Raw genomic sequence first — 109,763 nt, forward strand, 5'->3', positions numbered from 1 at the left:
AACTGAGAAATGGTGAAAAACTATGGTCCTTAAAGAGTTACTAAACCCAGAACCCTGCATTCACTATACCTGATCTTCCACAGTACTCAGAACATGGAAATGCTATTAATTTAGAAAATATAAACTGGTAAATACCTTTTCTCATCAGCGGTTAGAGCAGTCTTGTGACTTCTATCAGTGTTCAGCAGAGCACTGGTTAAAGCTTGTAGGAGTTTTCATTCTGCTCTGGGAGGATGCAGAACCCCTGACCTCTGTCTGGACAGTGCTAATTGGCCCTGTGCTGATCACATGCACTCTCCCAAGAAAACAGAAAACCTTTCTAGCAATACACACCAAACTGAGCATGTGCAGAGTGTCTCCACACGATATGTCTTATCGGGAGATAAGGGGGGACACTGGAAGAAGGGGAGGGTCAGAGAGGACAGGATCAAACAGCATTTTTACACAATGCAGAGGAATACCTCTTAGGCTCCACAGTGAATATAACAAGCATGCTTTACTGCATATACAGACTGATTTTACTGTTGTGAGTTTAGTAGCACTTTAAGCATTTGTGTGTATGCATGGGGAGGGGTAGGAGTGCTATTACTTTTTTTTTTTTTTTTTACTATTTTTATTTATTTTATTGAAATTTATTTTTTTTTACACTTTTTATTTTTTTTTCATTTAACTGTATTGCTAAATAGCTATTTTTTTTTGCTAACGAGCCCCCTATGTGTTAGCTTTAGGCAGTGACAGATACTCTTTACTGAGACAGCAGGGCTCTATTAGTCTCCCCTACCTCCATAGCAGCTGATCAAGCTGACAGCTCTAAAACCAAAAGTTACAAACTGCCCTTCCTGTAAGTGATCGGGTGGCTGTACAACCACCTGAATCACTTTTATATGACAGCCAATCACCAGCTGTAAAAAACAGTGCCAAGTACGTGGCTGAAGTAGGTTTGTCAGGGCACTATCCTGATAAAAGGTGAGCATGCTCTGCAAAAAGATGTGGTACTGTTGCCAGTACCCTGCATGGCCATGTTCATTTGCGCAGGAATTAGTGCAGGTGTGGCAGGAATGCACCGGCACGTGTGTGCAGACACAGGGATGCACATGCCTGCCCACACTGTTAATTAAGGATAGGCTCCCAAACGCCCAGTTTAAGGACAACAGCAGCATTTGGAGATTGCTGATTGATCATCAGCTCTCCAGTGCTCCTTGCTCCTGTGTTTCCTGTGTAACAACCTGGCTTACTTCTGTACCTGTTCTGTACCTGTCTTCTGCCTGATTCCTGGTTCCGACCTCAGCTTTCTCTTATGGATTCCAGCTCTTCTGAATGCCCATGTATAACTCTGACTTGTGCATGACCTCGGTTTAGTCTTGACTACGCTCTTGCCTCGTCCTCTGCTTGATTCTCTATGCATGACTGACTCTGATCCTGACTATGCCACTTCAGTTCTTTTTTGAACTCCTGCCTGCCACGGGTATCACCTATCCTCTGTTGCATCTGGGGAGCAGCGGGGTTATTACCCCATTGTTTTTTTGGCCATCTCCCCTCTGGGGGTTCCAGTGCTTCAAGTGACACTCTGTGCAGCTACCTTCCAACCAGACATCTCCACAAGCACACTCCAGCAGACAACCTGCGCTTCTTTGATCCCTGCATTCCCTGTCACCACCTCCAGGAGTGCTAGGTGCTTAGGTGCAAGGGAAGCCCTCTCATCACTTCGGCTTCCAACCAGGTATATGACAAGCTTCTAGTCTGTTGTGTACTGTAACTGAACCTCTAAACTACCAAGTGGCCGTTGGATGCCTAACCTGACTCTAGCCTATGCTGATTACTGAGTCCTGAGCTAAAACTAGCTATAGAATTACAGACCAGAAGGGACAGGGTTAACTAAAATAACAAGAGCTGCAAATAACAAAACGATTGCAATAAACAGGTTCACTTACTAACATGCAGCAAGGTGACCACTACACCCCCCCCCCCCCCCCCATATTACAGACTTTGTCATCTGATATAATGCCTATAAGTTATCAACAAGGGAACAGATACGTATACTTCTGTCACCAGTCTGTAGATTTGCTGTATACAGTATGTATATATATATATATATATATATATATATATATATATATATACACACACAGTTAGGTCCATATATATTTGGACAGAGGCACAATTTTAGTTTTTTTTTTCAGGTATTTACCAAAACATATTCAAGCTATAGTAATATAATAGATATGGGCTGAAAGTGCACACTCTCAGGTTTAATTTGAGGGTATGTACATCCAAATTGGAGGAAGGGTTTAGGAATTACAGCTCTTAAGAGTAGCCATCCCCCTTTTTCAAGGGACCACAAGTAATTGGACAATTGAATCAACAGCTGTTTCATGGCCAGGTGTGGGCTATTTCGTATTTTTTCATCAATTAAGCAGGTAAAAGGTCTGGATTTGATTCTAAGTGTGGTATTTGCATTTGGAATCTATTGCTGTGAACCTACATCATGTGTTCAAAGGAGCTGTCCATGCAAGTGAAACAGGCCATTGTAAGGCTTCAAAAACGAAACAAATCCGTCAGAGAGATAGCAGCAACATTAGGAGTGGCCAAATCAACAGTTACATTCTGAGAAAAGAAGAACGCACGGGTGAGCTCAGAAACATAAAAAGGCATGGATGTCCACAACAGTGGTGGATGTTCGCAGGATCCTCTCTATGGTAAAGAAAACCCATTCACAACATCCAGACAAGTGAAGGACACTCTCCAGGAGGTGGGCATATTATTGTCAAAGTCTACAATCAAGAGAAGACTTCATGAGAGCAAATACAGAGGGTTCACCACAAGGTGCAAACTATTCATAAGCCTGAAGAATAGAAAAGCCAGATTAGAATTTGCCAAAAAACATCTAAAAAAGCCAGATCAGTTCTGGAAAAGCATTCTTTGGATGGATGAAACTAAGATTAATCTGTACCAGAATGAAGGGAAGAACAAAGTTTGGAGGAGGCTTGGAACAGCTTATGATCCAAAGCACACAACATCATCTGTAAAACATGGTGGAGGCAGTGTGTTGGCATGGGCATGCATGGCTTCCAGTGGCACTGGGTCATTGGTGTTTACTGATGATGTGACAGAAGCAGGTGGATGAATTCTGCAATGTTTAGAGATATACTGTCAGCACAGATTCAGCCAAATGCAGCAAAGTTGATTGATCCAGTACAGATGGACAATGATCCACACTGCAAAAGCAACCCAGGAGCTTTTGAAGGAAAAGAAGTGAAATATTCTGCAATGTCCAAATCAATCACCTGATCTCAACCCAATGGAGCATGCATTTCACTTGCTGAAGGCAAAACTAAAGGCAGAAAGACCCACAAACAAAGAACAACTGAAGACAGCTGCAGTTAGAGCCCGGCAAAGCATCAGAAAGGAGGAAGCCCAGTCTTTGCTAATGTCCAGGGGTTCCAGACTTTAGGCAGTCATTGTCAGTAAAGGATTCTCAACAAAATATTAAAAATGAACATTTTATTTGTGATTATTTTCATTTGTCCAATTACTTTTGAGCTGTGAGAGCTGTAATTCCTAAACCTTTCCTCCAATTTGGATGTACATACCCTCGAATTAAACCTGAGAGTGTGCACTTTCAGCCCATATCCATTATATAACTATAGCTTGAATGTTTTGGTCAATACCTGAAAAAAACTAAAAGCTGTGGATGACAATAGTAAACCATTAACATAGGAACAGTTGTCTAATAGTCTCTGCTTTTGGATAAAACACAGCAGCTCCTACATAGATGGTCAGGTAGTCCAATTCTGTGTCTAGTTCCTCTAGACACCCCATATAATATCACAGACCTCCAATCAGGATTTTTCACCTAGTTAGCAGGGAGAGGAAGTAACGGTCTATAACCAACTAACTCTGTGGTAATTACTAACAACAGCTATTTACAAATACAGGCAGCAGAGGGCAGCAGACCCATACATAACCAAATGGGCATTTATTGGGAAATGGTTTCCCATTTTCCCAAGAACTGACTTTGTTATTGGGGATCACATTATGTTTGTACTTTTTTAAGTAATAATGTCTTTCCATGCATTATTGTCCCTGCCTTTCTCTGCAACCATGAAAAAGTACCATCCTTCATCTTCATGTACTGTAAAAGGAACTTTAGATGATAACAAAATGCTGTTTAACCAGTTCCTGCCTGGCCTATAGACAAACAATGGCCAGGTAGGGTTGCCACCTCATTCCTTTAAAACCAGACACATATTAACCACTTGAGCTCCAGAGGATTTACCCCCCTTAATGACCAGGCCTCTTTTTGCTACTCGGCGCTGCACTAATTCAACTGATAATTGCGCGGTCATGCAATGCTGCACCCAAACAAAATTTACGTCCTTTTTTTCACACAAATAGAGCTTTCTTTTGGTGGTATTTGATCACCTGTGCGCTTTTTATTTTTCACGCTATAAACAAAAAAAGGCCAAAAATTTTGAAGAAAAACAATATTTTTTACTTTCAGCTATAAAAAATATACAGTAAACTCAAAGTTAGTTATAAATTTAGGCCAAAATGTATTCTGCTCCATGTTTTTGGTAAAAAAATCCCAATAAGTGTATATTGATTGCTTTGTGTGAAGTTATAACGTCTACAAACTATGGTATAGATACTGCAATTTACGCCATTTTTCTGCTATACAGCGCTGCGCTAGTTTAACGGACAATTGCACAGTCATGCAATACGGTACATAAATGAAATTTACATCCTTTTTTTCCCCACAAATTCAGCTTTCTTTCGGTGGTATTTGATCGCCTGTGCGGTTTTTATTTTTTGCGCTATAAAAAAAAAGGCTGACAATTTTGAGGAAAAAAAAACAATATTTTGGACTTTTTGCTATAAAACATGTCCAGTAAAAAAAAAATGCAAAAATCAAATTTAGTCATAAATTTCTGCCAAAATGCATTCTGCGACATGTCTTTGCTAAAAAAAACCCAATACGTGTAAATTAATTGGTTTACGTGAAAGTTATAGCGTTTACAAATGGCGGGAAAGATACTGGGATTTTTAATTTTTATTTATACTAATAATGGCGCCGATCAGCGACATATGGCGGCAATCAGCGACATATGACGGCGACCAGCGACTTATGGCGGGACTGCGGGACTGAGGCGGACATTTTGACACTGGGGGGGAGCTGACTTGGGGTCACTGACATCCCCAGTGACACCAATACAGTGATCAGTGAAAAAAAAACACTGAAACTGTATTAATGTCACTGGGGAGGAAGGGGTTAACATTTTTAGTGTTCACTGTGTGAGGGGAGTGTTTTACTAAGGGGGCGGGGGTGTGTGCTGGACGGGGGAGGGAGGGGGGAGCTGATCGAGGGAGAGAAACTGTATTCTCCCTCTGCAGCTTGGCGGCGAACTGTCACAGAGCAGGCTGTGTGTAAACAATGCAGCCCTGCTCTGTTTCAGTGTTTACCGCTCATCGCGGGAAAACGGCCGGTAAAAACCGGCCGTGATCCGGCGGCGGGGACCCGCTGCTGACACCCGTGGGACAGGTAGGGCGGGCGCGTGCCTCGCGCGCGCCCCCTGCCTGTTTTGTAGGCACACGTTTTAAAACGTGCTTTTGCCTACGAGCGCCGCCCTGCCACCGTTTATATGCGGTGGCTGGGCGGCATGTGGTTAATCACACAGGTTCTGTGACTGGTAAGGTGGTAATTAAACTCACTTAATGCCTTATCTGCATTAGGATAGCCTCAGAACCTGTGTAATTAATATGTGTTTGGTTTTAAAAGGATGAAGCGGCAATCCTACGGCCGAGCAGGAAACTTGCCGGGTGGACATCATATGACATGCTCCCTGGAACTCACCTCGCACGCACCCCATGGGCCACGGTGCAGCGCGATCTGTCCCCTGCTGCGTCCACTGGATACAGCGGATGACCAATCAATGTTCTGGCTGCTGCTACCATATGACTGCCATGACCAATCACAGCAGATCACATGACATTTGTACACAATGGATAGCTTTAATTCATGCAATCCATTGTGTACTATTGTATTGATCTATGTGATTGGTCACAGTGATCACATGGAACATTGTATTGCTCTGGCGACATTTTGTCATAGAACGTCATGAAAAAAAAGAAAAAAATGTAATAAAAAAAAGAAAAAAAAAATATTAAAAATGTTTTCTTGTTTTTTTACATGCTGTCACCAGTTAGTGTCCCTGATCACCGCCACACCAGTTATATGATGGGGGTTTACTGCACTGGTGATGACATGTTGAAAAAAAACTGTGAAAAATCAATTTATTTAATTTCTTCATTTTCCAAAAATGGTGACAATAATTTACAACTTTAACCACTAGCCTAAAGGGCACTTATACCCCCTCCCTGCCTAGGCCAATTTCCAGCTTTCAGCGCTGTCACACTTTGAATGACAATTGCGCGGTCATGCAACACTGTACCCATATGAAATTTTTATCATTTTTTTGTGACAGATAGAGCTTTATTTTGGTGGCATTTAATCACCTCTGGGTTTTTTATTTTTTCTTGAACAAACCAAAAACCACTGAAAATTTGGAAAAAAAAAAGTTTTTTCTTAGTTTTTGTTAAATTTTGTAAATAAGTGATTTTTCTCCTTCACTGATGTGCACTTATGAGGCTGCAGTGATGGACACTGATAGGTGGCACTGACTGGCACTGTTAGGTGGCACTTACTGGCACTGTTAGGCGGCACTGATAGGCAGCACTGACGGGCACTGATAGGCGGCACTGATGCACAATGATAGGCAGCACTGACTGGCACTGATAGGTGGCACTGATTGGCAGCACTGATTGGCATTGATAGGTGGCACTGACTGGCACTGATGGGTGACACTGAAAGGCAGCTCAGATGGGCACTGATATGTGGCATTGATGTGCACTGATAGGCACTGATATGTGGCATTGATGTGGCACTGATGGGCACTGGCACGTGGCATGGATGAGCACTGACAGCTGGCACTGATGGACACTGACAGGTGGCACTGCTGGGGCTACACAAATAATCAGGGCACACTGATCATCAGTGCCCTGATGATCAGTGCACATGTCCCCTCCGAGGAATGCCGATTACCGGCTCTGCTCTCCTCTCGAGCTGTCACCGTGATAGCTCGTGAGGAGAGAAATACCGATAACCGGCATTTCCCTGTTTACATGTGATTAGCTGTGATTGGACACAGCTGATCACATGACTGAGCCGACATCTTCGGCTCTTTCTGTTGATCAATGATCCACTGTGTCCGAGGGACACAGCGCACCACCGATCGCCGCGTTGCGCACTACCGGAGCCGTGCATGCGTGGTTAGAATGGGAGGACATCATGTGACGTCCTCCCAGAACGAGAGAACCGCCTTGCACCTGTCATTGTACTATATGGCAGGCGGGAGGCGGTTAAAAAACTTGCCATGCCTCTTACTAAATACTTAAGAGTGTCTACTTTCCAAACGGGTCATTTGGTGGATATGTGTACTGCCCTGAAATTTTAGGGCCACAAGAAGTTAGAGGCTGTCAGTACATCAGGACTAATGAATTTTCATATACAGTATGTGTATATATATATATATATGTATACAGGTGAAACTCGAAAAATTAGAATATCGTGCAAAAGTTCATTTATTTCTGTAATGCAACTTAAAAGGTGAAACTAATATATGAGATAGACTCATTACATGCAAAGCAAGATAGTTCAAGACGTGATTTGTTATAATTGTGATGATTATGGCTTACAGCTCATGAAAACCCCAAATCCACAATCTCAGAAAATTAGAATATTGTGAAAAGGTGCAATATTCTTGGCTCAAAGTGTCCCACTCTAATCAGCTAATTAAGCCATAACACCTGCAAAGGGTTCCTGAGCCTTTAAATGGTCTCTCAGTCTGGTTCAGTAGGAATCACAATCATGGGAAAGACTGCTGACCTGACAGTTGTGCAGAAAACCATCATTGACACCCTCCATAAGGAGGGAAAGCCTCAAAAGGTGATTGCAAAAGAAGTTGGATGTTCCCAAAGAGCTGTATCAAAGCACATTAATAGAAAGTTATGTGGAAGGGAAAAGTGTGGAAGAAAAAGGTGCACAAGCAGCAGGGATGGCCGCAGCCTGGAGAGGATTGTCAGGAAAAGGCCATTCAAAAGTGTTGGGGACTTTCACAAGGTGTGGACTGAGGCTGGAGTCAAGAGCCACCACACACAGACGGATCCTGGACATGAGCTTCAAATGTTGTATTCCTCTTGTCAAGTCGTTCCTGAACAACAAACAACGTCAGAAGCGTCTTACCTGGGCTAAAGAAAAACAGACCTGGTCTGCTGCTCAGTGGTCTAAAGTCCTCTTTTCTGATGAGAGCAACTTTTGCATCTCATTTGGAAACCAAGGACCCAGAGTATGGAAGACAAATGGAGAGGCACACACTGCAAGATGCTTGAAGTCCAGTGTGAAGTTTCCACAGTCTGTGTTGATTTGGGGAGCCATGTCATCTGCTGGTGTTGGTCCACTGTGCTTCATTAAGTCCAGGGTCAAGGCAGCCGTCTACCAGGAGATATTGGAGCACTTCATGCTTCCTTCCGCAGACGAGCTTTATGGGGATGCTAACTTCATTTTTCAGCAGGACTTGACACCTGCCCACACTGCCAAAAGCACCAAAACCTGGTTCAATGACTGTGGGATTACTGTGCTTGATTGGCCAGCAAACTCGCTTGACCTGAACCCCATAGAGAATCTATGGGGCATTGCCAAGAGAAAGATGAGAGACATGAGACCGAACAATGCAGAAGTGTTGAAGGCCACTATTGAAACATCCTGGTCTTCCATAACACCTCAGCAGTGCCACAGGCTGATAGCTTCCATGCCACGCCGCATTGAGGCAGTAATTGCTGCAAAAGGGGCCCAAACCAAGTACTGAGTACATATGCCTGACAGGGGTTTTAATCCCCCACCACTCTGTCCAAAATTTGAGAAATAGCTTTACCTTAAATTATATTTTAAAGCAACAAGCTTCACCCAAGAGAAATGATTGGTGCATCCTTGTAAGTGATACAGAATGCAGACATCCAACCGCCGCAGGGATGACCTGATCAGTTGAGCTGTACTTGGGAAACTGACATCAGATTTAGCCCTGGTTCACACTGATGTGGTGTGGAATTCACAGCGTTTTCTGTGCGAATTCCGCACCACATCACAATTGCACCCCGTTCATGCGAACCGTTGCGGGTGTGTATGTTAAGTTAACAATACTCCGAAAGTGGTTCGCAAAACGCAGTACGAAGTGCAAAATTGGATCGCATAGGTGTGAATACCCATAGCCATGCGATCCAATTCTAGTGTGGACCAAAAAAAGGGTCCTGCACATTCTTGGTGTGGGTGCGGTATGATTAGAGCCATACAAAATGTATGGCTCTGATCGCATCGCACACAAATCACATGTGATTTGCACAGGAATGCGGTGCGGTTCTTGTGCAAATCACATGCGATATACCGCACTGCACATATGTATATATACGTGATTTTGTGCACCAGTGCCACCCTGTAACAGTACTTCTGCTATGGACAGGACAGGAAGCAGTTAATATCACTTTAATCTTCCCAACAGAGACACAGACAACAATAAAAAAGTCAGTTGTTCTGGTCATTCCCCACTCTAACAAAAAAAAGACATCCCCTGCTGGGGAACTACAAAATGGGTTGTCAGGCCTAAGAAAGTTGAGTTGAAGAATTCTCCCGTTTAACATCAGAACCAACTTGGGAGATCCATGCCCTTTCGCTCTGAAACTTGATCTGCTAACCCAGGACTTTGGCAAGTACTTTAACCCTCTAACTTCTCTCTGTTATCTCTTTTCTGTGCTGTTGCTCTCTGTATATTTATATGTATTGGTTACATCTTTTTTCTGTAAATGTTTTTATTGCACCCTTTTGACCTTTTAGTAATAAATCTTTCCTTCTGAAAGTGTTGAATTGTTTCTATAGCTCTTTATTGCAATTTACGAATTCCTGCCTCTAAAAGAGCGCTACTGTGTTTGTTTAACCATCTGTACAACCAGCTTGCGGTGACTGTGTTATACAGAAGATTATCTCAACCATTACAGTGTTATAGCTGATATCGCCGAGTTTCCTCTTTCTTCGTACAAAAAGGAGGTGGTGGCAGTATGAAGGGTTAATTGTGTAATTAACCTGACCCAGTAACAATCGCTCCCAGGCTGCCGGTGCATAGCTTGTGGTCCAATTAACTGGAAAATCGTTGTGCAGGGTGCAGCTGGGCGTGGCATTGTTACGCACGTGACATCGTGGTTTTAGATTGGCTAGTCCTTCGGTCACGAGTTTGGTGAGAAGGTCAGGGGTCTGAAGCTGCGATCGTCACATATTGGTGGCAGCGATCGTGGGATCGTCACACCAACATTTAATATTCCTGATATGTGCCTGCTGTACCATGTACTTGTATGAAAAAGTGTCCTGTTCCCTTTGTATTGCTTCCTTTGTGTGAAATTCCTGGTTTTCCTGCCAGTCGATCTGCTTTCCTATTAAAACTGACCACACTAGGCAGACAAGCACAGTGTGGTCAGTTTTCTGGCTGTGCTGGGAACTCAGTGTACTCTCCTCCAATGATTAGACATGTGCTGACATGCTTTCCTGCACAGCCAATCACTGGGTAGACCAGTGTCCTGCCATTTCTCCTCCCTTTGTTCTCTGAGATCCTTATGCAGCTGAGAACAGAGGGTATGTGATCACTTATTAAAAAGGGAAAAAAGGTAGTTATTGTGTGTTATATATACTGTAAAAATATATACCCAAATGTTTTGCCTTTCATTTCTATTTTAAACTGAATGGGTTCTTTTACAAGACAAGGGTTCATATATACTTTAATCAGAATCAAAGTCTGTGAAATAGTGAGAATAATTAGTACTTCGTGTCTTTACTCATCAGATTTTAGTCACTGATATGAAAAAAACATTATCGTTCATTATTGGTGCATGTGTTTATGCTGTGTTGCAATGCTAGACAGTTTTTCTTCAGCGTCATTCTGTGACCCGCTTTTTGTATTGATATTTTTAAAGCTGCATTTTTATTACTCTGAGCTAATATTTAGACAGAGATGAGGCCTTGGATGCATGAACCTATGAAAAAACCTTTTTCCTTTTATCACTTAGAGTGGTTGTAAACCCAACATTTCACATTCCTGATATGTGCCTGCTGTGCCATGTATTTGTATGAAAAAGTCTAATGTTCTCTTTGTATTGCTTCTGCTTGTATTGATTATGTGTGTTACTATCTGCATTACAGCATGGACTGCTAATGCCTGCATTTCAGCATGGCCTGATAATGCTGGAGTAAGTTTTGGCAAAGAAAAGGTTAACTCAGAGCATGGGAAGAGGTGTGCTAGAAAAGTCTGCCCAACAGGAACAGTGATTGCTTGTGAGTGAACGTATCTGAAGGAGTGGGTGGAGTCAGTGCATGGGGTCGGTCAATCTGGAAAGTGGGGTGAAGCTACGGTACCCTTGCTGGGTGTAGTCGAAGGAGAGCCATGAGGAGTGAATGGCATGATGGCATATGAAGGTGTGAGTCTGAATACGAGAGTTGCTATGAAGGGTGGCAGAAGTCCAGATTGGCCGACAGAGCTGCAAAGCAGGACACTGACCACCTGGCACTGTGCAGCAAAGGAGACATAGAATACATGTCAGATGCCAGTGTCTCACTGTAAAGCTGCATGCCTGGAGTCGGTGTCGATACTGTGAGGAGATGTCACTGAAGTTAATCTCCAGTGACCCCCAGTTGAGTGCCTGCTTGTCAACTGGAAGACAGGATATTGTAGGGAGATGCTGAACATAACCACCACTACTACTACAGCTCTTGAGAGTAGCAGCAGCATGATGGAGTTAATGCTGGGTTGGGACCAGTGACCAGACCAGAGACCACACCACATTCTGCCAGACCAGAGAAACACGCATCTCCACTATTCATGTCATTCAGTCAGTCATAGATGAACAGCAGCATAGTACCAGAGCAGCAATCAAGTCAAACAACCAGATGGCTGTCATGTGAATTTCAAAGACCCACAGGACCCAGAGGCCGGAGTCTGCAAGTTCCTCAGGTGAGCAGGGGCCAGGGGTCATTGATGTGGGGTCACCAAAGTTTGAGCAATTTTATGGGCCCATAGAGCAGGGGATAGGAGACGGAGTCAGTGGCAGAGAGTGACTAGGACTGTGGAGCTGAGGAAGGAGATTATTCCCACGATAGTAGAGATAAGGCGCATGCTGCTCAATTGAGACAGTGTGCTAGAAATCTCAAGTTCTGCAAGGCCTATGGAGAAAAGAGGCCTAATCTATCCCCACTTCGCAACATAGCCCAAGCTTGGGTGCAAAATAGGCATATAGCCACCTCATTAAAAGAGCAAAAATCCCCTTCATTCCACCAGGGAGAGGAGACTGGGATGAGCTGCCGAGATTCTCCCACTTCCAACAAATGGCGGGAAGCTCTGGAATATGGGTATGACTTCCCCTATGTCCCATGAGAAGTCATGGAAGAAATTAAAGTGAAAAGGGTCTCCTGGTATGAGAATGAAGTCTGGAGTTTTATGTTTGTACTTTAGCATTTACGGAACCAAGCAAATCCCCATCTGTAGCTGCAGTTCCAAGCTGGGAAGAGAAACTGGAGTTTTGGGAGGTCCATCTACATGGACAAGGTTCAGGTTGTGAATGCTGGTCGCAGGGACTGGGAATGATCCATCAACAGCTGGGGTCCTGACAGAAATATGGTCCAGATCCCTAAGCCTGTTTTTTTCTTCCTGCGCCACCTAAGTTTGCTTTCAGGAGAGGAAAGAGACTCCTGCTCTATTGCACATTGTTGAAAGTTGTCTTTCAGCAACAAGCAATGTGGTCATAGCAATGTGGTCATATCCCATATTGAGTCCATCCCCAAGCGCAGGAGTATTTGGGTTTGCTGTTTGTGTAGCTAAGTGTCCCTGGCTAGGGAGTTGACATAATAGCAAATTATATCCAAGTACAGATGTCCAGGTAGATCAGATTATATAGGATGTCTGTTTGTGTTTGTTTTCCAGGACTCTGGATGACTCCTCGTGGCAAGGTAAAGCCAAGTGTATATATGTTTTCTGAAAAAATAAAATAAATATAGATCTGTGCCTTGGATGAACTTGTACCTTAAAACAAGAAATATAAACCAAAATGACATGACTGCTGCAGTTAATAATATGTGCATTATCAGACACAGTGTACCAACAAAGACTATATGTAAACCGTGTGTGTCACATACATATAGCTCATATTCCATAAACTGTGATGAGAAAAAATGTGAAAAAGTCCTATTTATAGTCCCAAAATGTGCAAAATTCCTGTGCTTTTTTGGACATGTCATCGTGCTCCACTTGACAGTGCTGTTTGGGCCCCATATGGACCATTACTCACCATATGTAGGTGACCACCTATCTCTAGTATGGTCAAGAGCGCTTGTGGGGGATTCCCCTATATGTAAGAGTCACAGAAAGAAGATTTCATAGTGTAAAACCATTCCAGTAAATGTATTAATAAAAAATACATAAATATACACTCACATATTTCAGTGCCTTTAGGGCTGGTACCCCATGTAAACAGCTTGTGTATTGGGTGAAAAATGGCCACCACCTGCTTCAGTATCAGAAGTGGGGTGCATTCCAATGCCAAGAAGTGATGTCGGCAGAAGTTGCGTCACCAAGCCTCAACACATTTCAACCTGATTGGTGGTCTTCAGGAAGCTGGTTATCTACCATGTTTGTTACTGGATTTATACCCTCTGCGTATTAACACTTACCTCTCCAATTAGAATTATACTGGGACCTAAATAGCTGCATACTGTACTGCCACATAAATTACATTGCCAGTGTATAATTTCTGTTACTTTTATACAACCTATACCTCAAGTGATATAACTTTTTGATATCATTACATTTTAAACAATGTTTTCAATTAATTAGTCTGCTCATAGAGTCTAATGTGAGCTGAGTAATTTCAAAAACATAGTTTACATTTTAATTATAGATAGAGCTGCAAAGGGAGCCAGGAGGCTGAATACTGTTTTGTTCATTTGATGGTGGAAACATCTGCATGGGCAACTGATGTCTTGAGTTGAACTTTTCTTTGCCATTTTAAATAAAAAGTGGGCAGAAAAAGCCCTGGAAAAAACACATCTGGCATGGAGTCAATTCACTGTTTTTGGTGTACGAGGTTCCATAACTCTGTCTTTTGCTCATTACACTCCTCAACTAATTTGGGGTTTGTAGCTCATTGGTAGTGCAAAACAGTGAGTTGACTCCACACCAGAGGTGTATTTTCCAGGGCTGTCTTTGCAGCTCTATTGCTCAAGCTTAGTACCTTGGTCCTCCTGACCAACAAACACATCCCAGTGCTCGTGCACCAACCGCAGTACCTCTCACAATTGCTCTCTTATCCTGCAGCTGCCTGCTGCTACATCCTTCTCTTTCACAGGATCCGGCATCTGTCTGTTCTATCCTGGACAGCACGGTGCAGATACACACCTCCCTCTGCTCCTGTGCAGCACATCATGTCCCCCGGGAGGGTGGAGCCCCAAACTCTAATCTTGGCTCTAATATGAACCCAGCACACTATTATACCATTAGTATGCCTGTTGTCTCCAAAACCCAGCCCAGACTGCAATTTTACACAGTGGCATGGCCTCACCCTGCCACACTTTCCATTCTTTTCACCTTGTCTTGGGTACTCAGTAACTTCCATTCATCCTTTGAGAATAACACAACAACATCCTCAAACATAAAAGGGTCCAATTTCCCCAACTTCCCTAATATGGGCATAAGGGTGGCAGCTGTATTAGACATTAGTTGTATGTCTATATCATTCCAACATGCATTATTTTGTCTTGCTACTTCTAAAATGGGCTGTCCCAGATCCACATCTGGTGTTCCTGATAACGGCTTAGCCATCTCTTCTTTTATTGGTGGTTTTTTTTCCCCCTGAACTGTAGAACTGTCTATCATTCACCATGATCAACCTAATTTTCCTATTTACTCTAGTACTTAATTTATGCATAATATTTATAACTATTTACTCTCCTACGCGTTGATTTTCCTTACACTATATAACTGTTAAACAATAAGATTGTACCATTTCACATAGGCACTGAACCACTTTAATTACCTCCAGTTTGGCCAAAATGAGATTTGGAGCTCCACGTTATCTTATCAGTACCCCCATCCAACTAATTTCTCCGGATTAAATCAGCTGGCGCTAGGCTCAAACACTGTACTGGGGTCAATGGCTGGCAGATAACCCTGTGAATCCCTCACCTGCAGGTACAGACAGGGAAACTGGGCTCACCAATCTACGCCATAGGAACCACACCAGTGAGACATCTGTTACCCCACACAGCTGCAACTTAGGTAGCCCTTGTTTTCTGGTCTGGAAATTCCCAACCCTCACCACAAAGGACACTCTGTGGTCTCCTCCAACTGGTTGGTCCTGGAAATTCCTGACAGGGGTGCCAATTCGCTATATACTTTTAGTGTTGCCTCCCACTCAGTCAAAACACAGAGGAATGGCACAATCTAAGGGTAATGTTACATTTGATCTCCCAGAAGATATTATTAGATCAACAACCCTTCTCCCGTCACACAGGAGGCACCCTTCTTATACAATAATAGCGCTCTACCAGTCATATACAGTGACTCTCTATTGTCTTCTTATTCTTTCAAATTGTCAAAACTTAAATCACTAAAAAATGACAACAGAGAAATATACTTTCACCTAATATTCCATATTGTTTCAGTTACAAATGGATGACAGAGGTCAGCTCTATCTATGGTCCTTTACTGAGGCACATAAGCAAGAGGTATGCATTCCTTAGCCATCTGCAGACTTTGTTTCAATTTTTCTGAATAATGACTTAATGGCTCTAATTATTATTATTATTATTGCCAGCAGTGCCTCAGCAAAAAACAGTGAATGTAACTTTATACAAATTTCAACTGCAAAGAGAGCAAAGACTTTATCAGCTGCTATTTCTTTTCCACGTTCCCCTTATCTTACCAGCCCATATGAACTTAGAAGATGTAGTGTAGTTTTTTAGACAAGGATAGCGTGATAGTAACTCAGTACAGCCTACGGAGACTCATGTGGAAAAAGAAAAGAAAGACTAGTAAGTAAATTTGTCTCTCTACTCTCTCTCTATCAGTAGAACTACATGTACCAGCTTGGCACTCTGCTAAGCTGCTGAGTTCCCATGTCATTTAGCAACCAGCCAGTTTCTAGCAACTTATAATAATGTACTGGCTACACCACCGGGACTTCTAAAACCCAAGTTTCACGTATGGTAATGTGCTAGTAGGAAATGACAAACTTCCCTCTCGTAAGCATGTCCACTGACCACAGACTTGCAATCACTTACCACATCCAATTTACATATTCAGCCGTTATGGCAATATACCTTGATCTTTTTGAGGCTGAAGACTTGTAAAATGGCAACCTTAATGGCAGCCACTTCTATGAATCCATACATTCAAAAGGGTAGTTTGACATTAATATAGACATAACAATCGAAGTGCAATATGTGCGCTCAGATGAATCTATGCATATATTAGCTGCTGACACTATGCCTAGATACTTGGCACAACAGATATAGGTCTATAACAAGTGCAGTGCTCACAAACCCAAAACTAGAATAAATAGTAATGAAAAACAGTCTTATGTATCACCAATATCTTTCCCCCAATGTCTCCCATCCAAGTATTAACTAGGATCAACCCTGCTCAGCATCTGAGATGTAGGTCTTACCCTCAATGTCTATTGTTAACAGCAATATCTGTAATCAAAAACATAAAACATGATATGGTATAATATAAAAAACATAAATCAACAAAGTGCTTAAAACCAGGAATTCATATAGAGGCATTCCTCTACATGAATTCATGGATTTAAGCACTTTGTTGATTTATGTTTTTGTATATTATCACGATACTAAATCAACAAAGTGCTTAAACAATCAGATAACAACTACAGAGACAAACAATAGAAAGGGTTAAATCACTGAAATAGGTTATTAGGATATTATGTGGTTGACAGTCGGGGTCCCCACAACTGTATATGTAGATCGGCATCAAACAGACTGGAGAGCAGTGAGTCCATCATAGTTAACGCATGTGTATGCAAAGTGAAAAGGTCTATCGCAGTAAAGCGGTATGCAGACAGCAAGGGGAAGATTACTATGACTACATGACAACAGGGACCAGTGGTGTATTTAGGTTTTGTGCTGCCCTAGGCAATACAAAAAAATCTGTCGCGGACCCCCTGAACGCCCACCAGCTCCCCCACTTGCACCCCCTCCAGGTGAGAAGGAGACTCACCATCACAGCTCTCTGGAATCCTGACTGCCTTCCTGGAGTCTCATGGCCACTCCCCCGACATCCCTCACTCCGTCTGCTGCCCAGCCCCAGTTCCCATTGAAGCCTCCTCAGCGTGATGCAGGACAACCAGCATCCCTTCTTCCAGGGGGCGGCGCTGCCCCCCTGAAAAATGCTCCCCCCAAGACACATGCCTTGTTTGCCTCGTGGCAAACATGCCAGATTATATATCCTGGTAGACTTCACAGCACTCCCATCCCACCGATGAAGCCATGTGACAGTGACATAGCGCGTAAGGGGCAGAACTGGTGACACCAGCGCGCCATCCAAGAAGTTACATGGAAAACTACACAGAGCTGTGAAAATACATAGTAAACATTCCAATACACTTAAGGGGACACTGTGACATCCACAATATTTGAAGCGTCCCACATCTATACCAAATTAAAAAAGAAAAAAGCGCCACTTACAAAAAACACCAAAATGTCAGCAGTATATCCCACCCAAAATAAATTTTAGCAACAATAATACGAATTAAAAGGTATGCACTAATAACAAACTTATACAAAAGTGTATATCATCATCCAAAAAACATTAGTGTTTTAAATAAATTATAGTGTCCAAACATAAATTAGTGTCCAAATATATATATATATCTTCAGTGACTTGAACCAATTGTGAGAAATCCACCACCAAAGGAGATTAAATGAACTCACCAGAGCTAATGGCTGGTCAGATAATAAACCAGCAACAGCGCTTGTGCTCTGGGAGCAATGAACCCGATGTCCAATTAGATATGGTGATGTTTCAGATACTTCCAGATAAAAATAATCACAGACAAACAACTTTGCAGCCCAAGCTCTTATGATGAACTTCTCCACTCTTTCTCATACCTCCATGAGAGCATGCAGTACACTCAGGGACAAAAAAGAGAACATAATGGTGCAATACGTTTTTTTCATTTATCTCTTTAATAAAAAAGGTATAAGGAAACTCACAAACAAGGTGTCCAACAGACACCAGCTTCAATCGCAAAAAAGGGTTGAGATACAGTTAACGCTCACCGCAGATCTCTCCCATACAGCACAGAACAGCAAGGCTCTCTAACGTCCACATCGAGTAGGCTACGCCCAACCGGTTTCGTCACACCGGCGTCATCAAGGGGCGGTACCCCTTGATTGACGTACAAAGCTATTTACAACGCTGCGCCAAACTACCTCACTGACCTGATACCCAAATACCACCCAACCCGTACTCTTCGCTCCTCACAAGACCTCCTACTTTCTAGCTCCCTGGTCTCCTCCTCCCACACCTGGCTGTAGGACTTCTCCAGGACTTCCCCCATCCTCGAACTCACTACCCCAATCCATCAGACTGTCACCTACCCTCCTCACCTTTAGGCGCACCCTGAAAACCCATCTCTTCAGGGAAGCCTACCCCGCCCTCACCTAACAGCTGATCTCCTCCACTCCTCCTACCACTCCATCCCCCACAGCCACTTCCTCCTGTACCACTCTCCCCTCCCTCCTAGATTGTAAGCTTGAAAGAGCAGGGCCCTCGAACCTCTCGTATATTGTTTTGTTACTGTATTGTCTCATGTACTGTCCCCCACTATATTGTACAGCGCTGAGCAAACTTTTTGGCGCTATATAAACACTGTATAATCATAATAATAATTTTCAGGGGGGGCGCTGAGTAGTTTTTTTTTCCTGAAAAGGGGGTGGGAGGCCAAATACATTTGGGAACCTCTTTAAATGTGTAAATATAGCCATGGTGTGTTTATTAGTATAAAGACTGCTCATGCTCACAAGTTTGTCATAGTATAGTGAGGCACATGTGTGTGAGGGTTTGTACTGTAATCTGTTGCTGCTTGGGTAACACATACAGCACCGTGTAAATATTTTAGGCAGGCATGAAGAAATGCTGTAATATAAGAATGATTTTGAAAATACATTTTAATTGTTTATTTTAAACAATTTACAAAATGCAAATTGAGTGAACAGAAATCAATATTTGGTGTGACTACCCCTTGGCTTCAAACCAGCATCAGTTCTTAGACTTGCACACTTTGTAGACTTGCACAGTCAGGGAATTGTTAGGACTGTCTGGGACCTGTCACATGTCCCAGAAGACTATGGGGAGGGAGGGGGGAGGACAACTTCCGCTTCCAATCACCTAGACGATTGCAGCAGAAGTGGAAGCGGGTACCTGTCAAATTTGGATACTCGCTCCCCCTCCCCTGCTCCCCAAAGGTGCCAATCCTTAATCGGGAGCAGGGGACAAAAGCTTAATGCGGAACTTCCCCTTTTGGGTGGAGTCCGCTTTAAGCAGTCTTTTGTAAGGCAAGGGTCTATGTGTCCAGAATCAGCAACAGATTCGGCACTTATATTGATGGCAAGCTTGCAAAATATTTGTTTTTTATGATTAATCATAATTAATATTAAAATGTTTGAATGTTCGCCTTAAGCCGATGATATTATTTAATTCTTCAGTAAAATAAACTGAGACAGTAAAATAAGACAGGAGTTAAGCTGAGACTAGCTGAACCAGCTGAGGCTGAGTATTCTATAATAAGGCATAGCTGGTTAGATGACTCTGGTAGTAAATGTCAAGGGTATTAGAAGTGACCAGGGGCGGACTGACAACTCATGCGGCCCCGGGCAATAGGGGATCATGGGGCCCTTGTGTCCTTGCCCAAACTCAAAAAAGCCTACAAAAAAGGTACCAGGGGCATCTCATGGGGCCCCATACTCATACTGACCCCGGGCCCTCAGGCAGTGCCCGAGTTTCCTAATGGTCAGTCCGCCCCTGGAAGTGACTCATTATTACTTAATGTATTTTAATAGTATCTGTGTGTATTCAGTATGATTTATAAGTTGCTAATATTGATACATATATAGATTAGTGATTATACATTGATATGTTGTAAAGATACTTTCCTAAGTTATATTATCATTTAAATATGATAGTTGAGGTTACATCATCAACATATGTACTGGTCCATCAAAAATATCGTGTGTGGCGTCCCCTCCCTTCTATGAAATTGCTCTGGTAAGCAGTACTGATTTCCATACAAGGTCTTAAGAATCCCAAGCTATGACGCGTACTTGCCTCATAAAAGACCATGAGACATGAGACAACGGACACAAACACATTCATACACTCTAACACACACACAAATGGCTGTTCATAAGGACTTTCTGAGAAACTGGAACAGGTGCTACAAGACAAGAAATAGACATTAACGTCACTTCCGTCTTCTTACTCGGACTCAGCTGAGTTGAAACGAGACAAGATCACATGAAGGACAGAACAGCATATGGCTGGACAACCATGACAATAATGGTGACTTTTCTTTAAAGTCTGCTTGATATTTCTAGTTTTACCTACATGGAACTGTTCATGATATGCTTTACATTGTTATTTTAAGCCATTGTGTGATAAAATAAAATCATACTTTATTTTTTATTTCAACGGCTCTTTCATTCATAATCGCCTCAAGACACTAAAAGAAGTATTATATGTGTCTAAAATCCAACAGATGGCCAGATTTTTGAGTGGCTAGACTTAGAAACTTAGACTAGACTAGGTATTGTAAAGTTAATTTATTAATAAAAAATCCAAAAGACATCCAGACACAAGCAAACAGGAAACAAGCAAATGTGAAGATACAAGTGAACTACAACCATATAACCACAATGCCTAACCAAGTAACAGGAAGTCTACCAACTACTGTATATATAAGATGAAGAACACAGGTCACAGGGAATACCATGTGGGAACCAGGACTGAGATCAGGAAAAAGGGGAGCAGATATAAGGCAGCAAAGTGCAGGGCAAGAGCTAGATCAGGAGCAGGAAAAATGGCAGCAGCATCTGACTTAGCACAGCAAAACAAAACACTGATGCAAAGTGTAATAGTGGAGGAGAGACTAAATACCTTCCCAGAAAATAATTAACACAACCAACATAGTGATACCTCATTACGCACCTGCTTACAAACACCTTTATAAAAAAAAGTTCATCATGAAATCGATATTAGTTATATGGTTGGTATAATTTTACAATGGCAAATTACAGGCTTAGAGAATCACTGTGATAGTATTTTCAGTACAACGTGTCTCTTCTTCTATGCTATTTAGCTGCACAGTTTCATCTAGAATTAATTGCATTATTCAGCTTTCCCTGTTTGCGCAATAATACTTCCTTGAGCACACCCATACAGGCTGTACATTCGTTTCTATTGTTTAACTAATGATCGTAAATTTTTTTCTCAGTATTCAAATAGTGATAGCAGGGCAATATAATTGATTATTATTAGCAAATGATCATGACTTTGCAAAAATGTTTAGATGATATGAGCAGCTTGCTGGTGAATGGGAAAACAAGAATACCGTTACATGTTTAAAGGTGAACCACTGTGATGAATAAGTAACATATAAAAACTCTGTTTTTATAGTTAAAGGTAAAGCAGTGTGATGTAAAACATAGTTTGTTTCTATGGATAATATGAATGTCATATAAAGCCTACATTTTTATTTACTGTGTTGTAATGATATATGCTTTAATCAGTATGTAATGTTTAAGACATCAGTCACATGAGCAATCTGTTGTTGGAAATATGAGGTCGCATTACTCTTGTTAAAACTCTATATTCATCTGATATGGCGGTACTATTAGAGGCACAACATAAACTGATAGTTTAAAAAATGTAAAGTTTATGATACATCCAAAAAGACTTTTTTTTAAAAAAGAATTTTCCGACTCCATCATATAAAATGTTATTCACATAAGAACAAGGTCGCTTATCACTTATACCAAAATTACAATGAATGCACTTTTAAACAACATTATATATACATATATTAGCACATATATATGTTTCTTTTCACGAGCATGACGGGTTTCTTGGAGTATATCCACTTCATCAAGAGCTATAATTGAGATAAGTGAACATTTCTAGATATAAAAATATATATTATATTACATCATATTAGTTACATTCGCAATGCATTACAGCATCATTACATGCATATCACATGATATTCACAATTACCTGAAAGTGCAACAAACCAGGGTGGGGGAGGGAAAGATTACCAGGAACTCGGAGAGGAAAAAATCACCCAAATAGCCCTGATCAAAAGTTTGCATACCCTGGAATGTTTGGCCTTGGCACAAAGGTGACACACAAAGGTTAAAATGACAATCAAAGGTTAATTTCCCACATCTGCAGCTTTTCAGTTTGCAATTAGTGTCTGTGTATAAATAGTCAGTGAGTTTGTTAGCTCTCACATGGATGCACTGAGCAGGCTAGATACTGAACCATGGGGAGCAGAAAGGAACTGTCAAAAGACCTGCAGTACAAGGTAATGAACTTTATAAAGATGGAAAGGGATATAAAAATATATACAAAGACCTGTATATGCCAGTCAGTACTGTTCAAGCACTTATTAAGAGTGGAAAGTTCTGGGATCTCTTGATACCAAGCAAAGGTCAGATAGACCAAGAAAGATTACAGCCACAGCAACCAGAAAAATTGTTTGGGATACAAAGAAAAACCCACAGGTAACCTCAGGAGAAATACAGACTGCTCTGCAAAAAGACAGTGTGGTTGTTTTAAGGAGCACAATACGATGATACTTGAACAAAAAATATCTGCACGGTCGAGTTGCCAGAAAGAAGCCTTTACTGTGCCAGTGGGCTTTAGTTTGTATCTCGAACAATTCTTCAGGCAGTTGTGGTCGCAAAAGGAGCCAAACAACTATGTGATAATAAATGGCTTCATATGATTACTATCCTTAAATAAATGACAATTTTTGGGCATGATTTGTCATATTTTTAATATCAATGCCAACATTTTACAATTTCTGCCAGGTTATGCAAACTTTTAAACACAACTGTATATAGAGGTAAAGTGCCAACCACTGTGGGTCCCACCGAACTTAAAACAAGGTTTCATCACCAGCCAAAATGACTTTTAGCTGTGTGTAGGACACCCCCATTACTCTCCTGAATCACTGCTAACTGCCTCCACCTGTGGATGTTCCATGACGTCGGTGATAGGAGCCGCCACTCAGTCTGAACTGGGCAGACCCGCTCCAAGATGTACACTCATCCTTAGCAGCTTGGGGGCCATAAACAATTGCAATACTTTTACCTATTGAATGTATGTAAACAGAGTGGGACTGATTTACTAAAGAAATAGAGCATGCTCCCTTTTAAAAATGTATGTGCACTTATCTTAGCAAATGAGGTGAAGATGTGTTCATTTCAATCTTCCAATTATATGCTAGCAAAAACCCTGTTTTCTTAAAACGTCTGCAACACAATTAGCTATATAGAAATACAGTTAAATGAAAAAAAAAAGTGTAAATAATTAAGTTTCAATAAAATAAATAAAAATAATAAAAAAAAAATAAATAAATAAATAATTGCACACCTACCCCTCCCCATGCATACACACAAATGCTTAAAGTGTTACTGAACCCACCACAGTAAAATCAGTCTGTATATGCAGTAAAGCATGCTTGTTATATTCACTGTGGAAGTTAAAGGGGTTAATCCTCTGCATTGTGTAAAAAGGCTGTTTGATCTTGACTTCTCTGCCCCTCCTCTTGTTCAAATGTCCACGCTGGTAAGACAGACTGAACCTGGAGCCCTTCTGTACATACTCAGTTTTGTGTATATTGCTAGATAGGTTTTTTTTTCTTGGGAGAGTGCATGTGATCAGCACAGGGCAAATCAATACTGTCCAGACAGAGGTCAGGGGTTTTGCATTCTCCTAGAGCAGAAAGAAAACTCCTCCTACAAGTTTTAACCAGTGCTCTGCTGAAGTCACAAGACTGCTCTAACTGTTGATAAGAAAAGGTATTTAGCAGTTTACATTTACTAAAATCATTGCACTCTCATGTTTTGTGTACTCTGGGAGACCAGATGTAGTGAATGCAGGGTCCTGTGTTTAGTAACATTTAATTTCCCTTGCAAATGATAGGTATTCAAAGGGAACATGGTTGAGATGTTTTTGAACTAAAGGCAAAGCAGGACATACAAACCTTTTCTTTCCAAATTCTTCATTTTCCATTTGAATGCATGTGTCTGAGCAGCACCATAAACCCTAGAGGTGCCAAATATATGCTTGAATCCTGGGATGATCTGATCAGCAAAGCTACAATATTTCCTGGTAAATGCCTACTTTCTCCTGCCTTCTATACATTTCTATTGGCTCATCACAAAGCTGGGTTGCTTTACTAGTTCATATGAAGCAAGATGAGGCAGCCAAGCTTTGACTCTATCAGGATGATCAGAAGCGTGACCAATCAGATTGGTCCGGAGAGCCTGTCTTACATTATGGCGGTACCTTTTTGGTATTCAGTCAGGTTGGCAAGACTGCTGCCTCCTCCTACAACCTTCTGGTATATTCACTGTCAGAGACTTAATCTGCCCATTCACCAGTAAAATTTAATTCCAATGTTGGTATGGAAATTCTGAAAATTCATTCCTCAAAACCTTTTTATCTTGCCATCATTGAATTTTGAATTTTGTTCTCAAAACCCCTTAAAATTTCATCTAGACCTGTTACTTGAATAAAATCCCAAGCATATTAAATATGTTTCTTTTTTGCCTTCACGTGTGCATTACACACATTCATTACTAGAATTTCTGTTCATTTAGCGAAAAATTTCTATCCTGCTCGAAGATTCTCATCACTGTGGTCGAAAATGATCATCAATGTGACCCCAATAGTCATTAGAAAATTGAACAAATGTTCCAAAAATGAAACTATTGAATAATAATTTAAGAGGTAAGAGGTACAGTGCCTCTTACTATGGACAATAGGCAAAGCTCTTGTAAAGCAGCTATTTGTGTGAGCAGCTTTTAGCCCTAGTCCTTCAGCCGGCTAGCATTGGGGTATAGTTTTTTACAGTGGTGCTCATGTGTACAGTCCCAGTAAAGTCTGCTTGCAGTAAATAATGCTGCTAGTTAAATGGTTAGTCCTTATATGCTCAGTCTCTGCTAGCAGCAGAAGGTTAATGGCAGCAGTGTCATTTCACCAGTTTCAGAGATACAGCAACGGGGTCCTGCTGGCAAGTCACTTCTGGATCTGTCTAGAGTGACTCCAGTGCTAAGAACACAGCCATAGGAAGCAATGTCCACACCTCAGTCTCCTCGCAGCAAAGTGGAAATCCATCAGTATTCAGCTTGTGAAAATACAGCTCCCTCTCTTTATACCCGACGCGCATTGGGAATTGTAGTCCAATAGTCCATTAACTGCCATAGTAAAGTTTATTTCCCAAACTTAATTTCCCATGATTCAATGCTGCCAACATCAAGTCTCTTGAGCTCAGTCTGCTTGTCAGCTCTCCTTGGTAAATGGAGATGAGGTAGTGTTAACCCATTCAACTGGAGTCAATTGGGAGCACAGAGAGCACTGCAGCACAGTGTCCTAAATCGCTCTCTGTCTCTAACTAACCACCTGGCTACACTTGTTTAACAGTTTTTATTTGATAGTTAAAAAAGCTATAAGCCATGTATAACCATTTTGATGAGGATAAATTATAAAAAATAAACATTCTCAATAGAATTGTGATATCAGATCTGAAATTGATTGACGTACCAAAGGCCACATTATTAGTTGAAGAAACCTGCCTCTTCAAACACCTCCTTCTAATGGGAGGTTACAAAATACCAGATGTTTTCTTTCTTTGAATGACATGAAATGTAAGAAATGCTTACACAAATGATATAATTTTATAACAAAATGACCTCTTCTGGCTGTTTTAGAATGTGCATGAGATAACTCAGGCAATACATATTATGGCTGATTTACTAAATGGCACCGTTCACTTTGTAAAGTGTATGTGTAGTTTGTAAAGTGATTGTTCACTTATCTTAGTAAATTAGATAAAAATGTTTTCTCTTTACTCATTCAATAATTTGCAAGCAAAATCTTGCTTTATTTCCAGTTTACATGATTGGGTAATCAATGTAAACACAGCCTCACTTTATTAACTAAGTTAAGTGAATATACTGTATACTTTGTTAAGTGTACAGCCTCTACTTTCTTCAGGACATCAACCGCACTGAATTGTGTGAAGAGGTTATTAAATATATTTCTGTATATAATGTAGGAAGCAGGGGTGGACTGACTATTTGGGAACTTGGGCACTGCCCCAGGGCCCGGGGTCAGTAGGGGGCCCCATGCGATGCCCCTGGTACCTTTCATAGGCTTTTTTGGGTGTGGTTTGAGTGTGGGTGAGGATACAGGGGACCCATGATCCCCTATTGCCCGGGGGCCCCATGAGTTGTTAGACCGCCCCTGGTAGGAAGATTAAGGTAGATTAGGGCAGATTCATTATGGACCAACATTATGAAGACACAAGAAGGGGCATGTATCAATTGCATCACAAAAATAGACAATGCTAAATGGATGCAAAATCTGGAATGTTTTCTCCCTAAGACTTGTAGTACAGATGCAGACTCAGGCATTATTGGTCCCATAGACTCGTAGTACAGAAACAGAATCAGTTATTTTTGGTCCCACAGACTTGTAGTATAGAAGCATTGACATGCATTGTCAAAGGACAGCTTAGCATTTGGAACAACATTTAGTAACAGTTTCCTATATATTGGCAAGCCATATCAACTTTCTAAATTTGAATATGCTGCCCTTGATTACAATAATTGCTTTTCTATCCCTTTTTCTCTATGTTTCCCATTCCTTTACTTTTTTCAACTTTCCAAATACTTTCAGGGCCTGATTTCCCACATCATGGTCATGGTCCAATAAGTACAATTTATTTATTTTCTTCCAAAAACAATTAATTTCTAATTAGCATAACATGGTCTTTATTTATTGTCTGGGTTTATAAATTGCAAATCTACAAATCTGAATGGTGAACTTTGTGAGTGTTTATGTCCTGAGCTATATGCTTTTATCATGTTATTGCAGTTTCCTGAGCAGCATGTCCTAATAATGAAATATATTGACTAAAAACTTCATCTGTCTAAAGATTACCGACACTCAGTGGTGCAGTTTGCAGCTGCTCTCTTCCTCTTATAGTAGACTTTTCATAACAAGTACACCCAAATGAAATCTTGACAGCTACAAAAAAACACAATTTCTTGCCTAAATCTTCAGGTAAAGCACTTAAAGGGCACAAATATGCCCATGTAATAACTACAAGGCCTCTCAAAGGTTACAGTTAGATGTGCAGGTGTAACCTTTCTTAAAGCAGAACTAAAGACATCATACTTACCTCCTCACTAATGGTCCGAAGTCTGAGAAGGGTCCCTTGCCAGTGCCAACATCATCCTCCCCAGTTCTTCTGGGTGGTGGTCTAAAGACATCTTCATTGGCCGGCCCAGGATTCCGTCATCCCCAAACATGGGGACTATGCCTGCAGTGCACCTGAGCTGCACATGTGCAGCTCCGTTTACATGCCACTGAAGACTGCAATCACGTTTCTTCTGCAATAAATACCCCGCTTCCTTATAAGATATTTGTCTTTAGTTCCACCTCAGTATTGTTTCAATATAGAGAAGACATGAGCAAGAGATGATAATTTTTTCTGTCTGTTGTCTCTGTGAACATATTTCTGATTGTGATCACTGACCTATGGGAGAGGAGGGTGTAAAATCAGTCTTTGGTATTTTACAGTATAAATATAATTTTTTAGCAACTGTAGGAACATATTTTCCAGTCTTGGGAACAAAAACTACTAGAGCAGCCTTTGTAAAGCTTTTACCTATGAGTAACCCTTGAATGCTCCTTGTACCCTTTACCATGGTCATTTAATGGGCATTTAAAATGATTACAGGTGTCATGCAGTTGGCTTTGTCAAGTGGCATTAGCCCCAGAGCTATGCAAGTACCATAAAATGGGAGGTCTGTCAGCCACAGCTCAAGTAGGCCCTAGCAACCTCTGGAGTAACCCTAGGGTTCCATGGAGCCCTGGTTTAGAATGACTGTACTAGAGAATATGTTAACAATATTACTTTTTTTAGTTGCTTCAAACACTTTTAACTTTTTTTTTTATCATCTGTGTGGTAGACAACAGATATCTTGTACAAGACCACACCTTGTACAACAGGGTATTCCCATTGGCCGATTCTATCATTTAGTAATGTGACCTACAATGTTTTCAATAACTGTTTTTTTTTTTCTAAAACCATTTGTAGCTCTGCTCAATATCTTACAAGAGCTCAAAAATGTGCCAGAAACCCTGGTACACGCCTTGTAATCAGATATACTGACAAGATCCTTCAGCTGATTATCTTATTATAATTCATCTTCTTATTTTTCAGATCAGAAGGTCAAGACTTTTATTTTTTTTTAAATATAACTGTTTCTGGCCACCTCAAGCATTTTTGAAATGGAAACACAAGAACAGGATGCAAAGCAAATGGAAAATAAATATTTGGTGTCCAGACGTATTTATTCTGAGGATTCCTTCAGTGCTCATCATGAAATACTACAAAGAGATCACACCACAATTGTGGATCACCTGAAACGGTCATGTGGGTAAGCAGAAGACACACTTACAAGTACACAAGTATATGATCCAAACGCACACGTTCCTGCGTTAAAAAATGGCTGTGTGTATGAGTGGGTGCTGCAGTGACCGTCGGCTGGAACCGAACAAAATCAGCAAGGAAAGAATGTCACCAGCACACCGAGGATCACCAATATGGGTCCAAAGGTTTTAATAAACCATCACATAGTTACAGCAAGGCAACGTTTCGGAGTCTCGCAGGACCCCTTCATCAGGCATGTGACAAGCCTGATGAAGGGGTCCTGCGAGACTCCGAAACGTTGCCTTGCTGTAACTATGTGATGGTTTATTAAAACCTTTGGACCCATATTGGTGATCCTCGGTGTGCTGGTGACATTCTTTCCACACTTACAAGTACAGTACATTAGCTTACCCAGCACATTGTAATGCTTTTAATTAGGCCACATTTGTTGTTAAAATGCTTCAAATGCCGTAATGCATTAAGGTGCAATTTTATCCCATCAAAGCTTATTTCTAAAAAAGAAGAAAGCAGGAAATGGTTTGTATTCCCAGGAAATCCAAGTTATCTCCTATTGTAGCATCAGCCCACAAAAAGAAATCCATAAAATGGGACACATGCTGGATTTTTCTTATTAGCCAATGCAACTCTGTAATTAACATACTAGTAGATGTTGAACAGCTGCTACATTGCGGTATGGCCCCATTGGGTGTCTAATATTGGCTCAAGGTAATACCACCATTGTTACCAGCAAATCCAAGCTGCCAAAATCACAGCTGAGCTTGCTAAGTAAACAGAGAAGCTGGCTGTTGCTGTTGCTGTCAAAACCAGGGGCATCCCTAGGCAGGTGAGGGGGGTACGAGCCGCACCAGGTGACATCTACCGCATGGGGTAACACCAGACCCGCTCCACGAAAAGGTAAGTTGTAAAGCAAACTGACGATCCTCTCAGGATGGATCGGATCTGTGGATTGAGCATAATGGATTGGACTTCAATCCATTATGGTCCGCAATTCGCAGATCCGATCCATCCTGCGGGGATCGTCAGCTTGCTTTACAACTTGCCTTTTTGTGGAGTGGGTCTGGTGTTACCCCGTATAGATTGCATGCTGACAATCCTTGCAGGATGGATCAAATCTGTGGATTGGGGAGCATAATGGATCGGGCTAGTGAACTGTTGCCTCAACAACAATAATTATTATCACTCCTCATCCACATATATGACAACACATGGGTGCACTCCAGGTGACCAGAAGAGCATTTTCGGGTTCAGTTACAGAAGTTGGCGATGACAACAGTCCTATGACAACACTATGACAACACTGGCTAGCATCCAGACAATATGCAAACTTCAGAATAGGCTTTAAATAGATAAAGTTCTGCAGTGTGGTCCTTTTTTACCTTATTACCTTCTGACAACCCCTTTCGGGTCTACAGTTCCTATCTACAGCATATTAGCTGTTGTAAAAGTACCAGCTATTTCAGTACCACATGCATTAAGAAACACATGACTCTGCATCACAGAGCTCGGTGAGAGTAGCATCTCAAAGAGACAAGTCAGTGGCAAAAGGCCCACACTTCTAATCCTCTTTGTTCCTCACTTTCTGCATCTGCCCTCCTCCACAACATTCTCCTGCTGCATCCTCTGCAGCATCTGCAACCTTTAGTGACAGGGAGGGAAGTCTCACTAGGAGTTTCAGAGGCTTAGTATGCAACCTTAAAGCTGAGCTCCACCCAAAAGGGGAAGTTCCACTTTAAAGACTGGACCCCCGGTCCCCATTAAGGATTAGCACCTTTGGGGAGTGGGGGGGGGGGGCGGGTACCTGAAATTGACAGGTACCCACTTCCACTGCGATCGCCTAGGCAATCAGAAGCAGATGTTGTCCCCCCCCCCTCCCACCCTGTAGTCTTCTGGGACACTTGACAGGTCTCAGAAGACTAGAGGACCATTCTGAAAGCACAGCGCTACTCGCACATGTGCACTGGGCACCCGGCTGTGAAGCTGCAAGCTGTCAAAGCTGGATGCCCACACTGAAGATGCCAGCGCTGGGAACACCGGCTGGCTGGTGAAACGGGCTGCGGGGAGAACACCGTGGGATCGAGGGACAGGTGAGTGGCTGTTTTTTAATAGCAGCTACAGTTTTTGTAGCTGTTGACTTTTATTTTTTTTAGAGTGTGACTGGAACTCCCCTTTAAGCAGCAAAGAGGGTAATAGGGCCACGATAGGAGGATCAAGCTAATGACCTCCATTGCAGAGTTCTCCAATGGTGAAAGCACAGTCACCTGTACCCCCCCTCCATTGGACCCATCCTCCAATTCCTCATAACAAGCAGCCCCCCTTATAAGCCCCAGAGCATAAGCAATATCCCAGGTTAAACACTGACATGTGCTGCCAGCTCTACCAGCTTTTTCCACCTGTCCTGGCCTATTCTAGAGCTCCAGCACTGTAAAGGTGTCAGACATTTTTTGGGGAAAATCTTTAACCAAAGGCTGGCAGCTCTTCCACAATGCAGAGACAAGGGCAGGCACCAGCAAATGGTAGAGGGAAATCACATTGGCCGTAGGGAAGTACAGGCAACAGCAAACATTTAGAGAAGAATCCTACAACCATAGGCTGCTCACCTTAGCCCTTTATTAAAAAAAAATGTGTCAAGATGGGAGCTGTGTGCCTTGTGCTGTGTTCACTATATAGAGAGCAGTCTTACGACAAATGCATAGTGGACCCCGCTCAGGCTGACAAGATCCAATAAATTGGATGCTGCAGACTAGTGAGGGTGCAGGCTGGGGAGAGGTTCGCCCAGACCCAAAGCATGCTGTAGAAATAGGAAATTATAGCACCCCGCCCGGCCCAAGTGGTTAGCAGGTAAAAGCAGCCTTAGCTTGATTCATCCCCAACAGGGGTAGGGTGAAACAAGTTGGGGGCTTGGCTTTGATGGATTGAGCTGAGGCTACCTCTGATGCATCTATGGTGTTCAATGCAGGCTAATCCTTGAGGAGATTTGGTGCCAGACCACTCAAATAAACCAGACAGATAAATATCCTTCTAAGTGCAGTATTTATTAAATGAACATTAAAAGCATATGACAAACGATTTTGCATTCACATGGAGTGGTGCCTGTAAACTGGCACCAGTATCTGCAGCTTGTGCATGCCAAAGATGGCCGACATGCGTTCCAGGCCTTGCTTTCGCTATGGCTGAACGTTCCCAGACCTGAAAGTGACGCATTGACGCTTCGACGTACGTTTCGCCCAGTGGCGTCTTACTGAAGCAATGTGTTTATGCTTTTAAATAGTATTTACAGATCTATAATATGTCTTGTATCATAATAATGGTAAATCATATCTGCCACTTACCTGCCCATATTGCATTGTGTCTTGGGGTTTGACAACGACCTGTTGAATTTTAATAAATCTCCATAATTTTGTGTTGGTTGCAAAGAAAGCAACATTCCTTTCTATTCTATCCACCGTTAATGTTCAATGAAAGACAATTCCACTCTACAAATACAACAGCAAACACTGCAGCTGTGCTTAAGTCAGAACATTTATTTTATTTACCATAATTTGCAGCCAGACTACACAGATTGCATGTAAGTGGTGTGCTTACTAAAGTATGTGAGTGTGTATGTGGGAGACAGCAAGAATCCTGCAGTGTTTAGTAGCTTTCTTTCTAAAGGAATTGGATTTTCCTTAAGAATTTAGCTGTATAAAGTTTTGGTATACTATTAATCAATATATCAATATTACAGCCAACGCCACCCCGCTCTCTGATTGTCTCTCAGACCATCCAAGTATGTGAGGGTTGATTTTGGGAAGCATGGTGCTCAATAGAGACTTGTATTCTCTCAGTATTGTTGGGGCAGGAACTTGCATAATAAATGATAATAAGAGCATGCAAAGCTCATACCAGAAAACACCTCTGGTATTAAGCCATTGCAATTAAAAAATGATTAACCTTTGGAATTCTTCACACAGCAAACATGCAGAGAACAGCAGAGTAATAATCACCGATATTACAAGTTCACCTTCTGCCTACGTCAATTGTAAACATTTACGTAGGTTTCTTTTTGTTGGTTTATGATTGTCTTCCTTAGTAGAGCCAAAAAACATTGTCAGAATTCGAACCATTCACCACTACTAAAAAAGTTTTTGTCAGTTCTGCATTTGGAGATATTTTCCATCACTTCTTGTCCTGAGAGGTGAGGAAATACCTCCCCCATAATAAAACTGACAGCAATAAAAATGAGACTGATGATCTAAACTATAATTATTGTTATTATTAATATTACTCAAGATGTATATAGCACCAACAGTTTGCACAGCACTTTATAAAATGGAAGTGTCAGTACAGTTACAATACAATTCAACAAAAGAGGGATCAGAAGGTCCTTCTCATTACAGCTTCAGCAATCTAAAAGTTTCAATTTTGTCTAAATGTGTCATAGTATTACATTAGGGTATATTTTGCATTATATTAAAAACAACAAAAAGAAGTAGAATTTTTTGGTGACACGTTTACAATATGAACAATATCCTGTGTTGCCATAGTTTTCCACATCCATAAAATAATAATAAATGATTACAATTATTAGGGCTGCTTTAGTTAGATGTTATTCTGCTAAGTAAAACTAGCACTATATACTGCTTAAGAGATTTACTGTATATAAAATGTAAAAAATAATATTTTTTAACATTTACGAGCCTAAAATACATAACTTTTTTTAAAGAGTCACAGAGTGCTCAGAAATGATCACGATCTACTCTGTGATTTTCATGTGTAAGTGCTATTTGTAGAAAAACATGCTAGGTGATCCTGCTAGAAATTGAGCTTGAACGTCGCTTTGATTGGCGACGAGTCCTATATGGAAACAGTTGATAATTCTCTAGAAAATTGGAAGTTGATTGGTCAGGCTCGTTTCACTATGTTCCCCAAAGATCATGTTTAAATCATACATATTGGATATATGCAGGCAAAATCAAATATTCAGTTATTTCACAAATGATTAAATGATACCTACAGCCACCAAATCCCCATAAAAAGTGATGCTATAATATATAATAATGATACAATACTTAATATAAAGAAGACTGTAATGTGAATATACCCTGTGCTATGGGCATACCTCCCAACAGTCCTGGTTTGGATGGGACTTTCCTGCATTTTCACCTTTGTCCTGCGGTCCCGGTGTACAGGGGCTTTGTCCCGCATTACTCTATCTATTCTTTATATGTTAACTTCCAGTTGTAGTGTGGACAGTGTGAACATTTAGCACAGCCAGGGATTGGAGGGGAAACATCAGGGTTTGCTGCCGCAATGAGAGAGAACGTGCAGCTGTTACTCCAACCTGGGGATGGGCGGGGTTGTATGCATTTCAGGTGCTCCGCCCCCATTGTCAAGCAAGCACCACATAGACAAACAGCTGGCATTTATACATTGTGGCCAGAGAAGACAGTGACAGGGGGCAGGAACAATTGGAACTACTGCATGGGCACCCGCAGCGGTGGATAATAAATCTGAATTATACACCTTTGTGGGTGCACATGCGGTAGTCCTGCCCCTTGCTACCTTTTTCCCAGTTGGCACTGTATAAGTGTCGGCTGTTTCCCTATGAACGGGTTGGTTTTAAAAAGGGGGCAGAGCCCCTGAAACACAAATCAGCCCTGCTCATCCCCAATATCAAAGGTTGGACTTGACAGCTGCACTCTCTTTCATTGCAGCCATACCCCCACCGGCTTGTTCGCCAAACCCTGGCTGTGCTAGATGTTCACACTGCTGCAGGTCCTGCTCGGCTGCACTCATTTGTTATCTATCTGATGCCTGCATTCTTGCCTCGGCTCCTGTATGCTGTTAATCAAAATTTTAGAACTTAAGTGTTTGTTTAATTGGTGTCTTCGTAGTTTAACCAACTTCTGAACCTTGCACTCTGTATGAAACGCATCCCTGAATTCTGCACTCTATATGAAATGTACTCCTGAATCCTGCACTCTGTACATAATGCATCCCTGAATCCTGCACTCTGTTTGAAACGTACTCCTGAATCCTGCACTCTGTACATAATGCATCCCTGAATCCTGCACTCTGTATGTAACGCATTCTTGAATCCTGCACTCTGTATGAAACGTACTCCTGAATCCTGCACTCTGTACGTAATGCATCCCTGAATCCTGCACTCTGTACGTAATGCATCCCTGAATCCTGCACTCTGTATGAAACGTACTCCTGAATCCTGCACTCTGTACGTAATGCATCCCTGAATCCTGCACTCTGTATGAAATGTACTCCTGAATCCTGCACTCTGTACATAATGCATTCCTGAATCCTGCACTCTGTATGTAACGCATTCTTAAATCCTGCACTCTGTATCAAACACACTCCTGAATCCTGCACTCTGTATGTAACGCATTCTTAAATCCTGCACTCTGTATGAAACACACTTCTGAATCCTGCACTCTGTATGTAGCGCATTCCTGAATCCTGCACTCTGTATGAAACACACTCCTGAATCCTGCACTCTGTATGTAACACACTCCTGAATCCTGCACTCTGTATAAGACACACTCCTGAATCATGCACTCTGTATGAAACACACTCCTGAATCATGCACTCTGTATGAAACACACTCCTGAATCCTGCACTCTGTATGAAACACACTAGTGAATACTGCACTCTGTATGAAACACACTTGTGAATCATGCACTCTGTACGTAACACATTCTTGAATCCTGCACTCTGTATGAAACACACTCCTGAATCCTGCACTCTGTATGAAACACACTCCTGAATCCTGCACTCTATATGAAACACACTCCTGAATCCTGCACTCTGTATGAAACACACTCCTGAATCCTGCACTCTGTATGACACGCACTCCTGAATCCTGCACTCTGTATGTAATGCATTCCTGAATCCTGCACTCTGTAGGTAACGCATTCCTGAATCCTGCACTCTGTATGTAACGCATTCTTGAATCCTGCACTCTGTAGGTAACGCATTCCTGAATCCTGCACTCTGTATGTAACAGATTCTTGAATCCTGCACTCTGTGCATAATGCATTCCTGAATCCTTCCACACTTTGTGTAATGCACTCTTCCACAATGGTGCAAAACCATTTGTAATGGAGGCTTTTTTTTAAAATGATTGTGTGGGGGTTTGTGTCCGTGACGCTCTTGCTTGTGGCACAACAATCAAAGCATGTTTTATAGGTACAAGGAAGTTTTATTTAACCATGCCTTTTAGGCCCTTCCCTCTGTTAAGCATTTGGCCACACCCATTTTTGCCACATCGCGATACGCAAGGCACAGGTTACTTCCTCTCTCCAGTGCCCCACATTTTGAATTTCAAAAGTTGGGAGGCATGCACTATGGGTTCTTATCCTATGAAATTGCAGCAGCTGCCCTGAGCGTACGTGTCACCACAGTATACCTCTATAGATACTATATGTAAAACCTGTTGGTGCAGCGCTACTTGTGCATGTGCAAAACCAAAGGAAACCAAAAATAAGGAAACACAGATGAATGTGATTATGGCTCCTGCAGTCTTCAAAATGTGTCTAACTTCCACACCTGTGAATCCTATATCCTATAAAGTGCAATAAATAAATGAACAACATTAGAAAATACAACTAATGTCCAATGTATCAGTAAGTCGCATTCAAATAATAGTTGTTCTCTTCCTTTTACTTTCTAATTCTCTTTCCTCTTCTCCATTTTCTATATTCTCTATATGTCTGTTCTGTGTCCCATATTCTCTCCAATGGGGTCTGTATCCTATTGGGCCTGAATTTCATCCCCCCTGTGGTAACCTTGAAAACCTCCCCTGTTGTTGTGGTATCCTCCTCTGTTCTGTTGGCCTCCCCTTTGCCAATAGAGTGCCCTGATTCTCTGAAAACCTCTTGGGGGGAGCCCTTGTAACTCTCTCTAGAAAAAAAAAAGTCAGCTGTTTGATACTTGTGAGGTGATCTTTCTGGAGTTCTAATCCCACCATTTCTATTTGGGGTAGAGACTTGTGATACTTTCTGAAATTGTACTCTATGTGTATTCTTCTAAGATGTCTCTTTCTTTGTGTCTTTATCTTTATTCATATCTATATTCTCATTTTCTGTTATTTCTCTATCTGGGGTTGACTGTTTGAATGTGCAATCCTCAGATACAAGATTCTTCTGCCATTTGCATACTTTGTCATTTTTGTAATCTTTAATATACTTTTTAACTTTTTAGTTTTTGGTGTCTCTATCCACCTTAGTGATGCAATCCTGTACTGATCTTTCTTTGTAATCATTAATATCTGATAAAAGTGCCATAATTTCTTTTAATTTGTGTAATACTGGCTTCCACCTTTCTTAATTTAATCTGTTTTCTCTTTATAAGTAACTCCAACAGTTTCCCTTTTCAGTTTAAAGAAAGAAAACCATTCATCCATTAACTCCTTATCCATCAAGGGATATCCCACCTTATTGTCCTTGGTGTGAATTTTTTTTTCTCTAATATAACATTCCAAAGTGTTACCAAATTTTAATGTATTTTTCCATTAGATGTTTTAATTGTTTCAAGTTTGTTTCTAAGTCAATTCCTGTTTTTTTCTTTGGTGGAAGTGAACACTTCCTCTTAATCCACTTCTCTCTTATCCATATATCCAAAGAAATCCATGTTTGCAGAGTTCTACTAACCAAATTGTTATTATAGCTTTAAAGAAAATTACAGAACTGTGTCACAGTATTTTGAACCAAAAAATGAAACTGGAGAACAGCTGCTATCCAATTGGTATGTGTATCAACTAAACATGTTTGAGAGGACAGCGCTATTGATATATGATTGTTTGCACATATTTTATATGTATTTGCTTATTAGGATTTTGCACAGTGCACATATCACTTTTTGTATTTTTGATTGCAATAACTGACATTATTTGTATTTTTTCACATATAGCATTTTTGCACATTGGTATATATTGTTTAAAGAAGACATATATAGTTTATAGTGTGTTAGTATAGATGTTTGGAGTATAGCAGTGGTAGTGCTGCCCACTTTATAAATAGAATATTGGACTTATAATTTGCAATAGGATTGACTGTACATAGTATATTTATTTAGTATTTTTAATAGTGCTGTCCTCTCAAACAAACATAATGGATGCACTCATCATTCGGATTGCAGCTGTTCTCTAGTTTAGTTTTCTGTGGTTCAAAATATTGTGGCACAGTTCTGTTTTGCCAGCTAAAAGTATGTTTTTTTTTAAGTCCTTGTGGTAACTGCATTACGTTTTATGTTATGTTATAGTCATCACAAACTGTATGTATGTTTGACTAAAATTAGTCATTTTGACTTTAATTGTAGATGTTCCTCTCAGAAAGCTAAGAGGGTTGCTTTATCTTTCTTCCCTATTATTTCCTGGCTCCCTGCTTATCGATTTAAGGAGTGGATTCTCAGTGACATCATATCAGGAGTTACAACAGGGCTTGTAGCTGTATTACAAGGTGAGTGCTCTTTATGCAAGTAAAAAAAAAAATGTCAATAACTTTTGCAGGCACATTCATCATGCTGTATGCAGAGTGACAGGGTCAGCAGTACAAAGACCCCTAGAACCTGTTAACTAAAGAGGATGTGGCAATCTACTTGTACATAGGTTTGGTGACACCTAAGTCCACTCTCCTTATAAAAGGGGGTGCTGAAGAACCCTGGACTGTCAGCATCAAGTCTGGTGCACATTTTTTGGGAACCCCTAAAAAAGCATGGACAATATTAAAGGCGATGTGAGTTGATGTATTTATGGCAGAGAGGCTGGAAATACCAACCTGTCTGCTTGATGTCCTGGGCTAGTAACATCAGAAATGGGGCAAATAAAATACTAACCTTCCCCATTTCCAGCATCACAATAACTACTAAAGGCTGGTGCTTTTATGCATAATACAGTATAAATACAAGAAAGTTTGGGCAAATGTCATAAAATGTGTACTTGGCAAAAGTGCAGTAATATGTCAGGTAGCAAATGTTCCAGCAAATGTTTATAAATTTGCCGCATGGTATTTTAATTAGCCATAGTGCATTTACAAAAAAAAGAAGAAATTAGTCTTTTGTATTCATTTTCTATTTTCAAATTCAGTAATTTTCTCCCACTAATATATTCAGCATTTAAAATATCCTATGAAACATACAGTGAATATAAAAAGTCTACACACCGCTGTTAAAATGTCAGGTTTCTGTGATGTAAAAAATTGAGACAAAGATAAATCATTTCAGAACTTTTTCCACCTGTAATGTGACCTAAAAACTGTACAACTCAATTAAAACAAACTGAAATCTTGGCAGACTGACCATACCAAAAATCTCCAACTACGCAGTCGTGCGCTGGAGCGACTATGGCGCAAAACCAGATCCCAACAAGCGTTCACCCGATATAAATCTGCCTTCCTAACCTACACTTCCTCCCTTCACGCTGCCAAGCAAGCCTACTTTGTTACCCTCATTAATACCTTCTCCTCCAGTCCTCGCCGGCTCTTCTCTACTTTTAACTCTCTACTCTCTCCATCCCCACCTCCACCCAGTACCTCACTCATCGCCCACGAGATTGCTAACCACTTCAAAAACAAGATTGACGCAATTCGTAAGGACATCGCCACTGCTCAGACTTCCACCCCACCTAGCATCACTCACACTAAAACCCCCTCAACACTCCACTCCCTCGACCTTGCCACTGCCCAGACTTCCACCCCACCTAACATCCCTCACACTAAAACCCCCTCAACACTCCACTCCTTCGACCTCGCTACCACTGTTGAGGTCACTAAGGTCTTCTCTGAAGCCCGCCTCACCACCTGCCCCTTGACCCTGTCCCCTCACAGTTCCTATGATCACCCTCTTCCTCCATCCTACGCTCCCTCACGCACATCTTTAATCTTTCCCTCTCTACTGGCACATTCCCCTCCCCTCTAAAACACGCGCACATCACTCCCATACTTAAAAAACCCTCCCTGGATCCCACCGACCTGAACAACCTTAGACCCATCTCCCTGCTGCCATTTACATCCAAACTCCTAGAGCGCTTAGTCTATAATCGCCTGAGTTCCCACCTCACCAACAACAACCTCCTTGATCCCCTATAGTCTGGCTTCTGCCCCCTACACTCCACCGAAACTGCCCTACTCAAACTCCCCAATGACCAGCTAACCGCCAAAGCTAATGACCACTATTCAGTGCTCCTACTCCTCAACCTTTCTGCAGCTTTCGACACAGTTGATCACCCCCCCTCCTCAAAAAACTACACTCTCTTGGCCTCAGAGACTCCGCTCTCTCCTGGCTCTCTTCCTATCTATCACAGCGCTCCTTCAGTGTTACCTATAACGCTGCCACCTCCTCTTCACTCCCCCTCTCTGTTGAGGTCCCTCAAGGTTCTGTCCTCGGGCCCCTTCTCTTCTCCATTTACACATCCTCCCTTGGCCAATTGATACACTCTCATGGCTTCAACTACCATCTCTATGCCGACGACACGCAAATCTATCTCTCTACCACTCACTTCACCCCTTCAGTCTCCGTCCGTATCACAAGCCTAATGAGCGACATATCGGACCGGATGTCACTCCAGTTCCTCAAACTAAATCTTTCCAAAACTGAGCTCCTAGTTTTCCCCCCAGCCCGCGCCCCCCCCCGACTTCGAAAATCAAGACCAAAAACACCACCATCAGTCCCTCCCCTCAAACCAGAGTACTAGGTGTCATCCTAGATTCCAATCTGTCCTTCCAGCCCCAGGTCCATTCGCCGACAAACTCATGTAGACTTCACCTCCGCAACATCTCCAAAATACGTTCATTCCTAACCCCGGAAACCACTAAGCAACTCATTCACTCCCTCATTATATCACACCTCGACTACTGTAACTCCCTCCTCATCGGCTTACCTCACCACAGGCTATCCCCGCTTCAGTCTATCTTGAATGCTGCGGCCAGACTCATCCACCTTACTAACTGCTCCATATCCGCCACCCCTCTCTGCCAATCCCTCCACTGGCTTCCGATTGCCCAACGGATAAAATTCAAAATACTAACATTGACGTATAAAGCTGTTCATAATACTGCCCCAAGCTACATCACCGATCTGGTATCCAAATACCACCCAAAACGTACTCTCCGCTCCTCACAAGACCTCCTACTCTCTAGTTCCCTGGTCTCCTCCTCCCATGCCCGTCTCCAGGACTTCTCCAGGGCTTCCCCAATCCTCTGGAACTCCCTACCCCAATCCATCAGACTATCACCTACTCTCCTCACCTTTAGGAGCACTCTGAAAACCTATCTCTTCAGGGAAGCCTACCCTGCCCTCAGCTAATTACTGAACTCCTCCACTCTTCCTACCATTCCATCCCCCACAGCTATTTCCTCCTGTTCTACTATCCCTTCCCTCCTAGATTGTACGCTCCAAGGAGCAGGGCCCTCGAACCCCTTGTGTATTGATTCGTATTGTTACTGTAATGTCTCCCATTATAATGTTATAATGTACAGCGCTGAGTAAACTGTTGGCGCTATATAAATCCTGTATAATAATAATAATAATAAAATGGGCAGACCTTGAACAGTTATACCCAATGTCAGCGATCAAACAATGATAGCGTTGGGGAGGGTTCATAGCGCAAGGGCCCGGGGTCAGTAGGGGGCCCCATGAGATGCCCCTGGTACCTTTTTCACAGGCTTTTTTGTGTTTGGGCAAGGACACAGGGGCCCTATGATCCCTTATTGCCCGGGGGCCCCATGAGTTGTCAGTCCGCCCCTGGTACGTAGGGAGAGTTGCCACGCCGTACAGCTATCCCTATGACTAAGTCGGAAGTGAACGCATCAGGGTGAGGCTGTGCGGCGCCTGAAAGTGACGTTTTGAACTGGAAGTGACGCAGGAGCGCCATTGTTTGGGAACCGGCGATGTGGAGCACACAATACATGCATCCCACTACACTTAATACCACAGGCATTTTTTATTGGTTTATTTTGTGAGTGGCTGTCCATTTATTTAATAAAAGGTGTTATTGGTTATTGTACCATTGGAGTTTATCTCTTATTTTTACATGACCATTATATCTGGTGGAGAGGAGTAATGGAGATTTATGGAGATTTTTGAGTTTACATGCTGATACCCCTGTTGGAGATTCACAAGCGATACATGGCGACCATGAGAATGGACGGCATGTGAGTCTGGTGAGTGCATACCCAAAAGGGAAGCCTTCTTTATGAGCATGTGGTGTGATTTTGCTGTGGGAATATTTGAAGATTGCTACACTGACATAGATATCCACGTATCACAATGGACTTTATTTTAATTGATTGATATATATCACGATTGTTTTGTTTTTTGTTGATCACAGTGCCACTGGACTATTAATGTTAATTTATCTATGCATGGTATATTTGATTTAAGGTGGCATTAGTGTTTATTAATTACTATTTTATGTTAGTTATTGAAGTAATTTTTTCATTTATTAATGCAAGCATTCAGCGCGAGTGTTTTTTGGTTGAATCTTATTGGAAAAATATTGCCTGGTCTGATGAGTCTTGATTTCAGCTGTGACATTCAGATGGTAGGGTCAGAATTTGGCATAAACAACATGAAAGCATGGATCCATCCTGCCTTGTACAGTATCAACGGTTCGGGCTGGTGGTGGTGGTGTAATGGTGTGGGGATATTTTCTTGACACTCTTTGGATCCCTTAGTACCAATTGAGCATCATTTTAATGCCACGACCTATCTGTTGCTGACCATGTCCATTCCTTTATGACTACAGTGTACCCATCCTCTGATGGCTACTTCAAGCAGGATAATGCACCATGTCACAAAGCTCAAATCATCTCAAACTGTTTTTTTAAACATGACAATGAGTTCACTGTACCGTACTCCAATGGCCTCCACAGTCACCAGATCCAGTAGAGCACCTTTGGAATATGGTGGAATGGGAGATTTGCATCATGGATGTGCAGCCAACATATCTGCAGCAACTGTGTCACGTACCTGGATAGTGAGCCTGATGTGAAGAGGCAGGCCTCCCGTACAATTCTGGCTCAAAGACTGCTGATGGTGAGACAGCGGCTACACGGTTGGGTATGAGTGCCTGTGATCAGTCCAGTAGTATCTGGTAGGGAGGTGGACTGCAGGGCAGGCTGAAGGCAGGGAGCAGGATCCGGATGCAACCGTGCTGGATGGATGGATGCATTTTGAGGATGCAGGGTCACACGAGATGGGTTCAGTAGCGGTCGAGCAGATCAGGCATAAATGGCAGGAGGAAGAGTAGTCAGGTCACAGGCCAGGTCAGCAGCTGAAGATCAATTAGATAGGAGCGGGAGACAGAAGGGTAATCCAAGGCGAGCCAGAGGTCAGGGCAGGTAGCGGTCAAGCGGAGGTCAGGAACAAGCTGGTCCGGTATAAGGAGTCCATCACAGGAATCAGGGAACAGAAGCAGGGATAAGACCAAACGGCAATGAGACATTTACTGCATCCAGTTTAAATAACCCCTTTGGTGCCAGCATTAGTGACAGACGTGCCTGGATGCGCGAGTGCACATGCATGCGCACATGTGTGCACGCCTATGCCCAAGCACCCGCACATCTGCCCGGTTCGCTATAACTCTGCACATGCACATATTTGTGCACCGTGGATCTTCACCTGCACTATGGGCAGGCCTTTCCTGACAAACTGCGTGATGCTATCATGTCAATATGGACCAAAATCTCTGAGTAATGTTTCCAACACCTTGTTGAATCTATGCCACGAAGAATGAAGGTAGTTATGAAGGCAAAAGGGGGTCCAACCAAGTACTAGCAAGGTGTATCTAATAAAGTAGCTGGGGAGTGGAATAATAAATGCACAAATTTTTGCTGCCAATATATGTACATTTATTGTTTTTTGGTAAAGGTGAACTTATCCTTTAAATGAAGACATTTCAGCAATACAGCTGTTAGGCATTGCAGTGACAATTGCCTGGCACATGTAAAGACATCTTTAACTACTTTTCATTTTGTAGTTTCAGTGGTCAGGATAGTTGTGTGCATGAGTTACAGGCAGGCAGTTTTTTCTCAGCAATACAGCCTTGATTTAGAACTCTTGTAACACATTTTTAAAAATGTAACTTGTGTTTGTGTTTAAGGTTTGGCTTATGCACTCCTCGCAAATGTCTCGCCTGGCTATGGATTATATACATCATTCTTCCCAGTTGTAGTCTACTTTTTCCTAGGAACTTCCAGACATATATCAGCAGGTAAGTTACATGACAACATAATATTAGAGATGTGTGATGATAGTAGTAGGTAAACAGTATATTATATAAATAGATAATACACAAGTTGAAATGTGTGATAAATTCTATCATGATTTATCTGTTTAGGCCCTTTCCCTGTCGTGAGCCTGATGGTTGGCTCAGTTGTAGCTACACTTGTACCTGAAGATAAGTTTGGAAATACAAACTCCAGTATTACTAACTCTACAGCTGAAGATTTACTGAATGATGAACGTATCATTGTAGCAGCATCTCTAACGTTTCTGGTTGGAATTATTCAGGTCTGTATGGTCATAAAACAATGACTTCCAAGTATGAACCGTATTAAAATCTGCCTGCTAGATCAGCTGCTGATCCACAACCAATCTTAGAATAGGCTAACTTCAAATGTATGTATTGCAAAACGTTCAAAGTAGAATATGGAATGGCTAAAACACCTTTCAGTTGTTTTGCCCTCTGTTCCTTTTGTAGAGATCTCCCTTCAATTCCTGTCCCTTAGGTACAACAGTAATGAAGAGGAAATCTCTTCAAAGTGAGCAAAATCACCTCTTAGACAGATGCCCATGGGAAGATTTACCCTTTCTTCCTTTTCTGGTGACAACTCAAACTTTTGCCCTCTGTTCCCTCCAAAATTTGGCTCTCTGTTTCCCTTTTGCCCTCTGTTCCCTTTGTAGAAATCTCCCTTCAATTCCCCTCTCTTCCTTTTCTAGAGAAAAATTAAACTTAGTTTTTTTTCCTTCATTTTTGGTCCTAGTGTCAATAGTAACTAGGATTCACAAGGGAGTTGACTCTCCCCAGCAGAGACAGTTGGGTTGGTTTACTAAAAGCAAATTCACTGTTCACTTTACAAAGGAAGGTACACTTTGCATAGGGAATTTTTATGTTCCCATTAACATAGTATAAGTTTAAAAAAATGCAGCTTATCTTTTTAGATCCTACAGAAAAATCATACATAGTTCTGTTTGTTTATGAGAGGTGCCAGGGAATTGTTTTTGCCATAATTAACCTGATATGTACTGTTCTGGCAGGTCTCATTATCAGTTGTAAACAAGAAAACTAGATTTGAACACAGTGTTTCAATCCTCCTTGACACTTTCTCCTAGGAACATCTAAAAAGTATTTTTTCTCAAAATAACAGATCCCAGCCTCCAAACTAGCACCAGAAACAGACAGTCTATAGTTTCAGCCTTTTAGCATTATGATACCCATCTTTACACTGCCCAAATCTCTCAACCATCCCTACTTCAGCAACTGATAGACCAAGCTTGCTTACCAAAACATACCTCCAATAAACATTAAAAGCTTCCCAATTACATCTTTGGAAATTCAACTGGCCATTAAAGATTCAGCCAACAATAAAACCCCTGGACGGTGTGCAGACCTCTCCCCAGTACTCATAGCTCTCTACAACTCCATTCTTGAACATAACACCCCATATGCTAAATGTAATGAAGCATACACTACCCTTACTTTGAAACCAGAGACAAACCCTGAATCTGTTCACTTGTAGTGACCTCTATCGTTACTAAACACAGACTACAAACTACTAGCTAAAATCATGGCAGATTGCATCCAATCCCATATGCCAACATTGTTCACCCCCTCACCAGTTAGGCTTCCTTTATAATAAGCACTCCACCATGGGTATCAGAGCACCAATTGCAGCTACATTCCAAGCAAAACAACATTCTTCTTCTTGCCCCCCTCCCCTTGATTAAATAAACTGGTCCCTCTTAATTTTCTCCACTAGGGTTTTTGGATGTTTTCTCCTCTTTCATACAATATACTGTATCTATCATATAACTGCATACCAAACTAATTACCAATAATCAATTCTCTTCCCCAATACCAATATCCAGAGGCACCAAGCAAGGCTGCCCCCTTTCTCCCATTCTTTTACCCTTGCACTGGACACTTACTTTGCCTGCTTGAGACTCAACCCACTTTTGAAGGCAAAACCATAGGCCACAAAACAATTAAAATCACTGCTTTTGCTGGCGACCTGCTCCTTTTTATTTCACATCCAGAGTATTTCTTCTCAATACAATGCCTATTATTAATTCTCTTTGCCTAATTTCTGGTTACAGCATCAACGTTGTTACATCAAAAACACTCTATTTAACTAACTGCCTTAACCACCCTATGAGCAATCCGTATAATTTTATCTGGTGCAGAGAAAGGACTTATTACCTAGGAGTATCCATACCGTAAAATCCCCATAACCTATATAAGACCAATATTCCTCCCCTGCTACGCTCCCTAAAAGCATCCCTTGCCTCCTGGATGCACTTTAATATTTCCTATAAATGTAGACTAATCCTAATAAAAATGGTAGCCTTTCCTAAACTTTTTTACCCAATGCATGTCCTCCCTCTACTCCCCAAAAACTCTGAACTTAAATATGTTGATAAGATGTCTTGAGAATTTGTGGCAGCAGGAAAGCAACAATAGGTCTACGTATCATACAACAACCTCCCAGTAAGGTGGCCGTAATTTTCCTTACCTGGAACTGTACAACTTAGCATTTTTAACTAGGTATTAGGACTGGATTCATGGCACCTCGATGTACATGAACATTGAACTTGATCAAAATATAACCCTCCAAAACAACTTGATATTCTTTATATAAATAAAGCGTGACAGACAATCCCCTCTTATACTGGTTGGCATGGCATAAAATATGCACATATTGCTTTTTAAACAGCCATGCATGTCCTTTCCGTCCTATATGGAACAATGAAGACTTCCAGGAATTTTTTGGCCTTCCTACTCTTAAGCAGTAGCATCTTGAAGGTCTTTGCCATATCAAATTTTTAGTGGATGTCAACAACAAATAACTACTTTCTTTCAATGTAGCCCTAGAGAAATGTCCTTCTTTATCTAATAATCCATTTCTATTTTTACAAATGAGATCATACATTGAATCTATTCTTAAAAGATAGTCTTAGAAGGATTGAGGAAGTTCTTTGGATACACTACTGGGACATTCTAACCCAGGTAAAAAGCAATTTCCATTCTATACAATTTTTTCATACAACTGCTGGACTATTCCTCTTCACCAGCTGGTCTTAACAAATGGAAGAAGAATTCCCCTCAGCTTTTGCTTAATGCTTTTCTAAAATTACTGCATTTGTTAGGGGGCACAATCAAAGACACAATGTACCGTGAAATGATGCTTCGACTTTTCCATCACTCTTATATACACTATCTCTGCAATATTTCCGCATCTTTCCTACCTGTGGGCCTAAGTGCCTATTTTCACTGCTTAAAATGTAAACAATTAGATGCGGACACGTTCCATGCTTTTTGGTCTTGCCCTGGGATTTTTCCTTTTTTGGAACTCTGTAGTGCACTATGCTACTACATACTTAGTAAACTACCTGCCTCTGATGTCTGAATGGGATCTCAAGGGACTGCAAGCAACTTCTTACTATCATGTCCCTTGTGGCATGAAAACCCCTACTATCTCTTTATTCATAGCTAAATTGTCCTACGTTTTTCGCATGGAATGGGTGGAGGCCTCCTTGCATAGGAAATTGAGATTTCAAAATTTCTTCAACATTTGGGAATCCTTCAATCAAACCTTACCAGTAGAAATTCAACAATCTGTATTGCAATGCTTTCAATACACTCAATGGCATCTAATGTTAATCAATGATCCTCCAATTGACATTCCACACCCCTCTTCAATTGAATTGGACTTATTAATCTAAACATTGAGGCCTCCCCCTCTTCCCTTTGCTTGCTGCCTACTACTCCAACATCCATCCAATCAAATGTGTCTTAATATACACCATTAGAACCAGCACCGTGCGATCTCTCCCAGCCTATACTAACATACTGTATATTGACATTTTTGTTTTGTCTTGTTGGCCAAATGTTGTGGCCATTGTTCTTGTTAATGGCATTCAAACAATAAAAATAAAAGAGAAGTTTTAGGCATGCTTTATTAATGGGAACACATACCCTATATACAACAAACATATAGTGATAGGTTTTTTTTCTTTTTTTAATTTGACTGCAAAATTGAAAATACTGTTTAAGCAACATACACAGAAGCCCGCAAAAGAATAATTATACAGTACTTGGTAAACAGGTCTTTTATGAAGGTACAGGTGACTAGAGTTCATCATCAACACACCTGTATATAATATATTAGCTTCTTTATTTTTCACGTTAAAACAACATAGTGATGTTTCGGAGCCACCAAAGGACTCCATCAGGGTTGTCACGTGACACATCATTTTAGCAGTGCCAAAATCTAAGGGATTTTCTTAAACAATATCCTTATTCTCCAAAAATAATCAATACACATCCACTACTTAATGGACCTGTAATCTATTTTTCATAAAATAATTTATTTCTGTTTTTTTAAACCTCCTTGTAATGTCCTCAATGAGCTCCTGAACCTCCCTCCCCCCTCCCACTTCCATATGTTTGGAACAAGTAGTGCAGGTTAGTTGTGGTCATGTGCACTGCTCTATGCATACTGCAAATCCCATAGACCATAGTCCATCTCAAGAGTGGGCAATAGAGGGTGACTTTCTACATACAGTGGGACAATGGAGAATAAACGTAGCCACTCTCGAAGGCCCCTTTCTCACAGTGCAGACTCCGCCAGCAGTCCACTTGCTCAGCGGGGGATCTATCTACTGAACCTCACCGAGCAGGCAGTTAGCTGGTTTGTGTCTGTTCCGCTTATGCAAAGTAGACACAGCCTGCTTTTCTCTCTAGCCGAAATGTAAACAAACCACCTGTCCATTTACACCCAACTGCCATTCGATGCGCTAGACAGAAGGGGAAAAGATCCCCATCTATCTGTTTTTAGTGGATTGGATCAGATTGAATGTAACTGGGTATAAACGGAGACATGATAATTTACACCCGCCACTCCATAGAGGTGAATGGAGGGTCCATTTGGGTCCACCTGAAAAAAGGATACGTCCACTAGTGTGAAAGGAACAGGGAGTCAGATCATTGCAAAAAAAAAAAAAAGGAAGTAATTTTGATATTTGGAGGAGACTGAGAGCAATAGAAGGTATTTCTTTACAGGGTTAGATCCAACAGTCTTAGAATGGGGGTGGGAGTAGGTTTAGTTTTAGTTAGCTGTTGACTGAACTTCCACTTTAAGAATACATATTTGAATAGATTTTTTTTATTTCAACAAGAGTTTAGTGTCACTTTAAGCTCCATATTAAAAAAGAATGTTATGCCTGTGAAATTTAAGGTTAATATATGTAAGAACAAAGAGAACACAAAGTAATATTGTATTGTTATGCAGTATGGGTACATATAAGTGAAATGTATGTTTGTAAGATTACAAACATTATATTTTATGTTTTTAGTTTTTTTTTTCCATTTTATATTTCTGTTTTAGTTGAATTAACATATAATGCTGGTAATGTTATATTTTTTTGCAGTTGGCTTTAGGACTTCTACGAATTGGCTTCATAGTGATATATTTGTCGGAACCTTTAATTAATGGTTTCACAACTGCTGCAGCAATTGAAGTTGTGGTGTCACAATTAAAATATGTTTTTGGAGTTAAAATTCCTTCATCTAGTGGGCCACTGTCCAATTTTTATGTAAGTATGGCTGGTATTGTACAATTATAATGACAGATGTTCACTTTTTTTTGTGAAAGTCCTGTACTATACTTGTAGTTCTAAAAGGAGGGGAAGAGGAATCTCCTCAGTAGGTCACATCACAGAGGGTAATAAAAACATGACAGAGGCTCTAACCTTTCCCCTTCTCCAAGAGGGTTATGAAATAAACAAAATGCCTGGAGTTAGGTACCCTGCTCATTAGAGCTTACAATCTAGGAGGAAGGGCTGAGTGATACAAAAGGTAATAGCTGTGGGGGGATGATCTGATGGAAGAAATAAAAGGCAGTTTAATAGTTAGAAGCAGGATAGGCTTCTTCACACTGATGCGGTGCGGAATTTGCAGCGTTTTCAGTGCAAATTCCACACTGCATCAGAATCGCACCCTGTTCATGTGAACTGCTGCGGGTGTGTATGTTAAGTTAACAACACCCTGAAAGCAGTCCGCAAAACACGGTGTGATGTGCAGAATCGGATCGCATAGGTGTGAATACTGATGTGATCCGATGCTAGTGCGGACCCAAAAAAGGGTCCTGCACGTTTTTGGTGTGGTGCGAATAGAGTCATCCAATCGCACCGAACACAAATCACATGTGATTTGCACAGGAATGCAGTGTGGTTCCTGTGTGAATCACATGTGATATACCGCACTGCACATATGTGAACACAGGCTCAAAGAGAATGGTTTTCAGGGATCGTCAAACAGGAAACTATCAGTTTCTTATTACTCTTCCATGCTAATCCACTCTAATGGGCGTGTTAATTACATGAACTGCTGTATGCACAGGTGCTATCCTCTTAGTTGATGGACTGCTATTTAATGTTTAAAGGTAGATATTTATGTGACCACATAGCATTGCATTCCTTATTATTTGTACTACGCTGCTAATAGTGTCATTGTCCATGAAATAACAATTATCACCTGTTCACACAGGATCAATAGTTCTTCTTATGAAAGGTGCAATAAATATCTAGATTTCAGTCTCAATGGTCTTGTTAATAGATACACTCTGCTTTAAAGTGCTTGTAAAAACCTTCTGTGTGCAGCAGCCCCCTCCCCCAAAAACTTACCTGAGCCCCATCTCAATCCAGAGATGTGCACGAGAGCCTCGGTTGTCCTGGGTGTCTCCCTCCTTATTGGCAGTCGCTCCTTGGAGAGGCACGCATTCCACAGGGCGAAAGTGACATCGGAGGAATTTGCGTCATCAAATCTCAACGCGTTGCAATCAAAGATTGTCTTCAGGCAGTACTCTTTGATTGAAACGCGTCGAGGTTTGATGATGCAACTTCCTCCGATGTCACTTCTGCCCTGTGGAACGCATGCCGCTCCAAGGAGTGTCTAGCACAGCGGCTTCTATGTAATTAGGAGTAACAAGGCTGAGTACACCAGGTGCCAGGCACAGGCATTTTACTTGTGAGTGAAGTTTTAACAGATTTACCCCCAATAAAACTACCAAACAGTTTTACACTATGGGATACCCTCTTTTTTTTCCTTTTTTTGTGGTGATATGCTTATTCCAACTCGTGGAGGTCTGGAGACAACTGGCTCATTGGGAATTGTCCTTAAAGCGTTACAGACCACTCTAGAGATAGATGGTCATTGGCTAAGGGTGAGTGATAGTCCATGTGGGGCACTTTGTCGAGCACAGTGGAGCACTCTTTAGATGATTGATGAACCAAGATATTGCAATTAAGCTGAGCACAAGCACCTTCACTAATTTAGGACTTTTTTTTAGTTGTGTTGTATATAGGCACATGATTATATTTATACGCTTTCCACCTGGTTTTTAATTTATATGCATTGTGGAATTTAACACAAGTATAGGACTGCTGCAATATTTTTGGTGCATGAGCACTTTTATAAATAATGAATTAGTAGCGTAAATCAGTAGTAAGGACAGATTATTCTGATGCTCTTTCAGTAGTAATTCACGACCACATATGTTTTATAAAATTTCAGAGGCTCTTGTATGGTAATAATGTACTTGTAAATATTATATGCCTTTCCTACATCTAGTCTGTGTTCTTTTTAGATTATTAACTATTTTATCTATTGGACTTTGTAGGCATTAAAGAGTATATTTTCCCAAATCACAAAGACCAATATTGCTGATCTTGTCATAGCAATCATAATAATGATTTGTGTTTACGTTGTGAAAGAACTTAATGCCCGTTACAAGTCAAAATTACCTGTGCCAATTCCTATAGAGATCATTATGGTAAGTCCAATTTATGAAATAAATATCTCATAAAGAAGCAGTGCAGATAAGAGAAAGTAAAGTTAGGTAAATTCTAACAATGAACTTATATTTTTTCCCTTTTGATCTGATAAGTATACCATTGAAAGAATTTTGATATATCTAGTCAACAGGGCAAAAAAACAAATACCTGTTGATCCTGCCAGACGTCAAGACAAGCAGTCTTCTCAGCCCCGCCCAGTTCATCTTTGTGAACTGCAAAAACCTTACTCTATGTTATAGATATGGGTGGGTTCTGTGGTCAAAATTAGGAGGGAGCAATCTAGGGTGACAATGTATTTCCTCCATAGATACAGTACATTAAGGGAGTGTTGTCATCCTAGCACAGGAAGTGTGTATTGGCAGGATCACTAGGAGAAAATAAAGGGAAATAAGTCTGAGAAACAGAAGACTATGAACTGGTAAACTACATTTTGTAACATTTTTGTTCTTGAGTTTAAAGACTCTTTAAAGTTGTTTTAAAGTGGTGCTGTCTGCTCCCTTATTCCTCTGTTATCAGCATGAGTCTCTTCTGACACGTTTACCTGACACTGAGAGAAAAACACTTTAAGTGATAAAATGATCATGGAGCATGCAAGCATATCTGATATCTCCACACCCTGGCTAGACAGTCACATACAGCAAAAATTAAATGCATGGAAATATAAACTTCAGTTGCCTATATACTGGTGTACCTTGGTTTATGAATTTAATGCATTCCGTGGGACTTTTCGTATTGTGAAAAATTCGTAAACCGAAACGCGGTTTCCCATGAGAATGCATTGAAAACCAATTAATCCGTTCCAGAGGTCAGAAAAAAAGTTAAAAAAAAGTCTTTTATCTGTTGAAAACTCTTTATAAAGTGCAATTTAAAGGCATAAATACTGTACAGGGACATGATTCAAAAAAAATTGTAAATGCATTGAAAACCAATTAATCCGTTTCGGAGGTCAGAAAAAAGAAAAAAAAAAGTCTTATCTGTTCAAAACTCTTTATAAAGTGCACTTTAAAAGCATAATACTGTACAGGGACATGATTAAAAAAAAATTTAAATGCATTGAAAACCAATTAATTTGTTTGTATTACGAAAAAAATTCATAAACTGAGGCATTATTTTCAATGGATTTTCATTCGTAAACTGAAAATTACATTAACCGAGGCATTCGTAAACTGAGGTACACCTGTAATTGGTTTTCTAAATATAATTCTAATACAGTGCTGGATGAGCCCCATGCCATTTAAGGGCCCTGCAACAATGGATCAAAATCACATTGATTTGATCTAGAAAGAAAATTACAACAAAGCTTTCTTAAAATTTTTACAAAAGATAGTAAAAATGAATCAACTCAAGAAATGAAAACTTTACTTTAAAGACTATAGAAAAAATACTGTATTATTGTAATATACCCAATAACAACTTAAAGCGGAGCTTCACTCTTCCAATCAACACTGAATATTTTTAATCCTTTTGCTGCTAGCATTAGTAAATAGATAGGAAACTATATGATATTTACATATTTTAAACTTTTTTAAACAATTTTTCAGTTATGTCCTTGTTTCCATGCCAAGGCAAATTATGCCATACAATCCAGGAGTCTTCAGAAGTGGAGATGGGGAGGAAGGGTTTTGTCAGTTAAGCACACCCGCCCTGTCTGCATGCCTAAACTAAGGGAAGATGGATTCCAGGAAGTAAATGCTACTGCCCTTATTCAAGATGGCCACAGCCAGAACTGCTAGGGGGTGTTTTTTTCTGAGTGATTTCTCAGCAAAATAAAGCATGGAGACATGGATGGATGGGGGAGTTTTCTTTGAATATTAAAAATGAATTAAATAGCTGTTTTGATTTGTGGTTCTTAGATGTAGTGAAGTTGTAGTAAAATTCCGCTTTAAAGCAGAAATTTCTTTTAGTCCCATACAGTGGGGCTGTGCCCGCACTGCATGGGTTAACTGCTCGTTTTGTCTAGGGGTGAATGTAGAGCTTATACACACATAATCCTTCATTCGTTTGGAAACCAGCACTCCCCCATGTCCGATGGTGGACTGTTCTTGCCATCCTCTCTTCCAGAGCTGGTCTATAAGCGTAATGATGTCATAAACAATCCTCCGCACAGAATCGCTAAATCGCAGGGGGCAGGAACAGCAGGGAATGGTCTTGCGTTGGGAGGATCAGCAGATTAGGTAAGTATACCTCTGCTGTCCTCACCCCTGGACAAAAAGAGCACAGCCCCACTGCATGGGAAAAAATGTTTTCATGGAGTACATAAAGTACATAAACCATAGACATCAGGTTCACATTACAGTTTGCCTCCTAAAAGCTCATATTCATTCAGCTGTCAGTTTGTAAAAAAATGTTGGTGCGACCTACGTACCTGTAATATGCCATAGTGATGATCAGCTCCATCTAGCAACCAACCTGCACACTACTTAGTTCAATGTTATCCCACTAGAGTATACACACACCTCAAGAAACCTGCAGGGGGGGCCCAAAGTTTTGACTACTAGGGACATCCATACAGTTTAATCTAGCACTGATCTAACATTCACTCGGTTAAACAATGTTAGTTTTTAATTAATTGTATTCTAATATTTCTTATGCTTGCAGACAATTATTGCTGCTGGTGTGTCCTATGCATTTAACTTTAAAGTCAAGTACAATGTTAATGTTGTAGGAACTATACAGAAAGGGTAAGAATCTTATTATTTTTTTATATTTATCAAATAAAATGTTTCAATTTTTTTCTTATATGCCTCAGATCACAGCGATATCTTTCATCAAAAAAATGTATCAATTGTAATTTCCCAGAAGTCTGTCAAACACATAAAGATGGTTTCCCCCAGCACACTCCTTCAGCATTTGTATGGAACAGGCACATCCATGTATATTATTATATTATTATAATACAGGATTTATATAGCGCCAACAGTTTGCTCAGAGCTTTACAATATAAAGGGAGACAATACAGCAACAATACAGTTCAATACAAGTGGGTTAGGAGGGCCCTGCTCCTTGGAGCTTACAATCTAAGACCCACACATAGCCGTATAGCATAAAAAAAAGATGAAAACTGTGAGGAAGAGGTTTGTGGCTGGGAAACAGTTGCCTAATTTGACCTTCTCTGATTGTTTTCCTGAAATCCTTGGAAAGATATTGATTACATTTATATTATAAACGTAAATTTTTTTTAAATGGTAAATTTTAAAGGACAGGTATAGGGTTATGACCCCTCCTCCCCCCCCCAAAAAAAAAAAAAAAGCTATACACACCTCAATGCTGCAGCTGTTCAACATTGGCTGTTCGGCTCCATTCACACCTAAGCATTTTGGAGCTTGAAGCTCGAAACTACAAATAATCTCAAACTTAAAAAATCAATTGTTCCTTATGGTGCCTGTTCACACTTAATTGCACTATCAGGTGTGAGCAGGCACCAAAGAGAAAAAAATATTTTTAAGTCTGAGCATTTTATAGCTTTGAGCCTCAACCTACAAAATGCTGAAGTGGGAATGCAACCTTAGACAGAGAACCAATCAAATGCCCACTGATTGCTCAGCTCTTAGTCTGCTTGGAACAGACAGCAGTAAGTGTCAGTCACTGCTCTCTACTCTGGGGAGTGGTGGGCACAGCTGGCTCAGGTTCTCAGCCACGTCAAACACTAACTTGCTAAAGGCTTTTCCTTTTTAGCACTTCCAACTTTTTATTTGTAAACCTGACCCCTGTCCCTCAAACCTCTTAAAGTGTTACTAAACCTACAACAGTAAAGTCAGCCTGTATATGCAGTAAAGCATGCTGGTTATACTCACTATGGAATCTAATGAGTTAATCCTCCGCATTGTGTAAAAAGGATGCTTGCTCCTGTCTTCTCTGATCTTCCCCTTCTTCTACCATCCCCAATCCATCTGCTGATAGAACCGAGCCTGGGGGGCAAGCCGCACATGCTCAGTTTGGTGTGTATTGCTAGAGGGTTTTTTTTCTTGGGAGGGTGCATGTGATCAGCACAGGGCCCATTAGCGCACTCCAGACAGAGGGTCTGGGGTCATGCAGCCTCATAGGAAAACCAGGGGAGAATGAAAACTCCTGTTACAAGCTTCAACCAGTGCTCTGCTGGACACTGATAGAAGTCACAAGACTGCTATATACTGCTGATGAGAAAAGGTATTTAGCAGTTTATATTTACTAAAATAATTGCATTTCCTTTTTCTGTGTGCTGTGGGAGATCAGCTATAGTGAATGCAGGGTCCTGGGTTTAGTAACACTTTAAGCTTCAGTGTTGGCCAATCATTGTGATGGGCAACCTTATTAGGTAACAACGACAGCTAAGAGCCAGCAGAGGGAAGGATGGGGCTCTCGACCATGGGATGCGTATCAGAAATTGAATTCTAGAAGGCCCCAGTTTTATGAGAACTGGGAGTGCTAAAAAGGAAAAATATCCCCGTACAGGGAAAGTGGGGGTACCTGTTATGTTGTGCTATCAGCAGTTCAGATGTTTGCAAGTATCATCAGCATTGTCAATCTGCTAAACAAACACTTTAAGCTGGCCTTCGACTGCCTATCTGATAGACCTGGTAGGTAGCCCAATGGCCAACTGAAGCAGTGCACAAGGCAAGGCTGACAAAAAGTTGCATACGTGTTCCCAAAGTTGCCTATGTTATTCAAGCTGTAATGTCCTAATTTACATTAAAAGAAACGCAGCTGAAATATAAAGGATGTCTACTAGAAACCTTTTTTGCTTACTTATTACAAATCTTTAACTGTTTTGCATTTGATGTTAGTAGAATATATAATTAAATTAATTTCCAATTTATTCATCTCAATGTGGTAAAATAAATGAGCATATAAGCATAAAGCATAGGACTCCCTCTTAGAAATACAATGGCAAGCTAACAATGGTCACTTCTCTCCACAGATATCAGCCGCCTGCAGCGCCGAGTCTAGCTGTTTTTCAAGCTTGCATTGCCAATTCTTTCTCTATTGCTATTGTTGGATTTGCTGTGGCCTTTTCTGTTGCTAAGGTTTATGCAATTAAACATAACTATAACATTAATGGAAATCAGGTAAGCTCATTTTACAGGACTATCGGTGATCTGAGTGTGAGGTATGACAAAGATGCAGCCTGCAGTATCTGTGTCAAAGTGAAAGTATAAAACACGTGTTGCACACTTGCATTCTGAGTTTAATGAGTAAAAGAGTAATTGATCACATTACAGTATATATAAAATTACTTTCTTTATAGTGGCAGTGCAGACAACATGGAAAAGTGCATCAATTTGTATTAGAGTTACCATTACTAACATATAGGATAGTAAACAGAGAAGGTGAATATCAGAATAAAACTCAAACTGCACTAAGATAGCATAAACAAAGTGTGACTAACCTGTATCAAAGAGGAGAGCACAACACACATGTTGCTCACTTGCATTCCAAGTTTAGAGTGATATTGAAGGTAAAATTTTTAAAAGAAAAAAAATACCAAACATGTCATACTTAACTGTTTAGTGGTTTTTCACAAAGCAACCCCGATCTTCCTCTTTTCGGGGTCTCCTTGCTGGCGCTTCTGGCTTCTCCTCCCTGCCCCACTACCAAGCCGCTTGCTATAGGGGCACTGGTGCGTGCACGCTCCCGCACCCCACTCTCTATGTCCATAAAACATAGCGGAGCATGGTTCAGCCCCACTATTGGCTCCTGCCGCTGTGTCTCAGCCAATGAGGAGGCAGAGACCCGAGAAAGCCGAGTTTCCTGTGCACATTGCTGGACCGAGATGGGCTCAAGTATTTGGGGGGGCTGAGGTGGCTGCTGCACATTGAAGGTTTTTTACCTTCATGCATAGAATGTATGTAGGTAAAAAACCCTCAACCTTTAGAAACACTTTAATGTGAGCTTGTTGGTATTAGTCTCCTGAACTCACAATACAAATCATTAGAGCTCCCTCTAGCTGCAGCCTAGTAATGGGAGGTGAACACTCATGAATACCTATGAATATGTATTATATTACATATGTGTTTATTATTTATGATTTCTTTATGAATGAGTAACACAGTATACTATGTACCCCAAACTCATTCACGGTGGGAGGCATCCAGATTTTGACAAGTACCTCCCACATCACTTTTGGGAAACAGAATGTGAGTATGAGGCCCTTACCCCCATCAACATATGGACAAGGTTTTTTGCAGGGAGGGGCAGTGTTATCACAGCACTAATATAAAGTAAAATATACAGTAAGCGCTCAATACTGGTGGCAGCAGCTGAACATAAAAGGAAAACGCATATAAAGTCCCACAATTCAAAATATAAAAATGCAGCGCTTAAAAGAGTGATAAACACAGTCCAATGAAAGAAGTGCTCTGTGATTCCTAGTGCAAATGGTGGAAATTTACACTAACCAGATAGCGTAAAATTATACGCATGTGTGTATAAATCCTGTGGAATCCCCTTCTCCACTTGGATCTGGTCAAAAGAATAGCCGGAAAAGGTAGGTATCCTGCGCCCTCATGTGATAAAAGAGTGGTCCAGCAGGTCAGAGCGATGCCAATCTGAGGAAAGCCTCCCCCGTCCCAGGAGATCCTTAGGGGCTGTAAAAATGGAAGAAGCTCCTCACAGGAGACACAGGGGAGTACTCATAGTGTAGTAGATAAGGCTTTTAATGTAAAATATCTGTGCACAATGGACAGGGTATAGGCAGATATGGATGAATCACACTGACCCCTTGATATCAAAGATGGCCGCCGGGCCTCCTCGTGGCACCGGCGGCTTAGTGTCAACGGCGTCCTGGGTCCCACCTTTAGGAGAAGGGGATTCCACAGGATTTATACACACATGCGTATAATTTTACGCTATCTGGTTAGTGTAAATTTCCACCATTTGCACTAGGAATCACGGAGCACTTCTTTCATTGGACTGTGTTTATCACTCTTTTAAGCGCTGCATTTTTATATTTATCACAGCACTGACTGGTGCTTCTCTGTACTTACTGGAGCCCCAGCATAGGAACAAGAGGGGATCCTCTCAGTTATAAAAAATAAAATAAAAAACAAGCTTGGCAATCCAGGCTTAATTGACTTGAGAATGAAGGCAATGCATTGAATACTGGATTGCAGGAAGTGATGAATCACAGTATATGGAGGCTGGATGCCATTAGCTGGCACACTGTTGTGATGTCAAGGCAACTTTCCTCTTGTAATACCATTCAGCACTCTTTTGAAAGTTAACGTATCTCCTGTAGCCCACATGCATCTTCTGTGTCTCTATGTACTTTTGCACCTGGGGGAACTATTTCTGGGTATTCAACTGGTGATACACATTTGGGGGCACAATTGCTAATTATATGCATTCTCTTTGTGGGCTTATTTCTTATGTGTTTATTCATCTCACTGTTTTTTATCTAGATTTTTTTTGCAAGGTCACCCATCCCACAGCCTTGGGTGATTAGCTGTAAGAGGTACAGGAGAAAATGAAAAGAGGAATGAAAAGAACATATGTGTGTAATAAACCCACACTCTTTTTTATATCTCTGTATTTCTTGAACACCAAATAACATTTTAAACCTGGCTTATGGTGACTACCCACCGGCGCCCAGTGATTACTGAGCATCTTTGATGGGGAGGAAGATTGTTTTGTTTACAAACAATCTTCCTCCCTGTCAGCTCGAGCATACTGCTTGGGATGGCTGTGCACAGTACAACCATCCCAATCAGTGTGCTTACAGTGAAGAACACCCCCCCGCCTCCTAGTAAAACACTCCCAGCACACAGTTAACCCCTTGATAGCCCCTCACATTAACCCCTTCCTGTCCAGTGCCATTAGTACAGTGTCAGTGTTTTTTGTTAGCACTGATCACTGTATTGATTTCACTAAGGTGTCAGTGACACCAAGTTAGTTCCCCCCAGTGTCATTATGTCTGTCGAAGTCCCTCAGTCCTGCTAAAAGTCGCTGATTGCTGTCATTACTAGTAGAAAAAAAAATCCTATTACCTATACCATCATTTGTAAACGCTATAACTTTCACGTAAACCAATTAATTTACACATGTTGGGATTTTTTTTAGCAAAGACATGTTGCAGAATACATTTTGGCCTAAATTTATACGAAATTTGATTTTTTTTATTTTTTTACTGTTCAAAACTCTTTATAAAGTGCACTTTAAAGGGATAAATACTGTACAGGGACATGAATAAAAATTAATTTGTTAATGCATAGAAAAACAATTAATCCATTCTGGAGGTCAGAAAAAAGTAAAAAAAAGTCTTATCTGTTCAAAACTCTTTATAAAGTGCACTTTAAAGGCATAGTACTGTACAGGGACATGGTTAAAAAAAATTTGGAAATTCATTGAAAAACCAATTAATCCGTTCGTATTGCTAAAAAAATTTGTAAACCGAGGCATTATTTTCAATAGATTTTCATTCGTAAACCGAAAATTACGTTAACCGAGGCATTCGTAAACCGAGGTACGCCTGTACTAGTAAGACTAGTATTGTAGTGGGCACACACAGGACCTAACAAGAGAAAACTAGAAAAGCACGGAAAAGATAGAACACAATGAGCATCCTTATCATTGTGCATTAGATCTTCCTTTCTGTATGTCAGATATACTGTAGGTGGAGATAAACCAGTGACTGAAACTAATGTTTCAGTGGGAAGCAGCCCTCCATTATCACGGCATCCCACAGAAATGTCTGATGTACAATACATTTGTAATCTATTCATTTTCTCTTTTAAGAGTGCCGCTGCAACAGGCTTAAATGCATGAAGTAGAATTGTAATATGGGTTTTTTAGATTCTAAACAACAAAAATAGTATAACAGGAAAGTAAACCATTTGTTTTAGACTGAATTCATAATTATGATATTTAAGGTATTGTAACGGTAAACTCAATGTATTCTCTGCATTAAGGTAAAAAAAAACTTTTCTGTGCAGCTTCCCCCCCACCCCTTGCTCTGCCCTCCTTTATACTTACCTGAGCCCAATCTCGATCCAGCACTGTGCTTTCTCTCTCCCCACACTGGGCACAGAGGCAGCAGCAGGCAGGAACCATTGGCCCTTGCTGCTCTCAATCACAGCCAGTGAGGAGGGAGCCAGGGGCAGGGTTTGGCCAATGGAGACACAGAACATGGCTCAGGAGCGAGCCTGAATGAGTGCCCCCATAATAAGCAGCTTGCTACAGGGGCACTCAATAGGCAAGAGGAGCCAGGAGTGCCAGCGGGGGGACCCCAAAAAAGGAGGATTGGGGCTGCTCTGTGCAAAAGGAATGCATGTTTTTGTTTTTTACATTTATCCTTTAGAATCACTTTAAAAACTGAAACTAATTTGCAGTTTGATGAACGTACTAGTCATACATTTGTATCAGATTGAGGGCCAGTTCACACTACAAAATTGCACTCCAGATGCTTACAGTTCACACCACATGCAGTTCTGGTACAGTTTTGATCCAGTTTGCTATGTTTCAGTATGGTTCTGTGCAGAAAAGATGCAGCATGTTCTACTTTTTTTTCTGCACTGAAAACTAACTGGAACTGTCTGCACCAGGGCCATTGGAATACATGGAAAACACTGTGCATGCATTTTTGATGCAGAAAAGAAACACACTGGACTGCATCTAGTGTGAACTAGCCCTGAAAGCATATTCAGAACTTTACCGTAAAAATGACTACAGTCTGGTTCTTTTTTTGTCCAAGGAAATGACTGATTACACTGTAACCACCCGAGCAATACTGAGAATGTGTTTCTTTTAGAAATCTATTTAATTGAAATATAAGATAGCAGATTTTTTTTGTAGATTTCTAGCACTGTGGTTTATTATATGAATATCAGTACTGTCCAGACAATTACATAAAAAAAGGTCACATTGGTGCTATATACAGCTGGTAAAATAACTATTGAACAAATCACCATTTTTCTCGATAAATATATTTCTAAATGTGCTTTTGACATGAACTTTTTACCACACGTCAGTAAAAGCCCATGTAATCCATACATACAAAGAAACCAAAACAAATAAGTTCAGAAATTAAGTTATGTGTTATAAAATGGAATAACACAGAGAAAAAGTATTGAATACATTAACTGAAATGTATTTAATATTTGCTACAGTACAAAATCCTTTGTTGGTAATGACAGCTTCAAGATGCCTCCTGTATGGAGAAATTAATCGCATGCATTGTTCAGATGTGATTTTGGCCCATTCTTCCACACAAACAGTCTTTAAATCTTGAAGGTTCTGTGGGCCTCTTCTATGAACTCTGATGTTTAGTTCTTTCCATAGATTTTTTTCTTGGATTCAAGTCAGGTGATTGGCTGGGCCATTCTAGCAGCTTTATTTTCTTTCTTTGAAACCAATTGAGAGTGTCCTTGGCTTTGTGTTTGGGATCATTGTCTTGCTGAAATATCCACCCTCGTTTCATCTTCATCATCCTGGTAGATGACAGCAGATTTCTATCAAGAATGTCTTGGTATATTTTTCCATTCATCCTTTCTTCATTGTAATGAAGTTTGCAGTATAGTATGCAGAAAATTAGCCCAACACCATGATGATCCCACCTCCAAACTTCACTGTTGATATGGTGTTTTTGGGGTGATTTGCAGTGCCATTTGCCCTCCAAGCATGGTGTGTATTATGACATTCAAAGAGTTCAATTTGGTCTCATCTGACCAGACTTTATTCTCTCAGTATTTCAGAGGCTTGACTAAATGTTGTGCAGCAAACGTTAAATGAGCTTCAACATGCTTTTTCTTCAACAATGGAGTCTAGCATGGTGAGTTTGCATACAGGCCATGGCAGTTGAGTGCATTACTTATTGTTTTCTTTGAAACAGCTGTACCTGCTAATTCAAGGTCTTTCTGAAGCTCTCCACAAGTGGTCCTTGGCTCTTGGACAACTCTTCTGATAATTATTTTCACTCCTCTATCAGAAATCTGTCAGGAGCACCTGGTCGTGGCCAGTTTATGGTGAAATGATCTTTTTTCCACTTCCGGATTATGGCCCCAACAGTGCTCACTGGAACATTCAGAAGTTTAGAAATTCTTCTGTAACCAATGTCATCAGTACGTTCTGCAACAATAAGGTTGCAAAGGTCTCGAGAGAGCTCTTTGCTTTTACCCATCATGTGTAACACTTTGGTATTGAGACACCTTTTTATAGGTCATCAGTTGAGACAGAACCAGCCGATATTAATTTGCACTGACAAGGGGCAGGATTGATTTCTAATTACTGATAGATTTCAGCTGGTGTCTTGGCTTTCCATGCCTTTTTGCACCTCCCTTTCGTCATCTGTTCAGCACTTTTTCCCTGTGTCATTCTATTTTACTATACATAAGTTAATTTCTGAACGTATTTGTTTTGGTTTCTTGTATGTGTGGATTGCATAGGTTGTTACTGACATGTGGTAAAAATTGCATGTCAATAGTACCTTTAGAATTATATTTACTGAGAAAAACGGTGATGTGTTCAATGTATGTTTGTCAAGTGCTTCTTCTTACTAAATTATGTAATTCGAGTATAACTTTGGTCGGGCTATCAGTATTTGAACATTTGTATATTCATAACAATGTATACAAGAGGCTTTGAAGCAATTCTTACTGACCTCTGTATTTATAGCCACTACGAAACAATTAATCTTCAAAGTTTACAATTGACGGAGTGAAGTGATGTTAAAGAGGAACCTAAATCCCGCAGTCCCATAGACCTCCAGTTTTTCCCCATCACCCTGAATTTGTTCTGCTGCCCATCTACTTAATCTTGGGCAGCAGATCCATGCCTTCTGAATCCTGCCCACTACACTAAGCATAATGATATCTGAGGTTTCATTCCCATCCCTGGCTTCATCTTCTAGGCTGCACGGTGTTTAGCTGCAACCTGCCTCCTGACTGGCACTTGTGGCTGTCGGTAACTACATATGTTGAGTGCTCTGTTATATCCTAAAGAAAAGAAAGAATTTTGGTCACCAGTCTGTCAACTTTGCTGCATACCAGATACCCCAAGGTGCAGAAATGGAGGAGGAAAGTAGTAAATGTCTGCTGTGTACACAGTTGGACTCTGTAGGGAAAGGACAGAGGACTGCTTGAGGATTACAGGAGTAGATGGACAATATGCAATGCTGCAGTGTTCTGTTGCATTATTTATTATGCTTTTGGTGTTTTATTTGCTGTCTTTTGGTGTGTTTTATCAAAAGAAAATCCAAAAATGTGTTGAAGCAGAATTTATGAATGGCTGGGATCTGAATCTAGAATGTTTGTCCCATCACTCGCATTACACTGTTGTTTTCCCCCCTAAGCACTATTGTTGTTTCCACTGAACACTATTGTTCCCCCACCCAGCCACTAAGCACCATTGTCCCCCCTCCACACCCGTCACTGAGTGTCAATGTCCCTCCTACTGAGTATAAGTGTTTCTCTCCCATCCCCAGTAAGCAAGAGTGTTACTATCCTCACCCCCGCTACGCACCATCATCATGCTCCACTGACTCCAGTGCCCCTCCCATTGGCCACTGTCATAGAAAAACCCACTGCCTGTGTTGTGACCCTACTCATGCTCCAGGGGGACCTGTGCTGTCTCCCTGTCACTATCACGGGCAAAGTGGAATCCAGAGCAAAGCAAAAGCTCTGAGCTTTTGGCTCCATTTCAAGTCCTGAGCCGAACAGTAGTGGAGAAAGGATGGGGTGAGGCTAGCCCTGCTGGATGGGAAAGTGTCAGTGCTGACGACCAGGCAGGGATGGACACCGAGCTGTCACCGGGCTGAGTGAGGGAGTAGGAGGAGAGCACTGTCCAGAAGCTGGTACTGCTGTCATTGGGGAGGTAAAAAGATTCTGGTCGGATCCATGCAGAGAACAGACACACACCGCCCCACCCCTCCCCACAACTCCTGCTGACATTCACATTACAAAATTCTCATAAAATCCCATAACACCTCCTGAGGGGCCCCTAGGGACTGTGGGCTCCAGAGGTTTCAGATTTTAGTGTGACAGTTTTAGCAGGATGAGCAGAAGGGGAGCTAGATGGGGAATCTGTCATTTTCAGCACGGGGGGGGGGGGTTAATGTGACATTACCAGGATGGTGGGGGGATATCAGTAATTCCCTGGGGGGGCCATGTGTCATTACCTGGTGGTGGAGGGGGGTATCTGTCATTACCTGGTGGGGGAGGGGGATCATTCGCATTACCTGGTGGGGGAGGGGGATCATTCGCATTACCTGGTGGGGGGAGGGGGTTCATCTGTAATTACCTGGTGGGAGAGTTGGGGGTCATCTCTCATTACCTGGTGGGGGAGGGGGTCATCTGTCATTACCTTGTGGGGGTCATCTGTCATTACCTGTTGGGAGAGGTGGGGTCATCTATCATTACCTGGTGGGGGAGGGGGGTCATCTGTCATTACCTGTTTTGAGAGGGGGGTCATCTGTCGTTCCCCGGGGGGATCATCTGTCATTACACAGTGGCTAAATGGTAGGCACTTCCGCCTGGCAGTACTAGGGTCGTTGGTTCAAATCCCAACCATGGCACGACCTGCCTGCATGTTCTCCCTGTGCCTGCATGGGTTTCCTCCGAGTACTCCGGTTTCCTCCCACACTCCAAAGACATGCTGGTAGATGAATTGGATCCTGTCTAAATTGTCCCTAGTATGTGTATGTATGAATGTAAGTTAGGGACCTTAGATTGTACAGCCCTTGAGGGTTAGGGACTGATGTGAATGTACAGTATATATGTAAAGCGCTGCGTAAATTGACAGTGCTTTATAATACCTAAAATAAATAATAAAATAAATAAATTACCTGGTGGGGAGGGGGGGGTTCATCAGTCATTACCTGATGGGGGGAGGGGGTCATCTATCGTTACTTGGTGGGTGGAAGGAGGCCATCTGTCATTACCTGTTGGGGGGAGAGGGAGGTCATTTTCCATTACCTGGTGGGGGGGAGGGGTCATCTGTTATTACCTGGTGGGGGGGAAAGGGTCATCTGTCATTACCTGGTGGGGGGTCATCTATGATTAGCTGAAGGGGGGGTTCTTGAAGGAGGGGTCATCTGTTAATGCAAAAAGGGGGCAGGAGGGCATGTGTCATTACCAGGAAAGGGGGTGTTACTTTTCCATAACATCCTGCACCTCAGTGCTGTTTAATAACTTATAAAAGAAAGGTGTTTTAAAAAAAAAAGCTTTGATATCTGCAGTGGCACACTCTCTGATCAGCCCCCCACCCAGCCCAGTACAGTACCCCCCTCCTGCCCCTGCTCAGCCCTGCATGTGCACACAAGGTGGGGGCAGGCCGGCCACACTGTGAGCTGCTGGGTGAAAGCGGTGGGCTTGTATGTGGATCTGGAAGTCAGAGGACCTGCTGAGTTTCCTCTCATACAATCCTACCGCTTCCACCCGACAGCTCAGAATGTGTCCTGCCTGCCCCCTCTTTGTGTGCATGTGCAGACAGCAGCAGAGAGAGAGGAGAGAGAGACAGCCACCACACAGCTGTCATAGCTCTGGATGAAGGCTCGTTTTATTGTGCTTTTATTGCTGGTTCATAGTAAGTAAATACTTTGCCGTGAGGGACCTGGGCACAGGGTTGCTTTAAGTGCAAAATGTGGAGTCCTCAGGAAAACTGTGGACACTAAAAGCTATTGAACAGGTTACTTATGAAATGTGTATATTCAAAGTGAGTGCATGGAACTGCATGAACAGGGATGAAATACAAACAATAATCAATTCTAACAAAATATAACTTTCATAATTTCTACTACAGGAGTTAATTGCATTTGGGCTGAGTAATATTTTATGCGGCTCATTTAAAGGATTTGCTGCGAGTACATCTTTATCAAGGTCATCTGTACAAGAAAGCACTGGAGGAAAAACTCAGGTACTAAGAGGCCATGGGAGGGGAGATTTACCAAAGCTGGTGCACACAGAATCTGGTGCAGCTCTGCAAAGTAACCAATCAGCTTCCAGGTTTTATTGTCAAAGCTTAATTGAGCAAGCTGAAGTTAGAAGCTGATTGGTTACTATGCACATCTGCAGCAGATTCTGTGTGCTCCAGTTTTAGTAAATCACACCCATGTGATTATTATCTTCTCGCTTACTAGTGTGATTATTGTAAGAAGGCTATATATACAGTGCTCAGTATAAATGAGTACACTCCAACAGATTTGTCAGAAAATCTTTTACTTTCCATTCAGAATCAACATATTTCATGGGACACTATACTACAAAATACTCCCACAAATGCGGGCCATTGATTGCAAACAAGATTTGTTACTTTTCACACACAAAAAAGTATTTTTCCTAACAAATTCTCTCAAGACCATCTTGCAAAAATGAATACACCTGAATAGAAGTCTTAAGAACAAAGCTAAATTTTAGACAACAAAATCCTAATTAACAAGAATTCAACTACAGGTGAGCCTAATTATTCATTACACAGGTGTCCAGCAGACAGTTGATTAAAAAAGGGCATTACTTAACAAAGAAAACCTCTTCCCATTTCATGCTGTCAGCAATGGCACCACATGGATGAGAAATGTCACAAGGCCTGAGAAGGAAAATAATTTCTTTACACAAGAAAGGTGAAGGCTACAAGAAGATCAGCAAAGCTTTACTTATCAGTCAGAATACTGTAGCAAAAGTCATACAAAAATTTAACAAAGATGGAAGTGCAACCATCTCACAGAGACGTCCAGGCCATCCACGGAAGTTAACACCTCGACAGGAGCATCTTCTGATAAGAAGGGTTGAAGAAAATCACCATTCAAGTTCACTGCAGTTAGCTAAAGAAGTAGGAAGCTAAACTGGGGTCATTGTTTCCCATGATACAATATGACGTACACTACAGAGGAATGGCATGCATGGGTATCGTCCACAAAGGGAGCCTAAAGCTCATGCACAAAAAAGCCCACCTAGAGTTTGCCAAGGCCCATGCTGAAAAAGAAGAAGACTACTGGGACTCTGTACTCAGAACGTCTGACTGGACATCATTTTATGGACCACATCCCACCAATCCCAAAAAAAGGCAGCACCTACACGGATGTGCGTGGTATGTTGCTCTCGGCAAGATGAGAGTGGAAAAAAAATCCGCAAGGAAATGAGGTTCCACTGTCCTGATTGCGATGTCAGACTTTGTGCAGTCCCATGTTTCAAAATTTACCACACGCCTGATGTTTTCTAAAACAAAATGCAGTGTCTATATAATATTGTTTGGACAGAGTTCTGTGTGTTTGATTTGATTACATTATTTAATTTATTATTATATTATTATTTTGTATTATATTACAATTTATGATTTAATTTACTAAACTTTATTGCACCAAGGATGTCTACTAGACTCTTGTTTAAACAGATTTCAGTGAGTTATTCCTAAGAATTACAGGCCTACAATAATAAAACAACATATTTCCATTGAAAACAATGTACCACTTTTAGCACAGAAATACTGACATAATCATAACGCTAGGGAGGTTAATTACCACTGCAAGACAATCCATTAGCCTTTTAGTTCTCTACAGTATAGTAAAATAAAAGCTACTATTGAAAAACTGCTACTTTGACTGAGTGTTGCAAAATACTTTTCTTATTCTTACCTATGAACATTTCACAGGTTGCTGGCATCATTTCTGGAATACTGGTATTAATAGTGACATTGGCTGTTGGATACCTACTAGAACCTCTACCAAAGGTAATTTATTGGTGTGTTTATATGTTTTAATTGTGCTTCAAATATAGAAGTGTAGTACTACCCCCTTAGGAGTCTCTAGAGATTTGGGTCCCCCTATAGTCCTGCCAAGCCAGGAAACATGCATTTCCTTCCAGACTTGCACTGCAGAGACAGTAAACAGTCCTTGAACTTGTTATTTTGGATTTTTTTAAGGGATTGAAACTTGGATGGATATAAGGGATACATGGGATGCCCAAGGAACTGTAAAACAGAGGACAACTTCCTGGAACTATGTACAAGTACTCAAAAGGGTTTTGTCTTCTTGGAGAGCTATCCAGCCTTTTCTTGTGTACCACTTCAGATCACAGATGAAATCTCCTCTTCACCCAACTGCCTGAGGGAATTCCTGGGACCTAAAATGAAAGCAGTCCCAGATGGGAGCTAGTCAGGTTTCCCAGTAGAATGCTCTTCTCCCCTTATCTGGCCCAGGGGGTATGGGATTAGTCACTCAGTCTTTCCTGCAAACGTGTAGGTTGGTGGCTTACGCTTGGTTGGCTCCTCCCCTGCTTCCCAGGCTGTCTTCTCTTAAAGGACAGTGAGGCTAAAAGATCCTCCCTTCCAGCTCCCCCACCTGTAGGTAGATCCCACTCCTGGACTCCCTCCCAGGCTCCATACACCATCCTATTCACTCCATCCTCCACCCAAATTCTTCTTTTACTGAGTAGGCTTGGTCACTCTTACGGTCTATCCTGACCCTATGCCAAGCCTCCTGCTTGGGGATTGGCCAGGATACCTTGAGAGTGCAGACCAGCTCTTCCTCACCCCTGCTCACTGAATTCTAGAGACTTCTCCAAGTCTCTAGATCAGGGGGAAGTTCCAGAGAGCTGATCTTCAGAGCCTCTCAGCCCTGACCAAAATTTGACTATTTCTCTCAGCTGCTATTCAGCCTCCTACGGAAAAATAATTAACTTAGCTCCCCCCTAGCTACTTAGGAGGGTGCTACAGAAACAAACAAAAAAAAAACATAGTAATTCTAAATAATAAAATCTAAAATAAAGAAAATAAAAAACATTCTGATTTGAAATAATTCTGATAGCAAAATAAACACTATTTATGTTTTACTTTACAACAAATAGGACAAATAACAAACAACTGGAGCTAGATGATTAAATAACCCTTTCTATTGGTATTGGAATAGACACTTAAAATATTATCTCTGGGTATAAAAATAAAACAAATTTGTCCTTATATGCTCTGAAAATTGACCTGTGGCAAAACTAGTATATATTCAGACTAGGGCTGCACTGATACTGGTACCGGCACCAATACTCATCATTTGCACAAGTACTCATGCAAATGCTCTGATACCTGAAACTAAGACATTTGCAGTGTGATTTGAGCCCATACAAAATTAAAGGGCTCAAATTTCACTGCAAGGAATCACATGTGATTTGAACAGGAATGCAGTGCGATTCCTGTCCGAAACACATGTGTTTTCCCTGCGGGTGCAGTACGATTTTCTATGGCTCAAATTGCACCACACCCACAGGGAAAACCACATGTGTTTTGGACAGAAATTGCACTGCATTCCTGTTCAAATCACATGCGATTCTTTGCAGTGCAATTTAAGCCAATTCATTTTGTTTGGGCTTAAATGGCACCGCAAAGGTATCGGTAATTGGTATCAGGGAGTACTTGAGCACAAGTATCAGTACTTGTACTCACCGATAAAAAAAACGGTATCGCTGCAACTTTAATTCAGACAGATGAATTTATGGAATAATGCACTCTCGTACCATTATAACAGTATAAGGATGTCCATACATGGATAGTTTTTTTTTTCATCCAGTAGGCCAACAGATTAATCCATTCTTGCATTCTAGCAGTGGCACCCACTGATTGGCTGCAAAAATGGAAACATTTTCAACATGACCCTTCAGCAGAAGTCGATTAAAAAATGACTTCTGTTGTGTGGGGAAGCCCACACTGATCAAAGTTTGGCTGGTCCTTATTGGTCCAGCCAAATATTGATGAAAATGAAAATTCTTAGAGATAGTCTTATGAAAAATCATAAGGACATTCTCAGAACATTTGTTTGTCATTCAAAAGATCTTGGAATGAATGTACCAAATGAAATTCACATTCATGGTTAGAAATTAATTTGTTCGAGTAAAAATTTTCATCTTGCTCCTTCAAATTTTCTAGTCAATGTGGATGAAAAACAAACATTTATTTGACCTACTGTACTAATGGTTCGAAAAATTAAAGAACTTTCTTAGCACCTTTTCTTCCCCTAGATTTTTAGTTCAAAATTTTACCCATCTATGGCCAGCTTTAATCTTTTCTCACATACCCCTTAAACATACTAATGCAGGCCATAGATGGGTCGAAAACCGGCAGTTTTTTAAAAAAAAACAAAACAAAAAATCGGTCGTTCAATAGGCGGACATTACCACCAACGGTAAAAAAAAATCGGCCGATTTTCATACTGTCTACGGCCGCAATTTAATTACTTCTGTCCCTGCAGAGCTCCGCTATTATATTTGACATTAAAAAGTATTGCGGTTGCAACATTGTATCTATTTGTATCCATTTCGGATACAGATGTTTTTATTCGGATACAAATAGATACATTGTTGCAACCACAATACTTTTTCATGTCAAATATAATAGCGACTGGAATTCTTCTTCTTTTTCTTCTTCTTCTTTTGCTTGCAGGTCATGGCTCATGCGCAGATTTTTTATCGGTAAAAAGATCAGCTGATTTGCCCATCATTGCTGTAAAAATCGGCCGATCGGTAAAATCGGCCGATTTTTTTCCAACTTTACTGGTTAAAAAAATTTGCCAAAATCCAGAAAAACAGCCGACCAATTAACCCATTAACAGTGTGAATATCGGCCAATTATTTTTCGGCCGAAAAATCGGCCGATTTTCGACCCATCTATGGCCTGCATAAGGCTGGCCATACATTATGCAATTTTCTTTCTTCATCCAATTGTTGAAGGAAAGAAAACCACTCCATTCCCCCATAAATGTAGTCAATGTTATTGTGGGAATCCCTCCCGCAGAGCTATTGTATTCTGACAGTGGGAGTTTCCCCCCCAATAACACTGTTGCAGGCTATAGCCAGAAGCAGTGATTGTATGAAACAGGCTGGTTTTACTGAAATGAATATATAGATTAACTGCAGTACAACCAGCATGCCCATAGATGGATCAAAATTTGGCTGGTTCAGTCTGTCTATGTACGGCCTAATGAGTTACTGGCCTATGTATAAAATGGACTCCAGAGTGTGAACTTATGTGACTGTCATAGGAACATGACATTGATTCTTCTTCAGAAGTTTAGTGTGAATGGTTTAATACTGAACTCTAGGAAAAATATTTTTGAACATTTGCAATGTAAGAATAAGTTACCAGCAATGATGTGCGCTCCATGTGCAGTTGCTGCTATGTTCCCTAAAACCGCTAGTTTCATGACTTCCTAACACTAAAGTAAGGGATGATTATCCAGAGCTATAACATACAGTTCCAGCTGGAGTGAAGTCCTCTCAAGGATGTCTCTTGCTCTCCACTTCCTCCATTCATTCATTTCACTGAATACAGAGCATTCTGTGATTGGAGGAGGTGGGATCATGATGTCCATCCACCCCTCCTCTAATCACAGAACACCAGATAAAGAACTGTACTCCAGCCAAAATTGTAAGGTTTGGCACATACTGTAAGGTATGGGAGGAATGAAACTAACAGTTTTAGAGAATGCAGTTGCAGCCACAAAACATTAGATGAAACTTATTCTTATGTTGTTCAAAAATAATTTTTCCTAGCGTTTAACTGTAATCATCTTGGTAAAATGCTGCTAACTGACAATGAAATGCTGCTAGGCTGACAATGAAAATCTTTGTTGTGCTTTTTGTTTTATAGTCAGTTTTGGCCGGCATTATCCTGATAAATTTAAAGGGGATGCTGCTGAAATTCAATGAAATTCCTGTGTTGTTTAGGAGAGACAAATATGACTGTGTAAGTAGATTGTTATTTTTATTATTTTTTTCTTCTTTGCATTGGATTTGTATGTTTACTATCTAAATATCAATAATGTTATATTTATTTTATTTAGAGCTGTCCATCAAGGCTCCTACAGGAATAAGATTAAGTACATATACAGTTGCAAGAAAAAGTATGTGAACCCCTTGGGATTACGTGGAGTTTTGCATGAATTGGGCATAAAATGTGCTCTGAACGTCATCTAAGTCACAACAATAGAAGAACACAGTCTGCTGAACATAATACTACACAAACATTAGATGTTGCCATGGTTTAATTGCACATAACATGTAAACATTCACAGTGCAGGGAGGAAAAAGTATGTGAACCTTTGGACTTAATAACTGGTTGACCCTCCTTTGGCAGCAATAACCTCAACCAAACGTTTGCTGTAGTTGCAGATCAGACCTGCACAACAATCTGGAGTAATTTTGGACCACTCCTCTTCACAAAACTGTTTCAGTGTAGCAATATTCTTGGGATGTCTGGTGTGAATCGCTCTCTTAAGGTCATGCCACAGCATTTCAATCGGGTTGAGGTCAGGACTCTGACTGGGCCACTCCAGAAGGCGTATTCTGTGCTGTTGCAGCCATTGTTTTGTTGAATTACTTGTATGCTTTGGGTCATTGTCCTGTTGCATCACTCATCCTCTGCGGAGCTTCAGTTGGCGGACAGATGGTCGTACGTTTTCCTGCAAAATGTCTTGATAAACTCTGGAATTCATTTTCCCATTAATGACAACAATCCGTCCAGGCCCTGAGGCAGCATAGCAGCCCCAAACCATGATGCTCCCTCCGCCATGCTTTACAGTGGGGATGAGGTTTTGATGTTGGTGTGCTGTGCCTTTTTTTCTCCACACATAGTGTTGTGTGTTCTTCCCAAACAACTCAATCTTGGTTTCATCTGTCCACAGTATATTTTGCCAGTAGTGCTGTGGAACATCCAGGTGCTCTTTTGCAAACTTCAAACGTGCTGCAATATTCTTTTTGGACAGCAATGGCTTCCTCGGTGGTGTCCTCCCATGTACTCCATTCTTGTTTAATGTTTTCCTTATTGTAGATGTGTCAACAAAAATGTTAGCATGTGCCAGAGATTTCTGTAGGTCTTTAGCTGACACTCTGGGATTCTTCTTTACCTCATGCAGCATTCTGCGCTGTGCTCTTGCAGTCATTTTTACAGGACGACCACGCCTAGGGAGAGTAGCAACAGTGCTAAACTTTCTCCATTTGTAGACAGTCTGTCTTACCATGGACACATGAACATCAAGGCTTTTGGAGATACTTTTGTAACCCTTTCCAGCTTCATGCAAGTCAACAATTATTGATCGTAGGTCTTCTGAGAGCTCTTTTCTGCGAGGCATGGTTCACATCAGACAGTGCTTCTTGAAACCAGTAAACCCAAAACAGGTGTGTGTTTTTTAAGGGCAGGACAGCTGTCAGCAACACATCCAATATCATCACACTAATTGGAGTCAAGGTTGGCTCACTCCTGGCTCCAGTTAGCTCTGGGAGACGTCATTAAGCTAGGGCCTCACATACTTTTTCCTCCCTGCACTGTGAATGTTTACATGTTATGTGCAATTAAACTATGGCAACATCTAATGTTTGTGTAGTATTATGTTCAGCAGACTGTGTTCCTCTATTGTTGTGACTTAGATGACGTTCAGAGCACATTTTATGCCCAATTCATGCAAAACTCCACGTAATCCCAGGGGGTTCACATACTTTTTCTTGCAACTCTAGATCAGGGGTGCCCAACTGCTGTCCCATGGAGCCCTCTGATGTGGCCTCCTGCTCTGGGATGAGGGGTCAGCATACCCAGATCACGGGTCCCTGACCCAGCATCCCAGAGCATCAGTGTTGAGAATGGAGCCGGCAGAAGAAGAAGCATGTGGCTGCAGTAGAGAGCAGAACCAATGCTCTCTGTATAGCGCCGGCTCCTGTTACAGGTGGAATGATACCAAATGCACTCTGCCTGGGATAGCAACAGCCAGCGATACCTGCAGGGTGACTCCTGAAGTGAAGATTGTGTTTAAAGGTCAGGTTTTTTTTAATTAAAACCACAAAGCAATGGGCATATCTGTTCTAGTTCTGCACTGGTTACTCTGGGCTGCATTCAAACTGATCCACAGGTGCAGCGCAGTGATCCTGTGGGTTACCTGCACTGAGCCATAGACTTTTATTATATCCTGCAGGTTTTGTGCAGTTTCTGAAAGCACACCAAAACTCCTGAATGCAGAAGTTGTGGTGCACTTTCAGAAAGTGCACCACACCTGCAGTATGTAATAGAATTCTATGGCAAAGTACAGGTAACCCGTAGGAAAGCCACAGGTGCACTGCAGTATGTAAGCAGCTTTGGCCCTTTTCACATGATCAGTCCAATCAGGTCCACCTGTCTGCCCCTGGTTGTGCTTATTCTGATCACTACAGATTAAACTGTGTGTTTTCCTGACAGCTTGTCTGGATATTGACATTCCTAGCCTCTGTAATTCTTGGTCTGGATCTTGGCCTCGCTGTTGGTGTGGGAATTGAACTTCTGACCGTGGTGTTCCGTGTGCAATTGTAAGTGAACTTGCCTATTTTATTATGCTAGATAAATAGAAGCATCTTTACATGCCTTACAAAGAGAAATCACAGTTTGTATCTTAACATATAAAATGCTGCCTGATCTTGCAGAAAAACATATTTACATAGGCAATTATCGTAGAGTTCTTTCATATAGTCGTTCAGCTCAGATCTGCCTGCAAGTTTTTCTGGCAGATCTGAACAAAAGCTCTGTGTAAGTCTATGGGCAGGCAGATGTAAATGGACGTGTATATGTTTACATCTGGTTACCTCTGAGCACATATAGGTCCAAAAAAACTCACCATAAAAAGTCTTTAAAGTCGATATCACAAAAGTGGCATCCATATTGGTTGGCTCAGATTCAGCAGAGAATCTGTTCATGGAACCCCTACTGGTTGGACGGACAAAGCTTGTGTGAAAGGGGCTACTGTACTGTATAAATCAGAGGTAGGCAATTCATTTTCCCAAGAGGCAACAGGAGAAACTACGACAGTTGTGGAGGGCCAAACTTAACTCTGCTCAATATTGATTTTGGCCCTGGAGTGGTCCAAAAGTATGTAAAAATATAGAAAACAAACACCTGGCACTAGGAATAATAAGTACAACTGCTTATGAAATAGGTCTCTTTCAAATGGGCAGTCAGGGAGTGGTAGGTTTTACCGATCCCCAGCCACCCACCCAAACTGTAAAATAACAGTCGGAAGGGCCTGTTCACATGCCGCTGCTGTGATGCTTTGCTCTGTGGCCTCAGCATTTTTAATTTGGGCTGCAGAGTCTGAAATATGGCACTGCTTATCAACCTTGGCTATTGAGTCCAATGGGGCCACTGCACAACCATGTGCAATGCATGGGATTGCAGCTCGGTAGTGCAGTGCTATAGGATTAAATCAAGTGGTGAGGATGCCTGAAAAGCACTGTGACAGAAAGGAGAGAGCCTAACATCAATACATTAGAGATTTCTGCAGGTCCTGACCTGGAGTGAAAATCAGGAATGCAGCTCCTGGGGTTTGCAGCATGCAGGCACTGACAGAGGAAGAATTTGGCCAGATAGCAGAGTGGTTGAAGAAAGTCTCCTAGGCAGGGGCGGACTGACAACTCATGGGGCCACCGGGCAATACAGAATCATATGGCCCCTGTGTTCTTGCCCAAACTCAAAAAAGCCTATGAAAAAGGTACCAGGGGCATCTCATGGGGCACCCTACTGACCCTGGGCCCTCGGGCAGTGCCCGAGTTTCCAAATGGTCAGTCCGCCCCTGCTCCTAGGCAATGTTGTCCCACCAGAACTAAGCCCCCTGCTGTATTGATCAGCTCATAAGGTTCTCTACTTCCAGTTCTTGCAGTTCTCAGCATGGGCATCTGTCAACTTGCCTCTCTAAGCCTGCCAGCTTCCTCAGTGAAGCATGCTGACAGTGGAGGCATCGAGGGCCAGCTAGGGATAGCTAAATGCTGGATGTGGCCCCGGGGTTGCAATTTTCCTCAGTTTGGTCTAAATTACCAGAAATATACTATTTTCTTTCTTCTTTTATGCTTTTTGGGCTCTTGAAGTGTATTTTGGCAAGTGATAAAAGTTATGATTTATTTGGTCTGCCAATGAAATGCTGTGTCTGCACATATTGAGCGCTTAGGAGAGCATCCCCTGGATGTGGTTGTATTTACAGACACAGTTGTGTTCACACTTTACAGCAGCAATCAAAATTTTAAATATTCAAATCAATCAACATTTATTAGTCTTGCTTCTGCTAACGTCTTTGTTCATGCTTGTCATACGACATTAGTGATGTTGTGACCAATACATACTAAAACCTTTTTTTTATTTTGCAGCCCCAAGTTTACAGTATTAGCCAATATTGAAAAAACCGACATCTACAAAAACAGGAAAGATTTTTATGAAGTAAGTCTTGGCAAAATTATAACTAACATTTTACTTATGAACTAAAGCAGTTGAAAGTACAATGGTAATGTGCAGAATCCATAGCAGCCAATAAAATTTCAGTTTGCAAAAGTCAGTTTAATGAGGTATACATTATGTTTGTATGCTATAGATTATTGTAGTTTGCACACTGTATTTACACTTTTTGATTAAAACGGAACTAAACCCTCCTATCATTTTCTGCTAAGGAAGCTGCCATCTTAGTTTGATCTTCAACTGTCATGGTGCTGCACATGTGATCATGTGCAGCACCAGCCATTTGATGGTTTGACAGTTTGGTTAAGAGCGCCAGCAAATGTAACAGTTATCATTCACAGCATGTGCCAGGAATGTAACTGTTTTTTTAAACTGTTAAATCAATGGGTTTAGTTCTACTTCAAGGCCTCGTTCACACCATACATGCAGAAAAACTGCTGGAAAAAACATACAGATTTCACTTGCAGAGACACGAGTTTAATCAGTGTGACGGATCACCTGGCACCCGCCTGGGTGCCTCCTGCCAGAGAGCTGCTTCCTTGCTGCTGGAACACAGGAACAAGGTATTATAGCTGAGAATTGCACCCAAAAACTTAGGTGCAAAAAGGAACAATTTTTATTGAAAATTCACACATAATTTATACCACACAAAATCAGAAAAGTGCTTGTTCACACTATCCTAAACAATGCAAACTTTAAAACGTAATATCATCATCCATCTAATAGTACATCTAATGAACAGCTAGCAATTAACAGAAACCTAATTAAACAGTGATCTAATGAATGGTAAGCTAATCAACAGTCAGACACCCAGAACAGCTTTGATTAGTCAGGGCTCCCGCCCCAGACAGTCTGGCACCTACATAGGACTACAGAGCAGAGACCAATGTGACCAGCTCTTTCAAGGAACATGTAAAAAAAAAACAGGAATTGTCTTTAGGACAAATACAAGAAAACAATCCTTCAAAAATGGGAATATAACAAATAACAGGGTGAAGAATGTGAATAGAAAAGGTCTCTACAGCCAGTGTCTGTGACAATCAGTTTTCGGCTAGGTTTGCACTAGTGCTGGCCACACAACCTGCATTTGCTCATGTTTCACACAAAAAAATGGTGCATGTACCTTTTAAAAAAAGCATCTTTAGGATCTCCCTGCAGTTCCGATCACACTGTGGGCTGAGATGCGTGGGGGTGCCATTCAGAATGAATGGCAGCAATGCACGTTTCACAAGAGCAGTGTGATAAGGCTGAGGGTGGTTGTGGGTGCAGGAACAGGTGTGATTCTGTGGGATAGTGTGAACCAGGGCTTTCATGCTCATTTCAGTGAGTTTTAGGCTTCATTCACACCAGTGTGCAGAGATATTCGTTTTTCTGCACACGTGCTGCAAGGACACAAAGATAACAGTTGTTCTCAATGTGCCCTGTTCACACCACACCAATATCAGTGTGTAACACTAGCAACACCAGTGTGAACAAGGACTAAAGCCCAACTTAATTTTCAGTTTAAATCATTTAAATACTTTTTAGTTGCTTCAAAACAAATCATGTGCATAATCTTAACTAGACCATACATTGATTGAAATTCAGCTGGTTCAGTAGGGACTGGAATAATTTTAATCCATGTATTGGCTAGCTGGTTGTACATAAGTCAACCTATTCATCAACTTGTGTACAACCAGCCTGTTAGGTTTTTCCCAAAGTATCAGTGCTCCCAGCTATGGCCACCAACACTGATCCTTGTATTCTGAAGGCAGGGAAGGCTCCCTGCCAACAATAGCACAGCAGGAGGATTCCCCATCCACTTTAAATGTATGGATAGGGGAATAAGCTAATTTTTTTTTCGTTCAACCTGCTGGTTGAAATAAAAACAAATGAATCATGTGATCTACCCAAAACTATGTCATATGAACACTTACCTAAATTATCAAATCAATTTTTGTCCAATCAGGCAACAAACTGTTGTTTTCTTTGGAAAGCAATTCCAACTTGAATAGAAAAGACTGTCCTCTGCCAACATGCTGTAGAGATAGACTCTTTCTTTCTTTGAGGAATCGGTGGATTCTCTGTAGAGGTCCAACAAGCCACTGATAAGTCAGAGCTAAATCTCTCCAATCAGCACACCTTTTGTTTTGATGTGCCTGGAATGTATTTGGCTGATTTAAAGTTCAGCTGGGCTTAAGCTTAATTCATTTTTTTTTGTGCCAGATTTGTGAGCCTAAAGGAGTTAAGATCTTCAGATGCCCAGCTCCTGTTTTCTTTGCCAATAGTGAATTCTTCAAAGAGAAACTCATTGCTGCAGTAAGTTTTTCCTTTGGTTTGATCTAATTTCCGTACTAATATTCTGCCTATACTCTTTTATCTAACGTTCTTATTGTGCTCAGGCTGGCTTTAATCCAATGTGGGTGCTTCGTAAGCGAAATAAGGCTCTGAGAAAAATCAGGAAGCTGGTAAAGAAGGGAGAGCTACAAGTCACGCCAGTAAGTAGATATTTCTATGCACTATAAACACCACTGAATTCAAGGGGGCTATGTACCAAAACATATATGTAAAGAGCTGCGTAAATTGTCCGCACTATACAAGTACCTATAAATAAATAATTCTGCAAAAAAAAAAAAACCTTTCAGTTGGGATAGGGTGTTTCAAGCAGCTTAAAAGGCACCACTTAAAATACACAAACCCTTTAAATAACTTGAGGGATGCCTTAAGACTACAACTGCTGATATGAAATAGCATGACGTAGTCCTTTAACATATAGCCTGGGAGGCCAGGAAAGGGGGTGGCAGCTAAAAAGGATGTAGGGATTTGTAGGGGGACTTCTGGTCCTCAGATATCTACCCCTCCCAGGAAAATGTGTACAGGGATTTGTTAAAACACCTTATTGTTCATTCCCCTCCCAAAAAAGTTCATTGTAAACAAACACCAAGACACCTTGAAAAAGTCTCATAATAACTCAAAAATAGTTTAAATAGTCTCTCCAGACGTAAATCCATCATCCGTCTTGAGGTTCCACTGTCTATTGATGTGTCCCCGCCACCTCAATTACTCGCCACCCGACGTTGTTTCCCTGCTGCACTCTAATCATTAAGTGACAGATTCCCAGCACTGCTGTAAACACAGTGCCAGGGATCCTAGGTGATATCATTGTATCACCTATGTACTCATTTGCCTAGGAGGAGCTATATATCTGATGCCCCCCCTTGCAAGCCATCCCCCAATTTCAAAAGGAAATTGGCCAAGTATAGACAGGAAGGGGACTACACGTTCACTGCCCTTCCTTTCCTGCCCACCAAACTGTATACCTGGATAAGGATCTAGGTGGCATTTTAAAGCAGATCTCATGCCTTTTAATTACATTTGTTTATTTAAATAATTACATTGGACTGTTGTATAACAGCACTTTCAGCTTCAAAGCGATTGGAAAGGTTCAAATGTGTTTTTAAAAATAATAAACATGTCATACTTACCTGCTCTGTGCAATGGTTTTGCACAGAGAAGTCCCGATCCTCTTCTTCTCGGGTCCTCTGCTGGCGTTCCTGGCTCCTTCCCCCTGCTGAATGTTGCCAGAGCAAACTAGTCTGACACACAGAGTGCGGCTCGGGCCCACCCCCCAATCCCTCCTTACTGGCTTTGATTGACAGCAGTGGGAGCCAATTGCTCCCGCTTCGGTGTCTCAGCCAATGAGGAGGGAGAGAACAAGGAGAACAGCTGCTCTTGTGCACATCACTAGATTAAGATTGGCTCAGGTAAGTAGGCTGAGGGGGGAGCTGCACATTGAAGGTTTTTTTACCTTCATGCATGCGATGCATGAAGATAAAATAAAACCTTCAGCCTCTAGAACCACTTTAAGGCATTCCCTAAGCATGTTATTTAAAGGATTTCTGTATTTTCAATGTTGCCTTTTTAGCCACATTTTTTTTTATAAATGTGTATTGTCCCTTTTAATGGTCAACAGTATCTGATATAGGATTACATTTCATACTTATTGTTTTTACATTTGTACTTCACTGGAGATTAAAAGGGAATTTCTATCAAACTCTTATTCAGGCCTGGTTCACAATAATATGCAGCTGCGGGCTGGTTGCAGGTGCAGGAATCATACTTGTTCCCGCACCCACAGCCACATCGTGTTTCTCTGGTGAGGCACGAGGGGATGCCATTTACTCTGAATGGCATCCCCACGCATTTCTCCCGCCGCACGATCATCGCACAGAAAGCACATGGTCAAAAAGACCATGTAGTTTCCCTGTGGATGCATTTTGGAAAAGGTGCATGCACCTTTTCCTTGCGTGAAACGTGGGCACAACAGCCCATTCAAATGAATGGGATGCTGTGCTCGCTCAAATGCACTAGTGCGAACTGGGCCTAAAAATTGAGAGACCTCAGAAGATGCAGCAGTGAAAAATAGGCCAGCAGGATTATTTAAATTAAAACTTTAGGTAAAAATTTACCAGAGACAAAGAACACATGTGGGGATTATTACAAAAATGAAAATACTGCTGAGGATACAGAAGGAGAAAGTAGGCCAGCAGCGGGACAATTTCAAATAGCATTTTTAGGTCCAAATATACTAGAGATAAGAAACACGAATATGGTTTTATAATGATGCACAGGATAGAGAAATGTGGCCAGGAGCAGGAAAGTTTTCATGAGGCATAATAGGCCAAATTGTTGCCTGCCTAACTTATTTTATCTGTGGGGATAGAGGGTGCATTTAATATAAGTGATATAATGTGCAGTGGTTTAGGCTCATACTGTTTTCCACTTAGTTTTAATTTTCTTTCAAATGATCTCAAATCAACTAAATTATAAAGTAAAAAAAACCACAATAATAATAATAAAAATAATAATAAAAAAAACCCACAGCAAATGGGTCAATGGTTTGATTGACCAATGAGCTATTATTCAGAGTACAGTTTCCTAGCTGACCCTGAATTTCTTTCTCTGCAACTTTCCCTATCCTTTCCCTGCAGCTTCTCCCAATACACTGACACTATGTTCTGTGCCCCCCCTTTATAGTGAAGGGATTGGCACATAGTAAATACCATATTATTGGTAATTCTAAAGGCAGCTGATCAAAGGTCTCTGAAGTTCATTATCATTACAGTTGATGGTGGAAGGGCGAATTTGCTGCATTTGTTTGCTGAGACCACACACTCTGAATGGCTTTGGTTCACCTTGAACCCATATTTAATCTGAACCTGATCCCTGTATTCTGGTATTTCTGTATACATTGATAAGACAGCAATTTTTAATTTGATATTTCAAATTGGGGTGGGAACTGTATGTTTTCATGTTATCACTTGCAAATTACAATCAAATTACTTAGCACCACAAAATCGTACTTGGCTCTGTTTTCTCTAAAAGGGGTGGTACTGGGAAGTGGGTAGGGGGTTGAACCAAGGGACAGTGCTCGGAGGTGGATAGGGGGCAGAGACAAAGGGTGACTCAGAAGTGGGGAGTACCTACCCCTATACCCTGTGTACCTATAATACCTACCTTTTAGGCTATCCACCCCGCTGAACTCACGTTTGTGATAAATTATCCCCAAGTCTGCTGGGAAACCTACAATTCTGGGAAGGTCAATCAGCTGGGCCCCCACAGCTATCACTGGTTCCTTCTGTCAATGTCATCTCCTGTAATAACATGGAGGACAGCAGGAGGAACAAGTCAGAACGTCAGCTTTCAAAAAGATCCATTATGTTTCTAAACAGCTAAAATACACACTGATATTTATTCCATAATGATTTGTAATTTTCTAAAGCATTTATGAAGAAGTGACTAAAAGAAGCAGATGTTGAACTCATCAGAAGTTACCACAGGGGTGCATGTTGCACTAGTCGAGAACCTGTGTTCTAGACTGTTTTAGAGAGGTTTAACCTTTGTACAGTAGGGTTCTGAAGGTGTTGTGCACTAAAAGTGAACAAAAATATTTTCAGAATAGAAATAATATTTTCTATAAAATGTTCTACAGAGAGGTGTGGTCTGCACATCATATGATTATAAAGAGTTAGATGAAGATGAAGATGAACTTGACAATAACAGGATTGAAGAGCTGGACAAACCAATAAACACAGAAGATCTGCCTATTGTCATTGACTGGAATTCTGATCTACCAAATAACATCATGGTTCCCAGAATTGATATTCACAGTTTGATACTTGATTTTGGAGCAGTATCTTTCATCGATATGTCTGGAATGAAAGCATTGAAAGGGGTAAGTGTATAAGAAGTGTTTTGTTATATAGTACACATTGGCAGAATATAGTACATATTGGCAAAAATTGCACTTTTGCATTTAAAGTTTACTAAACCTAGCTTTTTTAATGAAATGGTGTATAGTAAAAAATGGGCACAATTCTTCCCTGGCCACCAAATTAAGGCAACTTACCTGTAAACTGAACCTTGTAAAAATATTCTACGTAATATAAAATCAAAAGGGCAATCATTAAAATAAATAGCTCCTAAAGACCAAATATAGACAGCGTAGTTATTCAAGACTCATAAAAGTAAGTACAGAAAGTACAAATAAAAGTTGATCAGATCATGGGTGTTGATTTATTAACAGAAAATATTAATTTAATAAAAGGAATGTTCTCTAATTATAAAAAATGTAGGTTTGCTCATTTCCAGTAACCATTTATGTACTAAAAACAATCTATTTTTTACTTTCTCTAGAATATGGCTCAGTATTCAAAGAACGTGTAGATTAATCTTTGCTTTGCAAAGTTAACATACTCTTTTCAAAGTGAACAGCCTTTATGTTACTAACAGGGTAGAAACTGTTCACTTTACACAGTAAACGTGCATGCTTAGTAAATAAAGTGACACTGTTTTCTCCGCAATCATCCAGCAATGTGCAAAAAGAAATTCTGTTTTTTTTAATTTCCCCTGCAAATGATTAAGTATCTAAAGTGAACATCACATCATTGTTTTGCTAAGTTCAGTGAACATTTACTTTGCAAAGTGAACATCTCTACTTAGTAAATTAACTCTACTGTATTTAAAAGAATGCTGTGATGATGGTGGTTGCACCTCCATAGTGAAAGGCCAGTATATACAGTATTCCATTAATATAGTAGATGTTTTATTTATATTTATATAGGGATTAAATTGATCTTGAAAATACATTATCCCTTTACAATCACATCAAATTTAGATAAAATTAAATATAAGGGTAATATTTTCTAGAGTTTGCCAAAAAAATTGCACCAGCAACAAGAATGTTTGCTAGATATTGATCAAAGTTTTTGTAATAATTTATTAAATATCAAAATTCAAGCACATGCTAGCATTTTTTAATTTAAAAAATGTTGCATGTTCTGTTTCCTGTCTCCTTTGAACATGATTACCAGCTTAACATAGGCCTCTTCATCAGTGCTGGGACAAGGCCATCCAGTGCCCAAACTGACCAGATACCAAATTGCCTAGCCTTTTAACATAAAGAAGTCACCTCCATCCCTACAGTAAAACAATGCACCCAGAGCAGCCATTCTTCCTGCCGATCCCTTGTTTCGGCCCTGCTCTTCATCAACTGAATACCATAGCATAAGCAGCTGGCTACATTTTTCCTGTTACTCTCCAATGTTTAAAAACATATTTTTATATTGTTTTAATTGTTAACCCCTTCCCATCTGCTTCCTTTATATATGATTGCACAGTTTTCAGTTATTTTTTAAATCAATTGTTCTACTAAGAAGTGAAGACATGGGTATTTTCAATGTATTTAATTATCAACATATTTTACTGTATTATAAATATATAAACAGCTAGGTTTGCTTTAGAAAAAGACTCAAGAGTGGCAGCATTACATCAGGCAAATACACATAATCTCTTGTTGATAAATAACATTAAGATTAATTTCAAATGGGTAAATGTAAAACTTATTTCAAATTGAAGGCAGCAAAATATATATGAATAGGAAGTGGGTACATTTCTTATTCTACCTCTTGAAAATTTGCCACATAGAGTACAAAGAGCCACAGAATTTTACTGTTAAAATCTTAGATATAAAATATTTGCTATGACTGATGAAAACATTTCAGAAATAGTGCAGAAAAGATATCTACTAATTTATATGGAACACTTGCTTTGGCAGTATCATATCTACTTGATCTACCATCTGCAGGTAAGGAATATGGTAAGATAGATCAATTTCTAAATGGCCTGGATAATGGAATGTGGTTTACTGATGTTCTCTATTCAAAACCTTACTCATAAAAATATAATTCACAGATGGTAAATTTAGTCATATATGTATATCATTATAATTAATTTCTGTGCAAATTATGCCATTTTTACAGATTTTAAAAGAATTTATCAAGGTTGAGGTGGACATGTACATTGCTGCTGTGGATAGTAAGTAAATATGTTGTATCTATTGTAATCACAATTGTTTTATGATTAGAACTACAAAAGTAGAAAAAAAGTAGAATTTAATCTAAACTAAAACTGTATTAAACTGGGCCTAAGATTAAAATCTAAGTTATAAAAATACAGCACCTAGCCAAAGTACAAAAAATTCCACCAACGTGAGTAGAAAAGCCCCTATATATAAAATGAATAAATAATTATATATAAAGTGTGCTCAATACTATATACAAAAATGCCCTCAGTTTACAGTGTAGTTCACCTACTTACAAAGAAATGATCTATAATTTTTATCATAGATGTATTTTAAAGACAGAATATCAACCAAAAATCCAAAAAAACACATGATACGAATGTTATAATATGAGTGGCAGTTCAGTGCGTAAAATAAGTATTTGCTCCCCAAGCAAATCATGACTTAGTGCTTGGTGAAGAAACCCTTGTTGGCAAGCACAGAGGTAAGACATTTCTTGTAGTTGGTTATCAGGTAGGCACACATCTCAGGAGGGATTTTGGTCCACTCTTCTTTACAGATCTTCTCTAAGCCCTTAAGGTTACTTGGCTGTCACTTGGTAACTTGATATTTCAGCTCCCTCTATACATTTTCTATAGGATTAAGGTCTGAAGACTGGCTAGGCCACTCCATGACCTTAATGTGCTTCTTCTTGAGCCACTCCTTTGTTGCCTGGGTGGTATGCTATGGGTCATTGTCATGCTGGAAGACCCATCCACGACCCATCTTCTGTGTTCTGGCTGGGGAAAGAAGGTTCTCATCCAAGATTTTACAATACATGGCCCTGTCCATTAGCCATTCAATGCTGCAAAGTTGGCCTGTACCTTTAGCAGAGAAACAGCCCCATGCTTGAGTGTAGGGATGGTGTTATTAGGATCATAGTCAGCATTTTTGTTCCTCCAAACACAAGTTGAGTTAATGCCAAAGAGCTCAATTTTCGTCTCATCTGACCATAGCACTTTCTCCCAATCCTTCTCTGAATTGTTTAGATGTACACTGGCAAACTTCAGATGGGCCTTCAATCCATGGCGGTGTATTGTGTTACCAATGCTTTATTTGGTGACTGTGGTCCCAATTGCCTTGAGATAATTCACAAGCTCCTCCCATGTAGTTCTGGGCTGATCCCTCACTCTTCTCATGATCATCCTTACCCCATGAATCGAAATCTTGCATGGAGCTACATACCAAGGCGATTGATGGTTATTTTGTATTTCTTCCATTTGCGAATAATCGTTCCAATGGTTGTCTACTTCTCACCAAACTTCTTGCTGATGATCTTGTAGCCCATTCCAGCCTTGTGCAAGTCTACAATCTTGTCCCTGATGTCATTTGACAGCTCTTTGGGCTTGCCCAGGAGGGTGAGGTTTGAATGGAAGAAAGAAATTCTGTGGACAGGTGTCTTTTATACACATAACTAGTTGTCCTTAGGACCACCTTCTTAAACTGACAGGACTAATCTATGTACCACATCAGCACATAGCCAGTCCGTGGGAGTCAGAATTATTGTTGGTTGGTAGGGGATCAAATACTATTTTACTCACTGAACTGCAACTCAATTTATAGCATTTGTATCCATGTGGTTTTTTTTTTTCTGTTTTGTTAGGTTGATATTCTGTCTCTATCATTTAAAATACAACTATGCTAAAAAGTTATAGACCCTTCATTTCTTTTTAAGTGGGAAAAATTACAAAATCTGCAGGGGATCAAATAATTATTTTCCCACTGTATACATAAAACCACATGATTATATATCAGGCATCAAACCAGTAAAATCCGAAAATGTGTAGAAGTCCCACACAAAGTGCCTTATGCAAAACAGTGCCTTATTGCCTAATGTGCTTTACAACCACTGTTGTACTTTCCACTTTAGGCCTTCAGAGCTGATTCACACATGTGCGGTGCAGATTGAAGCTCAGGTTTCACAGCTAATTGACACAGTAGTTGTTCAGCGGTTCATGTCAGGTTTACATCAGGTTCAGGACAGGATTAGGGCAGGATTTTATCCTGTTCACACATGTGCTGTTTAGAAACAGTTCCTATAGACGTCAATAGCCTGTAATCCGCAACTGTAGCTGACAGCACTGCTCAGAAATCGGACAGGACTCTTTTTCAAACCGCACTGAATCTGTACCGCCAGTGCACCAATCATATGTGAACAGACACCATAGGAAGCAATGTTATTTCACATGTCATGCGGATTGCATGCAGCTCAAACCACATCCAATCTGAGTATATGTAAACCGGCACTCAGTTACCGTGTGCAACCTCTACCTTCACAAACCACACACCAGACATATAGAGACGCTGTTTAAGGTCAAAACATGCTTAGGATCATGGGAGGGTTCCAGCACCCCTTGTCACGACCTTGTTCACCTGCTGCTGGTGCTGTGGATCTCTGGGCAGAGAGCTGCAGTTTTATTGTCCACCAGCGGGTACTTAAATTCCACTTTTGCTATGGCTCCTTGTGTCAGTGTTTAGGTTGCTCCTGTTTTGTTTTCTGTATGCTGTGCTGTGAGACTCTGTTGCCATTAATTGGTGTTTTTGCTCTTGCTCCTGCCCTATATCCTGTTCCCTGTTACCTTGCTGCCTTGCTCCTTCTTAAGTTTCAGTACCACAAGCGGTAACCCCGAGCTACACTTAGGAATACCCTGCAGTGTTGCTCCAGGATCCCTTCTGCACTTACCTTGTCCTTCGCTCCCGCGATGTCTCCCCTGCAGCGTCCCTTGCCATCTCCTCCAGCCGATGCTGGCATTTGCCTTCGGAGTTCCGTTCCCTGCGGCGTCGGGACGTACGGGGACTGAACTGGCGGGAAATTTGAAAAATGTCAAAAAGTGACATTCACTAAATACACTAAAATTACATAGTAAAACATTACTGTATCAAACCATTTCACATACATTTTGTTCCTAGTGCTTTGTCCTGTGCTCTGCCTGCATTTTTACTGTTCTTTCTGCCTGAAAACTGAGAAACATCCATGGCATCCAAAAAGCGTCCCTTTATGTCAAAAGCAGTTTTAGACCGGCTAGAGAACAGCGATAGTAAATTAGAACCACTTGCAGAATTGAGTGATAATGATTCGTGGGGAAATTCATCATCAGACACTGAAAACGATTCTGCAACTTTTCTCAGTGATGTGCGCTATATTTCAATTTTCAGCGTTTTTGGTTTGATTACATTATTGAATTAAAATTATTATTATATTATTTTTTATGATGTTTTATTAAATTATAATTTATGATTTCGTGTTTCAAATTTTATCATACCCGGAATGTTTACTAGACTCTTGTTTGGACAGATTTCAGTGAGTTATTCCTAAAAATTACAGGCCTACAATAAAAAAAAACATATTTCCATGCAAAAAAATGTACTGCTTTGAGCACAGAAATACTGACATAATCAGACCGCTAGGGAAGCTACAGATATATACACATGGTCTGGTCCCAGTTTCTGTGTGTAGCTACATTTATCTGGTCTTCTCTTGTGCTGACTCCTGACACTCCTCCACCTCGCTTATTCAACAGCAATGCCTCAATCCTCTAGCTCTCCAGGGTCTACACCACGCTCCCAAGGAGTTTCAGCACTATTATTCTTCGTTAATCAACCAGACCAGTCTGCAATCACCATAACTCTCCTTCTTTTATTCTGACATGGATACCGGCATAGGCATAAAATCCAATAAAACTTTCATAGCGTTGTAACGCTGTTTAATATTTAAAAACATTCATAAAATTGTATATTGTGTCCTCACTGCTTCTTTCGCCCCTCTACGGCACCCACCACCTCCTCCTATTACTCCACTCTCCCACTGACCCCAACACCTCCACTAGTAGTTTCTCACGCTCCTGCACATCCCGCTCCCATGCTACCTTTCTCACCCTTCTCCTCCTCATAACTGCGGGGGACATCTCCCCGAATCCTGGCCCTCCACCACCTCCCTCACCCGCACAACACCCTCCCGCCTCCACGTCCCGCTGCAACTTAGTATCTGTCCCCCTGCTCCCTAAAATCTCCCCCCCCGTTTTCATGTGCACTACTGAATGCCCGATCGGTGTGCAACAAGCTTACCGCCATCCACGACCTCTTTGTTTCCCGTTCCCTCAACCTCCTAGCGATCACGGAAACCTGGATCCAGCCCACTGACTCTACCTCCCCTGCTGCACTCTCCTACAGAGGTCTCACCTGGACCCACTCACCCAGGCCCAACGGTCGTAAAGGTGGTGGGGTTGGTCTGCTCCTGTCACCGCAGAGCACCTTCCGAGTCCTCCCAAACCCCCCCTCCCTATCCTTCTCCTCCTTCGAGGCCCACTGCGTCCGACTATTCTCCCCAACCCCCCTGAAGATTGCTGTGATATACCGGCCTCCTGGATCCATACCCCGCTTCCTGGATGACTTCTCCTCCTGGCTACCCTTCTTCCTCTCCTCTGAGCTACCCACCATCATCCTTGGGGATTTCAACATCCCTGTCAACCTCGACAACCCGGACACATCCCGTCTCCTCCACTTAACCTCCTCCTTTACACTTGCACAGTGCATACAATCCACCACCCACTCCGACGGTAATGTCCTTGATCTCGTCTTCTCCAACCGCTGCGCTCCCCACAACCTCACTAACACCCCCTTTCCTCTCTCTGACCACAACCTGATTACCTTCTCTATCTCCTCGTCCTCCAACGCCTACCCCTCCAAATGTCACACTACTCTACCAGCCGTAACCTCCGCAACCTTAACCCTGCCTCCCTCCACTCTGCAGCTGATCAACTCCACGACCGCATCCTCCCCCTGTCCTGCCCTGACTTGGCTATGACTGCCTACAACAACACGCTGTCAACAGCCCTTGACTCACTAGTGCCTTTAACCACACGCAACATCAGACCCCGACCGCTCCAGCCCTGGGAGACTGATCACACCAAAACCCTCAAACAACACAGTCGTGCCCTGGAGCGACTATGGCGCAAAACCAAATCCCAACAAGCCTTCACCCGCTACAAATCTGCCTTCCACACCTACACCTCCTCCCTCCATGCTGCCAAACAGGCCTACTTCTTGACCCTCATCAAGGCCCTCTCCTCCAATCCTCGCCGACTATTCTCCGCCTTCAACTCTCTCCACCCCCACCTCCACCCAGCACCTCACTCACTGCCCTTGAGATTGCCAATCACTTCAAAAACAAGATTGACACAATTCGCAAGGACATTGCCACAACTCACACGCCCTCTCAACCCTTCCCCTCTCACACAGCTACCCCCTTATCCCCCCTCCCCCTCGACATAACCCGCAGGGACTTCGTTGCTGCTCAAACTCTCTCCAACCCCCTTCACCCTCACTCAGCTACCCCCTCATCACCCCTCTCCCACGGCCCCACCACTGCTCTGACCTCCTCTTCCACCCCACCCTACATTCCTCATACTGAAGCTCCCCCAACACTCCGCACCTTTGACCTTACTACCATCGAGGAAGTCTCCAAGATCCTCTCTGATGCCCGCCTCACCACCTGCCCCCTCGACCCTATCCCCTCACAACTCCTACGACCTCCTTCCCCCTCCATCCTACGCTCCCTCACCCACATCTTCAATCTCTCCCTCTCCTCCGGCACTTTCCCCTCCCCTCTGAAACATGCACACATCACCCCCATACTTAAAAAGCCCTCCCTGGAACCCAATGACCCGAACAACCTCAGACCCATCTCCCTGCTCCCATTTACATCTAAACTCCTCGAGCGCCTAGTCTACGCCCGCCTATGCTCTCACCTCAACGACAACAACCTCCTCGATCCCCTACAGTCCGGCTTCCGTCCCCTACACTCCACCGAAACTGCCTTACTCAAACTCTCCAACGACCTGCTAACCGCCAAAGCTAATGGCCACTATTCAGTGCTCCTACTCCTTGACCTCTCTGCGGCCTTCAACACAGTCGACCACCCCCTCCTCCTCAATAAACTACACTCCCTCGGCCTCAGAGATTCTGCTCTCTCCTGGCTGTCATCCTACCTGTCACAACGCTCCTTCAGCGTTACCTATAATGCTACCACCTCCCCCTCACTCCCCCTCTCTGTTGGGGTCCCTCAAGGCTCTGTCCTCGGGCCCCTTCTCTTCTCCATCTATACCTCCTCCCTTGGCCAACTCATACACTCTCACGGCTTCAACTACCACCTCTATGCCGACGACACACAAATCTATCTCTCAACCCCCCACCTCACCCCCTCGGTCTCAGCCCGAATCACACACCTACTGAGCGACATATCAGACTGGATGTCACTCCACTTCCTTAAATTGAACCTCTCCAAAACCGAGTTTCTTGTCTTCCCCCCAGCCCGGGCACCACCCCCCATTGACTTCTCCGTCACATCCAACAACGCTACCATCAAACCCGCCCTGCAGGCCAGAGTACTTGGTGTCATTCTGGACTCCAACCTATCCTTCCAGCCCCAAGTCCAATCTTTAACAAACTCATGCAGACTCCACCTCCGCAACATCTCCAAAATACGCACGTTCCTAACCCCAGAAACCACTAAACAGCTCATCCACTCCCTGGTCATATCACGACTCGACTACTGCAACTCCCTCCTCACTGGCCTGCCTCGCCGCTGGCTATCCCCGCTTCAGGTCATCCTGAATACGGCTGCCAGACTCATTCACCTTTCCAACCGCTCTGTCTCCGCCACCCCCCTCTGCCAATCCCTCCACTGGCTTCCGATTGCGCAACGGATCAAATTCAAAATCCTAACGCTGACGTACAAAGCTGTCCACCATACTGCCCCGAACTACATTACTGACCTAATATCCAAGTACCGCCCAGCACGCACACTCCGCTCCTCACAAAACCTCCTTCTCTCTAGTTCCCTGGTCTCCTCCTCCCATGCCCGCCTCCAGGACTTCTCCAGGGTGTCACCCATCCTCTGGAACTCCCTGCCCCAACCCATCAGATTATCACCTACTCTCCTCTCCTTTAGGCGCACCCTGAAAACCTATCTCTTCAGGGAAGCCTACCCCACCCCCTGCTAACTTGCCGACCTCCTCCACTCTTCCTACCACTCCATCCCCCACAGCTATCTCCTCCTGTGCCACCATCCCCTCCCTCCTAGATTGTAAGCTCGAAAGAGCAAGGCCCTCAATCCCCTCATGTTTTGCATTGTATTGGTATTGTTCTGTCACATGTTCTGTCCCCCTTTGTAATGTACAGCGCTGAGCGAACTATTGGCGCTTTAAAAAAAATACTGTATAATAATAATAATAATAATAATAATAAAAGCAATAAAACTCACAGTGCCTCATGCTGTCTCCCAGCACTAAGATGAATTGCTCATTCACAGTTAGTTTGGGCTCCACTGCTCACCCTGGTGTGAGCCCAATTCTGCCTGCGGGATGACGTCGCTTATCACCTTAACGGCCTCATCAGGTAGCGTTACCAATCTGTCAACCCCACTCACAATATATATATAGCTAAGTGGTTTCTGACACCGCCTACCTCTAATCTTCCTCCTCTCTACTGTCGCCTATCCTCTGTCAGTTTTTCCTGTTCAGCTGCATATTATCCATCTGGTTCATTAACCCATTTGCTGGTTCTCATTCTCTGTTATTTTCTGCTATTCAGCAGTCTAGTATTCACAGAGAGCATTACCGATCTGTCAACCCCACTCTCAATAACTCAGTGCTTACTAACACCACTACCACCCTTCCTCTGTCAATTTCTCCTGTTGCATATTATCCATATGGTCCATTACCCATCCTCTTTCGGCCTAATTTCTGTCAATTGTTCCTATTCAGAAGCATATTATCCACCTAATTCATGAACCCCTTCTCTACCAATCCTCCATACTAATATACACATGTTCCTTTGCTTTCTTAGTCACTTGCATACAATTTTACCATATACATGTTATTCACCCGATCTTATTAACCCTTTCTCATTCCTCCTATTTAATCTTTTGTATCTTTCTACTCCATATACCTACCCATATATATTATCCTATATATTAATTACTTACCTAATCTTAACCATCTAATCTTATACCTAATTAATCTCTTATCTAGCTATATGTGTCTTAAACCACATATATAACAGTAAAACACTGTAGAAATTATACCAATAAAAATCAAATAAAAAACAATAAAAAATTACTGATAAAACAATTAAAACCAATACCGATATAATAGTGTTACTAAACCCACAACAGTAAAATCAGTCTGTATATGCAGTAAAACATGCTTATTATACTCAGTGTGGAACCTAAGGGGTTAATCCTCTGCATTGTTTAAAAATGTTATTTGATCCTGACTTCTTTGATCCTCCCCTTTTTGCAGTGTCTCCCTCCTATCTCCTGATAAGACATACCGTGTGGAGACACTCTGCACATGCTCAGTTTGGTGCATAACCTAAGAGGTTAGTCCACCATATTATGTAAAAAGACTACTTGATCCAATTCATCTGTCGATAGTACAGAGCCCTAGGAGACACTCTGCACATGCTCAGTTTGGTGTGTATTGCTAGAGTTTTTTTCTTCTTGGAAACGTGCATGTGATCAACACAGCACCAATCAGCGATGTTCAGACAGAGGGTCAGGGATTATGCAGCATCATAGACAATCAAGGGAGAATGAAAACTCCTACAAGCTTTAACCAGTGCTCTGCTGGACACTGATAGAAGTCACAAGATTGCTCTAACTGCTGATGAAAAGGTATTTAGCAGTTTATATTTACTAAAGTAATTAAATGTCCTAGTTGTGTGTACTGTGGGAGACCAGATATAGTGAATGTAGGGTCCTGGGCTTAGTAACACTTTAAAGGGGCATTAAATACCAGGTGTGTACTACATACAGAGTGCAGAGTTTTGGTTGGGGGGTGTTACACACAGAGTGCAGAGTTCAGTGTTGAGCTTCATACACAGCGCAGAGTTCAGGGGTGCGCTGCATACAGAGTGCACAGTTCAGCCTTCTTCCACAGTTGCTTATTTCTGCATCCCCAATTCACATCTCACTTTCACCCCTCTTCAGCTCTGACCTCTGCATACAACCCTCCCTCCATTGTCCCCATTTTCTCCCCTTCACTCTACTTAAAAGCTCCATCTTCTTTCACGTCTTCCTTTTGTTGCTGTATTAAGCTAAAGCACCCAGCCGGCTCTAGTATTTCCCCCCACACTGTGGAGGCGCCGCCTCGCTCACTTACAGGGAGATCATCCGGGATGTGTCATCATCCACATTGCACCCCAAACACCTGCATCCCCCTTGTCCCTATCTTGCATTCAGTGGGAGCCCCTCAGGAGATCAGATCTGTGGGAGCCATTGGGAGTCATGCTGTCACTTGTAAACACAGAGGCTGGACTTCTGTGTTTACAAGTGATGGTGGTGAGTAGGGAGCAGGGGACCTTACCCAGAGGTGGGGGAATTGAGTTCCACCAAGTCCCAGCTGAAAAAAAGCCCCAGCAGTATATATCAGTCTTGTGACTTCTATCCATGTCCAGCTGAACAATGGTTAATCTTGTAGGAGTTTTCCTATAAGGCTGCATGACCCCTGACCCTCTGTCTGGACAGTGCTGATTGGCCCTGTGCCGATCAATTGCACCCTCCCAAAAGAAAAAAAAAACTCTCCAGCAATACACACCAAACTGAGCATGTGCAGAGTGTTTCCTAGAGCTCTGTACTATTAGCAGATGGATTGGGGACTGTGGAAGAAGGGAAGGATCAGAGAAGACTGGATCAGATAGTCTTTTTACATAATATTAATGACTAACTAACTAACTTAGGTTCCACAGTATGAGTATAACAAGCATGCTTTACTGCATATACAGACTGATTTTACTGCTGTGGGTTCAGTAACACTTGAAGACGCTCTCACTATTTGTATGTGTTTGTGGGGGAGCTGTGGGTTTAGGGGGTTGTGGTTGAGTTCCTGCACCTATTTTCTGAGAAAAAAAAGCCCTGGTATCAAAAATCAGGGAAAAGGGATTTAGGAAAGCTGGGGAATCCACATGCAGTGTCTAAACGTGGCGGTGCCACCAGAATGTCTGGAAGGGTGCGACCTAATCAATATTCCAAAACAAGGAAGAAATAATGAGATCCTTGTTTTATCTCTGTTTAATTCTGGACAAAAGATTGGTTTTCCATGAATGATTGGTGATTAGGTAACCATTTCTATGGCACCAAACAGGTAGGGCCAGTGCTTTTTTAAAAAAACAAGAAGAGAGGAAGAAAAAAGGCTGCACACCTAAAAGACTAACCTCAAAGGAATTTTATTATGCAACAGTTATAGGCCATCAGAGACATGACAATTCTGCAAGACAGAGGACTCTACCCCCCCCCCCCCCGAGTGGGGTGCCAGTGGGCTGGTATTATCTCCCTCAGCTCCTCTCTCCCCTTTGTGAGGGGGGTGGTGGGATGGGAGGGTCCTTCATCTAGGGGAGGGTTTTTTTTGTGGGTCCTTGTGTGGGAATTGGGGGGTTGATAGGACTGGTGGGGTGGGTTGTGTCAATGGTTGGGTGTTGGAGGGTTGGGTCAGGTCAGTCCCAGAGGACCAATTCTATCTTTGGTCCATCCTTGAGGGTCCCCTCTTGATATCTTGGGGGGGGGGTAGAGTCCTCTGTCATGCAGGATTGTCATGTCTCCGATGACCTATAACTGTTTATGGTGCATAATAAAATTCCTTTGAGGTTAGCCTTTTAGGTGTGCAACCTTTTTTCTTCCTCTCTTCTTGTTTTTTAAAAAAAGCCCTGGCACTACCTGTTTGGTGCCATAGAAATGGTTACCTCATAACCAATCATTCATGGAAAATCAATCTTTTGTCCAGCATTAAACAGAGATAAAACAAGGATCTCATTATTTAAAACCCTGCAATGTGAATTGAAAAAATTTAACTGTCGTGCATTTCATTTGAATATTAACCACTGATTTATTTTTGATTCTTTAGGTTCTGTAATGGAGAAGTTAAAACGTAGCTCATTCTTTGATGATGACATTGAAACATCAATGTTTTTTCTCACTGTCCATGATGCCGTCCTATATGTCCTTGAAAAGAAAGGCCTTCAGCATGCTTTAATGCATGAGATCAGCAAGGTAATTTAGGTGCATGCTTTATCACCGTACAAGCAAAATTGATGATTTTCTCTGATTCCTGCCATTACAATTCATGCTGGCCTAAATTACTGGTGTGAATGTAGCCTTATACCTAATTAATACATGAAAACATTTGAAAATGCCCTTTAACCCTTTGAGGACTATAAGATTACGGAACGCCAAAATAATCAATTTTTTGTTTTTAAAGTTCGTACACTTCAGTTGCTGTAACTAAGCCATTTCATGAAATAATTGGCAAAAAGCTAGATCCATTTGTTGATAAGAACTAATATTTTGACTCAAACCAAAAAAAAAAAAGTATTTTAAGTTCTTAATCAGATGATACAGGCAATTAAAAACATGGGACAAATACGTACCTTGGTCCTCAAAGGGGTTTTAGATGTGGGGTTTGTGATCATGTGACCAATATGATTGGCTGTCACAGTGGTCATGTGATTGGCAAGCTCCCGCTTGCTACTTGCCGCCAGTAACTGTGCCAGGAGCGCAAGTGTGGGCTCTCGGCGCAGTTCTGGTTTTTTTTGGGTACGCATATATGTGGCCTCTCAGCTTTAAGACCTACCCACCGAGAGGCCGCATGTTTGCGTGTGGCCACCGTGAAGGTGTTAAAAGCACAATTTAATCTAGTTATATATTTTTTAAAGGATCAACAAATGTACACACAGCATACCATTTATATTTGTATGAGTTTTGATAGCCTTCTCATCTGCACTGAAAGCTTGGGAGAGGGAGGGCCAGTAACTCAAAAGTACAACACAAAGGAAATACACAGGGATCATTCCAATGAGCAGGCTGGTGTGACAAGGTGATTTAGAAAGCAACAGACATTTTTTACTACAATCAGACATCAAATTGGTATGTGCTATTAAATGATTTCAGGGGAAGAAGAGTTTTAACTGTACATATATACAGTAAATAGGGCATATAACAAACCCTTGAGGTCTATTTATAAAACATTATTTGGAAAAATGTCATACATATTCGGGCAGGCTGGACAAATGTTCCCTGTATTTTCTGTAATAGGTTCAGGAAACTATACCACATTTTGGACATTAGGTGAAGCTGACAATCAGAGGAAGTAATCTATTACAGACATATGGAGAACATTCATTAAACTTGCATGAATGTGTGTGATATTCATTCAACAAATGTTTTATAAAGACCCCCAAGAGTATAATGTTTGAATGGAGTTCCACTCCATTTGTAAACAAAAGGTTAACCACTCAAAAAACTTACCTCAGCCCTGGTTTCTGGAAGGTGGTGTCACTATGTCTTTGGGCAAGCTGGGAGCTCAAAATCCCATTACAATACAGTCCTTCAAGGAGATGGATTGCATTTTTCAGGACTTTGTGTTGCCTTCTGGTAGGTGCTGTGACATGTCAATTTCATTGGGAGCCCATAGATGTAGATGCAACACATCAAAATGTATGTAACATGTTTTGATGTGATGGCAGCAGGTATTACCAGGTCTTGCCCAATGGCTGTAAACTCCTTCCACTCCAAATTCTGAATTTAAAAACTCATTGGAAGCACACTTCAATACGTGTTAATGAACATCAATAATGCATGTCAACTCTCCAAAAACAAATAGGTTGATGCATGACTACAGACATGCCTAACTCTAAAAAAGAAACACCTCCTTGAACACACATTGATCTAAAGGGGCCCTTAAGTTGAACCTCTAAAAGTAGAAACATAGGCGCTGCTAATGCTGACAGTGACCTCTTTAAAAGAAAAAATGTGGATTTGGATTTTTTCCCCCAATTATACTTACCTATGTGGATGCAGCGTCAGTCCCCCGCCAACTCTAACTGTCAGAACTCAGCGATCACCGTAGCCAGCAAGCTTGTAAACACAGATCCTGTAGGTCTTAGGTGTGATGCACAATCCTGCAGAATCCTTCAACTTCTTCCAATCAAATGACATTAAACCACCTTCTCTGTTCTCAGTATCTGTGTGTAGCCTGTTGCTGGGTCCCTGCCTTCAGCCATCTGCAGCCGGTCTCCCTAAAGAAGAACTTCCATAAATACAGCAAAGGTAACATGCTGGAATCTTCTTTTTCCCATCTGTAGGCATGTGACAACATGTCATGGGCTACAGAGGTAGAATCAGATGTCTGAAGGCAGGAACCCAGCAATAAGCTGCAAGCTGTTTCTAAGCTGTTAGAAACCAACTAAAACCCAACTCTAGAGTCTATAGTGTGCTCTGTGAGGATGCGTGAGAAAGAATAACTTTAAGTTAAAAGTTTGTTAAAGTGAAACAAAATAGTTCTGTCATTTACAAAACAAGGAAGTGGCATCTTATCCTCTGTTTGCTCCACAATTGCCATGGTGCTGCGCATGTGATCAACTATGACATCAGCCATTTGATTGGTTGACAGTGTGGTTGCGAGCAACTATAAGATTACTAGTAACTGTAACAGTTATCATTCAAGGCATTCCTTGAATATAACTTTTTTTTAGAAAACAGCTAACTTGGTGGGATATTTGTTAATTTTTGGCGGATACCCCAGACTGTTCCATGGGAACTTTATCTTACTCCCCTGGTCATACCCCATTCATACTCACCACTACACGACTGCTATTTAAATTGGTGGATTTGGATATGCTTTAGGCTAGGTTCACATCTATACAGGTTGTGATTGATGCGTTTTTCCAGCGTGTTTTGGGGTGCATTTTTGAACATGTGTTTTTTGTCACGTTTTGTGTTTTTTTTTTTCTAATAAAAAAGTATGAGTTACATGGTTACATAAACAGACTGGCTGAAAAAAGACAAAAGTCCATCTAGTTCTGTTCATGTGTTGTGATTTTGATACAACTTTGCACTCTGGCTCTCAAGTAGCATCAAAGTAGTGCAGAAACCTTTATGTGGCCAAAGTAGCATTTTAGGGTTAGGGTTAAGAGCTAGTGTTAGGGTTAGCAGTAATCATTAGGGTTAGTTTTAACTCTATCTCTAACCCTAGCCCCTAACCCTATTTTGAGGCTCCTTGAGTGCCAGAGAGTGTAAAGTCGCATCACAGTTGCACTATATGAATAGAACTTTCTACAAATTTCTATTGGCAAAAAAAAATTCAAAAGAGGCAAAGATGTGGCAAAAATGCAACACTTGTGTTTTTGGTGCGGATCCATTGAAGCCTATTACACACAAAATGCAATCTGCTGCAGGAAAAAAGTCCCTGACCCTTTCTAAAAAAAGGCACTAGCTCAAAATGCACAGATGTGAACTAAATCCATAGGAAATCATGTTAAATGGACTGTAGTGCATTTCTGCAAACTGGAAAACGCACTGAAATCCGCAAGTGTTAACATAGGGTTAAAGGGTTAGTTCACCTGTACCACAAAATTTTCTTTTGCAAGTTAGGGGTATCTATAGATAAAAACAGACTATGCAACTTTAACTAAAGTTAGACAATGCCCTTATTATGGGTGTTGGCCATTTATAAACCTCCCAAAGCCTGACTGTAATGTTCCCAAAAATGGAGTGATCTCATCCTGCCTTATTGCGAGGACATTATTAACCCCTTCCTGCCAGTGCCTCCCGGCCCTTTAAGCGTTTCAGAAGCCGGGAGGCGGGACGGGCGGGATTTAGGGATCATGTGACCACTGTAACACGTCATCACGGCGGTCACATGATCGGGAAAGGTCCCGATCAAAAGAACAGACCGGGACCTTTCCATGAGTACCAGACATGTGTGCTGGGAGCACGCAGGGTGCGTGATCTCAGCACATATGTTTTTTGTTAATTGCATGCAAATGTGCGGCCACTCGGCGTCTAGGCCCAGACGCCGGGAGGCTGCACATTTGTGTGCTGTCGGCGTGAAGAGGTTTAGACACTCGCAGATGTTATTGCTCACCCCCTCCAATACAGGAGCAAGTTCTAAAACTCCTCCACATGTATGGTTCACCATCTCTTTCATTGCAGCATCACTGACCTAGCAACAAGGCAGGATGGGATGATGCCTTCTCTGGCAGTTTTTCAGTCAAGCTGCGGGAAATACATAAATGGCCTACACCTATAACAAGGCCATTATTAAATATGGTTAACTGGTCAAAATGCTACAGTTTGAGGCATACTTTACCTGCATAGGCAGTTTGTTTTGGTAAAGGGGAACTAACCTTTTAAGTATTGTGAAGTTAAGAATTTGTAAATAGCTTAATATCCATAGTCTAGGCACAGGTGCACTTTGAGTGTCACAGTACAAAATGAATGTGTCAATGATTGGCCTAATTATTTTCTTAGCTGGATTTTTTTATGTACCTGAACAGCCAATAATCAGCCTCTTTATGTGAAGCATACTACTCCCCTGCTAAGTCTTTCTTCCATTGCACATTGTTTTGTTGGGCACGTCAAATTTCTGTTCTGATGTTTTCCCGCATCCACGGGCTATTTAAGTGTGGAAGGATTGATGTCAGAGGTGGGTGTGTCCCCTGAAGACATGTATGTGCACGAAATGCATTGGGTGGGGCTTTACATGCTGATGTCATGCCACCACTTCCAGTTTCCGGGGCGGCAGTCATTTTTGCAAGTCTGACCAAGTCTTTTATAGCTTGTTCCATGTGGATTGATTCTGTCATGTTATTATATGTGTCTCATTTTAAGCAATAAATACTGCACTATATATTATATTCCTGGGCCTCCATGTGGTGAGCTTTCTTTACACAGTGCCCTCCTGGATTGAGGTGAACTATGGTGAAGATATTTATGTGAATTCTATGGATCGCCCTGGTGAATTGCTGATAGTGTATGCTAATGCTTATTAGCCATCTGGTGAGTGCATAGAGGTGGAGGATATGCAACACTTTCCTTTTCGCACAGTGGATGAGTTTCAGCACGGAGAGTCACTTTTCAGCATGGAAGTTTGTTGGTGGATCTCTCGTGTCATACATTGAATTTTCATTGGATATTTGGTAAATATGTAATGGTTGGAAGAGAATATGCACTTTATTACTGTTTTTGCACAATGAAGGCTCTTCATATTATTATACACTGGGACTTTATGTTTGTTTTATTACATTTAAATATTGATGCACTTTAATATTCATGCGCTGCACTTTTTGGTTTGTTTACATCCTAGATTGTAAGCTCCAAGGAGCAGGGCCCTCCACTCCCTCTAGTATTGAACTGTATTGTTACTGTATTGTCTCCCGTTATATTGTCAAGCGCTGAGCAAACTGTTGGCGCTATATAAATCCTGTATAATAATAATAATAATTACAAGGTCTGTTGGTCATCTTTTGTGCTAGCTGCTTTTGCCTTTGAGCTCTCACTTGTTTTTGTTGGAAAAAAAAGTGGTCTGTTGGTCAACTATTCAACTATTGATCTCCTTTAGAAGGTTAGCATATAATATTTTTTGTTCCCTCCTCTAATTCCAAGGTTTTGGAGGGATACCAAGGTTCCAAACTGTTCAGATTTGTCTATACATTTATATAAACCTATCAGTTCAAGAACAGACCATTCCATATGGGGCCTGATTTTGCTGTGAGGATAGAAATATGTATGCTGCCATTCCAGACATACTTGAAAGATGGAGGGTCTGGTGCTTTTATCCTGATCATGGCTTCGCTACTTAGTGAGTCAGTTATCTGATGTAAGCATGCAGCCAGTGATTTCTGAAAAATCTGCATGTTTTTTCCAGATCCAGGACTTACTAGGTAGTAAAGCTTAGATTGAAATAGCAGTCCTGTGGCCCACAATCTTAAGATGTTTCAGTCCCCAGAGGTTCACCTTAAATAGGTCTCCAATGCACCACAATTCAGTAGTCTTTAATGAATTTATGTAGTTTTGATGGTATTTATAATGTCAGTCAGTTCTCTATCTTATAGAAAAATGTTTTTCAGGTACCAAATGAAATGAATTTCTAAGAAGGTGAATTTTGTATGGTACTTTCATTGAATGATGACCAAAAACTTACCATTCTACACCAGAAGAGGAAGTGAAGAAAATTATGACTTTACCATGACCGGAAGGCTGTTGGAGGAATAACTAACATGAATAATATGCTTTGCCTGTAAATGCAGGTTATTTTGCAACAATTTAAAATGAATTATTTACATAAAAATATATATATATACCTTTTCAAACCTTTGGTTTTAAATGAAATATATTTAAACAATATATAGAATTTGTTCTTATTTAACCGTTTATAGTATATGTATTTATTTTTATCAATGTTGTGTAACTATAAAATATAATGTTAATATATAGATAACAGATAACATACAATATTAAAGACCTTTCCTAAAATCAAGATGTCTAAATTTCAAACCTTGCCTGTTTCTTTAGGCTTCAACACATGCATTGAAGCTGATTTACTGTGTGAATATAACATATGTAAATGTTTGCTTCCATTATTCAGTCATGCGAAAAACAAATTCCTGTTTCTCTATTTCATCTGCATATAACTGGATAATTAAAGTGAAAACTGACACTATGTATTAGGATAGATTTACTAAAAAAGTTGGGAATCTTTGCACAAAATATTCACTTCAATTATCCAGTCATGTGCAAAGGCGATAAGTAAAAAGGAATTCATTTTTACATGACCTGATAACTGAATATTGTCACAATTTATTATGTGAAGATTCTTAACTCATTTAGTAAATCAACCCATCAATAAAATATGGCCCGGCTGCGTCAATTACGGCTAAGCTACATGGGTCATTTTATTTTCTATTAAAAGATTTAACCAACTGCATGCAGCTACCTGAATGGGCTGGAGAAGATGTTAGTAGCTCCTTCCTGCTACTAAAATCACTAAAGATTAGTCACTGGGTGTAGGAAATGATGATTAACCAGATGGCAAAAATTGCTCCCTATGACATAAGCTATGATCAAGTAGGAGCATATTGCAGGAATCAATCAAACATTAATAGAGCATTGTGCAGTCATGCAAGATTGATTGCTACTCCATGCTACTTGTGCAACTAGTGATCTGTTTAGCAATCACTTGCTACACCTATTGATTAATCTCTAGCAATTTACCGTAAGTACCCTTTTTAAGCTACTAAGAATCTCCTATTAACCCTAGCCCAAAGGTTGTCAAATTACAAGGTGTAGGTGTCTATGATACCTCTAAAAATCAAACTGAATATTTAGGTATTTTTTTTGTTTGTGTGTTTTTCCTTGGGTGTCCTGATTAGTATATGTTGGCTATGTTCATGAATTTATATTGATTGAGTTACTTCAAGTTATATTATTTTAACACAAATGAACACCACTTCTTTGAGACATTCCTACTAGTCGTAATGTTTGTCATTGATGAGTTAACCCCTCAACTATTTGGGTTGATTGATTTTGCCTGTTGATGTAGGATCAAAAGGAGTGGGTGTTAATGGAGCTTTCAGTAATGAATAAGCACTGAAGGAGTGTGAAAAGCATCTACTGATGTTCCTAGAGCCATGTATTGTCTTTTTATCTCTATGGATTGAATAATAAAGTCTGCTGTTTGTATATCGGAGTGCCACTACTTCTTTTTTTCATGCTTCCAATGGAAACAGATCGCAAATCTAGCTGCCAAGAGGTAATGTCAAATGTGTGTTTTTAATCCTGGATAGGGTACCAGGTATCAACAACTGTGCTACTTTAAGGGAATAATTACATTACAGGAGGGCTTACTGCAAACTTGTGATAAGAACCGCAGCTGGGGGACCGCTGCTGCTGACTTCCTTCTGAAAATGCTAATATCCAGGTCTTATGCTGACCCTCTGGCATTATTACTTTTAGTTACTAACCTGAAGTTCGCAGATCAGGTAAGTCAGATAGAATTTAGACATCCTTATCTGATCACATGTTGAATATCAGTCACTCAGAGCATTAAAACAAGAGGGGCATAATGAAAGCCAGATGGCTAGCATTTTCAGAAGGAAACATTGACAATTGCAGCCTCAGTGTTTTTCTAATAACAACTGCTGATCCAAAGAGCAAACCAGATCAATAGAAGAACAAGGCTGAGACTCTTCCAGAATAGTATCCAGTCTGGTTTATCTCACAGGTATGAGACAAAGGGGGAGATTTTCTTAAACTGGACAAGCTGAAGTTAGAAGCTAATTGGCTACCATGCACAACTGCACCAGATTTTGAGTGCTCCAGTTTTAGTAAATCAACCCCATAGAGCACTAGAGAAAAAATCATCATCAAATTGATTGTTAGCATCAGATATCCAGAAGTGTTCTCTATTGGTTATTTATGGGCATTGACCAACCACCTTTCAGAACAACAAATAAAGCATGGTAGTGGTGTTGGATAGGTCTCAACCTCTGCAAAACTCCACAAAACAAGAACATAACTGGGGCACTCAAGACCAAGAGAGACTGAGGTGTCCGTTTATGAACCAGCGGTAATAGATCGCTGCTCAGTTCTCCGGCATTCTCGGAGAACACAATTCTCCTTTGAATGCAGTTTATGAAGCAGTTCTCCGAACGAAGGGAGAACGATCTCCAAACGCTGGAGAACGGTCTACAAACTCTGGAAAACGGCTGATTTTACTATAATCTCGCGAGATTACAGTAAAAGATCAGAGGTAAATTTCTCTCTGCTTAGTTTTCGGTGCCTCCGATTCTCCAGCTCTGGGCTGGAGAACCCGGAGGGAGAACACAGATCTCCAGAGAAGGGCTGAACATATTCTCCTGGGTGTTATAAACTGTGAATGACCAGAGAATAGCTGTGATCCTCTGAATCTCAGCTATTCTGTGTGTCATAAATGGACAACATAATCATGCAAGCGTGGTGAAGAGTCTTTTACAGTTGTCCTATGCTCCACCATAGGGTAAAAGGAAATACTTAAAATCAATGCACTTGTATTAGGCTGCATTGCCTTTGCTAATAGAGAGGCAGTCTGATATGCATCTGATCATATCATTCTTTCTTTGTCTGTTATCCTTGCTTACAATGCAAAGAATACAAAATAATAAAATGTCTGAGGAAATAATTTGGTGTACATACTAGTCAGATTTCTTTTAATTCTTTCATACTGAACCTAATCATCCCAGAAGAGGGAGCTGTGAATCATCTTTTGCCAAGTATTTTCTCATTTCTGAAGTCATTCTGATAATTAGGAAATTTCTGTGGACCTCTTTCATATTTCTACAAAACAAAACTTTCAAAGAAAGCAAAAATTAATCTTTTTCTGACCCATGTTCCTGATGATGCTTTGCTGTCATGTTGCCAATGCACACATATTTTTTTTGAGGTCCCATTTATTTTTCTGAATAATAAAAAAATGCAGAGGTGCATTTACATAAATGTTTGCATAACAATTTAGCAAAACATGTACAGAGCTATGAAAAAGTATTTGCCCCCTTCCTTATTTTTTTGCATATTTATCACACTTAAATGTCTCAGGTCATCAAGCTAATTTTAATATTACACAAAAATAATCCGAGTAAATATAAAATGGAGTTTTTAAATGATGATTTCATTTATGAAGGAAAATAAGCTGCCCAAACCTGCCTGGTCCTATGTGAAAAATAATTGACCCTCCCCTTCCCCCTCGCTAAATCACGAATGAACTGTGATTAACCACATTTTTTGGAAAGCTGAGTTAAATTTCACTTGCCACACTCTGGCCTGATTACTGCAAGACCTGTTGAATCAAGAAATCACTTAAATAGATGCTGTCTGACAAAGTGAAGCATGCTAAAAGAAATGTGAAATGTGCAGATGAAAACGCAGCCTAAATGTTTGCGTTACACACATTTTTGAAACCCATGGCAAAGTGTGCATTTTCTGTGTGGGTTGCTGTGCATTCAGAAAGATACAGATGTGAATGCTCCCTAAATGGCAACGCAAGCACGGTGCATGTTTGTTTTTGAAACGCATGACAGTGCGTATTTTCTGTGCAGGTTTATGCACCTTCAATAACGTGCAGATGCAACACAACCATGACACACATTTGGAAACATGCAGGTGTGAACACAGCCTAAATGGCAATGCAAACACAATGTGCGCTTCTGGAATGCACGTCAACGAGCGCGTATTTTTTGCGGGACGCTGAGCACCCGCACGCGTTCGCCTTTGCGCGCAAGCACGGGGGGATGGGGCACTTTATTTTTTTATTCTATTTTATTTTTACACTGTTACTTGATTTTTTTAATTACTTTTATTACTTTCACAAGGAAAATTGTAAAAATGTTTTTTCAGATACACATTATATATCACATCATAAATTTTTTAACAAATGTTTCTATAATCAGGTATTGTTTAAAACCAGACTTCAGGCAAAACAAATATTGTCCAAAAATTGGGGCAGCACAGTGGCTAAATGGTTAGCACTTCCGCCTGGCAGTGCTAGGGTCGTCAGTTCAAATCCCAACAATGGCAAAACCTGCCTGGAGTTTGCATGTTCTCCTTGTGCCTGTGTGGGTTTACTCTGGTTTCCTCCCACACTCCAAAGACATGCTGGTATGTTTTAAACAATACCTGATTATAGTAACATTTGTTAAATGTTGGCTCCTGTCTAAATTGGTCCTAGTATATGTATGTATGAATGTGAGTTAGGGACCTTAGATTGTACACCCCTTGAGGGTTAAGGACTGATGTGAATGTACAATATATATGTAAAGCGCTGTGTAAATTGATGGCGCTATATAAGTACCTGTAATAAATAAAATAAAACAAGAGGTGTACGTGTTAGCGGAATTGTGATATACAGTATTTGTTTATTTCCCACATATTTGTGCAGTAATCCAGTACTCACACCTCTGTACCCCCTACAAACTAATGTTTACACTTCCCTTTTAATTTGATAACTGCAATTACTTAAAAAAAGGAAGTATACAGTATGTACCTGTCAGAGACACACTACAAAATCCACAAAAGACTCCTCTTGGTGCATAACACCGCTTGAACTTTATGCTGGGTTTCCATATGACTTATGTTATGGCTTCCACATGTTTAGGATTGTTCCGCTTGTTATGATTTCTAGTACTTTTCTTTTTTCGAACTACTCTGACTTGATGTGTGTAACCCCCCTTTTTTCTGTTTGTGGGGGTCTGTTGGTTATTGCTGGCACCTACTGTGCCTATTGTATTACTTTATGCTTCCTCTCAATAAAAATTATATTCAAACATAAAAATCCACAAAAGAATGGCTCAGAAAGAAGAATTTAGTCAAAGCTCTGATTTGAATCCCATTGAAATGTTGTGAGGGTGTAAAAAAATGATATTAAGAAATTCAAAAAAAAGTTTAAAAAATATTAAAATACAATATATATTTTTTATTTAATATACTGTCCCCAATCAGCATCCCTAATGATAAAAATATCATTTGGGTACAGTGTTGCATGACTGAGTAATTGGCATTCAAGGTGTGCTAGTGCTGAAATCTGAAAATTGTCCTGGGCAAGAAGGGAGTGAAAGTGTCTGGTAGTGAAGTGGTTAATATAAAATTTTTGTTTCTTTGAGTTGATTTATTTTTTTTTCACCTTTGTAAACAATTTAAGAAAGCTCCATTGTAAGTTTTGTTCAATATCAAATCAATATCATTTTGACCCATTGTTGCAGGGCCCTTAAACGGTGTGGGGTCCATAGGCTAGTGCCTACTTTGCCTATTTGGTATACTGCCACTGAATGTACTGTAGTCCTAATAATGAAAGATAATATAAAATTCCAGAAACGTAAATGTCAGTATTCTGAAGCTCCTTAAATTGAGCAAAATTCGTCTTTCTACCATAACATGAATTTGTTATTAAATATTTTTAGAACACGCAAAAAATCAGCATGAACCATTAAGTATTATATGACTACCTGAGAAAGGAGCATTTATTATTGTGCATCAGTAGTGACATCTGATCCTTTCTGAACGTAATGAGCCCTCCTTTCCATTCAGTCATCTGCTACCTAGAAATTAACCATGATAAAGAATCCACACAGCAGGAAATATTTGGAAGCGATGACTGAGAACATTGGAAGTCACTACTTGGTGTCCAGGCCCATATTCTCCGAAAATGCTTTCTCTGCCAAATGATAAAAAAGTTTTCAGGTATCATAAAACTCTTCTGGACCACCTCAAGGAGTGCTTTAGGTAAGTGATGATTCTGGAATTAGATTCTAAATTTAATGTGACTTCTCCTTTAGATTTTTTTTTAATGAAAGTGATTGATAAAAGAGGAAACAATTAAAGGACCCCCATCATCAGAAAACTTTGTAAGCTGCCATAGCTGACCTCCTTATGATGATGTAAATTACATAGTTGTTATGTTGATTCTCTAATGTCCACCTTTTATAGCTCATTAGGCATAAACATTATATTATTGTAGATTGTTGTCATTTGCAGTGTATTTGCCTTGGGTTATGAACTAATATATTAGTAAGGTCAGCAATGTCTTTGTCATGGCAGGTTTCCTGGTAAATAAGAATGACAGACTGAGAAGATTTTTCTAAATAGTCTGCCTTATTCATGATAGTGTTACAGTACATTAGGACAAGAACAATCCACCTAACTGGAGACTGAAGTGAGAAATCTAACGTTTTCCTGATTTCACAGTTTGTAAGCTGATGTTTGACTAAACCATGTTATGGACATCATAGTATTACTATTATAATGCTGTATCGTCCTGGGTGTAACGCTGTACTTACAGTATATCAGTCTATAATTGTACCAAGGTACAAGTGTATTCCTATTTGAATGTCAGTATTGTCACAGCTGCCTTGGAAAAGCTGAAGTATAGTGAACACTATGGGGGTCATTTACTAAAGGCGAATAGAATGTTCACTATGCTATCCGGTTTCAGTGCATTTCCAAAAGCATTCAAATTGAATGGGCTCAAATTGCATCACGCGGAACTGCCTGTAAATTGCACAGGAATGTGGCCCTAATACTTTCCTTATTCCTCCCTCCAGTCAGATCCCTCAGACAATGAGACTAGTCCCATGAAGCCTCCTCTGTATGGCTCTTCCACCTACAGACACACAACTGTCTCCACATACAATACAGGATTATAGTCCTGCATTGTATTGGATGACACTGAAGGAACACCCATAGCCCAGATCACCAATGGGAGAGGAGGAGAATGCTGGAGCCAGTTTGAGAAAAGGTGAGGTAAGCCAAAAAAGTGTTTCTGTCTAATATCTGGAGTTGGGCTTTGGAGAAAATTCTTCTGAGGTGTGAAGCACATGCCATATAACAATAAAAGCTCTTGTACTTAGTCATACTTAAATATTAAGGCCTCATTCAGAGGGGCACCATACTGTGTGCAAGCTGCCTTTGTTTTGATGTCTGCATCCACCCAGGGGCATA

General features: G+C 41.1%; 1 protein-coding gene across 2 annotated transcripts; it reads left to right on the forward strand.

Moving 5' to 3' along the window:
• The first annotated feature begins 16,111 nt into the window (after positions 1–16,111).
• On the forward strand, positions 16,112–103,979 carry LOC149472904 (chloride anion exchanger-like). 2 transcript variants are annotated; one of them, XR_016313896.1, is made up of 21 exons: positions 16,112–16,171; positions 28,675–28,891; positions 38,215–38,354; positions 43,994–44,104; positions 44,231–44,403; positions 49,543–49,707; positions 51,792–51,944; positions 54,565–54,647; positions 56,864–57,011; positions 66,673–66,786; positions 68,518–68,595; positions 72,499–72,594; positions 75,073–75,179; positions 77,004–77,073; positions 79,294–79,386; positions 79,470–79,565; positions 83,060–83,302; positions 85,389–85,443; positions 96,367–96,512; positions 101,193–101,437; positions 102,368–103,979. XR_016313896.1 is itself a non-coding variant. In XM_089685125.1 (20 exons), exons 2-20 carry the CDS (start codon positions 28,743–28,745, stop codon positions 102,389–102,391), a joined length of 2,244 nt encoding a protein of 747 aa, XP_089541251.1. In that variant the 5' UTR covers positions 16,112–16,171; positions 28,675–28,742; the 3' UTR covers positions 102,392–103,979. The 2 variants fall into 2 exon arrangements, 1 of the variants encoding a protein (XP_089541251.1); XM_089685125.1 differs by lacking the exon at positions 101,193–101,437.
• The last annotated feature ends 5,784 nt before the right edge of the window (positions 103,980–109,763 follow it).

Source organism: Staurois parvus, unplaced genomic scaffold, assembly GCF_062004578.1.
Source record: "Staurois parvus isolate SC_StPar_1 unplaced genomic scaffold, SC_StPar_1.0 ptg000019l, whole genome shotgun sequence".
NCBI lineage: Eukaryota > Metazoa > Chordata > Amphibia > Anura > Ranidae > Staurois > Staurois parvus.

Coding starts and splice junctions, on each gene's coding strand:
- LOC149472904 (XM_089685125.1), top strand. CDS start 28,743: ATGGAAACACAAGAACAGGATGCAAAGCAAATGGAAAATAAATATTTG. Junction 51,945..54,564: donor TTCCTATAGAGATCATTATG/GTAAGTCCAATT, acceptor TTATGCTTGCAG/ACAATTATTGCTGCTGGTGT. Junction 68,596..72,498: donor TACTAGAACCTCTACCAAAG/GTAATTTATTGG, acceptor TTTGTTTTATAG/TCAGTTTTGGCCGGCATTAT.